Genomic DNA, 144179 nt, shown 5'->3' on the forward strand with positions numbered 1-144179 from the left:
TCACCACCTGTCCACTCAGGGGCCGTTTCCTAGTTCCTAGCCCATAATACTCGGCAATATAATCACTTATCAAGATGGACTCTCGTTGAAGATTAGCAAGATCAACCAACAGATCCATATAAAGAGCCATGGACTCATCCATTGAAGACCAGCAAGGTCAATCAACCAGATCCATGCCCGATTTCAGAAAACAACTCTTACTCCTTGTTCCAATATCTTCCTCGACGCATGCGTGGGTATCCTAGGCGACCCAGAGCCCGAGCACCGTATGGTCAGCACCCTCTAGGATCCTTCGCAGGTGACCTAGCGCTTCACTCATAGGCCACTTCCTTGGCTCCTCATCCACCGTACCGGAAGCTCACCATTTTAATCGAACCGAGGCTGGTCAAGACCTCGGTCGACCTTGCTACGCGAGACGTCCTCCATTGACTCTCCGTCTCAGCAGCAGTTGCAACTTTTTCATCACGACCTTAATCACAAGACGGTCAAAATGCTTCCCCAGCATTCTTGACATAAAACAGTCATTTACAAACAGCATTTACAAACAGTTTACAATTACAGTTTCTATATTAACTCTCATTTTTCCACATTATCCCCCATCAACCCACATTACTTATTCCACATTCCATTTATATGTGTACTCATCCAATCACATCATTTTCCATCTCCTCACTTCAGATTCTTTCACATCACATATCTTATATTCACATCCATACATATATCCACATCTACATCCACATTCACATCCATACATCCACCTCTGTATGCATACATTCATATCTACATGTATACATCCATAACTCCATGCATACATCCACATCCACATTCACCTTCACATCCATACGTCCACATCTACATCCATACATCTATTTTCACATTCAGCTTCATACATCTACATCTACATGCATACATCCACCTCCACATTCACATCCACATCTATACATCTACATCTACATGCATACATCCACCTCCACATTCACATCCACATCTATACATCTACATCTACATGCATACTTTCACATCTCCATTCACATCCATATCTATACATCTACATCTACATGCATCCATCCACATCTCCATTTACATCCACATCTATACATCTACTTCTACATGCATACTTCCACATCTCCAATCACATCCACATCTATACATCTACATCTACATGCATACATCCACATCTCCATGCATACATCCACATCCACATTCACACTCACATCCATACATCTACGTCTACATACATACATCCACCTCCACATTCACATCCACATCTATACATCTACATCTACATGCATACATCCACATCTCCATTCACATCCACATCTATACATCTACATCTACATGCATACATCCACATCTCCAATCACATCCACATCTATACATCTACATCTACATGCATACATCCACATCTCCATGTATACATCCACATCCACATTCACACTCACATCCATACATCTACATCTACATGCAAACATCCACATCTCCATGCATAATAAAATTCTTTTAATTAATCTAGGATGATAGTTCCTAGAATATGGTAGAAAATCCTCTTTTCATGCTTTGAATGAAATTATTTTATGTGTATATTTTTATAAAATTTTGCCATAGCTCCGCTACTATAACTAATAAATCTCAATTATTTTAAAAGATAGGTTATCTTTAAGGAAATGATTAGAATGATCCCTAATTAGATCATTGACTCTTAATGGATTAAATAAGAAATAATCATAAACTAAAAGCATAGATAAAAAACTATTAATTTATTCTCAAGCATAGATTAATCTTGGATTAAGAAAAAGCTTTATGAAAAGCTTCATTTGGATTGAGAATGGGTCATGAGTATGACCATTTCTTAAGTGAGAGAGAGAAAAAAACCATTAGAATTCAACATAAATGAAAATTTATGTAATTCTTTACTATCATTAATTAATTAACTTCAATAGCATTTCAAAAACCATACCAATTAAGCTTCTCAAGCTTGAGAGGGGTTGAGAAGAGAGAATCATTGAGAAATTATAGAAAAGATCAAAATTCACTATACTTACCTTATAATTTACTTGATTCTTTATTCACGGTAGAGGCCCCCAACCAATCAATTGGTTTAGTATAATGATGGAGCCACCAATGGGGATTTAAGAAAGAGAGAAGTGTCAAAAACTAGTGAATTATTAAAGAATTCACAGTTCTTGGCTTAGGTGGAGTAGAGTAACAATGCATAAGACACTATATTTTTTTCAACAAGGGGAGGCTTCTATTTATAGGAAAAATTGAGCTCTTAATCAAACAAACTGATTCTAGAATTTTCCAAGTCAATTTGGTTGAATTTGGACTAGATTTGGACCTAGTTTGGTTACTTTTTGATTCGGTTTGGTTCCAATTTGATTTGGTTTGGTTCAAGAGAGATGAGAGATAAAAATATCACATTATTTTTTAGTTTAAAACTCATTCAAGCATGTGAAATATGCACCTCCTTTAAAGAACTCCCCTTCCTTACATATGTGTCAAAATGAAATGATTATACCCAAAATATCTCATATTTTTAATATTGCTCATAGTTTTTTACTAATAAACCTTGTACATTTTCAACTCTTCATCTTATGTGAGCATTTACTCATTTTTGGATACTCAATTTATCTCATTTTTTTTATATTACTCATAGTTTTTTACTAATAAACCTTGTACATTTTCAACTCTTTATCTTATGTGAGCATTTACTCATTTTTGGATACTCAATTTATCTCATTTTTTTGATATTACTCATAGTTTTTTACTAGTAAACCTTGTACATTTTCAACTCTTCATCTTATGTGAGCATTTACTCATTTTTGGGTATCTTCTTTTACAAATAGGATTTATCTCCTCCCTACACATGGATTGATGCTATTGGCCCATAGGAACCTTAATTGGACCATAATCAAAAATTTCTAAAAATCTAGACCCTTAGACTAAGGTTCTTTATACTTATTTCCAATTAATTCCAATTGCACATTGAAAAATTCTTTCTGAATTTCTGTTTCAGGGGAATTCATTTTAATAAGGTGAGATATTTTTCTATCCAAAAATATTCAAAATCTGAATATTCTCTCTCTAGAATATTTTCTCTCTCTAGGTTAAAACAGTTAGAAACAAGGTCTTAAGAGGGATTGATTACAGGGGAAGGTACTAGACATCAAAAGGGGGTTGGGGGAGGAATCTTACATTCTACCCCACTTAAAAAACGCGAGATGTCCTCATCTCGCAACTTAGGATAATTTCGCAAGATGCACGAATAAAGATTAACCACCACGAAAAGTCTTAAAGAGAGCAAGATTCAAAATAAGAACAAGATTTAAACTTTATTCATTCTCGGAACTTATACAGTAAAGATAGAAGAATTCTTTACACTTTCATAAGCCCGTCCATCATATGGTCACAAAAGCAGCACTCACACAAGCTGCACAAGTATAGGGTAACTCATCTATGGGAATGATTCTGCTGGTTATTGCCGCACCTATCTCAGTGGTATGAGGTGATCTAACAAAAGGACCTCTGAGAGGCAAGCCAAAAACGGGGTAAAGGCATATCTTCTCACGAGGAAGAAAACACGCCAGTAAGAAGACCCGCTCAGAAAACCCAAGATGCCTTGATCTCATGACGCAGTAGTATCGGGGACCCAAACCTAAGGCTTCAATAACCATGGCAAAGCGGACATTGTTACGAAAGTGCTGCTGATCCCAGGATGTTACCCTAGTTATGTCTTGATAGGTCCGCCATTTGGTCTGCCCTATAGAAGTTCCCAAGTGAGGGAAAAGTGAGCGCTCATACTGTTCTATAAAATCTTTCTTCACAGACTCTCTTGCGTCTTGAAGGTGAGAAATCATCATGGATAAAACTAATTCCTGTTGCCAAGCCATGAAGGAGATTAAGAAGAAGGGAGATCGATGGAAGTAAGATTACTGTGAGCGACAGTTAAAGGTTACGACTTATATAAAGGAAGGAGCTAGCGTAACTTAGAAGCCAACGGTATCTTGCCACTGAAGTTTTACCGTCTTTCCTTGATTTGGGTTTGGCACATATTTCTATGAAATACATTAAGAACTTTGAGATGAGGAGGTAAAAGAAGCTTGTAGGTTAAGTCACCTACTTTCATTGAATTCAGATATAAGGCCCACAATATCTGGGGGATAACTTCTTATACTTCCCAAGAGATAAAGAACTTCTTTTGGGCCGTACTCGAATGAAAACCAAAACCTTGGTATCCAAAACACCGATTCTCACTTCTGAACTCAATGTTCTAAATCCTTAAAACAGGTGGGACTCCTGAGAAGTATTCTAGGGAAAGGGTCTTTCTTTTTTTAAACAGAAACTTTCTTTTATTTTAGAGAGGGAATAATTATAAGATCAGAAAGGGAGATTCTTACTCCTATATACCTCGAAGGTTGGGGAGGAATCTTACATTCTACCCCACTTAAAAAAGTGCGAGATGTCCTCATCTCGCAAGGTAGAGGACAGCTCTTTTTCTTAAGATCCAATTTTATTCTGGGGTTCCTTATATTGTGGTCAACCCAACAGAACACTGGGATAAATATCCCTTATATAGAACTCATCATTAAATAACAATTCATTCAGATCATATCATTCATATCTTTAACATGATAATGGTCCATTAGACCGAAAAGTTTCCTTCGGAACATTCCTCCACGGAAATTTCAATCAAGCAAGTTCTCAATTTGACATCCCTTAACTTGATCTACCGGTCAAGTATTAACAGTAGCAATCTGACAGCACAACCCACTAATCTCATAGTGATTTGCTGAATTCATTATCATCATTCTAGTTATGAATATCATCACAGGGACTCGTCCCATTCTCCCTCATTGTGGTTTCATTATATTTCAACTAATTTTTAAAAATCATCATTTTTCAATCAGAATTTTCAATCAGAATCCAAATCAATTCATCAATTCTCAAACAGAATTAAAAATCATATCAATCATATTCGAAATCATCATCTGGATAGCATTAACGCTTATAATTTCAAGTCTTAGATTTACTCGTATATACTGTCAGTAAAGAGCTGCAGTTATACTCTCGGTATATACGGTAGTCTCACGGCCCTTGGAATTATAACGTAAATACCATCATGTCTAGGCCTCAAGCAAGTCAGGGATTCTATATAATTGCGGTACTTCCATTTGAAGACCCAATTACCAAATTACGAGTTTCAGTTTGAATATCAATTTGTATGAATTATATCACACAATTATAACCTTTTTGTCTTTCTTAATAAATTTTTGACATATTTGTCTTCCTAGTTGATCTTTATTAACCAAATGCTCTGATACCAACTGTAAGATCCCTGTTCCCACCGAGCAACAGATTAGGGATACTAGCAGCGGAAGTAGCACTTCTCGCGCGGGACAGGGGTCCCACATTCGGGGCCTCACCCACCACGGATATCCGGATAAGAGACTAATCCATCGGTTGTTCCAAAACCGAACCGGAAAAACTTCCTTTACCGGAAAGCACGGGCGATTCCACCAGGATAACTTTTTACTCTAACGTAGTCAAGATCATTTCTGATCGAGCTGATCCAATTACATCTATAAGATACTTGGTCAGATCAAGGAAGAAACTTGCACTTGGATCATTGGGATCAACGCTTTTTTTCCCATTCAAGAGGCACAGCCATTGATTCCTATCCATAGAACAGTTACTGTCCGAGATTTATTTTATCTATCGTAAAAACAAAAGTTTGAGTCTCGATTTACGGATCCATCAGTCCAGCCTAACCCCATCCAGTCCCATGGGTTAGCCAACCGCCCAACCACTGTAGTGATGGGATCCAATTAAGAATTTGGTTAGGTTTTGTCCCGGGTACCAAGGAAAAGAGTTCCAAGGTCCCCTAGCCGGAAGTTCATGCAAAAATAAAACTAGTCACACCACTTACACACCCAATATGAAATTGCTTTTTCACAGATCCAACCAGTTTTACAACAATCCTTTAATAAAACCATAGTATCACTGATCACCATCTTCCAATTTATCCGGTTGATTCTTAATTTTCCCATCATTCCTTCATCAGAGTATCTATGGCATCATTGGCAACTAGGACGCTCACCACCTTTCCACTCAGGGGCCGTTTCCTAGTTCCTAGCCCATAATACTCGGCAATATAATCACTTATCAAGATGGACTCTCGTTGAAGATCAGCAAGATCAACCAACAGATCCATATAAAGAGACATGGACTCATCCATTGAAGACCAGCAAGGTCAATCAACCAGATCCATGCCCGATTTCAGAAAACAACTCTTACTCCTTGTTCCAATATCTTCCTCGACGCACGCGTGGGTATCCTAGGCGACCCAGAGCCCGAGCACCGTATGGTCAGCACCCTCTAGGATCCTTCGTAGGTGACCTAGCCCTTCACTCATAGGCCGCTTCCTTGGCCCCTCATCCACCGTACCGGAAGCTCACCATTTTAATCGAACCGAGGCTGGTCAAGACCTCGGTCGACCTTGCTACGCAAGACGTCCTCCATTGACTCTCCGTCAGCAGTTGTAACTTTATCATCACGACCTTAATCACAAGACGGTCAAAATGCTTCCCCAGCATTCTTGACATAAAACAGTCATTTACAAACAGCATTTACAAACAGTTTACAATTACAGTTTCTATAATAACTCTCATTTTTCCACATTATCCCCCATCAACCCACATTACTTATTCCACATTCCATTTATATGTGTACTCATCCAATCACATCATTTTCCATCTCCTCACTTCAGATTCTTTCACATCACATATCTTATATTCACATCCATACATATATCCACATCTACATCCACATTCACATCCATACATCCACCTCTGTATGCATACATTCATATCTACATGCAAACATCCATAACTCCATGCATATATCCACATCCACATTCACCTTCACATCCATACATCCACATCTACATCCATACATCTATTTTCACATTCACCTCCATACATCTACATCTACATGCATACATCCACCTCCACATTCACATCCACATCTATACATCTACATCTACATGCATACATCCACCTCCACATTCACATCCACATCTGTACATCTACATCTACATGCATCCATCCACATCTCCATTTACATCCACATCTATACATCTACTTCTACATGCATACTTTCACATCTCCAATCACATCCACATCTATACATCTACATCTACATGCATACATCCACATCTCCATGCATACATCCACATCCACATTCACACTCACATCCATACATCTACGTCTACATACATACATCCACCTCCACATTCACATCCACATCTATACATCTACATCTACATGCATACATCCACATCTCCATTCACATCCACATCTATACATCTACATCTACATGCATACATCCACATCTCCAATCACATCCACATCTATACATCTACATCTACATGCATACATCCACATCTCCATGCATACATCCACATCCACATTCACACTCACATCCATACATCTACATCTACATGTAAATATCCACATCTCCATGCATAATAAAACTCTTTTAATTAATCTAGGATGATAGTTCCTAGAATATGGTAGAAAATCCTCTTTTCATGCTTTGAATGAAATTATTTTGTGTGTATATTTTTATAAAATTTTGCCATAGCTCCGCTACTATAACTAATAAATCTCAATTATTTTAAAAGATATGTTATCTTTAAGGAAATGATTAGAATGATCCCTAATTGGATCATTGACTCTTAATGGATTAAATAAGAAATAATCATAAACTAAAAGCATAGATAAAAAAACTATTAATTTATTCTCAAGTATAGATTAATCTTAGATTAAGAAAAAGCTTTATGAAAAGCTTCATTTGGATTGAGAATGGGTCATGAGTATGACTATTTCTTAAGTGAGAGAGAGAAAAAAACCATTAGAATTCAACATAAATAAAAATTTATGTAATTCTTTACTATCATTAATTAATTAACTTCAATAGCATTTCAAAAACCATACCAATTAAGCTTCTCAAGCTTGAGAGGGGTTGAGAAGAGAGAATCATTGAGAAATTATAGAAAAGATCAAAATTCACTATACTTACCTTATAATTTACTTGATTCTTTATTCACGGTAGAGGCCCCCAACCAATCAATTGGTTTAGTATTATGATGGAGCCACCAATGGGGATTTAAGAAAGAGAGAAGTGTCAAAAACTAGTGAATTATTAAAGAATTCACAGTTCTTGGCTTAGGTGGAGTAGAGCAACAATGCATAAGACAGTATATTTTTTTCAACAAGGGGAGGCTTCTATTTATAGGAAAAATTGAGCTCTTAATCAAACAAACAAATTCTAGAATTTTCCAAGTTAATTTGGTTGAATTTGGACTAGATTTGGACCTAGTTTGATTACTTTTTGATTCGGTTTGGTTCCATTTTGATTTGGTTTGGTTCAAGAGAGATGAGAGATAAAAATATCACATTATTTTTTAGTTTAAAACTCATTCAAGCATGTGAAATATGCACCTCCTTTAAAGAACTCCCCTTCCTTACATATGTGTCAAAATGGAATGATTATACCCAAAATATCTCATATTTTTAATATTGCTCATAGTTTTTTACTAATAAACCTTGTACATTTTCAACTCTTCATCTTATGTGAGCATTTACTCATTTTTGGATACTCAATTTATCTCATTTTTTTGATATTACTCATAGTTTTTTACTAGTAAACCTTGTACATTTTCAACTCTTCATCTTATGTGAGCATTTACTCATTTTTGGGTATCTTCTTTTACAAATAGGATTTATCTCCTCCCTACACATGGATTGATGCTATTGGCCCATAGGAACCTTAATTGGACCATAATCAAAAATTTCTAAAAATCTAGACCCTTAGACTAAGGTTCTTTATACCTATTTCCAATTAATTCCAATTGCACATTGGAAAATTCTTTTTGAATTTCTATTTCAAGGGAATTCATTTTAATAAGGTGAGATATTTTTCTATCCAAAAATATTCAAAATCTGAATATTCTCTCTCTAGAATATTTTCTCTCTCTAGGTTAAAACAGTTAGAAACAAGGTCTTTATATTTCTGAAGAGGGATTGATCACAGGGGAAGGTACTAGACATCAAAAGGGGGTTGGGGGAGGAATCTTACAGTCTTGGAAGAGTAAGATTTGAACCATGGAGATATTACTCAAGTGAACTCTACATTGAAGAACTTCTTTGACAACAATGGCTTAGCGCAAACCATCAACCCTTTTTGATTATTATGTGATTGTGGTAATTATACCATCCATATTGGCATTTGCGGCTCTATTTCCTACAAGCTTAAAATTTGCACTGGTCACTTCGATACAAATGATTAAAAGCACGCCCTAATTCAAGCCAGTACACTACCCTGTGGAACAAAGCATCTTGAAGGGGGGGTAATGACAAAGTGGTGGAAAGCGTTCTTCTCTACTAACACCCCCACCCCATCTTTTTTGGAGACCATAGACTAATTGTGCACACCGCAACCTTCGTGGCCTCTTATAACATCCTCACCAACTTCCCATGGACCACATCTTGCAATGAACCACAAAAACACAATCGAGAATAGGAAGGAGGGTATGCTAACTACTTTGGGTAGCATAAAACACTTCACGGCTCAAATCTACAATCATCAATAATATATTCATAATGTGCACCTTAATTTTATTAAAGACATTTTTGTTATGACATCAGTATATTATGAAAGCAACTTTACCGTTGTAAGCATCTAAAGGATGTCTACACATGCTTGGATATTATGCTTAAAACCACCATGAGGCAATCAAAACCAAACATGCTAAATAAGCTAGAACTAGGAAATGGGAATTCTTGAGTCACTCTCGAGTGGCCTGGGAAGATATGACTTATGGACTATATAAGACAATTTGCTTGTGTTTGTGATGAGAAGCTTTCCAGTTGTGGAATAGATCGAGTGCTCTCTCTCTCTCTCTCTCTCTCTCTCTCTCTCTCTCTCTCTCTCTCTCTCTCTCTCTCTCTCCCCCCCCCCTCTTTTAACCCTTTATGACTATGTGTGGATATGTTTACATTTAGGATTTAGGAATTCAATGCCAATTGTGTGGTGAAAAAAGTATTCTTATGTGAAGGACTACACATCCATTATGAAAGGGGAATTGAACCTTGTTGGTTGTTGACTTATCTAAGTGTTGCATGAGATGAAGGAAGGAGACCTTAAAGGTTTTTTTAAAAAAACTCCCCAATCACACTAGACACATACCACAAAATCATATTTACTTCCAAACTCATATGAATTCATATTGCATGCCCCTTTATAAATATAAAGGTCTAAACCTTTGTTATGTTAAGCTTGCCGTTGAGACTTCTTCTTCACAACGGCTCCCATGTAGTCCTTCTTTAATAGGTGATAATCATCTTTATAGACCACGATTTTTTCTTATTGATGCGGCCAAAAAGTCTCTCTTCACACCGCTCCTCATAGACTACTCCACTTGAAGCTGTGTTTTCCTTGATCACAATGATGATCCTTCTAGGTATTGATACGGAGATAAGCCTCATATGGTGACAAGCTTCAGCATGATGGTAATCCTTCTAGGTGTTGCTACAGAGACAAGCATGATACCCTTTCTTTCTACATCTCTTATGAACATTAAGAGTTCTTGTCCAAAGAACTTTGACCCTAGTGGCACTTCTCTTTAGTCTCAGTCTATGCAATTGGCTACGAAACCATAATGAAACAAGCCAATAACATATTGGCATCTTCACTTCTCACACTATGAAGAACATACATAATAACTAAATTAAGAATGGTTACGGTCTCGATCAAGGCCTTTGGCTGGCGTTGAGGCTCCCTCATTCGTTTCATGATTAGCTTTGGGATGGGGCCAGGGATCAACTTAGACAAGGTCAGTTTGTACTCGACCACTTGTTCAAGTACTAGCTCTAGTTAAGCTTGCACCTTCCTCACAAGCCCTTGGGCTTGCTTCATTTGCTCTTTCTCCAACACGAGGTTGGGGTACTCCTTGAGTTTCTTTGGAAAGTTTTGGTAGTCAATCGGTTCCTTCTCTTTGGGAGGAAGAGCTGGTTTGAATAGGAGATCACTCATTGTCTCCGCAAGCACAAGGGAGGTAGCTTCAGCGCTATCATTCAAACCACTTTCAATGGTCACAACATCATTGTCCTGAACAATAACTGATCGTGGATTGCATTTTTGTGAGCTCTTCAAGATCTTCTTCTTCTCGACCTCTGGTCCTCCTTTTCGTTCATTAGCCTTTTAAGGGGTTGATGCAGCCTTTGGGGCTTGTGCCTCTACCTCTTAGGCTGTTGGCTTTGAGATCGAAGCTTGAGCTTTCAGCTTCTTTGTTACCTTGGATGTTTCTTTACTACCCTCAACTTGGTCTAGAGCCTTGTGATAGAATTAATAGGAACTATATAAATAAGTCCTCCCTGTACACTAACAAGTTAAGGCTCGTTGAAGTGACTGATGTCCCTTCCACTGGGGTGATGCCACTAGGGTAATTATCATTATTTTGGGACAATCCTTGGAGACATGTTCAAATCCACACTTGTAATAACATGTTCCTCTGAATGGAATAACATTGGGGTTTGTCACTGGATTCGGGGATGGAGTTTAGGCACTAGGTTGGATGGTTTTATGAGGACCCTCGGCATATTGTAGAGACCTCTTGCTCTTTGCCACCATGGCCTCAAATAGAGAGCTATAGTCATGGTTGGGGGTTTCTCTAGATATCCATATGACATATGACTCATAGCTCTCCTGTCGGAGTCTCCTGGTAAAAGTTCACCGAGTAGTGTTGTACTAGTGTAGTGGGGTAGTAATATTGAAGGTGGGTTTGGCATTGGTGGTGGTCTGCACATACCTCTCACTTGATGTGGTAATATCAAAGGTGGTTCCATAAGGAGCTGGTTGAGGTGGTGATACCGAAGGTGGGTCTGGCATTGGTGGTAGTCTGTACGTACCTCTCGATATAGGGTTCTGATAATTGGGCACTAGATTATGCTCTGGTTGAGATACATTTGGTATGGGTGATAGGGCTAGTGGTTGCTTTGGCACCGGGAGTAGGCTATGATGCCAAGTTTCTTTGGCACCAAAAGTGAGTTGTGTCATGGTCCCCATGGCACTAGCAATGAGCACAATATGGTTTGTTGTCTACGCCTCAATATTGAACACTTCATGCTTGTATGATTTTAGTGATAGATGCACACCAAACCATATCTCTCCATAGTGAGAATCGATGTGGGTGTCCTGCTTGTGGTGCTGGCTGTGGCTAGCCCTTACCCTTAGGGCTATCCCTACCACTATTGGCTTGAACGTAACTCCGAGCCTCTAGGTTCTTCAGATATGGATTGACTTGCTTTTGCCCAACTCTAAGCCTCTAGGTGCTATGTTGGTTGTAACCCCCCTTCCCATTTTAAACGCCATCTTAAACATATATTTTATGTATTCACATGGCGGTGGAACATAAGGTGTTGCACAAGACCCTTTGTTTCATGGTACGGGATATCTTTCCCTATGAGGTTGGATTGAATGGTTTTTAATCAAACTTGTCCTCCACCACCTTGGCTTTGAGGCTACTAACTTGCTAAGGACATGTTCTGTGAATGCCCTTGTGGATCCCTTTGTGATGAGATAGTCCCTAACATTGGCTCTTTACCGTTTCTTGCATTCCATGTTCCTCATCCAGATGGAGCAGAACTAAAACTTGGTTGCGTGGTAAAGGCACATCTATAGTGGGCTTTTGTGGAGAGCGGGACTCCTCCTTGTGATGTGCGCACTTGTTATTGGGTGTATTGTTGAACACTTGTCCCTGGTGGTACAAAAAGGAGACATGTCCCGTTTGCCGTAAACTATGATTGTTGGACTGCTTGCTAGTCATTGTCTGGGATAAACCCAGCTCAGGATCGAGCCCAGATTTTTGAAACATTACGGCATCCTGACATAGTTCAACGGATTTCGATGGGAGCAAACCTTGAGGTTCCAAGTCTTGCTCTCATCACTACCTCATTGGAGCTACGCCCAAAGATAGGACGGTTAAACACCTTCATAAAATTTAAGGTATTATTTACAGAGCCAATTGGTGAATTTGGAGTTCAATGGATCATAGATGGCTTCTATTCCAGGTGTTCCATTGTTCCTCTACTCACACATGTACAAAGATCTGTACGCTTTGGAGTCTACGGCCTCTTTGGTATTTCTTTTGTTGAGAATTCACCTCAAGGCGTGCCCTTCCTTTACATTGTTAATGTCTGTTTCTCCTCATTTTTCTTATGGATTTGAAAGAGCATTGTAATGGCTTAAATGTGTTTCATTTAGGTGGGGTTTGGGTTTCTTTTGGTACCACTTGGGTAGACAAATGTGGGATTATGGTGATTAGAATTAGGGTTGAAACCCTAGCCTTAACTTTTTTGTATAAATACCTCCTTATGAATGGAAGGAGGAATAGATATGGTTTTGGCTCATTTCAATCTCTCTTGCTCGAGTGCCTAGCTTGTATAGCATTTCATTAGTGTCTATTAATCTGACATTAATATTGTATGTAGCCTTGATTAGTATCTTATTTAAGCATTTATTAATCTTGATTAGAGAGTTAATTATATCATCATTTATTAATCTTGATTAGAGAGTTAATTATATCATCATTTATTAATCTTGATTAGAGAGTTAATTATAGCTATGTAGATTGCTGGTAATCACGGAGGTTGGGGAGGAGTTCTATCTGCTCATCACAACCCACACCTTCCCCCCTCCTCATAACTCTCATCATCATGGTTTTCCCCTTGTCACCTCCCACTTTCTCTCCTTGGAGTCTGCGTTTTTCAACACATGGGCACGGCCTCTGCTGTGGCACCACAAAGTCGCTTTCCACCATCAACTTAAGTACAGTCAAAGGCCATTATCATCACCAACAGTGCGATCACCACTTATGGATGCCCACGGCAAACGAGTACCTAGCACTAGCACCGCAGCTCATGCATGCTATGGGAAATTAACACTACAACTCATATCCACATCGCCCCCCATCCATGTCACTCATCCACACCATCAATACTATTACCATCATTACTCCCATCCCTCTCCTGCATTGGACGCTTTACAGTTGCCACCACTACCTCTGCACACACCACTATTATGTTTCTTCTCCTACTTGTAGTACCTCTGCATCTACCCACCACTATCACCTCCTTTCTTTGATCACCACCACTCAACCAGAGCCATGGTGGATGGGGTATGTGGGCCCCTTGCTACTCGTCTCTCTTCCAATCATGAACTAAGGTGGACGAGATCTGTGGGGTGACCTCTCCCAACCTTGGGCCAATGCCTCCTTGTCCCAATGGCATGAACGCCACCTGCTAGTATGTCAGAACCATTAGAATCATATGCCACCATGTGGGCATGTAGACGACTTGATTGGTCCTAAATCACCATGATGTGCGTTCTTCATTAGCTATGTACGTGTTCATTTGTTGTCCTATGATGTCCATCCTCATCACTCATTAGAGCGACTACCTAAGAACCTCTAAACGATTTTTTTTAAAGCAAGAAATAATTTTACAGATCCCTAACTCTAAACCAATCATCTATAAGCATCTTCTAGGTGAGAGGTCCATAGTAGCGCTTCAACTTGCTACCATTATTTGTCACATTATTTGTCACGTACTTTTTCAATGTAAGCGGATCACAATCTTTGCTCGTTGAGTTTATCTAAGGTAACTAACCTCGTCAAGAGAGGGTTTCCCTTGAGGGTTATGCCTTACTGCCATTCAAACATGATTATGTCAAGCTCGAATGCAAGATGAAAAGGCGGGCTATTAACAGCCACCTTATATGTGGTGTGGTAGGCCCATAGAGCAAAGTACAACTTATGCTCCCAATCACTCCTCGATGCCTCTATTGTCTTGGTGAGAGTAGTCCACGATGTCTTGTTTGCACTTTCGACTTGGCCATTCGCTTGTGGGTAGTAAGGTGCTGACTTTTTTTGCAGTACCACAAGAAACTCTTCAAGCAAGAATTCCACCACCTCGTTTATAAAATGTGTAATGCACGCTCATTATTTATGTAGTGGGCAACTTTGAGTAATCACATTCTAGTGGGCAACCATCGTGCCCTGATAAAGTGTCCTCCACCTACAGTAGAATGGGCTTGCTTAAGAACGGTGACAAAGTAATCATAAATGTATTTCCTTATGATGCTATCTTAACACATTTCCTCATGATGCCAATTCATAGGGGGGCGCCTTCCTAGTGAGACATCTACCTCTATCATTCTTAATGGAACAGTCAATTGGAAATCCATTCGCCAAGAAATGGGCGATTGACAGCTCTCATTTCCCAGAGGACGAAAATTGCAGTCAAACTTGACCAATGTCGGATTTGTCGTCGACAAGGACACGTTGCTAGAGATTGCCCCAGATCGAGGGGCCATGCTAGGAGGCGGCGTGGTCCTACCCATCAGATGCCTTCTACAGTCACCAGACTCCCTCTGAAGCATAATATGGTGGTTAGTAATCGATGGATCAGGAACAAGCACAAGGGTATACCATCAGAAGTGGCGGCACCAACCGCAAAAGCTACGGTGGGAGAGCCCGAAAGGGCCAGTACCTCTAGAACCTGGCCAAAGAATGCCCCTATGGAAGCTAAAAGCTTCTAATAGGACCGAGGAAGAGCAGGGAACCGTATAGTGAGACTGGGGTAAGGCGTTGATCCTCTGCCGCTAGATCAAAGCCCACCTGGTACTCAAAAAAGAAAATCTTCATAAGGCCAAAAGGGAAGGGGCTACTAGCCAAAACCTGAATAGTAGCTTTTGGAGAATGAAAGTCCACCTGGAAAAAGCCTCAACCAAGCAAACGAGTATCCTGGAAGTGCACAATCAGCTCCGAAGCGAGAGCTGCTCATTCACGAACCAACGAACGAGAGAGGTGGGAACCATAAACTCCCGCAACAAGGGTGGTCGTCTTGCTGAAGAGAGGCGAGCTCGTCTTGCGAAAAATTAATGATTCTCTCAGCCTATGGGGGTGACGAAAGATTAGCTATGACAAAAGCCATTGAGCCAATCGATAGTGGGTGGCCGACTTGAATCCAAATAAAAGATTGCTGCTGAATGAAAGAAGCGGCAGGGGGAGGAAAAGGCAGGTGAGAGCGAGGAGGAGGAAGCGACGGGGGACGGAAGCAGGGCAGGAGCGGAGGCGGAGGCGGAGGCGGAGGCAGGGGACAAGCGGGTGCAGCAGGGCGAATGCAGGCAGGGGGCAGCAAGGGCGGGAGCAGGAGCAACAAAGACGGCAAAGGAAAAAACGGGAGCAAAATTGGGGGCAACGGGAGCAGAAGTGGTAGAGGCGGGAGAAGAGGGGGGGGCAGCGGGAGCAAAAGCAAGGGCGTAAGCAGAAAAAGGGGGACAACGGGAGCAGAGGGAGCTGAAGCGGGAGAAGAAGGGGGGGGCAACGCGAGCACAAGGGAGGCAACGCTTCACTCCATTTTAATACATGGTCAATTTGTGGAACAATGGAATGTCGGGAAGATCATCCTCTACTCCTAGATTCTGTATTTGGAATTCTGGAAGGGTAGTTAGCATGGACATGCACACATCTCGTAGTTAGCATGGCATCTCCTTTCACACAATGATGGTGAAATCAAACTCCAAAAGAATGAGCACCCATCTATGGTGATAGGCCTAGCACAGTGCAAGGCTTATTCACTAAATAAAGTAGTGCTTGATGATCTTGGCAAAGAAAACAAATTTAGTAGCCATGAGATGATGCCTATACTTCTTTACACCATATACCATGGCTGATCCCTCTCTTTCGAGTAATGCTTCTTTATAGCATATACTTCTTTACAACAAATTTGGTAGACTAGAGATAATGCCTATACTTCTTTTCCAAATATACCATGGCTAACCCCTCTCTCACACTGTGTATTTGCATTGAGTGTCATTGAGTTGCTAGTTGTTGACTAGTAAAGGTCACAAGGAAGTCTATGCTTGGAAGATAGACTCAACCCCACCTTGATTCTCACACCCAATACATAATACTACATAGAAACAATTGGAAACATTCAAGTAAAACAAGATATTTGGAGCCAAATGATCATAAACCCATTGAAGATGAGCCACCAACTTCTCATACTTCCCAAGATGCCATCAAAACCTTAGCTTCTTATATAAGCCCCTTCTTGGTAAGCATTATCGACATACCAAATGTCGAATCCCAAGTGGATAATCACCACATATTTATCATATAAGCTTCTTCTCGGTAAACATTATTGGCATACCAAATGTTGGGTCCCACATGAATAATCACCACACGTATATATTATACATTGTAATAAAGAAGCCTCAACAAACAGACTTTTTGGTATTACAAGTCCTTGATATAGATTCAAGCAAATTTGATGAGGTTCTATTCATATTTTCTTCACTAGAAAGATGGGATGTGCACCCAAAGCTAGGAAGCTGCGAAGTGGTGAGTATTGGAAAATAATTGGGAAATCATGAAGATGATCCTTTGACAAGGATTCAATAAATAACTCATGATTTAAGGTCACTTAGAACAAAGGATAGGCAATGCTAGATAATTATGGGTGATTATATATGGGAATTGAGGGGTGTACAAAATGTTGTAAGCACATGTTTTTGGTATTTATTTGAATTTTGAATATATTTGAATTGAAATGAAATTACTTTCATTGGTAAGAAGTTTAAAATATAAGCTTTCTAAGGACTTGACATCGCAACATGTAGCATTGAGTTGGCTCTTGCAAGTTCCTAAAAATTATATTCTATTTTGAGGCAACTTCTTGCATTCTTGAATGCAATCACATATTTTTTTCATGCAACTTACAAAGGTATGACCACAAGAATACTAGGTTCCTTCTTGGATTCTTGGATGCTATTACATATTTTTTATGCAACTTACGAAGGTATGACCATAGGAATACTAGGTTCTTGTTTCACATGTTCATCTTCAAGGCAAAGTATTGAATTGGCCTTTCTTCTCTTACATGTTCTATGTAAGTAAATTGATCTCTTGTTTCGAGCTAGGGAATAATCCTTTTAATGATTAACATAACAACATCTCAATCTAGGGAGCCTTGAAGTTAAAAAGTCTTCTAGACATTGAATGGATTGATTGCTTCTATGTTTAAAGTTAATATTTTCCATCATGTAATACTAAAATCTTAGTTCCCCCCATTTAGGTAGGCCAAGCACAAGGGTAAGGGGATAGGGACCGTGCTGCCTGATGGACCCATCACCACATATACACACATACACTTCCATCATGGTTTAGATGATGTCCACCATGATTCCCTCTATCATTGCATTTCTACCCTTGATATCTTAGCTCCATTATCCACCCTCACTACCATCTTGCATGAGGTAGCTCGAGCCTCTTTCCCAACAGCATTCATTCCACCTCCAATGGAATTAATAATTGAGCGCTGAGTATAGAGAATGTTCCAATCCCTTCCCCACCGTAAGAAGAGGGTGTTTTTTGGCTCAAGTGCAAGGATGGCTTAAGTGCAAGGGTGTTTTTAGTCTGAACAATGGCAAAGCATGGTGTAAACTTCTTGAACAACAAAAGCCACATAGGCACATCATCGACCCAACCATTTGACACATTATATACCACATATTAAACCACACCCTAGCATATCTTCCCCACACCCTACAGCCCACCACCATAGAAGTCCTCACTAGACCCGATGTCCAACTCATCGCGTGACCGCGATACCCAACCGTAGGTTCAGTACCTCGAACCACCCCCAAGCCTAAGGTCAGATTGCCACGAGCCTGCTAGTTACCACCAAAGCCAAATTACCCATTGACAACTCTTATGGCAAGAGATCTTGCACGCTCCTTAGTAACCCCATGCTACTGCGTGACTACTTAATCTTCTGTGTCTAATAAGTGACTCCAAGTCGTGCATATAGTAGTGTCCAACTCATAGCATAACTGCGATACCCAACCGTAGGTACAATACCTCGAACCACCCCCGAGCCTAAGGTCAAATTGCCATGAGCCTGCTAGTTACCACCAAAGCCAAATTACCCATTGACAGCTCTATAGCCAAAAGATCTTGCACGCTCCTTAGTAACCCAAGCTACCGCGTGGCTACTTGATCTCCTGTGTCTAGTAAGTGACTCCAAGTCACGTATGTAGTAGTAACCTCACTATTAAGTGGCTTGTTTTTATTTATAAAGCTTTCTTGCTTTATTTATAGGCTATTAATTATAAGCTCTTAGCTAATCTAGACCTCTTCTTGCTAGCGCCCTTAGCCTACGTGTGAACCCTCCAAGTCCCCACGCCCTACCTAATTTTACGCTAAACCTAACCCTAATACTCGGTTAGTCCACATGTTCCCCGCCCTAGCCCTAGGCTCTGGTCAGGACGTAACAACACCTTTGTCACACTCTTCACCACCTCCAATGTTACGAAAGCATACATAAATTACAGTAAAGCAAAGCTAAGGACCATGAGGATATTGCTCATGCATGAGACACTCTGGCCCACATTTGGCTGATATATTTAACATGGCTGTTTGTCAAGCTTTTATCATCCCAATCCATAAGCGCGAGGACCAATTAGACCCCAATAACTATAGCAGTATTATGATTGGCCACACATTGGCCAAACGTTATGGATTTGTGCTGGAGTGGAGTTCAGCTCCCTCGAAAAGACATGGGTACAAAGCTAGAGGACATGTAGGTTCAAGAGGATCTACTCTAGACTGGATCACATCTTCACACTGACAGCCATCATTGAGGAGTCTTATGTCCCGTAAGCGACCTTCACTACTTTGTGGATTTCTACAAAGCATTTGGCACTGTTCCCGGCTCCAAGAGTTGGCCCTCCCATCAGAGATGATATGGGGAGTCATGGCTCTATATGGGTTGGTTACAAGGAGAATCAAACCACCAAAAGGCTTGTCTGCTGAGATCACTAGCATCATTGGGGTCACACATTGATAGACTTGGCAGGCCAGACTCCCCACTGGCTGACACACTAGCCCAGGTCTTGCACTACGTAGATGATGCAGTGTTTATCTTGGATTCAGCAAAGGAACTACAGAGATACTTGCTGGTATTGCAAGCCTTATGCGAGCAGCAGGACAACCTTGGCCAGCCAGACCAAGATGATGAGCTTTAGCACCTCACACTCAATGACTTCTAGGATTTTTTCACATCCACAGGACAGCAGGTGGACATTGTCCCATCTTTTGTATAACTAGGAGTTACTTTTGCTAACTCAATCTTCATCATGCACATGACAGCTCAGGCTCTTTGATACACTTTTGACACCTGCTGTCGCCTTTTGAGGACCAGATCTCAAGGAGGATTAATTGGGGAGAAAAGAGAGATCGCAGGTGATGGTCTTCCTGCATGATCTGGTGCAAGCCCTTAGTGCCCCACCTCAGCATTCTTGCAGAGTTGCAGCAGAAACACTATTGGTGGTTGATGCCCTCTCCCAAACATTGAATTTCATTTATCTACAGCTTCGATATACATGCTCCCCAAGATCACAGTCATCAAGGCGACTAGCACAGCAAGGACATGACAGGGAGGTGGTATGCCGGGGTTACATTGTGGTTCCTCTCAAATGAGCTTCATATGGACAGTCTACCACCATTCTAATATACTTTGGATTCCCCAAAGTCTACCTCACACCAAACAGGATATTAACCGTCTCATCCGCTCTGACCTTGTCAGCTTACACCATCTCAACCGCTCTGTCTCATCTGTTCTGACCTCGTCAGCTTACAGACTCATGTCACATGATTGAACTCCCCATAGCTTCCCACAAAGATGTAATTTTACCAGTATCACTTTTTGAGGATCCCAAATTATAGCCGAGCTGTCTTCGCGCACACATCATAAGCCAAGCTGTCTTTGCACATCACATGCCATGCAAAACGTAATCGGATAGATCAGAGTTTCATCACATGCAGAGTGGCCAAAGTAGCACCAGTACTAGATAAGTCTCCCTGGTGTGAGCAGAGGGAAGAAACTAGGGACAAGAGCATTCTCCTTACGAGTTTACGGGGCACATTTGTGGCATGTAAACTCCGGCTTGCAAAACAAAACAAAGAATTAATGTGCACTACATAGTGCTTTGGGTGAGGTCATCTGAATTTACCCCCCCTCATAGTTGTCACCGAGTACCTCCATCCTAGGTCAAAAGAAAGAACCTGGTGATGGGTGCTCTACACAGCAACTCCAAAACCCGCGGGATACTCCAAAGGCATAAAGACACCCACTCCACCGCAGACAAAGGATGGTGAGAGCTTATACGCTGAGTGTACACATTGATTGCTCCTCTGTTCTTCCGAGGAAGGACACGTGCATGAAGGATCTCACGCATCATGCCATTGTAGGGCTATCTTGTAGCTTTGTCGCATGATCCTTGAAACATAGTCTCTGGAGTAATGATTTTATGTAGGTAGCTAGTTTGTTTTCTTTTTTCCATGATACAGACCCTTTCATCTTTGTAGATGTTTCTTTTTTCATGTTTCTGACATCCAGTTATACATGTGTCATATATACCCATGCTTAGTCTCATAGACCCCTTGGGTCTTTTGTAGATGTTTAATATAATCTCTCTCTCTCTCTCTCTCTCTCTCTCTCTCTCTCGTGCGCGTGCGCAATCACAAGTACTTATTGCTGCATGTATAATGGCTATGTGTGTAGTCTTCCTCTGTTCCACATGTCCCTTACGCTTACATGTACAAAGCAAAGCATAGCTTCTTATGATCGTGGATCACCTAGTTAAGTTGTTCAAAAAGACCTCCATTCAAAATCAAGGTCTCTTATTATGGGTCTCATACAGGTAATGTGCAAATGTTCGAAGTACTCTTAATTCTAAAGCATTGGCATGACCATCCAAATTTCTAAGTGAGTGCCCTACTAGTTCAAATAATGAGCAGAACCATGACTGATCATGAGGAGAATTATGGCATGCAATCCAACTACTTAGGATGGACAAGGTCGCTTGTTAATGGTTATTAGAAGCTGTACACTCTACCTCGACCTCCTGGATCTTTTAAAACACAACCAGAATCATTAATTGGCACAAGCCAACATACAGCTATGCCTATTACCAAACGTCTTTGCCAAACCTTTCACACAAAGGCTAAGTTTGCATCTATCGTGTGTCTTTATTGTTGGAAAGAGATTGAATAAGACCCGGTATTTGGATCCTTGACAGCCTTGAAGTTGTCTACACTCATTCCGAATTGCCCCAAGACAGAATTTCCTAGCTCCTTCAATTTCCCTGCATAATGACAAGCAGCAATCAAACACTACCCATACCTTTTCACCATTGTTAGTTTTATCAAACATGTATACGTGCACACACCACACACCTAGAACATCCAAACAAAAGTTCAAAGATCGTGTGAGCCCCTTTTTTTCCGAGGGGAGAGAAGACGAGCTTCAGTTCCTTGCAAGCACACACACAAGAGAGAGCAAGACACGAGAGATGGATGGCTGAATTTGCTTCTATCTTCTTCTCTTCTTTACAACCATTAAAGAGTACATACTATAAAGGAAAGTACTCTCCTACTAAAACATACAAGGTTGGTCCATAGTGTGAACCCCACTATATGAGCTGACGCTATAACTTGTCGGAATGGGCAGCGGGAATGAGACAAACACTTGTGAGAACAGAAATGCAAAACTGTAGGAGAGAAGCTGTATAAACTCTACTATATACAAGAGATCCGGTACAAATTGGTGTGGGGGGATGACATGCTATATATACTATTTGGGGTAGCCAGTCGGTCAGTGGTAATTGGGCCGACAGCCCCAAAAACGGCCCACGACTGGATAACATCCAGTCGGCCAACACATGATCAGCTTGGCCAACAGCAGATGAAGTTGGCCGGTGACAAAACAAGTCAGCCAGCAGAAAACAGTCCCCCACCACCAGAAAAAACAGGGAAAAATGGACAATGAGGAAAAATGGACGAAACTCTTGTAACATTATATGGTAGTGATGTGTGTGAACACACTTAAGACTGTTGGGACACTTTTTCCCTCACTAGGAGCTTTTTTCCCCCGTGCGTATGTACACCCTCTTATCTACTCATTTTGGGGTGTGTACTTATCTTTTGTATCTGGCACACATTTGTTCATTCTAATCTAGTGAGTTTGTGTGCTCTCAAGCTTCTGTATCTTGTGTGTGTGCATTGTTGCAACCCTAACTCTAATTCCAACAATTGGTATTAGAGCTAGCTTCCTTGACACTTGATGTAGTAGTTTGTCTCCCTCCTCACGACCCTATTTTTCTGTCTCCGATTGAGATACCCTCTTAGGAGAAGAAGGTGTATACTGTAGTGTGATGTATACAAAGGATACAAAATTTTCGGGGTCCACGACGCGATTCGGACACGTTTCAGACGCGTTTTAAACATCGCAAGGTTTTTGCAGACGTTCTAGAGAGACATCATTTTGGATTGGTTCTGCTCGATTTTGGGTGTTTGGGCGCAAAGATTTGGTGTGCAGCAGCATCTACAGTGTCTTCAACAACATCGACCATCATACTTTCGCTAGTAACACTCTATTCTCTACTTTGTGTTAATTTTCATACACTTTACAGGTGATTCAATCAGTTGGCAGCCATCCAAGGTTGCATTCAGTGAATACTAAGTACTTGTAGTGTCTTGAAAGATTTTGCATTTGGTAGAAAGTCATGGCTGGCAGTAGTGATGTATTTAACATATTATCTGCTGAGGACAAACTTGATGGAACTAACTACCCATTGTGGTCCTATATGATGAGGCATGTATTGATTGCTAAAGGCGTTTGGAATGTGGTCAGTGGTAGTGAAACTCGTCCTATTTCACAACTACCAGTGCAACCAAGTGCTGCAGGTACATCTGAAGTAGAATCTGATACAAATGTGGCTCCTCCACATGCACCACCAGTACCTCCCACTGCTACTCAAACGAGATGGGATGAAAGAGATGCACAGGCACATGCATTGCTTGCACAATCTGTGAAACGAAGCATTATTCCTCATATTCGGTCATGTAAGACTTCAAAACAGGCATGGGATGCACTTGCTGCATTATACCAAGTGCGCAATGAAGCACATGTTGCATATCTGCGCAAACAGTTGGAGTCTGAGCACATGAATGAGGGAGACTCAAAGGACAGCTTCTTGACCAAGATCAAAGATTTTAAGGAGCAACTGGCTAGTGTGGATGAGATATATCCTGATAGTACATTGGTGCCCACAGTTCTCAATGCATTGCCGAATTCTTATCAGAGTTTTGCCTCTACCCTTCGACTCATGATGAAGGGAAATCCAAATGCCCTTACATTTGATGAGCTGGTTTCAGTACTCTTCCAAGAAGAACAGTCTAGGCAAAACAGATCTAATATGCGAGTTGGTGACCAAGCTTTTGTTGCCAATTAGAAAGGCAAAGGTAAAGCTTCTTCGCATGGTGGCTATAAGCCAAAATCATAATTCTCAGGTAAGGATGCAGAGAAAGAAGGTGATAAGCTTAAAAAGAAGGGCAAGTGTCACTATTGCAAGAAACCAGGGCACTACATACATGAGTGCAAGAAAAGGTTAGAGAAAGAGAAAAAGAAAGAATTGGACGTGGCTGTGGCTGATGCATCTGCACCAAGTGTAGAGAAGAAGGAATATGCAGGTTTTTCTCAAGATGATTGGGCATGGACTGTACATTGCAGTTATGACCCTTGTGTTCATGATGTATGCATGTCAGTGGCAAAATCGGATGCTTGGTACTTTCACAGTGGTGCTAGAAAGCACATTACTTCACAAAAAGGTTTGTTCTCATCTCTAGAATCTGTCCCAAGTGCAGAAACCGTCACATGTGCAAATGGTTCCTCATATCTTGTCAAAGGAGTTGATAGAGTTGTGCTCACTGCTGCAAATGGAGGCGCATTTACTCTTTCGAAAGTTTTTTATGTGCCAGGCATTAAGAACAACTTGCTGTCAGTTTCAGCCTTAGCCTTGTCAAGCTTGACGATGAAATTTGTGGATTACAGATGTACAGTTCAGGATAGAAATGATGGTTATTCTATCATTGCCTCAGGTACCTTGTTTCATGGCCTATACAAGATGGATGTATTTGAGAAGTTGCAGCATGATGCTTGCTTAGTCTCTACAACTCGCGCTGTGAGTGATGTAGAATTATGGCATGCACGATTTGGCCATCTGAATTATGGCAGTTTGTTACGCTTTCAAAGGCATGATATGGTGTCTGAGTTGCCAACTCTTGAGACCCCTACTAGACATGTATGTGAGGGATGTATTCTTGGTAAACTGCATCGGGCATCATTTCCAAAGGATGGATCTGCGAGAGCTGTTAAGAAATTACAGCTTATACATAGTGATATATGTGGTCCTATAAGGACACCATCTATTGGGGGATATCTCTACTTCGTCACTTTTATTGATGATTACTCCAGATATAGCTGGGTGTATCCATTAAAGCAGAAGTCAGAGATTTTTATGTGCTTTAGGCACTTCGTATCCATGGCTGAAAATGCATGTGAATGTAAAGTTGGCACCCTTCGTTTAGATCGAGAGGGGGGGGGGAGAGGGGGGAGTATATGTCCAAGGAATTTCATGCATATATGGTTGAAAAAGGCATAAGGTATCAATGTACAGTGCCATACACACCTCAGCAAAATGGTGTGGCTAAGAGGAATAACAGGTCTCTCATGGAGATGGCACGATGTATGGTGAAAGCCCAAGATTTACCTCATGGTTTTTGGTTAGAGGCAACTATGTGCGCAAACTATGTGTTGAACAAATGCCCTACCAAGGCCTTGCAATCTAAAACTCCTTATGAAGCTTGGCATGGCAGGAAGCCTTCTATGGCTCATTTGCGTGTTTTTTGGTTGTCTTGCTTATGCTCTTATGCATGAGGAACAATGCAGTAAGCTTGATGATAAGGCAGTTAAATGCATATTTGTGGAATACAGTTCAGAAAGCAAGGAATATAGACTCTACCATCCGGCCTCAAAGCGGATTTTGGTAAGTAGAGATGTTGTTTTTGTCGAAAACTCAGTTCAACCCATGCTTTCATGCAAAAAACAGCAAAATGTATGCTCACAAGGCCATGTTTGATTCGCTCATACCTTTTTAAATGGAGAGCAACCATATGTAAAGCAATTGAATGCTCAACTAAGCGCTGAAATTCAACCTTTGCAGGTACAAAATCAGCCTGCAAATTAGCCTTTTGATGAAGCAATTATTGAGGATGTAGTGGATGAGAAGAGAGCAGCCATAGAAGAATCTAGGCGTATGCCAAAATGGCTTGTGCAGACATTGAGGGATAGCAAGTTGACAGCTCCTTTACCTAACAGAACTCGTGCAAGTTCTCATCATGCAGATTATTCTCATGTGGATCATGTTCTCATTTCTACTTTATGTAATGAGAAGGAACCTGTTTCCTTTGAGGAAGCATAGGATGATGATCATTGGATACATGCTATGCAGGATGAGTATAACTCTATACTCAAGAATGACACCTGATATTTGACAGATCTACCTCATGGCAAGAAGGCCATTGGTACTAAGTGGGTTTACAAGTTAAAACGCAAAGCAGATGGTAGCATTGATTGCTACAAGGCCAGACTTGTTGCAAAGGGATATGCCCAACAAAAGGGCATTGATTATAATGAGACCTTTGTACCCACATCTCGTATGACTACCATTAGGTGTCTCATTGCTTTGGTAGCCCATCATGGGTGGAATGTACATTTGTTGAACATTAAGACTGCATTCTTGAATGGTGATTTACATGACGAGGTGTATGTATCGCAACCTCCTGGTTTTGATGTGAAAGGAGAAGAGTCTAAAGTATGCAGGTTGAAAAAGGCTCTTTATGGCCTTAAGCAAGCTCCTAGAGCATGGTATGAGAAGATTCATGCATACTTGGTTGCAAATGATTTTTGCAACAGTCCAACACACAGTACCCTCTATGTGAAGAGAAGTAAGGACACATTTTTGGTCATCGTTCTATACGTTGATGACATGCTGCTCACGGAACCCGATATAGATCAGATTTCAACCTATAAGGCTGATTTGCAGTCATCGTTTGAGATGTCAGATTTGGGACCCTTGCATTATTATTTGGGGATTCAGTTTATGCAGCGCAATGATGGCTTGTTATGCTGCAGTCTAAATATATACAGAAGCTATTGAAGAGGTTTAATCTTGAAGACTGTAAACCTGTGGCTACACCTATGGAGACAGGTACTCGACTTAGTCTTCAAGATGCACGAGACTCTTTTGATGCTAGTTTGTATCAGCAGGCTGTTGGATCCCTTCTTTATGTATGCAACACGAGGCCAGATATATAGTATGCGGTCTCACAGTTGAGCAGATTTATGCATAGCCCAGGTACGAGAAGCATTGGCAGGCTGTCGAGCGGATTTTCCGTATTTGCAAGGCACTCAATATTTTGGATTAATTTATCCAAAGAAGGGTAAGTCACAGCTGCATGCTTTTAGCGATTCAGATTGGACTGGATGTTATGACACACGTGTGTCCACTAGTGGGTTTTGCTTTCGTCTTGGTGATTCATGTATATCATGGCTCAACAAGAAGCAACCTACAGTGGCCACTTCCAGCTGTGAAGATGAGTACAGGAGGACAGCTTTTACAGCTACAGTTGAGTGTGTGTGGCTCATACATCTTATGGTTGATTTGGGTGTTGGACAGTCGTCTAGCACTACGATTTTCACTGACAGCCAGAGCACATTAGCAGTTGCGACGAACCCAGTGTTGCATGCTCGCACTAAGCACATTGAGGTGCATTGCCACTTTGTCAGGGAAAGACTCTCTGCAGCAAAGATCAGCTTGGTCTATGTGTCTACACATGACAACATGGCAGATTTATTCACGAAGGCTCGTCCTCGTGAAAGTTCGAAGCTTTTCGTAAAGCTTTGGGCTTACTGCCTTTTCAGAATTGATCGGCCATATCCTATACATGTTCACATTATCACTCCTAGGAAGATTTGTAGCATTATATGGTAGTGATGTGTGAACACACTTAGGACCGTCGGGACACTTTTTCCCTCACTAGGAGTTTTTTTTTCCCCTGTGTATGTACACTCTCTTATCTACTCATTTTGGGGTGTGTACTTATCTTTTATATCTGGCACACATTTGTTCATTCTAAAGTAGTGAGTTTGTGTGCTCTCAAGCTACTCTATCTTGTGTGTGTGCATTGTTGCAACCCTAATCCTAATTCCAACAACTCCTAATCGGGCGGGCACACCCACAACAGAGGCCCTCACTCCCTACTCAATAATATGGTGCAAACAAGAGATGACTGCTAACACTCCCTCTTAGCTCCTGGACGTGGAACCAACTCCAGTGAGTTAGAGTGCTGACGGAGCATCCGCTGAGGTAGAGGCTTCATAAAGAGGTCCACCGCATTGTCCTCCATCGAACAATAGATAAGCAAGATGTCACCAACCAAGATCTTCTCACGAACAAAGTGATCTTGTATCTCTATGTGCTTAGTCCGAGCATGGAAGACCGAGTTCCTGGCGAGATTGGGTTTCCACACAAGGAACCCACGGTCATCCAATGCGACAACTAGAGCTGTATAGCTATTGCTTAGTAACCTCCACAGCCACACCACCTCACAAGCAGCACCATAAACAACCCAGTACTCTACCTCAGTAGAAGACAAGGCAATAGTTGACTGCCTCTTGCTGCTCCAAGAAATAGCTCTTGAGCCAAGGGTAAATCCGTAGCCTAATGTGGATCTCCTCCCCAATCAGAGTCACTCCAACCTCAAAGACTAACACGGTCCTTCGTTCCCCCTCCAGTGTCATAGAAGAGTCCAAGATCCTTCGTACCCTGCAGATACCGCAAGATCCACAATCCTGCGTCCCAATGAGTCTTCAAAGGTGTCTGCATAAATGAGCTTAACAGCCCCAACTAGAAAACTCAAGTCCAATCTAATGTTCAGCAACCAAATCAATGAACCAACAAGCTTCTAATACAAGGAGGCATCAACCTGCTCACAAGGATCATGTATTGTAAGTTTGGTATTCGGGTCCATCGGAGATGAAATAGGCTTGCAGTTCACCATCCCAAAGGCCTCCAGCAACTCATAAACATACCACTGCTAAGAAACAAAGAACCCCCTCTGCGTCTGCCAGATCTCCAATCCCAAAAAGAAATGGAGTAAGCCTAAATCTGTCATCTCAAACTCCTTCGACAAGGCAGCCTTAGTCACAGCTATATGCTCCACATGACCGCCAATGAGAATAAGATCATCCACATAGAGGAAAATCAAGGTGACCATACCGTGTTCCCGAAAGAGATACAAGTTTGGATCTGCAACTAATCTCTAGAAACCCTTTCTAAGAAAGAAAGAATCAATCTTGTGATTCCAAGCCCTAGGAGCCTATTTAAGACCATACAAGGCCTTGCCTAACCTATAAACCATATCTTTTGATCCTGGAACCTCAAAGCCTGGAGGTTACTCAACATACACCTCCTCCTGCAAGTCACCATTCAGGAACGCAAATTTTACATCCATCTGATACATCGGCCACAGTTAAGAACAGGCAAGGGCAAGAACTGTGTGAATCGTGCTCATCCTAGTTGTCGGGGCAAAAGTGTCCTCATAGTTGATGCCAGGTAACTGAGCATAGCCATTAGCCACAAGTCTGGCCTTGTGCTTGTCCACCAACCCATCAGACGTATACTTGGTCTTGTAGACCCACTTAACACCAATGACTGACCGTTTTGACGGCCTCGAAACCAACTCCCAAGTGTTATTCTTCTCTATGGCTTCAAGTTCCACTTGCATGGCTTTCCTCAAAGTCTCCTCGGAAAGAGCTTCCTTAACTGAAGTAGACTCTTTGTCCCGAATGATATGAGACATCAATGCATAGTTCACCTCTAAAGGCTCCTTTGACTGACTTTATAACAAATGCAAGAACTGCAATGTCCCTGCTTGTTGCCAACATTTGGCAAGCCATCCACCATCTGGTCCCGGAAAGCCTGCCCCGCAACATATTCAAGTGGCCAAAACGAGAATGCCACAAATCACCGAGCTGAGTACGTGTCAAAGAAGAGAGTACTGAGAGTTTATAAAACCCCGCCTTCCCAAACAACCAGGCTTGTTGCTTTGTCCCGGAGAGCAACAAAATGCTCATCAAACTCCACTTATATGCCAATCTTGCAAACCTCATGCTCTAACAAAAGATGAAAACCAAGAGATGGGACATAAAGAACCTGGGAGGAATGCTTCCCCCCTCTACCATCGGGAATGATCTCCAACCTGCCCTCATTGTGAATCAAGATAGTAGACTTGTCACCAATAAGAATGTGACCTGTCTGCCTTCGAGTCATGTGCCTGGAAGCACCACTGTCAAGAATCCACTCCCGAGTATCCCTAACAGTGAGACCAACTGCCTCCCTACTCTCGAAGAAGATGAAGCTCCGGTGTCCATAATCTCGAAGTGCACAAAAGCTGGAGTCTTTGCAGCTGCTGCAGCTGCAGCTAAAGAATCTAAAGAATTGCTCAGCCTTCAAGGCATCACATTCTGAGTAGGACTCATGCTCATAAGACTTCGCCTATGAAAACACTTCCCTTTGCCCTTGTTGTTGCGGCCTTTCGACCGCTGGCCAGTCAAAGCCTCAGAACATCTGCCCTGTGAAGGGTTCGTAAACCGTTCTTTTTGGTCCAAAACCATCAGCACAAGCTCTGTCACGTGCATCCCGCACTTGGATGCCACGTAGACATTCTGTACAGTAGGTGCAGGACCTGGGATGGTGAACTGGTCCCATGTGAGCCCAGTCCGGGACGAGTCAGCCAGGGATCCATCTCAGTCGTCCGAGGTCAGGTGTGCATTGTCCTGCACATGAGTCCAAGGTCAGGTGTGCATTGTCCTGCACATGAAGCAGTGCCAGTCCGCGCTGTGAGTCTCCCTCTGGAATGATGTCGGATGTGCTGTGTATCTGGTTTGCAACTGGATGCCAGGCATCTGTAGGCATGTAGTTTGCATGTAGAGATGGGGTCAGCCCATAGGGCTACCCCAGGACAAGGGTTTGCATGTGCATACTTAGATGGGCATGGGGGAGGTGTAGAACCACCCCCAAGGGGCCAGGAGGGCCCAAGACTTTGCCCACCAGCCAAGGCAAGGGCTGGAGGGGCAGTCGGCCAGCTCCAGAGCCTCTGGACAGGCAGCCGACAGAGGGTAAAAGCCCTAGACAGTAGGCAGCCAGGTGTAGGGGCAGTCCCCACACCTATGCGCAGCCTGCCCAGCAGCCAGGAGGCTGTCCCAGAGTCAGGCGCAGGCTGGACAGCCATCAGACAAGTGTGAAAACACTTTATTAAAGTGTGACCACAATTATTACAAGACTCAGTCGTGGGCTGTCCTGAAGCCAGCCGACTGGATGCAAGAGGGGGTATAAATACCCCAGCCCATAATCCCATTAATCATCTCATAATTCACCAAGAGCCTCAAGCATTCAAGGGCCAGGACAGCCAAGGGTTTGCTCAAGCTAAGGGGTGAAGGACTGAAGGTCAAGGGCAGGTTTTCCAGCCAAGAAAAGGTCAAGTACTTTGTATTTGTTTCAGATTTTCATCATTCTAATAAAGCAAATACACCATCCGTGGTGGGGGCCCTACAGAGGGTAATTGGGACCCAATACTGTGTCCTCTCCATCTCCCCCTTCTCTCTCTATTTTCTGCACATTGTCTTACAGTTTGTGCGTTAATTCCGTCGCGAAAAGAGTGCTGTTTTCTGAGTTTTGAAGTACCGATCCTTCTCCGAAGCTTCCGCATATTACAGTGGTATCAGAGCCTACTTCAAGGACGAAGATTCAGCAAAGAAAACCAGAAAATTTTTCGCTCGTGTGGTTGGTTTTTAGACGCCGGTGGACTACCCCTTTCGGAGTGACTCCTGTCCCTCGAAGGACGGTTGGTTTTTAGCCTCCGGAAGCCTCCGGAAGTCTCCCACACAGATAGTGGATGGTCAGATTGCGTTCCGGAAAGGAACTGCATATTCCCGCTATGGCGAGCTTCGGCGACGAGAGAGAACCAGAACCATGGGACCAGAGTGCACCAGGCAGCCCAGCTAGGGCACCCGGCTTGAGTGTACAAGACATGTTCCAGCAGATGATGCGAGCAATCGCAGACCAGACAACCAAGTTGGACGAGCAGAAGGCGCGGATTTTGGCTCTGGAGGAGCGTTCTCGCTCTCCAGCGTCGCGTTTTCCATCTCCTCCTCCCTCTCCTTCCGTACCTCAGATACCAGATCCTCGTCACAGGGACCCTCTCGAGGGGTCACAGCCGCAGTCAAGCTCCTTGCTTGAGAGGCAGATACGGGCATTGGAGATTCGACAACGAGAAGACGAAGCCATGCGACGAGTGGAACACGAGCGTTACCTCCGAGCTTTGGACGCCAGATTGACACCGGCGGCGCCCTCGAATCATTTTCCCGAGAAAATGAACTTCAGTAAGTATAATGGTAAACTCGATCCCACTACTCTGTATTCATGGTTACATCAATTTGAAGCTTACTTTGCCGCAGTTAGGAAATCAGATATTGACAAAGTGATCTTAGCCAGTTGGTATTTGGAAGGTGAGGCCATTCCTTGGTGGACTCAGTGGGCTCATGCCCACACCAGATCAGGTATGGCAGCTTATGGGTGGGACGAGTTCGTCCGTGACCTTAAGCAGCGGTTTCTACCGCCCCACTACCTTGAGCGACTCGAAGACGAGTTCAGGGGTGCGCGTCAGAATGCGCAACCAGTCCTTCAGTTTGCCAATAGAATTTCGACCTTGTGTCTACAATTAGGCTTATCTGATGCGGACAAGAAAGGGCAGTTTTTGTATGGCCTGGACACGCAAATCCAATGGGAGGTGCGTATGTTCAGGCCAGCCACCTTTGAGGACGCACTCTCGCTTGCGCAGAGTGCAGAAATGAAACACAATGGTGGCAAGCCCAAGACTTCCCAGCCGGCTTCTCCCAAGGCTAACGCCTCGGGGGGCAAAAGCCAGAACCAGACGGGGTCTCCCCCAGGACAGAGCCCAGGAGCCTCTGGCTCCAAGAACTCGAACAATGCGTCTAAGCTTACTCCAGACCAGAAAGCGGAGGCAGGCAAGACAGGTGGCAAGTTGAGTGCTGAGGAGCTTGCTCAGTACAGGAAGGAGGGTAGATGTTACTTTTGTCACACAAAAGGACATACTTCTCGGGATTGTCCGAAGAAGCCTCCAAAGGCCGCCGCCGCCTCCACAGCTTCCGTGGTGAGCACAGCTCCACCACAGATCCCAGCGGTTACCCCTACTTCTTCAAACCCCGGTGCTTCAGTTGGAGCAATTATTAGCCGGGAGCTCGAAGATAAGCAGAAGGGCGCCCATGACCAGGAGTATGAGCGCAACGAATTGCTCAAGTCATTTGGCTACATAGGTGGCCAGAGAGTCGTTGTCTTGTTTGACAGCGGCAGTACGGAGGATGTGATCACGGAAGAGGCCGCTAGGCGTGCCCGTTTCGAGCTGACTCCGGTGGACAAACAAGTTGAGGGATTTAGCACAGGTATGACAACGAGCGTCAAGTATGAAGCTCTAGGTGCTAAGTTAGTAATTCAGGGCATAGAGTTTGTGCGTGATTTTATGGTTGCCCCTCTTGTAGGAGCAGACATAATTTTGGGTATCCAGTGGTTTCACAAGTTCCTTCCTGATGTCAAGTGGGACAAGCACACGTTCCAGATTGATCGGAATGTGTCAAACACCCCTGTGACCATTAAGTGTGAGCCAGGTATTCCAAACTTTCCGCTCATAAGCCACTTGCAGGCTAAGCGAGCAGTCAGGAAAGGCGCACAGTGTGCGATGATTTACGTCCAGACAGCCCAGACGGTGGCCAGTGCTTCCGAGAAGTACTCGGTTCTCCATGAAAAGTTCCAGAAGATATTTCTTCGGGACAGTCTCCCTCCCCAGCTTCCCCCGTCCAGACCGGAGGATCACAAGATTGATCTCCTCCCAGGCTCGGAACCCCCGAGCAAGTTTCCGTATCGCCTTTCTAAGGCAATGGAATCGGAGTTGGACCGCCAACTCCAAGAATTGTTGCAAGCTGGTTTCATCCGCCCCAGCGTGTCGCCGTTTGCAGCACCGATCTTATTTGTCAAGAAGAAAGATGGGTCTTCTCGGTTGTGTGTCGATTATCGTGCACTCAACAAGCTGACTATCAAGAGCAGATTCCCGATGCCTCGAATTGACTATATTCTCGAGAGACTGAATGGAGCTAAGGTGTTCTCTAAATTGGATTTAAAGAGTGGGTACCACCAGGTTCGGATTGTTGAGGGGGACATCCCCAAGACAGCTTTCCGTACAGAACGGGCCCACTATGAATTTGTGGTCATGCCATTTGGTTTGACGAACGCCCCAGCTACATTTAACCGCATGATGATGCGTATTTTCCGGGAGTTGATTGGAGTGTGTGTGTTCATATTTCTGGACGACATACTCATATTTTCAGCTACAGTTGAGCAGCATGACATTGATGTGGAGAAAGTCCTTAGGTTGCTGGAAAGCAACGAGCTCTATGTCAATGAAAAGAAGTCAGAATTTTATCTGTTCCAGGTACATTACTTGGGATACATAATCAGTGCCGAAGGCATTCGACTTGATCCGGCTAAAGTGGCCGAGATTGTTAACTGGGAAGTACCTCAGACTGCTTATGACATTAGATCATTTGTGGGTATATGCCAGGCATATTCCACCCACATTGACAAGTTTTCTGATCTCTCGGCCGACCTCACCGATCTGCTAAAGGGAGTGAAAACAAGGAGGCAAAAGATTCGAATGACTCCACGAGCGTTGGAGGCATTCCCGAACCTCAAGGTGGCTTTGTCTGAAGCGCCTTGTTTAGCCCTTGCCTCGTGGGACGAACCATTTCAGGTGATCACCGATGCGAGTAACATCGCAATTGGAGGTGTATTGCAACAGAATGGTCATCCAGTAGCTTACATGTCTCGTAAGTTACTGCCCGCCGAAAAGAATTACTCAGTCTACGATCGTGAACTCCTAGCAGTCATTCAGGCCTTGAAACATTGGAAACATTTCTTGTATGGCCGTGACTTCGAGGTTCGCACTGACCATCAGGCATTGCGCTGGATTCAGACGATGCCCAGTGCAAAGTGGAGTGATCGACAGCACCGCTGGAGTCAGATATTCCAGCAGTTCGGTGGGATGATTGAGTACCTTCCAGGAAAGGCCAATCCAGTGGCCGATGCTTTGAGCAGGAAGGGACAAGTATCTGCGATTCAGACCACTAGACTGGACCTTGTTGGTACAGGACTAGAAGACATGAAGCACACGTACGCGGATTCCGAGGAATTCGGTACTCAGTGGGAACAGGCATTGGATGCCACAGGACCATGCCATTTTCTGATACGCGATGGTTGGCTTTACTACAAAGGCCGACTGTGTGTCATGAAATCATTCCGGGCAGCTCTTCTCCATGATGCCCATGACGCCATTACAGGTGGTCATAGGGGCATGAATTCGACTCTGGAGAAGTTAGAACGGCAATACTATTGGCCAAAGATGAGGCGTGATGTGTTTACTTATGTACAACGCTGTGACATTTGTCAAAAGGTGAAAGCTCCTCGTGGAAAGAAGATAGGGTTGTTACAGCCTTTGCCAATTCCTGAGGGTCCTTTCCAAGACATTTCGATGGACTTTGTCACAAATCTGCCTCCCAGTCCGAGTAAGCGTAATACACAGTGTTTGACTATTGTTGACAGGTTCAGCAAATTTGTGATGCTTATTCCTTGCAGGGCCAATGTGACCGCCGAGGATGTTGCCCAGCTATTCATTCGGCATTGGTATCCGATTGGTGGGATTCCTAGGACCATAGTATCAGACCGAGATGCCAAGTTTACCAGTCATTTTTGGAGGGCATTGTTTGATAATTTTGGTACTAAGTTGAATTTTTCCAGTGCATTCCACCCACAGACAGATGGCCAGACAGAGATATACAACCAGTTGGCCTTTGATGTGCTGAAGTGTTATGTCCACGATCAGCAAGGTAAGTGGAAATCGTTTTTGCCTTTAGTTCAAGCTGTTCTGAATGACTCTTTTTCTTCAGCTATTGGCAGGACTCCATATGAGGCAGCGTTTGGAAGGCCTTTCCAGTCGTTGTTAACCAGGACGTCGTCTTCAGTACCGGAGGCGAACAGAGTGACGGAGTCTTACCAGGAGATCTTAGAGTCCGTTAAAGACAGATTGGCTAAAGCGCAAGAGGCCTACACTCGACAGGCCAATAAAGACCGAAGGGACATGAAGTTTTCGGAAGGAGATTGGGTATATCTTCGGATTATGAAGCAAAGATTAAAGCAAGTGGGCAAGCGATGCCCAAAGTTGTCTTTCAGGAGCTTCGGACCATTCCCCATCCGGAAAAAGATTAATGAGGTGTCTATGCAGTTAAAGCTACCTCCGAGTTGGACTATGCACGATGTATTTCATGTCAGTTGGTTGAAGCCATATGCAGGTCCACCCCCTTCAGAGGTCAAAGACGAAGCGGAACCAGACATCATTGATGAAGCAGAAGTAATGGTTCCAGAACAGATCCTTCTGCACCGTTTCAAGCATGGCTCAGGCCGAAGACTACGACAGTTCCTCACGAAGTTTCAAGACCGAGGAACTCATGAAGCGGTATGGCTCGACAAGGAATTCTTCGAAGACTATCCGGCTTCATTGACGGATTATTTGGAGGCTATGCAGCTTCCGTCAAGTTAAGCAGAAGGGGATGTCACGTGCATCCCGCACTTGGATGCCACGTAGACATTCTGTACAGTAGGTGCAGGACCTGGGATGGTGAACTGGTCCCATGTGAGCCCAGTCCGGGACGAGTCAGCCAGGGATCCATCTCAGTCGTCCGAGGTCAGGTGTGCATTGTCCTGCACATGAGTCCAAGGTCAGGTGTGCATTGTCCTGCACATGAAGCAGTGCCAGTCCGCGCTGTGAGTCTCCCTCTGGAATGATGTCGGATGTGCTGTGTATCTGGTTTGCAACTGGATGCCAGGCATCTGTAGGCATGTAGTTTGCATGTAGAGATGGGGTCAGCCCATAGGGCTACCCCAGGACAAGGGTTTGCATGTGCATACTTAGATGGGCATGGGGGAGGTGTAGAACCACCCCCAAGGGGCCAGGAGGGCCCAAGACTTTGCCCACCAGCCAAGGCAAGGGCTGGAGGGGCAGTCGGCCAGCTCCAGAGCCTCTGGACAGGCAGCCGACAGAGGGTAAAAGCCCTAGACAGTAGGCAGCCAGGTGTAGGGGCAGTCCCCACACCTATGCGCAGCCTGCCCAGCAGCCAGGAGGCTGTCCCAGAGTCAGGCGCAGGCTGGACAGCCATCAGACAAGTGTGAAAACACTTTATTAAAGTGTGACCACAATTATTACAAGACTCAGTCGTGGGCTGTCCTGAAGCCAGCCGACTGGATGCAAGAGGGGGTATAAATACCCCAGCCCATAATCCCATTAATCATCTCATAATTCACCAAGAGCCTCAAGCATTCAAGGGCCAGGACAGCCAAGGGTTTGCTCAAGCTAAGGGGTGAAGGACTGAAGGTCAAGGGCAGGTTTTCCAGCCAAGAAAAGGTCAAGTACTTTGTATTTGTTTCAGATTTTCATCATTCTAATAAAGCAAATACACCATCCGTGGTGGGGGCCCTACAGAGGGTAATTGGGACCCAATACTGTGTCCTCTCCATCTCCCCCTTCTCTCTCTATTTTCTGCACATTGTCTTACAGTTTGTGCGTTAATTCCGTCGCGAAAAGAGTGCTGTTTTCTGAGTTTTGAAGTACCGATCCTTCTCCGAAGCTTCCGCATATTACAAGCTCCTCCCATGTAATGGTGCTGAGCCTCCCACTGGTGATCAAAGAAGAATAGAAAGCTGAGTACTAAGGGAAAAGATGAGACAGCAAAGTGATGGCCATATTCTTTGAAGATATCTCCTTCCCAGCTTGAAGAACCTCCTACTGAAGATCCTGGAGTTTGTTGATGTGCTCTCGCATCGTCGACGACTTTGCAGGATTCATCACTCACATCTGCACTTCCAAGGAAATTCTCTTCATGGGTGATACCATGTTGTACAAAGAAGCCAAGTGCTGCCAAATCCCTCGGGCCAACGTTATGTGTTTGATGTGTGCTTATCACTTGGGGTGTGCAATTAAGGAAGATGAAAGAACGCACACAGGCGTTGACACAATCCCACAACTGTGCCTGAGCCTCTCACTCTTTCCTAGTGGATAGTGAAGGCTCCTTTTTCTCCAACACACATGTGATAGGTCATGAAGATATACCATCAAGAACAAGGACATCGATCAAAGAAAAGGCATTGAGATGTTGCCAGATGAGCAGATGACACCACAGATATGGGAAAAGACCAGATGCACAAGCTCACAAGATGGAGCTAGTACCTTAAAACATATGGATGTACTTGATGTACCTTGAAACATATGGATATACTTGATGTACCTTAAAACATATGGATGTACTAGGAACATATGGATATACCAAGGACAGGATGTATTTGGAGGATATGGACATGCTTGGAACACTTGCGATCCACAGTTGAGGACAACTGCAATGTAAGAGAAGAGGAATGTAACTATTTGGCCCTCCTATCTCTATTTCACATGATGAAATCCATGCCCGGACACCAGACAGGTGGAAGAAGACATGGAGACAGGACCATAAGGTTTGATTAAGAAAAAGCATCATTCTTGGTCAAAAAGCAAAAAGTCTAACAAGGTTGATGGCGAGCCAAGGGCACCATTGGAAAGAGGAGATTGAGCCAGACCAAAAAGCTAAAAGGCGCTTTCTCAAAAAGCAAGGCCTTAAAGCCAAAAAAGCAAAGCACCAAAAGTTGAGTAATATTTTATTAATAAAAGTAAAAAGAGCAAAAGCAAAGGCAAAAAGAGAAAAGCAAAAGCATGAAGGCTTTTTGGCAAAAAGCAAGGCCTCTTACAAGTATAAAAAAGAATTGGACTTCTCTTGTAGTACCATGAACAAGATCATTGAAGATTGAAGGAGATCATGGAGTATTTCTGGGCATCATTATGATCATGGAGAGCTTCTTCTTCACCATCAACACCTTCTCCAACTTGCTTTTCAGATGTACAGTTAGCCCTAGACTTGTATGGCCATATGCATGGGCAATATGGATGTGTGTACGAACAGGAATTTCAAAAACCCTAAAAATTTCAAAAACCCTAAAACTGCTCCAAAACCCTAAAATTTGCTTTTTGGAGGTTTTTATCGCCTGAAAACCATTCAAATAGGTTTTATATCAGTTTTCTTGCGAGAAAGAGCTTTTCCATGGTTTTCTTCATGGACAAGGCTATAGGAGTTGTGGAGATTACGCATGGGATGAGCGAGTGTTTCTTGGACTTGGACATAGAGCTTGGACATGGAACATGAAGCTTGGACATAAACATGGAACTCAGACATATAGCTTGGGCATGAACATGAACTTGGTTATGGAACTTGGACTTGAGGCACAAGATCTCTACTGCTGAGCACACCACGGGGATGACCCACAAGTATCTCTCACAGGACTAGTACCGAATCTAATATCCAAATCCAATGAATCCAAGTCCAAGTCCAAGTCCAAGTCCAATGAAACACTCGCTCACGGGGATGACCCACAAGTATCTCTCACAGGGCTAGTATCCAAGTCCAATGAATCCAAATCCAAATCCAAGTCCAAGTCCAAGTCCAAGTCCAAGTCCAAGTCCAACATCGACATCGACTTGGATATCCTACATTGGCATATCTGTTTGTTTTGTATTCATTGATTGTATTGATCCAGGCCAACGAGCCCGTGGATTGTTCTTGAATAAATTCCTGAAAGGGGACGGGGCTTGTTCCCCGCTCAATGTGGTGTATTGTGCAAGATCCCTATTCCCTTCTATCTCTCCTCTCTCTCTATCTTTATCTCTTGGACACGTGGTTGAGTCTGTCACTGCACACCCCGCTCAGCTTACAAACTCGGCATATGAGTTCAAAGCTACAAGTGGAAACACAACCAAACAATCTTTGGAGACTCTTCTTGGAGCATATCCTTCCCATGGAAACACAATTTGATCCATTGTCTATTGTGACCTCCACAATGTCATCTATGCCAATCTCTTGTATAGCCTCGCATATATGATTGAAGATGATCTCCCCTATCACCACAATCCCCGCCATGAAGGCATCTATGGTACGAATGAACATGGTGCCTTTGATGAGGAGACGAGAATGTTATTTACATTCCTCTTTCTCACATCAGACCAGCCATCACACATCAAAGTACAACTATACTTTGCCCAAGTTGCCTTTAGAGGCTCCATCTTTGTTTCCACTACTAGCTTCTCTTTCTGAAGCTCTGTAGTACGCACGGCCTCATATTAGAAACCACCCCACTCACAACCTATGTGTGAGATTGCCCTGACTGTGGTCCTCCATCGAGGAGTCTGCAAAATGTTGGAAGACAATGAACATTAAAGAAGCAGCTTAGTTTTCTCCCTTGTTGCCTCCCTCATGGCACCCTTTTGAAACAGTGCCTTCACATGCCCTTCCTTCAACAAAGATAAAGCGGTCCTCTTTGCTTGAGTTATTGAGCTAGAGCTACCCCCAACATAGATAGTGTGCTGACTTTGCATGTCACCAATTGTAGAAGCTTGCTTTTCCATGCCTCTTTAATGTTCAAGATCCACAAGCTCCTCAGGAGGAATGCCTAGTTTCTTGGCCTTCCAAGCCTTTAGACTTTCACAAATGTGCCTTGGTACGGCCTTACAAGGTCCCACCCCATGGCCCTTTGAATGTGTGAAGTGTATCTTTAACCATGTGATACTGCCAAGATGCACATCTATACAAAACTTGCACATCCATTTTCATGAGCCCAAGCATACATACTTCCTCTCCCATGTCACATTGTTCCACAAGGGATCCTGTGTGCGAGGCATCTTCCCTACTAAAAGCTTGAATACCTCGATCATCATTTGGTTAAATGTGCCTGGGACGTTGGTCAATCCAAAGGGCATGACCACAAATACTACGAGCCCGTTCAATACAAAAGGCCGTCTTGGGAATGTCCCCCTCCACAATCCATACCTGATGGTACCCACTTTTGAGGTAAATCTTTGAAAAAAACCTGAGCGCCATTCAGCCGCTCCCAATGTGTGTGTGCGCGCACACGCGCGCGCGATGTGTGTAAGCATACGCATGTACAAGAAAAGCAACACACAACATGCAAGTAGAGAGTAATACGTACAAGACTACCCATGCATCACATGTATAGAAGGGAGACATCTCGATATCACACCAGTTCCAAGAGGAAAACCAAGAATACTCGTTCCCATATGTCATGCAAGCATACCTATCATCTCCTCTTTGAGCTTTTCTCGTCTTTCTGCAACAATGGGTTCGAGCCGCCTGGCACTCTCCCTCGCTTGCTGGTTTCCTGGATTCAGCTCCAACACCTTTTTATAATCTGCAAAAAAAAAGGTGACAAATACACAAAAATCAGCAGCAAAGTAACCATCACTAGAATTTTCTGTTAACAGAATATCTCAGCAGTGCTAAAGCCTAATTCTAATTTCACACTTTAACCAAGGACGAATGCCAAAATAGAAAAGAATAGGGCAGTGCAAATGGGGGATGAATGGATGTACAGAAGAATGCATGAACAGGGATGGGATGGATAAATGGATGTATGGAAATGGGGGATGGACGGATAGATGGATGGACATATGGATTGATGCATGAATGGAGATAGGATGGATGGGTGTATGGAGAAGAATGAAAAACCACAGCATCCAAAGAAAATATGTTGCACCTGCTAAAGCCTCCTCCAGATGATCCAACTTCTCATGACCTTGAGCTCTTCTAATAAAAGCTTTGACATAAGTTGGGCTAAGTTCTAAAGCTTTCGTACTTTGCTCCACAGCTTCTTCATAATGGTTCTGAAATTAAGAAAAAAAACAGTATAATAACATTTTTTAATTCTTGATCTTTCGTGCTTGTAAATATTCAAAAGGCTACCTAGATGAAATTTTTGTACCCAGCCTCACCCTATTAGAGGCTACCCATGTCAGGGCCATTTCTAGCCTCCTCCTACCCGCAGTGCCTGCTGCCAATGTTACTGTTGGTTCTGGCCTTCCTTGCTACTCTGGCCACACTTGCGAAAGGTACCTTTTTCAAGCCTGCCCACTGCATCCAGAAGTTGCGTGTGCTGAGATCTACTCTTTCCCAAAGCTAGAGCCGTTTTGAGGCAGCAAATACCTATTTGCCATGTTGTACAACGTTCCTATCTGAAGTAGAATTCCAACAAGATGTCTTGGCCTGAAAACATCGACAGAAGAGCCAAACTGCTTCACAGAGTCTAGCCCTGCATGAGGAGAAGGCAGCACAAGGACAGCCGGCAGCCAGCCGTACTCGTCCAATACCTGATACAGTGGATTGCCAAGAGTGCTTGTTTGAGCAGGACTCGGAAGAAGAAACCAGCACAAGAGCTACCAATAAAGGACCAGCATGCACGAAAAGGTTATCAAAGAAACTACTTTAGGGCCAGACAGAATCTTTTCGTGAACTTTTTTTTTTTTCTAAAGAGGCGGAAATGCATACAACACTTTTGCAATCTGCTAGAAACATGGATATGGTAAAACAAAATTCTTGGAATCAAAAAAACTCTTGCCCAAGATGTTGCATTCTCCTCTTACAAATAGGTGAATGTGGACATGACTATGGGCTAAGAGCTAGATAAGTGAGATCATAATAAAGCCCAGACTGTGAATCTGATATCACGTAGGAAAGAGGCTATGAGACAGTGAGTTGGGAACACATACACAACACAATTTTTGCCATAGAAAATCCGACTGTTTGTCAAAACAAAAGTCCCCAAAGGATATAAATAGGTTACCTTAGTCAAAAATCTACCCAACAAGTGGCATATTCAAGGTTACAGCCTTACCATGTCTCCTCCTCCAAAGAAAGTACTACCTTTATAATCCATGACAGAGGGGATCGTGAGCAAGAGAGCGCCGCACCCCCCCCCCTCCTCTTCCCTCCTTAGCACAGATTCGCGCTGCCTGCCCCAGCCCTCTTCGCCTTTGCATCGCCTCCCCCTCGCCCCTTTTGCCCATCTTTCCCCCTTCACCCTGTTTCACAACCCTGACCTCTACTGCTCTCACCCCTTGTTGGGATTCGGAGCTTTGTGTGTATGAATCTGCCCTTTGCGCGAGAGAGAGAGAGAGAGAGTGTGTGTGTGTGAGTGTGTGTGTGTGAACCACCCCTTAGTATGTGTTACTGTAACCGCTCCCTACTGGAGGCCTACAAATCGGAAGGCAAAATACACATTTTTAGAGCACTTAACTAATACCATCAATGGACATTATTAGCAACATTAACACTGAAAATGACCAATAACACTTGACACCAACACTAGGGCTGGAAAGGACCGCCCCCCCCCCCCCCCCCCCCCCCCCCCCTGTTGGGGTAAAGGCATTATGCCCACCCTTGTAGTGTGTACAAGCCCATAAGTTATAGTACATAGTACACTTAGTACTTTTAATGTACTAAGTGCACTATGTGTACTAGTGCAATATACATGTGTGATAGGGGAGTCACACACTCACATCTTGGTGAGTTGACTTATCCCCACAACTCTCTCTCTCTCCCTTGTTTCTCTGTGTATGTCTCCCACATGAACTCTAACCCTAACTCCCATTCAACTGGTATCAGAGCCTTAAGCTTAACTCAGCAGTGGAGCAGTCGTACTGGTCGTGCTGAATTCTGATCTGAGGGTCACCTTGCCTTCTTTGGTCGCCTTTCTCTGCCCAGCCAACAGGCGTGTGCTGCTCAACTGCTGCCCAGCAGCTGGGCGTAGGCAGCCAGTAGCGTGGGCTGCCCAGCAGCCACGAGGACTGCCCAGCCATTCAGGCACAGTAGCGCGAAGGCGAGACAGGCTGCGGACCAGAACCAGGCGCATACCCAGTCAAGGACAGGAGGTCCAGTCGGCTGCAACGCCTACGTGGTGGTGGTCCGCGTAAGTAGGCGAAGGCGACACGCCTACGTGGTGGTGGTCAGGCGAACACACAAGGCGTGACAAAGCACTCACGCGGGCTACAGGTAGCCAACAGCCAGGCGTTAGACGGCGTAAAACCACCGGGCGGATAAGCGCATGCGTGGTGCAGGCTGGCGAGCGTTAGCCACAAGGCGTCAACAAAAGGAGGCAACGTTTCTCCACTGCGCGAGCCTGCATCTCCAAGGATAGTGCGAACGTACACTTTTGCTGCCATGGTCGGGGTTGCTTACTTCGCCGTTTCCTCGCTAGACCGTGTTTTCGAATGGATGGCTGATCGCAAGGAGAAGAAGGCTGAAAGTGATGCGCCTGTTTTCTGATGGGCTGGACAAGGCTTTTGCAATCATCATTAGGGCTAGGAGAAGCCTTGTACGCCTGAACCTGCCCGATTATGTGATGAAATCACCAAAATCTGGTTGCTGCAGATTTAGGAAAACCAGCCCTTAAATGGTGCTGAAAATGGTCCAAATGAACAGCCAGAGATGGCAGAAGATATCCCTATGGATATACCACAGTTAGAGGAGATACCGGGCATGATATTTCAACCTTATGGCATGGAACAGGAGCCACCAATAGGTGATATGCAGGCTGGACAGCAACCTACAAATGATGGTCATTGGGTACGGAGGTCCACAAGACCCTCCAGAGCCCCTGACAGGTTTGTTCCAGGGGTTGACTACTTGATGTTTACTGACTGTGGGGAGCCCTCATGTTATAAGGAGGCTTTACATAGGGCAGACAAGGCTCTTTGGGAGCGTGCCATGAAGTCAGAGATGGATTCTCTGCACAAAAATGGAACATGGAAGTTGGTGCATTTGCCTGCAGGCAAGAAGGTTTTGCCATGCAAGTGGGTTTACAGGCTCAAAGTTGCACCTGATGCAAAGCCAAGATGGTTAATTGTACCTGTTGCAAGCACTGTACTTGTTGTACCTTGTACCTGGTTGATTGTACATGCTACAAGTATTGTACTTGTTGCATCCTACACCTAGTTGATTGTACTTGCTGTCAGTACTATACTTGCTATACCTTGTACTTGGCTGATTGTACCTGCACACGTGTGATGTACTTGTTGTACTTGAATTGTACATGTTGTACCAGTTTGTATTTATTGTACCAAGACATGTACTTGTTGTACGAGCTGCCTCATATTTCTTATTTGTGTAAACTTAAAATTTGCTAAATGAAGTTCAAAGATTTCTCTAAGTTTTGTGCAGAGCAGGAACAAAGCATGTTTATGCTAGCCATACTCAGGAAGTTTTCCTAGTGTGGTTAGTTTTTCCCTATGTAGTGGTGCTAACCGCGCCCTCAGAATTTCTAAGAGCCAGTGAAGGTTAGACACACTAGGGAATCTGGGAGCAAAGCTTATCTGGGAGAACGAGGCAAAGTTCCCTCCACGGTGTACCCCTTTGCCTGTGTTAGTACGAGCGTGCCTGTTGGTGCACGGTCCCGGAAGACGAGTGAAAGGCAAGTGTGCATCCAGTGAAGGGGGGAGTGTGCTTGTGATTTGGGACTTCTTCGACTGTCCAGACTTCATCGACAAGTACCCTATTGTTTGAGTTGTATTCACCTCATGTGAGGAGAAATTTGGCCTATTGGCCCGTGACACTTGTACACATAAATACTCCAAGAAATACAAATATATTGAGGGGGGGGTGAATGGGAGTTAGGGTTAGAGTTCATGTGGGAGACATACACAGAGAAACAAGGGGGAGAGAGAGAGTTGTGGGGATAAGTCAACTCACCAAGATGTGAGTGTGTGACTCCCCTATCACACATGTATATTGCACTAGTACACATAGTGCACTTAGTACATTAAAAGTACTAAGTGTACTATGTACTATAACTTATGGGCTTGTACACACTACAAGGGTGGGCATAATGCCTTTACCCCAACAACCTCCCACTTAAAGGCAAAGTGCCCTTAAGTAAAGGAAAAGAAAAATCAGCATGTACATGATAATATACAAGGCCATATCAAGGCTGAAACTGGCCTCATCCAATGCCCATCAAGTGTCTGCAATGAGCAAACCGCTCCGGAGGCAAACTCTTTGTCAACAGATCAGCCGGGTTGCCATCCGTATGAATTTTAACAAGCTGAATTTGCTTGTTCTCTATCACCTCTCTGATGAAGTGATACTTCACATCCACATGCTTCGTCTTTGCATGAAAGACAGGGTTCTTTGCCAACTGGATGGCACTCTGACTGTCACAATACAACAATGGAATATCCCCTGTATAACCCAAATCAACCACTAACCGAGATAGCCATAATGCCTCCTTGCAAGCCTCTGTGGCTGCAATATACTCGGCCTCTGTAGTAGATAAGGCAGTGCACTTCTGCATCCTAGATATCCATGACACAGCACCTCCTGTGAATGTAAACACATAACCGGTAGTAGACTTCCGGTTATCTGGATGACCGGCATAATCCGAATCCGTGTAACCATGCACTAATGCATCCTGTTTGCCAAAGCAAATGCACATATCGTGTGTGCCCTTCAGGTATCTCATGACACCTTTCACTGCTTCCCAATGCTTCTTGCTAGGGTTGGCCATGTATCTAGAAACCACTCCCACTGCAAATGCAATGTCCGGCCTAGTAGCAACCATGGCATGAGACTGCCACAAGCTGAAGCATACGGCATCTTGGCCATATCAGCCCTGCCACTATTTGACTGTGGACTGTCCATAGCATTGAGTTTCACATATGGAGGCAAAGGAGTACTAGTCTTCTTCCCCCCGTCCATATTGAACCTCTGCAAAACTTTCTTGGTGTACAAGCAGTGATCTATGTCACTTTTCCTGAAATCCTGGGATTTCATGAATGTATCAAATTTATGATACCATTCCCTTGGTGTCTGTTTGAGCCCATAAAGACTCTTTTTCAGCTTGCATACAAGCTTCTCCTTTCCACTCACTGCATAACCCTCTGGCTGTTGCATATATATCTCCTCATGGAGATCACCGTGAAGAAAAGCAGTCTTCACATCCATCTGAATCAAAGGTACAACAAGTACAGTACTTGCAACAAGTAAAATCAACCAAGTAGCAGGTACAGTACTTGCAACAGGTACAAGGCAGGTACAACACGTGTGATCTGCAATAGCACGCGGGTTCATCAGGTACAACAACCGTACAACACACAGGTAGCAAGTACAACAGGCGGACAGTAGTCGGGTACACATTTGAGGCGGGTACAAAAACAAAATTCAGTCTATGGGTAGCATGCGATGGAGAGAGAGAGAGATAGCTGGCCACCACCCACGTGGGAAAATGTACTAATGTTCCATGAAATAGTTGCTTTTAGAATTATTAAACTCTAATCAAAGCTTAGTTTATGGACACCCACACTAGAAAGTAAATGTCCAGCCCAAATTTAAATGTGTGTGAACGCATTAGCTTATAAACATTAAGGTTAACCATAACTTATGAATTTTACAATTTAAAAAGGCCAAAACGGTAATACTTACCACCTGTTCACACGCCACACCAATGTGTCAGCAAGCAGCACTCCCACGGTGCACTGGGAGCGTCCCCGTCCAGTGTACTGGCACGACAAAACAGACAAACACATGCAAACAAATCATGTGAAAATAAGTTTATGCATGCAGTCATAAATGCATGTGCACATGTAATGGACAAAATCTCCCTTTAATGAAACTTGTACAAAAAGTTTCTGTTAGACATAAAACTGGCGCGACAGAAATATGAATATATGTCTTGGTCTTCCTATGGAGTGACAATCCCATAGGTAAGACGCCATCCTGGCCATACACAAGTGGCACGAAACTGGTTCCCATCAATGTGATGCAGTACTGGTCACACACGGGTGACATGAATCACGCTCCCATTCATGTGACACCAAAAGACTGGCCCTTTCACATGGGACACCGACATGGCCCCATGTAAACATGGCACAAATCTAGCCACTCTATGGAGTGACAGCCCATAGAAGTGGCTCCAGAAATGGAGATGGACCAAATGGTGACATCCCCCTAGGCTTCTAAACAGTTGTCCTCAACTGAAAAGCCTCAAGAAATGCCTGCAAAAGCTGAGGGTAGTCAACAAAATAATCCTCATCTACCCACTTTGCATCAATTGGCAAATAATTTTTAAATTTCACAAGGTACCTCCTCGAAAGCTTCCCATGTGGTAACTCTCTCTCCTTGTGAAATACAATCTGCTCTGGCTAGAGGATCGCCTCAAGCTCATCAACTTCTGGCGGGTCTTCTGTGACAGGCTCCTCTGGATTTTGCCCCACATACTTCCGCAAAAGACTCACACGAAAGCATTGTGAATCTTCCGATGGCTGGGTAAAGCAAGCCTGAAGGACAGTTCATTGATCTTGTCAACAACTTTGAAGGGTCCATAATATCGATTAGAAAGCTTTGGATAAGATCCCTCTCGTCCTAGCCTCTTCCGAAGCCTAGCTTTCTCAAATTTCAGCAATACCCAATCACCTTCCTTGACTTGCATGTCCCTTCTATGCTTGTCAGCAGCCCTCTTATGCTTGTCTTGTGACCTTGCAATGGCTGTCCGCACCTGAGCAAAGGCTACATCCAAGTCACGCACATACTCATCGGCTGCAAAAATCTCATCCTTTGTACAAAGGATGGGTGGCAAGACCACTCTGCCATAAATAATCTTAAACGGGGCCTTTCCCATGGAGGCATATATTGTGTTATTGTGGGCAAACTCTACAAGTGGAAGATACTTCTCCCAGGCACTCTTTTGATCTGCCACATAACACTTCAGCAAATCCAACACAGCTGAATTCGCAGCTTCACTTTGGCCATCCGTTTGGGGGTGATAAGCCGATGAGAACTCAAGCTTAGTGCCCATGTTATCAAATAAAGCCCTCCAAAAGAGGCTAGTAGTCCTAGGATCTCTATCCCCAATGATGGACTTCGGCATACCATGATGCTTGAATATGTGAGCAAAAAAAAGCTTCACCATATGATCAACTTTTATGGTTTTCTTGACAGGCAAGAAGTGAGCTTGCTTGCTAAACCTATCCACAATGGTCCATATAGCATCATTCCCATGCTGGGATCTAGGCAAATCCATAATGAAGTCCATAGTAATGCTTTTCCATAGCTGCAAGGAAATAGGCAATGGCTGGAGCAAACCTGGAGGCTTTTGCCTATCAAATTTCACCTTTTGGCAAGTAATACATGCGCGTACATATGCCTCAAATCTCTTTACACATGTTTAGCAAAAAGAAATATCTTTCTATCATGCGTGTCGTAGGTAAAATACCTCTATGACCAGCATAAGGTGGAGCGTGACATTCCTCCATAACCTTTGGACGCATATCCTTCACCACACATAAGCAATTATCCTTCATAAGATAACCCTCTTTGATCACATAAGAGACATGTGAGTGACCAGCCATCAAATCAGTCCATATATGGAAAAAATCAGCATCCAAATGATAAAGATCACGCATGGCAGACAAGTCCCCATGAGAGGCCACTGAAACTGCAACTATATAAGGCTTCCTGGACAAAGCATCTGCCACCAAATTCTTCTTTCCCGGAGTATGTACAATCTGAAAATGAAACATAGAAAGAAAGTTTGCCATCCTCATTTGCTTCTCCGAGAGCTTAGTTTGAGATAAAAAATACCTCAAGCTTTGATGATCTATCTTGACTACAAATTCAGCTCCAAGAAGATAATGCTTCCATATCTTTAAGGCATGAATTACAACCATGAGCTCTTTTTCATAAATGTCCAAATGGATCTCAGCATCATGCAATCGACGGCTCTCATAAGCAACTGCATGACCCTCTTGATTTAGGACAGCCCCTATACAATTCCCACATGCATCACATTCCACTGTGAATGGCCTTTGCAAATCGGGAACAATCAACACGGGCCCACAAATGATAGCATTTTTGAGTTGCAAGAAGGCATCTTGCTCATGCGAAGTCCATTTGAAGGTGGCTTTCTTCTTTGTAAGATCATGCAATGGCAAGGGAATGTTGGCAAAATGCCTAATGAATCACCTATAGTATGAACATAACCCCAGAAAGCTATGCACTTGATGTACATTTTGCAACTCTGGCCAATTTCAAATGGTTTCAATTTTAGCAGGATCCATTCTTACACCCTCTTTGGATACACCCAATTAGTGTATCTCTGAGAGGAAGAACTCACTTTTCTTAGCATTTATGAAGAGTTTATGCTTTCGCAACTCTTCATCAAACACTGTAGCCAAATGAGTCTTATGCTCCTCCTCATTCTTGGAGAAAACCAAGATATCATCGAAGAATACACCTGTAAACTTACGATGGGATCGAAATATCCTGTCCACCATGCGGTTATGTAGCCGGGGCATTGGTAAGGCCATAAGGCATTACCAAGAATTCATACAATCCAAAAGCTATCCTGAATGATTCTTATGGACATCTTGGAGTACCACTCGAATCTAGTGATAACCACTCTTCAAATCTATACGGCTGAAACAAGCCGAACCATCAAGCTTATCCAAGATGTCATCTATGCGTGGGATTGGAAACCTATTCTTGATGGTGAGCTTGTTTAGAGCTCGATAATCCACGCACATGCGGAAAGATCCATCCTTCTTTTGCACAAGAAGTACGGGAGAACAAAAGGGTGAAGAGCTTGGCTGAACCAAACCCTTTTCTAAGAGCTCATTAACCTGCTTCATAATCTCCTCTTGTTGTGAGGCTCACACGATATGCAGGTTTGTTAGGTGGGAAACTACCTGGCAAAAGATCTATACGATGATCCTCGGACCTCTCAAGTGGTAGTTCTCCTGGCAATGCATTGGCAAAACAATCCTTATATGCATTAAGAAAATTCAGCCTATCTTGAGTCAATACATCCACATTCACATTACTTTGTTCAATTTTGTCACGAACAAAAACCAAGTACGCGGAAAGACTCTTTTTCATTGCCTTATTAATTTGGATGTGAGATATAACTGGGATGGAATCCCCTTCCTTGCCAGCATCAATAACATGCATGCGGCCTCTATGCATAAATGTGATCCTGTTGGTTTTATGATCTTTACAAGGCTCAAGCCGATGATGCCAAGGCTTGCCAGGTAATACATCACATCCATTGAGTGGGGCAATCAAGAAATGCTCATGATCCAAATAACCCTGTATATGAATGCGCAATTTTCCAATAAGAGGCGTGACCTACACCTCTTTGCCAACAAAAGTTACCTCCGCTTCAATTTGGGGTCCCATGTCCCCAATCTCTATGCCCAAGGCGGCTGGCATCTGTGCAGATATGAGATTATATGTTGCACAATCATCAAACATGAATAGGACAAGCTGATCCTTGATTTGTCCCCAAGCTTTGCATACCACTCTCTCTTTGCCATCATGCTCAGTGGTATCCTGCATATCGGGTATGGCATGCACATTTACCTTTGGTGGCTTGTCTTCATGCTTTTGCTTGCGGGTAGGGCATTGCCTAAACATGTGCTCTTTACAACCACAAGAAAAGCATTTCCCCTCCTTGGCATATTGCTCCCTTTGCTCAGGGGTCAAGCCAAATTTGTTCTTCTTTGATGCAATGTCTTTGGATGGGATTCTTTCAGCTTTACCACCTTTTTGGGCTTCCTGGAAGCTCTTTTTAGGTGGCTATCCACCTTTTTGCAGGTTTCGGACAGCCCTCTCTTTGTCCTTGGAACCTCCTTGATCTTGCTTAATTTTAAGCATCAATTGCTCCGTAGCAAGGGCAAATGCTATGAGCTACTGAAGAGTGTGTTTCGGGTGCAATTCAATGCCCAAACGATAAGTTGGTTGCAATCCGGAGGAAAACTTTCTCTTCCTTTCATCCTCGAAGAGTTGCATAAAGGAAGTTACCTCAAGCAACACTTTGACATACTGCTGCACACTTTCATTATCTTTTTGCTCACGTCTATCCCACTTTTGGGTGAGAGTTTGCTCCGCATTAGGAGGCAAAAATTGGGCATGGGACATAAAATCTGTCCTTAAACTCTTTCCAAGTGCAAATGGGATCTTTGGTGGTCTTTTCAGTGATCCACCAATGGGCAGCTGTCTCCTTCAAGAACATGCTTGCATGACGAATTTTGGACTTCTCAATGAGGTCCTCATCACTAAAAGCAATGTCAAATTGTGTCACGAAAGCTAGCACCTTAGAGGCATCATACTCTCCATGAAAGGCATCAAATTTCACGAACTTGTCTCCTACCTTGAACTCCGCATTAGGAGGCAAAAATTGGGCATGGGGCATAAAATCTGTCCTTAAACTCTTTCCAAGTGCAAATGGGATCTTTGGTGGTCTTTTCAGTGATCCACCAATGGACAGCTGCGCCTTCAAGAACATGCTTGCATGACGAATTTTGGACTTCTCAGTGAAGTCCTCATCACTAAAAGCAATGTCAAATTGTGTCACGAAAGCTAGCACCTTAGAGGCATCATACTCTCCATGAAAGGCATCAAATTTCACGGACTTGTCTCCTGCCTTGAACTCCTTGAGCTTCCTGGGATGTGGTACATGTTCTTCTCTTTTTCTCTTCCCCTTATCCAACGGGGCAGCCCTCTCTGCATGGGCTTCATGGGCAATCAAAGATGTTTCAAGAGGCATAGTGGCATGTGCATTATGAATCAATGGCCCAGATGCATGTGACCTCCCCAAATGATGCAATGTCTCACCACGAGACAACTCAATGGGCAAAGTCTTTCGGCTTGCATGCCGTCCACTCTCTCCATGCACAAGGCCATCATGTCACCCACTAGCTCCAACATGCACATACTTGTTGCCTCCTGTCCCATGAGGAGTAGATGCATGGCGAGAAGTGATTGATACCTCTTCCTTGTGTATAAAAGACCTCAACCATTGAGATGCTGGGTCTCCCTGCTTCAAACGAGGTGGATTCTTGAATACTAGCTCTCCATCCTCTCCTTCCTTAAGATCACCCTTTCCCATGAGATAGGAGAGTGCCAACTCCCTTGGCTCTTGCCCACCTCGCGAGCCATGGACTCAAAGGTCATATCCACCATAGCATCAGCTTTCCTTGCTTCAATGACACTTTGTACATGGGGATCTTCATGCAGAAATTTCAGCTCTTGCTCCTTTGTCTGCAAAAGCTTCTTCATGTGCTCCAATTCAGCCCTCAATTTCAGCTCTTGCTCCTTTGTCTGCAAAAGCTTCTTCATGTGCTCCAATTCAGCCCTCAAGACATTGGGCTCATCCTCATGCATAAGCTCTTTTCCACGGAATGGATGTCCCATGAATGCACTGTCATAACCTCCATCAAGAGGCTTGTGCCTACCAAGCAAGCCTCCAAAACAGTCCCCAACAGCCGGTATTCTTCATGGGAGCCTTCAAGAGAGAGAGAAAGAGAGTAGCCATCATTAGGGCAGCCTGTAACGGTGGTAGAGGCTAGAGTGCAGCAACAGAGCCTCCATTAATGAAGAGAGGGCTCCAATTTATAGATTTGGGGCTCCCATGAGCTAAAATGGCAAGAGAAGGCTACAATGACAAGTGGAGAGCCACACAATAACTGGAGTGACAAGTGTGAGGCCACTTGTCTCACTTTGATCCACTTTCTTGACACATGTCCCAATCTAAGAGATGGGTTCTCCCATAATCTTTACCTCTAAAAATATCCCAACTAGTAGACATTCTGTCATAGGCACTTTGCCAACTCTGCTCAATTCCAGATGTAATGACGCGAACAGAATTTCCATCAGAGTTGGGCCAAAAATAGCAACTCTCCTAAATTTTAGGAGTGTGGTCCTTTGTATTCTAGGATAATCCCCCATTTCCAAAGCTTATACTTTCCAAATATTTAGACATCTTGGAGTCCACTAGATCCCTTTCATACTCGGAAATGTCCAGACTGGTAATACCATGTCTTGTGTTACTCTCCTTCGCCTGTGCACCTTAATCTGAGACACCATCAGTGTTTAGCCTTGCTAAGCCTAATGCTCTGATACCAATGTCACATGCGTTGCGGAAGCATGTTCATGATTAACACTAAGCAAAAAAGATTAATGCTAATCCTATGTTTTGCAAAGACAATGAAGAGAAGGAGAGACACACCTAATCTACTGTATATTGCCAAAACATGCTATATATACAATGATCTTGCCGATTCACAGCTTCATTCTGAATACCAAAGATCCTTGCAGCCCTCTACTTGCAATCTGACAAGAGAAGCTCTTGCTGATCCACCACACTGTGTCCTTGCTGCCTTGCAAACTCTAACAAAATGGATCCTCTTGATCTTTGAATGATGATTCTACTCAATGCCTAATGATCTATTTATAGAGAAAAGATAAAAATTCGTAATCAAGTCGGTTTTGCCTATTTTTCCCACAAAAACATTGTCCAAAAAGTCATATTTTGGGTCCAAACTATGCCCAAAAGGTGTCCCAACCATTGGGCTATGTCTTGGGCACTTCTGGGAGCCTCTAGGGCTGCAAAATCCACCCTAAATCTGCCCATATATTTGTTAATGAGAATATACATCTACATGGCACCAGATTAACGTGTACACGCGACAAATGGTGCCCACTGGTAACCATTATGAGCACTTCTCTCCAAATCGAGAGTTAGGTGGCACCCAGGAGGTACCAGTGGATTACAGCCTCTTCACATGCCTCCCAATGGAGGCAAGCCGAGAGAGTTCTCAGAGACGGTGGCTCCCCTCTCAGTCAACATGATTTTCTATCGCTCCCAAGTGACCACTCCACGTAGTGGCACAGTGATTCTTCATTCCCACTCAACGTTGCCCCAAGCAACAAGTGGAATTGAGATCACATCCTCTATAATTCACCCCATTGGGTGTGAGTACATATTGGACACCGTCTCGTAAATAACAATCACTTAAACACTTAATGAAATGGACAAAGCACAAAACTTAACAAAGCTGAAAACTAAAAACTGAAAACTGCACATGTACACTACATTGGAGTCGGAACTCAGGCCAAACCCCTCTCTCACGTATATTATTGAAGTATTTTATTTGTACAATGTTCCACGAGCTATAAAAGCCAGATTTGCCATAAACAAAGAAATGAATACAAATACCAAACAGTGTTTGATGGAGAAGAATTCCCAGTCCACACACGACATTGGTGTACGCGTACTAGCACCTGGCTTGCCCTCTCACAACGCGAGAATGCTGAAAATGGAGAACTAGCACCGGTGGCTCCCACGCACATTTTTAAGAAGCATTTTTAAGAAGCAGTGACGTTGATGAATTTATATAGCATAAACTTCAAAGGATTGGTCACTCACGGGCACCGCCCACCCACAGGCACTATGGACACCCGGAACAACCCTAAATCAGCACAACCAGCCCCGGGAATAGCTTGAATGGCTCAAAACAAGCTATCCAGCACCATGGGCAGATCGAGGCAGCACAGGAAGGCCGAACAGCAAAAAGTGTACCTCAAATGTATATGTCACATGCACACCATTCAAGTTGCACTTGCACGGTGACAAGCTGGCATCATCATCTACAGCATCATCATCATCAACAGCAGCATAAGCATCATCAAGGAGGGCCTAGGAGTCCAATCCATAGCCATCAAGGGCCTTCAACCAACAATCGGTAGCCCATCAAGGACTCAAGCAGCCAGTCAGCTAGTGTCAAGTGTGAAGGCCAGCTCAAGGGGCAACATTGAAGACAAGCGCAGTAATTTTGATGATTATTTGTCCAAACAATTGGCCGATAGCAGAAGTTGCTGGTCGACCAGCACATCCAGCAACACACCACTGACTGGCCTGTTGAAACATTTCACACACCATCTTTGGAAAGCATGAAACTCCATACCTCCTGAGGCGAATGTTGAAGCCCCTTCCTGCTGCCATATGCAAGATCTACTTATTTGTCGGGACATGCGCTAATTGATGGCGATGTTGAAGAGAACTTCTTGTTGCCAAGTGATGCACAAAACTCCTGTAACATCCAGCGGAATTATGCGTAGATGTCGAATCCTGTCACCACAAAGTCTCACACTGCCTTCTGTATCCCAAGTTTCGTGAGTCTTTGAATCCACTTTATCATGAGAGAGAGAGAGAGAGAGAGAGAGAGAGAGAGATTTGTACACCTTATTGGGTCCCAAATTACCCAATGTAGGCCCCCCTCCCATTGCTAGGAGTATTTGCTTTATTACTTTGAAGAGAATGACTGACTTTGGGGCTGTAGATAAGCCAAATGCAAGACCTTTGGAAGACCAAGAGTCGGGCTGACTGTACAAGGCTGTAGAAGCACCAATGATGACCAATCTGGATGCCAATGCACTCTTCCAAATGGCTGTAGGAAGGCTGCAAACTGTGGCTGAGAAAGGGGCTGAATTGGGACTGTTCTAGGCTGTGAATATGCAAGGGGAATGATTGAATATGCTGCGTTTACCTTCACCCGGGAGCATGGAGAAAGCGATGGTGTATGATTGCTGAATTTCTACTGTGGGGCTGAGAAACGCTGATGGATAAAAACGCTTCTTCCCTATGCTGATGCGTTTTGCTGAAGGCTGAATGCTTGGATGCTTCAAAACGATGATGCTTGATGTGCTGAATGATGAGATGCCTTGAATGATGCAAAAACGATTGCTATTTATATGGAGCATGTGGCTGGTCAGTTGGCCACATAGCTGGCCAACTGGGCTAATAAAGTCTACACGACTTGAATAAATGATATATGCTGATACTATGCTAAATAATGATATTAAGCTGGCCGACTTGACATTAAATGCTGCGACTGGATGATAAATATGGATAAATGATTTAATAATATTCTAAGGCTTCTGCAATGGTTCACATGCACACGAAATGAATGCTATGCAAATGCAGACCATGAACTGATGCAAACCCTAAGGCTACTACTGACTTTACATGCATGAATGATTCTCTTCAAGTGGGTGAAGGGACTTGATTGACTGACTGACATTGTAAGGCTAACTCCTGAGGAATGACCTACGTAGCTCGTGCCTGACATATTCCGGACTGGGGCTTACAATAGGGCCATGGCATACGACAATATCATATCCTAGAGCAGTTTTAGACCGCATCGCTAGACAAGTTCCCGCAGTTCGGGACTCTTGGTTCAAGTATTCCTCGGTCTCCTGCATAAGCCTCAGAAGAAGTATGGGGTCAGTGGGGTCAATGGCATCAATGGAGTTGGAATCAATTGCCAGGATCAAAGTGTTGCAAGGTCTCCACCTTAGCAACAAGTTTAGCAGAAGGGAATGTCACGTGGACACCCTTCGGGTTGCACAGTGTCAAGCTGGTATCATCATCATCTACACCATCATCATCACCATCAACAACATAAGCATCATCAAGGAGGATCTAGGAGTCCAATCGGCAACCATCAACGGCCTTCAGCCAACGGTCGGCAACTCATAAGGGACTCAAACAACTAGTCAGCTAGTGTCAGTGTGAAGGCCAGCACAAGGGGCAACATTGAAGACAAGCGCAGTATTTTTATCAATTATTTGTCCAAACAACTGGCCGACCAGCACCTCCAGCATATATATAAACATTAGACATAATTCAGTATCTGATCGACCTATGAGATAGTAGAGTGTGTAATATGTAGTAAGCTACTTAACCCATATCCTAACACACCACCTACTAGGCGCACGCTCGCTGAAGCTACGCCCCGTCTCCTGCCTGCGCGACCTGCACACCAGCACCCCCCCGCCATTGCGCTTGCTCTTGCCCCCCCCCCCCACCTGCTGTTGTTCCTGCGCCCCCCTCCCTCGTTGCTCTGCCCACCACCCTTCTTTCTTCCACCCCTTCGCCTGCTTGCTGCTGCGCCCCCCCTCCCTCGCTGCTGCGCACCCTCCTCGCCCCCTCGCCCCCTCCCTCCTCGCCCCCTCGCCCCGTCCTCTTCTTCGCACCCATCTCACCTCTGCATCGCCCCGACCCCCCCTCCGCCAGCATTCTCCTCCCCGCCCCTCATTCGAGCAGCTGCCACCCCCCCCCCCCGGGGCTTTTCCTTCGCCGTTTTTACCCCCCCACTCCCTTTTCGTGCTGACTTCCGCCCCCCTGGGGGTTTTGCTTCTTTTTTCCTCCGGTCTTCCGCCTCTCTGTGTGCAGCCCGTTTCTTGCAGGATTTCCGCTTTCGCCGCGCCTACGCCTGAGCTTCAGACTCTGATGGAGACTCCTCCCACCTCGCCTCAGAGGGACTCATCCGCAGCCCCCTCGCCCGGCCCCGAGGACACCCCCATCAGGCTCTCTCTTTCGTCGGAAGAGGAAGCGAGCCCCACCGCAGAGGTGGAACGCCTTCAGGCCCATTCCACCATCTGCCGTATAGTCGGCACTCGCCCCAGCAGAGGGGAGATCCGGGATCTTCTCCAGGCCCGCCTTCTTGCAGATGTGGGCAAGATCCTGGACGTACAGCTTCTGGGCCGGGGACATTATCAGATCGAGTTCGAGACCGCCCAGAGTGTGGCCAAGGTCCTTGCCATGAGTCCCCTTGACATCAGGGGTGCTCGGGCTTTCTTCAGACCTTGGCAGCATGGCTTTGATCCAGCAGCGGCTGAGCAGGGAGAGCGCCTTTTTCATGTTACAGTTTGCTTCCCTGGACTCCGTCGGGAGTATCTTCCGCTTCTCTCTCGGCTAGGAGCATTGGTGGGCTCGGTACTCGAGACTGGCCCCACAGCAGCTTCAGTGGTGGCCAGAGCAGCTGGGCTACCCTCCGTCAGAGTTTTGGTGTCTGACATCTCCTCCCTACCTAAGGTCATTCAGCTACCTAGGATAGGGGGGGGATGGATTGATCAGAGAGTGGAGTTCTCGGGGCTCCCGAACCAGTGCTTCATATGCAGGCAGGTCGGCCATCTGGCCAAGGCCTACCCTCGCAGGAGACCTCGACCCTCACCACAGCAGCAGGCCCCTGATGGCCCGCCCACAGATGCGGCACGGCAGGCTGCCTCCGGGACACCTGCCCAGGCCACAGAGACCTCGGAGTGGCAGCCTGGACAGGGGCGCCGCCGAGGGAGACAGTCACAGCAGCACGCACAGAGACCGCTGCAGCAGCAGCCATAGGCTCAGCCTCACTGGGTTCCCGTGAGGAACAGCTTTGCTCCCCTCCAGGAGGAGACCCCTGCAGCGACTGAGGACCAGGAGATGCCAGCACCCCCTCCTTCACCCCCCCCCACCCCCACCCCCATCCCCTCCCATTGCCTCGCTTCCACCTTTGCCTCCTCCCGCCCCCGCTCCGGTCTCGGCAGCGGCTCCCTCTCCGCCCCCCTCGCCCCCCCCCCTCCTCCCCCCCCACCCGCCTCGCCTTCCCGGGAGACCCTGGCAATCCCCTGGCGCTCGCCCGCAGTCCGGAGGGCGCTGAGCACCGATCTCGCTCGAGCACCACAGAGGAGACCTGCCATGCCGATCCGGGCTTCACAGATATCATCTATCCGCAGTCGGCTGAGTCGCCTCGGTGTTAGACAGCGATCGGAGGCTTCCGGTTACGCCTTCACTCGGCTTTTTGGAGCAGAGGGCCCCCATGAGCCAGCACCCATCCGCGTTCATGTAGTAATACCTCCGGCCCGCGGGGAGGAGGCACTTGATTCAGCAGTGGCCTTCTCGTTCCCTCTTTGTGGCCCTTGCGACCGGGAGTGGACTCTAGAGCTCGTTATTAGCACTTTGAAGACTCAGGCAGTTGAGTTTTCACATCATGTGAGCGACCTGGAGGTGACAGATGTGATAGGCCGGCTCTGGGAGTTGGCTCATTTTTTCTTGGATCCCGGGAGTGTGGATGCCTCAGGGATTCGTCATTTGGTCGTGCGTATAGTGGCAGACTTAGCACGCGACCCTGGATATGTATGTATACACGAGGTTGCTCTGTCACAGCGGGAGGCAGTCGCCATGGGCCACAGCCACTGGCGCCTGATCCGGGATTCTTGCAGTACACCGGGTGGGCAGATTCGCGCAGCCGCTCGGATGGGGACTACTCTCCATCCAAGCCGCTTGCGAAGGCCCGCCGCACGGCTGAGACAGCATCTACCTCAGCAGGTCATCCATGAGGATCATCTCATGGAATGTACAGGGCCTGGGCGGAGCACATTTTATACACTATCGAGGTTGCTTGAGGCAGGAGCTTCAGAGATGCCTGGTTGGTGGCAGCATTGATATTTTGATGATGCAGGAGCTGTCAGAATACGCAGCGGAGATGATGACCAGATCTGGGAACATGAGCAAAAGCAAAAACGCAGGCAGAAAAACAGCACAAGAGAGAGAGAGAGAGATGTAGGCGTGTAACTCTGCTCTATATACACAAGAAGATCCCGAGGAATGATACAAATAAGGGATGGGGGCTGAGGACCTATATATACCTCCCTGGAAGGGCAGTCGGCCAGCACTAAAAGTGTCCACGACTGAAGAAAGAGGTCCACGACTGCATAAATGCAGTCGGCCAGCTATCTGATGCCCACGACTGGTAAAAGACAGTCGGCCAGCAGCCCTGAAGCCCACGACTGATCAAGATCCAGTCGGCCAGCACTGGGGTGCTCCCGGCATCATCTGGCAGCCCTCCCAAGCCTCAGAAAAAATGGAAAAAATAGGGGAAAAATGCGGAGAGTGGGGAAAAATGGGAAAACACCTCATAAGGGCGGGCACACCCACAACAAAGGCCCTGGTGTATAAATCTAGACAGGAGATGACTTCTAACACCCCCTCTCAGCTCCTGGCTGTGTAACCAACCACTGGGAGCTAGGGTGCCGCTTGAGCAAATCCTAAGAGAGCGACTTCATGAAGAGGTCCACCGTACTGTCCTCCGTCGAACAGAACTCCAGCAAGATGTCATCAGCAACGATCTGTTCACGAACAAAGTGCCTCGGGATGACCATAGGTTCCTCCAGTGGAAGCCCAAACCTGCAATGTAACCTCCTCCTGCTCCGTAAAACTGCTCCTGGGGCATAAGTAGATCTCCTCGTGTCCGGATCTCCTCCCCAAACCGAGTCACTCCAACCGCGGAGTCGGACTCCATCCAACAATCCCCCTCCTGTGTACAAGAGTCCATGATCCTTCGCATGCTGCAGAAACCACAGGAAACGCAATCCTGCCTCACAAAGAGACATCTGCAACCAAGAGCTCAACTGCCTCATCAGGAAGCTCCCGTCCAATCCGGTGTCCATCAACCAGATCAATGAACCATACAGCTTCTGAGTCACAGAGACATCACATTGCTCACAAGGATCAACACCTGTTACGGTGCACAAGCAAGTCCTGGAAACCTGATGAAACCTGTCAACCACTCCCTCTGAATCCGGAACCACAAAGCCTGGAGAAACCACCTCCTTCTGCAAGTAAGCACCTGCCACCTGCCTGGCTTTCCGAAAGGTCCCCGTGGAAAGAACATCCTCAACTACTGGAAGTTCTATGTCCCGAACACGACGAGACATCAGAGCATAAGTGACCTGTTCAGCTTCCTCTGACTCACGAACACAAGAACTACCAACCTCAGTACTGGAAAGTTCCTGCCGACTGCTGCCATCTACTGGCAAGCTATCCACCACCTGGTCTCGGAAAGCTCGCTCCTGCAGCGTATCCACACTTGAGTAGCCATTACCAGACTGCCACTCATCACAATCCTGAGGACCTGGGAGAGAGAGTGCTGAAAGCCTGTAGACTCCATTCTCCACTCCACCTTCCCAAACCACTTGGCCTGTTGCTTTGTCTCGGAGAGCAACAAAATGCTCATCAAACTCCACCCGTACGCCAGTCTTGCAAACCTGATGCACTGACAACAAATGAAAACCAAGTGCCGGAACATACAACACCTGGGAGGAATGCTTCCCCCCTCTGCCATCAGGAACTATCTCCATCCTGGAACTATCTCCATCCTGCCCTCACTGTGAACTGGTATAGTGGACGTATCACCAGTAAGAATATGACCAGAAACCTTGCAGAGATCCTGTAAACCGGAACGGGAAGGAGTCATGTGCCTGGAAGCACCACTATCGAGAATCCACTCCCGAGTATCCGTTGCGGAGAGTCCTCCAATCTCCTCCCTGCCTGAAGAAAATGAAGCATCGGTGTCCATCACCTCCAGGTGCACAAAAGCCGGAGTCTTCATGATTGCTGAGGAGTCTTCACCCTTCTCGGTCTTCCGCTTGGGACACTGCCTCCAGTAGTGGCCTTTCTCGCCACAATCATTACAGGTCCTCTCTGCCTTCAGTTTCTCGCGGTCACTAACGGACATCTTCTCAGAAGGCTTCTTCGACGAAGCCTTCCCCTTGCCCGTGTCACGGCTTCTCGACCGTTGGCCAGTTAAGGCCTCCGAACCTCCACCCTGAGGAGGGTTCGTAAATCGTTCCTCCTGGTCCAGGACCATGGGCACAAGCTCCTCCCACGTGATGGTGCTGAGCCTGCCACCACTGGTAATCAACGACGAGTAAAATGCTGAGTACGAAGAGGGCAAATGTGACAGCAACGTTATGGCCATGGCCTCTGACGATATCTCCTTCCCAGCTTGGAGAACTTCCTGCTGAAGAGCCTACAGCTTGTTAATATGCTCTCGCATCGTCGACGACTTTGCAGGGCTCATAACCCGCATCTGTACTTCCAAGGAAATCCTCTTCATGGGCGATACCCTGTTGTAAAGTGAGGCCAAATGCTGCCATATACGTCATATGCTTTACATGATTGATTACCTGTGGTGTGCAGTTGAGGAAAATAAACGAACGGACCCTGGCGTTGACGCGATCCCACATCTGCGTCTGGGCCTCCCGGTCCTTTCGGGTTGACGGTAACTCCCCTTCCTCTACTTCCGGCCGTGGAATACCAACAATGACGAAATCGGCGAGGTCGCAAGACTCCAAAACAGATTCCATCATAACCTTCCATATGCCGTAGTTGCTCCCGTCCAACTGACGGTCCACCGGGAACGTGGGGAGTGTCGGGATCTTCACATGCCTCTCGGCCATCTCTAACAGATCTGCCATTGCGGGGATGTACTCTGAAAAGGGTGGGTGGGTGGGAACAAAGAAGAACTGAAACCTGCAAGTGGCTGTCCAGCAACACAAGAGCAAAAGCAAAAACGCAGGCAAAAAAACAGCACGAGAGAGAGAGAGAGAGAGAGATGTAGGCGTGTAACTCTGCTCTATATACACAAGAAGATCCCGAGGAATGATACAAATAAGGGATGGGGGCTGAGGACCTATATATACCTCCCTGGAAGGGCAGTCGGCCAGCACTAAAAGTGTCCACGACTGAAGAAAGAGGTCCACGACTGCATAAATGCAGTCGGCCAGCTATCTAATGCCCACGACTGGTAAAAGGCAGTCGGCCAGCAGCCCTGAAGCCCACGTCTGATCAAGATCCAGTCGGCCAGCACTGGGGTGCGCCCTCCCAAGCCTCAGAAAAAATGGGAAAAATAGGGGAAAAATGCGGAGAGTGGGGAAAAATGGGAAAACACCTCATAAGGGCGGGCACACCCACAACAAAGGCCCTGGTGTATAAATCTAGACAAGAGATGACTTCTAACAGGAGCACCACTTGGGTGAGAGCAGGATCCGGAGATATGGTTCGGTGATGCTTGGTAGATGGGATACCTTTTGGTCTGCAGGGTTTGGTCCTTTGGGTGGACAGGGAGGAGTTTGCATGGTCATTGCAGATGTATGGCGGCAGGCCATTGTGGATCGAGGGATCATTGTGCCTGGTAGAGCACAGTATGTCATTCTGAGGATGCATGATGAGCTATTGGGCGTGCTCAACGTCTATGCGCCTAATCATGCTAGTGCCAGAGCAGAGTTCTGGACCCAGGTTACGGATGCATTGCCAGAGGCCGCACATTGGTGTGTCGGGGGAGACTTCAACATGCTTGAGGACCCGGCCGATAGGGTGGGAGGCAGTCATGTTACAGTGCACGGCACGGAGCTTGTAGCTTGGGATCGGTTTTGCATGACACTGAGGATCACTGATGCATGGCAGCATGGGGCTTTCTCCCGTTCTCAGGACAGTCTTAGTTTCTCTCGGTCGGATCGTCGACAGGGAGGGACTAATCTATCACGGATTGATCGCTTTTATGTGGGCGACTGGTTAGGGGAGCGAGGGGGCTCCGTCGGCATTCTCGCTGGCACCTCATTTTAAGATCATGCGCCAGTTATCCTGACATGGGAGGAGAGGACAGGGAGCCCAGCTTGCAGTTGAGGATCCCAGAGAGGGTACTTACAGATCCCAGTCTCGCGAGGACATTGAGAGGATCTGGCATGATAGTCAGTGCTCTGACCAGGATGCAGCAGGCCAGTGTGCCCAGGGACTCATCGAGCTTAGCTCTTTTCTGCACGCTGCAGCTTTGACACGGCTGGGAGAGATTCGCGAGAGGGAGCATCGGCTGAGACACAGCCTTGCCTCGTTACAGCGCCTCCAGGAGCAACAGCCGGCATGTGAGTGGTTAGCGTCCCAGCTAAGCCAGGCACGCAAGGAGGTTAGAGAGGCCGAGGAGCAGAGACATGAGTTTTACTATCGTCGTCAGGCCTCTCAGTGGACGCAGCTTGGTGATAGAGTGACTGGTGAGTTTTTTGAGATCACTGGACCCCGCCACGCTCGGGCAGGAGTCCGTCAGCTTGGTAGACCAGATGGTTCGGTAGCTACTGAGCCCGGGGAGATCAGAGCCATAGCCACTGCATTTTATAGAGACTTGCTTTCAGCGGAGCCAGCCACCACTGAGGACAGAGATGCTTGCAGACAGACTGTGTGGGCCCATGTGCAGAGGAGGGTCACAGATCGTATGCGTTCGGTTCTTGGTGCGCCTCTTTCAGAGATTGAGCTTGCCGAGGCCTTGAGGGTCCTGCCGCGACATAGTTGCCTAGGGGAGGACGGACTAACGCCGGCCTTTTTTATGCGCTATTGGGACCTTTTGGGACCAGGCCTCCGCACGGGCTTTCAGCATGTTTTGGACACTCGGGTGATGCCGCAGAGCTTTTCAGAGGGCTTGATCTATCTTATCCCCAAGGGGGAGGGAGTATCAGATGATATTCGGCATTGGAGGCCTATTACGATCCTCAATACTGTCTACAAGGTCTTAGCAAAGGCCTTGAGTTTGAGGATCCAGCCCTTCCTGGGGGAGTTGATTCATGCTACTCAAACAGGATTTGTCAAGGAGCGCAGTATCCTTGACAACATCTTTACTTTCTGGGAGGCGACGGCCAGAGCTAGATTTCTTGGCGAGGACTTGGTCGTGATGCTTCTCGATTTTGAGAAGGCATACAATAGAGTTGATTGGGGTTTCTTAGAGGGCACTATGCTTCGCCTGGGCTTTGAGCCAGGATGGATCAGAGGGTGGCGGCTCTGTATTCCACAGCTCGCAGCCAGGTGTTGATTGCAGGAGGACGGGGGCCGAGTTTTGAGCTGACCAGATCAATCCGTCAGGGGTGTCCCCTCGCCCCCTTTCTTTTTCTCCTCTTTGCGGAGGCTATGAGCATGTATTTGACGGCAGAGGAGGTTGGTTTGAGAGGACTTCAGCTCCCAGTCCGGGGGGAGGACTTGCTAGATGCTGAGTTTGCAGACGACACGGGCTTATTTTTGCATGGCCAAGAGGCCAATCTTCTTCGGGCAGAGCAGTCGCTCCAGGTTTTTAGTGCAGCTTCGGGAGCATTGATCAATTGGCGCAAGACAGTGGCCTTTTGGATCAGTAGTGCTCCCACTCCGGCATGGAGCCCGGACCCCGATTTTAGATGGATTCCTCCAGGCACAGCAGTGTGGTATTTGGGATGCCAGATTGGCCTAGATTTGTCACCTGAGCAGCAGATTGCCCCGCTTCTTCTGAGCATTCAGAAGAAGCTTTTGTATTGGAGTACAGCTCGACTATCCTTGGCTGGGAGGGTGGTGGTGGCAAATCAGGTGCTGTTAGCGACCATGTGGTACATTACGTCTTGCTGGATATTCTCGAGCTCTTGCATCAGCCAGGTACAGAGGCTGATCAGGAACTTTCTGTGGTCTGGGCGGGACGGTCAGCCAGCTCGGGCAAAGGTTGCATGGGCAGTTATTACGCTTCCGCTGGCTCAGGGAGGTTTGGGCATTATAGATCCAGTCGATCAGAGCAGAGCCTTATTGGGGAAGCTTATTGTTCGGGGGTTGCTTCCAGGCGGTGAGCCTTGGAAAGAGCTCCTCTTGCAACGGCTGCAGGCTCGGGCGCCCCAGCAGGGGTCACTTGGGCACCAGAGATTCGCTGGATCTTCATAGAGATGAGGAGGACAAGCCTCGGTAGAGGATGGGAGGACAGATTTGCTTTGAGTATCCTGAGAGCTTGGGAGCTGCTGAGACCGGGGCTCTCTCAGCGACCTCCTTCTTGTGTTGAGGAGCGGGCCAGACAGCCGCTCATCTGGAGCCCAGCGGTTCGCACAGAGCAGGGTCATATGCTGGGTTCTCGGCCTCGTTTAGCCTGGGGGCCTTTAGCGGCAAGCCCAGCTCGTAGTTTTGGAGACTGGCAGGCCTTCTGCAGTCTCCCAGAGGAGATCCAGGTGGAGAGGCTGAGTCACTGCAGAGGGGGGTTGATTATGAGAGATGATATTCAGAAGGCATTCACAGAGGAGTGGTTCACGCCTCTCGAGCCAGTGACCCCACGGTGGATGGGAGCCTTTACACAGTTGGAGATCCTGATTGCTGTCAAAGCTTGCACTGAGGATGGCAGTTGCCTCTACTATGAGATTCAGGATGAGGGCAGACTCCAGCGAGTGGAGGAGGAGTCGCCTTTGGTTGCAGAGTGCACCTTTCAGAGGATTCGGGTAGTGGCCGCCGCTTCTCGGAAGTGGCATATAGACCCCGATCCTGCTGATGTGCTCCCAGATTGGCGCATATGGGCATATGCAGCGCGCCCCTTGGCCCGGCTACAGTGGGACCCCGGGGAGTATGAGTGGCACGATCCTTATGCATGCCTTGAGGCCACAGAGATTACCTTTTTCCAGTATACTGTTCGGCTGGGGCGGCATATTTTGACGGCGAGGAGGACGGTCTCTCCAGCGGCAGCGGGGCATTGGCGGCTACAGGGACTCTCACAGGAGTTCCTGGAGGATTTTTGGGCTCGGCTCTGGGCTAGTCGACAGGCCCGCAGGATCTCGACTTTTCAGTGGCTGGTCGCCCACAGGGGCTCAACAGTTGGCACTTGGCTTGTTTACAGCGGTCTTCCGGCGGCCTGCGTCCGATGCGGCCACCCTATGGAGACACAGAGACACTGCCTTTGGGATTGCCCTCAGGCGCAGCAGATTTGGCTGCGGATGCTGCGTATTCTGGCTCCCCTCTCTCCAGAGGGTATGTTTACGTGGGGTGCCGCTGCTTGGTCGACTTCGTCAGGGCCTGCTATGGGCTATGAGATGGAGCAGGGCAGTCAGGCCATCAGATTTATTAGGGGCCAGCCTCGCCTGGTTCGGGCACCGGATTTCTCGTCCGCCAGCTGGACACAAGAGCGGGATTTACGATGGGAGCTCCTCAGCAGCCTCACCATTTGGTTCACCTGGAGGGCCCAGTGATTTACGGCCTTTGAGGGGAGATTGGAGACACCAGCAGAGACTGTACGTGGGATTTGGCAGGAGTTGATCCACACCCTGCGAGGACAGTACGACCGCATCCGGGGAGACTCGGATGAGGCGATCTTGCGGCGCCAGGCCTTTCACACCACTTGGCGTTGTGGCCCCTTCTACACCTTACACACGGGATCCCCCCGTTGGCACTACAGGCCACCTGTTTGGCTTTCCCCCCCCCCCTATTGTATGATTTAGCCTCTCAGTCCTTTGTACTGATGCTTGTATTTTGCAGCACCTAGGGAGAGTCTCCCGGGCTGCCATGCTGTACTCACTGCTCTGTTTCTCTTATGAGCAGGAGAGATCTTCTGTAGCCCTACGGGCGTTTTTTCTATAACTAATGAAAGGATCTTTTCTCGAAAAAAAAAAAAATTCAGTATCTGATCAAGTCATTTCTTCAAGTCGAAAGTTCGGCAGTTGAAGTTGCAACAGCATAAAGTCAACATCAACATCAGCATCATAGATATGTTCACACATCTCATCTCAATTGTAATCATTTGTGTTGATCGTCCGACAAAAGCTGCGGACTAGTGGGACCTAAAGAATTGGTCGTCGGACGCTGGACAACAGTACACAACAACACACATGCGCATACATTGTAACCATATGTATTTTCTTGTAACACTCTTGTAACATAATGTTCTTATAACAGAAAGACCAACAGCGGGACAAGAAAGAAAGTCCTTAATAAAGTAGGACGCAGATAGGAGTAAAGAGACATACATGGTAGAATTGTACAAGTTTGAAAAGCACAGTATTACAGAGTGTCTGAATATTATTCATTGTGTACTGTCTGAGTGAGCGAGTGGGAGAGTGAGCCTCTGTGTTTTCTGTGTTACCTGACCAGTCTGTGAGTATGTGAGCTTCAAACCGATTGGGCTTACGCATTGACAGATCCATTTTCAATTAGTACGCGACTGTCTTGTTTGTCAGATTGACCACCAACACCTTGGCGATCCTGTTGCATTTACTCTCACCATTTTCTCACTAAGGCAACATTCTGGCACAGCACTCCAATAGGGGAGAGGCACTTCTTGCAGAAGCTATAGCAAGGCAACTTCTTGCCAACTCGATGCAACATCAACTACCACAACAACACGCCCTGTTTGGCTTGGCAAATGCATCCCCTCTCCCCAACATCAATCAGAACCGAATGGCTAACCAAGAGGAAACAAGTACCCCACCTACAAGGGTAAGAAGGCTGAAGACCCCGACGCACGTCATGTAATTCGAGGCTGTGTGGAAGGTGAATCACACTCGCGCAAATGTTTTGGATGAAAGAAAGAGAGATCAGTTCCAAGCCACATTCGGAGACATACCAACTAAATGGGAGTCCCAGTATGAAGCGGAACACTTCTTCATCTTCCAGGCGCTGTAGGAGGCATTCCTCAAAAGGTTTTGGACTGTCAAAACTAAGTCTAAACTGCAAGACAAGCTAAGAAGTCTAAAACAAAAGATGCTGCCAGTCGAAGACTATGCAACCCAGTTCCGCACTCTCCTGCAAGGCTATCTCTAGCGGACAGACCATCAAAAGCAGTTCTTGTGGACTAGTTCCTGCATGGTTTAAACAAGAAACTGAAGCCGACGATAACAACCACCACCATCAACACTGAAGGATTCGACGGGCTCGTGGAAGCAGCAAACCGAGCAGCACGGAATATGGGCTTGGAGAAAAAGTCCAAGAAAAAGAAAAGCAAGAAGTACGACTCTTTAGACAGTGACTCTAGAAGCAAGTCGAAATCAAAAGACTCAGAATCTAAGTCGAAAGCTGAGGAGGAGACCATGCATGCGTAGCAAGAAGGGCAAACGCAAGGGCAAGATGGACGAAGTAGACGTCCTAACCAAGAAGGTTGCAAAGAAGCTCGTTGTGGGCTCTGGAAAGACCTCCAGCTCATCTGACTACAGAACAGGTGTTTTCTACCCGATCTGCAAGAACGAGGGACATCTGAAAGAAGACTGCAAGATGTAGCCGACCTGCGCCATCTGCCAAACCTTCACACACCTGACATCAAATTGCAGATATAATGTCATGGGTCTGGCAGGCACAGCTGTCAATGCAATAACAGCAGCAACACCCATGGTTGCCGCAATAGCACCATACAGACCTTACTATGGCCAAGGGCAAGATAGAAGAAGAGGTGGCACTGGGCAATCGAACGGATTCCAATGTTATTACTGTCGGAAGCCTAGCCACATGCGGCACGACTGTCAGTTGTTTCAGAAGCACCTACAAGAGCTGCAGGAAGGATCAAAAGGGGCGGATGCAACAACACCATCCATCAATGTGATTGAAATCAAGGAGCTAGAAGATGCACAACCAACTGTGGCAATAATCATCAAATTCCAAAAGGGAAAAGAGTGCCAGACGAACCAATCAGTCAGAAGAAAACAACCATGGAATGGAAGAAACAAAAACAGGGCAGAGACTTCGTGACAAAGGAGGTGCAAGAAGCACAAAAGAGAAGTCGGATCAAATCGAACAAGGTCTAGGGGGGATAGAGGAAAGCCTGAAGGAGACAGAAGAAGAAAAGATGCGACAAGATGAGACTTGCAAGGAGTCAAATGAAGAAGTGATGGAGAAGATAATCCTCGCAAGATAGCGGAACAAGGAAAGCTGCAGGAAGATAAGCCTCGCACGGTACAAGGGTCAGCTGTGCTGACGAAGTGAAGGGACAAGAGGAGCCCAAGAAATCAGCAAAAGACAGTGTGCTCAAGAAGCACGTACCACCTCCCAAAAAGCAACAGAAAGGTGCATGGATGGAAAAATCCACAACAAGAGCTGAATCAACAACAAGAAGCAACAATGAGACGCAGTTCTCAAGCTTGGCGAAAAAGAGACAGCAACAAAAGACAAAAGTTCCTCAACGGAACAGCAAGCCACAAGAGAAGGTGGAAAAATACGACATATCAGAGGATCTGAAAGGTTTGAAACTAGACATATCACTTGATCAACTCCTGTCCTTAGTGCCCAACTACAGGCTGGATGTTGTAGCTAGCCACGAGATGTATTCCTTCTTAGATGGATTCAGTGGATACAATCAAGTCAGGATGGCACCTAAGGACAAGGAGAAAACTGCATTCATCACAGAATGGAGAGCATTCACTTCAAATGTCATGACCTTCGCACTCCGAAATGCATCCGCAACATTCCAACGCATGGTACAAGAGATTTTTTATGATTATCTAACAGAATTCATGCATGTGTTTGTGGATGAGTTCAGTGTCTTTGGGAAGTGCAAGGAGCATCCGCATAAGCTACTCCTATGCTTGGAAAGATGCAGACAAACCAAGCTGAAGCTGAACCCGATGAAATGTGCACTTGCTATTAGGAGCAGATCACTACTCGAACACATAGTGTCCAAAGATGAAATTGTTGTTGATCCGAAAAAGGTCAGGATGATAGTCAAGCTGGGTCTACCTCAAAACAAGAAGGAGCTCAGCAGATTCCTCGATCAAATAAAATGGCACAACATATTTATCATATACCTTGCTGATGTGGCACAACCACCATATAGTCTCACGAAGAAGGGGGCGAAATTTCTCTAGTCAAAAGAATGCAGGGGGGCATTCCAAAATCTGAAGAAAATGCTTGCTAGTGCACCAATAATTCAACCACCAGCATGACACAAGACGTTCCATGTATTTGTGGATGCATCGGACATAGCCATCGGAAGTGTGCTTATGCAACAGACAGAAGAAGGGTGCTATAGACCAATACACTATGCTAGTCGGATGCTGTCAAATGCTGAAAAGAATTACAGCACCATTGAAAGGAAAGCTCTAGGACTGATGCTGTCAAATACACTATGCTAGTCGGATGCTGTCAAATGCTGAAAAGAATTACAGCACCATTGAAAGGAAAGCTCTAGGATTGATTTACTCAGTCAACAAATTTCGTCATTATCTGCTAGGCAATCCATTTGTGTTTCATGTAGATTATCAGGCACTATTGTATTTGGTAAATAAGCTAGATCTGACAAGGAAGTTAGCAAGGTGGATGCTTTTATTGCAAGAATTTCATTTCACCGTTGTGTACACTCCCACCAAAATCAGAATGCAGTAGCGGATTTTCTCAGCAAAATAGACACAAGAGAGAAGTCTACAAGGATAGCTAATTAGTTTCCAGATGCAAGTCTGTTTGCTGTTCAGTCTGTACCACTGGAAAGAAACTAGTATTTTGATATGTTACAATTCATCACAGAAGGGACAATCCCTGATGACATGAGCAGAGATCAGCGAAAAAAGCTGGCTCTCAAAAGCAAGAGTTTCCTTGAAATTACAGGGGCTCTGTACAAAGAAGGGATAGACCAAGTCATCTGCCAATGTGTGCCGGACCATGAACAAACAGTTGTGCTCACAAACGCACATCAGGGAGTGTCAAGCGAACACTACTCTGCTGAAACAACAAGCAAGAAAGGGGTCAACCATCCGCTGGTGCTACTGATCGGGTGCCTCACCAATTAGTCCTACCACTAGAGCCCTTTTAAAAGTAAGGATTGGATTTTTGTCGCACCATTTAAACCCTCAGCAAGGAGAACTAGTAATAAATATATCCTCATTGCAACAGACTACTGCACTAAATGGGTGGAGGCAAAAGCCCTCGAGGATAATTCAGCTGGAGCAGTAGCCAAATTCTTGTATAAGAATATCATGACAAGGTTTGGATGTCCGGTGAAGCTGGTAAGTGATCAAGGAGGACACTTCATCAATGAAGTGATTCAAAAGCTGACTCAACAACATATAATCTTGCACAAGAAATTGACTATCTACTATCCGCAAGAAAATGGTCAAGCAGAATCAACAAATTAGGTGCTAAAACGGATCCTCCAAAAGACAGTTAATCAGAACAAAACAGACTGGGATGAAAAGCTGCATTCCGCACTCTGGCACCGCACAGCACACAAGATAAGCACAAGATTCACCCCATTCTCTTTAGTCTGGTTTAGAGACAGTAATTCCGATGGAATATGTTGTTCCCAACCTCAAAATAGCCCTGATAAAAAGCCTCAGCCCAGAAGAATCGGTCAACCAGCGGATGCATCATCTCATGCAGCTGGAAGAAAGCAGACTACACTCAGAAAAGAAGAAAGCAATGGAGAGACAACAACAAACATAAGATCTTTAAGGAAGGAGACATCTGACAAAGTATTGATATTCAATTCAAAGCTCGTAACACACCCAAGTAAGCTCAAAATCCGTTGAATGGGTCCCTATCAAATAGCATAACCATTAAGCTCAGGCACATTCAAGCTACAAACATTAAGTGGTGTAATTCTCCCGAAGCCTGTAAATGGATTCTGACTCAGGCCCTGCAAAGAAGGAAATGACAAAGGGCAGCAAACAACAGGACAAGTGGACACAGAGGCAAAAACAATGGAACAGTGCATGGTGGTAACAATCCCCATCTACACAATGCAACCGGATGAAGACATGTGTGGAGCACTCTAACCAACAACATCAAACGAAGAGAAAATGCATGATGATGAGCAAAGGGGTGTAAACGCGGTACACAAACACCCCCCCCCCCCCCCAAAAAAAAAAAAGATGTGGAAATCATGACATTTTTAGGCAATTACCTCACTTTTTAAAAAATAATCATGGAAAAAAATAGGAGCCTCGAAATTGCCGCCCTAATCAAGAAACACTACAACCGTCGAATCCCACACAAGCTACCCTCATTCTCGTGGAATTATTTGTCCTTGCTCACTCGCTATCTCCTGTCTTTCCTCCTTGCAAACCCCAGCAATCAGAATCAACCATGGCTAGCAGCAGCAAGCAAGCGAAGTTTGACCCCTGCTACACCATGTTGGACCCCCTGTTTCAGCAAGAGTGGCTACAAAAGGTCAGACTGTACGGCTTCGCAACAATGAACTAAACAAATATGCAAGAAAACCTAGACAAGAGGTGCAACTAGCAGATTTGGCAAAGAACAACACAATGAAGATGAAAGGCACAAGGCAATGCCGATAACACCGGAGAATATTGCCAAAGCATTCAACCTTCTTGTTGAAGGCATCACCAACGCCAACTCTTATGATGCTCACATCGAAGAGAAGCTCTGCAAAGTCAGTAAGGAAGACTCTGTCTCTACCTGCTCTTATGCAAACAGAGCAAAGGCAAATTAATGAGAATAACTCTTTTGAAATAAAAATAAATTCCTTTATGCATCTTTCTATGCATAAAATCGAAATTAATGAGAATAACTCTTTTGAAATAAAAATAAATTCCTTTATGCATCTTTCTATGCATAAATTCAATTTTAATGGGAATAACACTTTTGAAATAAAAATAATTCTTTTATGCATCTTTCTATGCATAAATGCAATTTTAATGGGAATAACACTTTTGAAATAAAAACAAATCTCTTAGAATGCACAAACGGAAGGAATTACTCTTTAGAATAACCTAATGATAAACTTTAGTTCCACAAAATTTAAGAAAATTTTGGCATAACCTCCTTGTATGGCTGACCATTCAGATTTTATCTGGACATGATGTGTCTACTTGCTAAGAACACCAACATAAGCAAAACCAACTCCACGATATTGAGAGCAGCAGAAAACGGACAAAGGGTGAATTGGGCAGCGGTGGAAACGAAAAACATGCAGCGGCAAGCTCAAAAGATTACACTATCGGGAGGTGATGCAAAGAACTGATCCGGCCACTCAAAATATTCTCACAACATTGGAAAACATAGCAAATTGTGTGATGAACAAGCTAGAGAATGAAGACATAATGGCCAGGGTAAATCAAATAGAAGAACAAGTCCAGCAATTGTCAGCTCAGGTCCAACAACACCATCAACAAGCTATTGCACAAGACTTGCTAAGGCGGCGACAGCACGACACCATTGGCAAACTACGGAAGACAACAACAAGATTAAAGAGAAAACGAGATGAATTGGAAATGGTGGTCTCCGAGCAACAAACAATGAGATCCAAAGCAAGCTTCATCAGGCAAAACAGGCGGCTCCGTTAGGAGCCAATAAAGCTACCCGGATTGAGGACCATGCCACCCAGATGATCCGCAATATGAAGCTGGCAGCGAAAAAAGACCGCAAGGAATTACTCCTCACGAAGGCCAAGCTATGGATACAAGAAGCCATAGAAGCTGATGAAGAGCACCTTGTAGTTCAAATGCTGGTGGAAGTGATGGAGCAATGAGAAGAGGAATTGAACAATTTACAGCCGATGAAAGAAAAAATGGTACTGCTAACTGCCACATGCCATCTACCTCTCCCACCAATCCCACCACATGACAAAGACGACGCAGGAGGGTCAGCGTCCACACAGCCACAACAAAGCTCAACTGCAACAACCACCACCACCTCAACAGTCACCAGCACTGGAGACAATACACAAACAGGTCAGCAGGTGAGGGAGCTGCATAGTAAAATACAAAAGTTGACAGAGCAGCTAAATGAGAAGGAGGAGCTAGAAATCAAGCTGGAATTACTACAGAAACAAATGTCAGCAAAGGCACTGCACGGGAAGGCTCAACAGATCAACAACTGTTGTTGGACCAACAAAAGCAGATAGCCACACTCAAAAGGCAGCTGGAAAATTAGCAACAATGAACAAAGCTGGGACTAGCCAAAGAGAAAGAACCAGTACAACAACTGGAGCCCGTCAAGAAAATAACAATTGGGACCACACATGCCATAGACCAGATGATAACACCAACTCAAATAAAAGCACAAATCCTTATCTTAGAGCAACAAATGGCTATACAACAAGATGAAAACAAGGCCAAATAGACAACCATGCAAGAGCTTGAGGAAGAGGTCAAAACCATAGACAAGGCACTCACACAGGCTTATGCAAAGCTAGACAAACAAAAAGCCAAGCTGGTTCAGCTAGAAGAACAAGCCACAAAAAAGAAAACCTCCCCAAAGACAAGGTCCCAACGCAAGCCGGACACAGCAGCAGTGCAACAGGAGACCATCATCGCAAAGAAATTGCAACAGCTGCGCAAATTAAAGAAGAAAACTCCAAGCTAACCTCCCGGTTGCACGAAACCCAACAGGAGTTGACAACCATCAAGGAAGAAGCCGGCAAACCACAACAAGAAAAACCAAAACTGCTGACGGAGTCAGCTTAGAAAAAATTGGTAGAATTACATAGAGGAATTCAAGTAAGAGATGCAATGCTGGCCAATGCAAGTCAAGCTAAACGGGAGCTGCAACACGTAAGACCACAGCTCATGCACGAACAAGGCAAACAATGAAGGTTGCATGAGGAACTGTTGACAGCCAAGCACCAGATGAGATCATCAACTTCGTCAGTTGCTACAAACAATCAAGTCAACATCCTCCGTCGGTAGCTGGTGAATCTACAAGAGACCATGTAGAGACATCAGACACAGGCAGCAGAACAGCTGAAGGCAAGAACGCAAAATCTGGATTATGCTACCTACACCCTTTCTAAATTCAATCAACAGCATGATGAACAGGGATGGGACCTGCCTATAAACCCCTACAAACTAGATGAATTTCTCAGCAAATATAAACCAGAGGAAAAATCAACATCCCAAACCCACGGATCCTCATCGGATCCGAAATGATGGTGCACAGCTGCTGCAGGGCGAGATTCGTTCAAAGCATAACCAGACATCCAATTTGAAGACAAAGATGTACCACAGCAGCTAGAATGCAACAAGCAAATACAAATATCTGCCAAATTATTCTTTCATTCTTTGAATTATCAAGCTACATATGCTAATGCAAACAGGGTTTTTGATACAATATAGCCCCATGATCATCAAAGGCAAGCTTAGGATGTGATCCCCAGATAGCAAAAAGGCACTGGCAAAAGAATAAAGGATGGCTTCAGTCAGATAGTACTATGCCACCCCCACCCATCCATCAATCGTTCCGATCGATCTCTGAGGCAATTGTTGTCACAAAGCCATAAGGCGTGCCACGTGTTGACCATCCAATAGAAGCTGCGGACTCGTGGAACCTAGAGAATTGGCTGTCGAACGCAAGCCGACAGTAGACAGCAACGCACATACGCATACATTGTAATCATATGTATTTTCTTGTAACACTCTTGTAACAGAATGTTCTTGTAATTACAAAAAGGCCAAAAGTGGGACAAGAAAGAGAGTCCTTCTGACTTAATAAAGTAGGATGCAGATAGTAGTAAGGAGACAGGCAGAGTAAATTGTAAAAGTTTGAAAAGCACACTAATACAAAGTGTCTGAATATTATTCATTGTGTATTGTCTGAGTGAGCGAGAGAGAGAGCGAGAGAGAGAGAGAGAGAGAGAGAGAGAGAGAGCATCTGTGTTTTCTGTGTGTTATCAGATCAGTTTGTGAGTCTGTGAGTTCCAAACCCATTGGGCTTAGGCATTGACATATCCGTTTTCAATCAGTAAGCGACTCTCTTGTCCGTCAGATTGACCACCGACAATTTGCATCATTAATATAGTTAATTTGCATTCATCTAAATTCATCTCTGCAGTAATTAAGTTAATTAAAGCTGTGATTACTACAATCAACCCTCATCATGTAATAGTATTTCAACATCCACAAAAAGACACTTGCCTTTGTCCTCTACTAACATGGGTGGTTGTCCTCTTGGACTTTGATGCCTCTTGGATGCTCCAGTGATGCTTTGCTAACCTAATAAGATGACTAGAATGGGGAGATATTTATAGGGCAATATAGACTGCCTGACCAACTACAGCTGTTCGACCTGTCCAACCACTTCCCAAGCCTGTCCCACCTCTGCCCGTGCCTACCTAGCTTGTCCGACCACCTGCCCAGCCTGCTTAACCTGCCAAGCAGTGTCCTAAACTGTCCAGTTGGACTGACAGGCAGACTGAACTGGACCATCATACCTCCTAACTATTCTAGACCGATGCCTAGTGTCCACTTGGCCTAATAAGCCACTAGACATTTGTACACACCTCAAATCCAATGGGTTACAAAACTGTGCAGGTTCATGCATGGAGAACAATCTGGACTTACCAATGCCAAAATACCCTGATGGTGAATGGTTTGACATGTCCCTAGACTACGGCTCACAATCTTGCTTCTTTTGCACCATCCTTCTTCGCCACCATGAGCAACTGGGGTCCAACTAAGAGCATTAACCTTGCTTCCCAACTAGTGCTGAAAAGCCTACTTCTACTCTCTACACCAAATTGGTCAGATCTCTGTGATATCCTTTGCTCTAAACTCTCATCTCTTGGCCCCCCAAGCCATTAATGAACCTCTCTCTCTCAAAAAAAAAAAAAAACACATACATATACACACAAGCGTGGGTTAAATCAGTAGACTAACCAATTGCAAATGGCACATAGCAGAGTTGGAATAACACATGGCACGAATCTCATTACTACTCTCGTGCTCTGGTGCAACCTCCAGTGCATTTGTGTAGCACGTCAATGCTTCATCATATTTGCCAGCAACGTAGAACTCGTTCCCTTCAGACTTAGCAGCATTTGCTTGTGACAATGCTCTCTGTTTGACAAAACACAGATGCAACTAGAATGTCACAAGAAAGTGCTCTACAACAATGTCTTAGCTTTTCCTGTGTGATAACATGCATGCCATGTATGCATATGGGTTTACCTGCTTTTGTTCCTCTTCAGTAAGAGCGTCTTCGAAGCTCTCATGTGAGATGCCGGATTTCGAGTTATTAGACTCTTTGTCGCCGTCCTCGCCATCATCTCCTTCGCTTGCTGTTTCCCAGTCATCATTCTCGTGCTTTTGATGTGGTTCCGCACCAGAAGACCGAACCTTCAGATCGATATGCTCTCCATCTCGATTGCCCTCTGCTTCATCGGCACATCGGTTGCTGCCGTGAGGCGTCTCTGAGCTATCTGCTCTGCTGGAAGACGGGTCCTCGGGAGCAGGCTCAATAGTCACCATCACCACAGCCTGCCTCTTGTTCGCAAAAGAGAGGAAGAGGGGGTGGGGAGGGGCCAGAGGGTCCTTTTATATTGAGGAACAGTGCCATTAGTATTTTATATTGAGAAATACTCACTCATATGTCATCAGGATACTTCACCAACTATGCACACTTGAAACTGCACATTTACAAATGTACTCTACAGATCGGATCTTTGCGAATGCATTAGCATGTTTGTTTTGAGACACTACATGGCTTGTGATTTCTCCCGCAAATTTAAAAATGTACTAGGGACATTAGCATTTTTGTTGAGGCACTGCTAGGGACATCAGATCTTTGAGAATACATTAGCATGTTTGTTGAGACACGGCATGGCTTGTGATTTCTCGGGCACATTTAAAAATGTACTAGGGACATTAGCATGTTTGTTGAGACACGGCAGGGCTTGTGATTTCTTGAGCACAGTACTAGGGTATGCAGATCTTTGAGAATACAGTAGCATATTTGTTGATGCACGGCATGGCTTGTGATTTCTCGGACATAGTACTAGGGAGATGCAAATCTTTGAGAATACATTAGCATGTTTGAGGCATGGCATGCTTTGTGACTTCTCGTTCACGGTACTAGAATGTTTGGGTAGTTCTCCAGCACATTTACAAATGTACACTACTAGGGAGATGAGATCTTTGAGAATACATTAGCATGTTCGTTGAGACACAGCATGGCTTGTGATTTCTCGAGCAGCACAATAAAAGGGAGATGCAAATCTTTGATGAAGCACGGCATGGCTTGTGATTTCTTGGGCACGGTACTAGGGAGATGCAAATCTTTGAGAATACACTAGTGTGTTTTTCATATTGCATTTGAAGATCACACAAGCCTTCATTAAAATATATTTTTATTGCTTGCAAAGATGGAAGTTCACATAACATTCATGAAATATATTTTTTATTGCTTTGCAAAGATGGAAGTAAGCAAGATGCCATCCATTTTTTGTAAGCAACTATCTCAGTCTACCCATAATATATGAATATCTAGCTTCCATGAGGATAACATTCTTACATGTGTATGATTGGTGTGAAATTTGGCACGTGTCAAATAGATATTGCTGAAAAAAATACCCACTCTTAAGCACATCTTTATGCATTGCAAGGATGGACTTGCACTAACAAACTTGTTGTTTGTACAACTCAGTCACAATAAACCATGACAAAGATAAATGTTTGAGTGAAACCTTCCTGATTAATATAGCTCTTTGTTTCCCTCTAGCCCTTCTCAAGGGACAAGTGTAAGGTCCACCAGGATCTCCCTCTAGCCCTTCTCAAGGGACAAGTGTAAGGTCCACCAAGATCTCCCCCTACCCCTTCTCAAGGGACAGGTGTAAGGTCCACCGGGATCTCCCTAAACACAAACAACCAAATAAGTACCAAATAGAAGGGGTGCAGGCTAGATCACCACCCAATTGTAGATTCCATCCGGAATCACCCCCGAGGCGAAGGCTAACACTCCAATCCCATGAACCATGCCAGTCAACATTGGTATACCACCAACACCTGCCTACTGAGGCCTTCGGTGTATGACTGTCCATGATCCCTCCAATCCAATCCAATCATGTTCCCGACGGTAATCCTAGTCCATCACATACCTCATAGTAGTGAATAAGTCTATGTAAACAATAATAACCCAAGTCTCACTTATATAGTGGATATTGATGCTATAAATAATCCTTATGCAAGGAATTGAACTAGAACAGTCCTTATAAAAGGAATTAAACATGATTCCTTTAGGCAACTTTTCTCTTCATGATTCTCACAACAAGTAGGACCCATCAATGGTGGCTCCCCATGCTCAACACAATGTCTTATCTTCTCAATCACGAAGGCAACCATTCTACCATATTTTTCCCAAGTATTTGTTTTATCAAGCATGTCTTGATTAGGAAAGCACCCATAATTCTCAGGTCCACCTTGCCACCCACTTTCGAGTGTTTGATAGACCTATCCCATAAGCTTAGCCTAACCCCACTATGGGTCTAGTCCCCCACCCATCACTAGGCCTATGAAGTCGATGTGAACTCACACACCCATAACCAAAATTTCCTTTATTATACACACAACTGGATGTGGAATTCACACGTGCATTCCACAAAAAATATATCTTTCCAATAAAACAAAAGCAATAATTATAACTGTTCCATATAATAATCCCATATAAATGTCAAGTCTAAGAATCATCCCATATACATCATCATAATTTTAACTGTTCCATATAATAATCCCATATAAATGTCAAGTCTAAGAGTCATCCCATATACATCATCATAAGAATGTCACAGATCACTATAAAGGACCAATAAGAAATCTCCTCACACCACGACCACGATTTTCTAATAGGGAAGGTACGCCCTAACACTCTCTGGCCATCTCTGGCCACACTGTGCTAATAAAGAGGAGCCCTCCTAAGTCTCATATCCACCTCAAACACCCCAAAGGAGCCACTTTTGCCAGTCGTCTCACCACTCCTAGCATGAACACTCTAGGAATCGACATTAAGAGCTACATATAATTGACGATCGCATCCAAGTCACCAGGTACTACCTTGCCCCAAAGCTATTTCCTATCCCTCACACCAATCATGCTAGGAGGGCACCTATGTCCGACCGAGATGGGTCAAGGTCTCGGGCGGCCATCCTTTTATGTCACACCTCTCGGATGATATCCACACGAAACAACATTAACTTGTGTGGTACCTTTATATGTTTCCACAAAAAACACAACTTAAATTACTACAATGTCCATGCTAATCCTTATATTTAATCCACCATAGCATCCTCATAGAAACATCCCTGAGTGCTTTCCTTGTTGATTCCCAGTAAAATTTTATAAGTTTTGATTGCAAGCAGTGCATCATGCAATAAAAATACGTCTAACATCATCTAAACGTGACTCAGCTTTGATACCAATTGTGAGACCCCTACCTCTCTATCTATGACAGCAAAATCACACTACTCACTCGAGGCCTCATATGTGGCAATATCCTAACACTTAGCTATTCCATCAGCTCCTCACAGTGTGAAGAACAATCCTCCATGTATTTTCTCTTTATAATTCTCACAAGGGGTAATTTCACACGTGTGCATGTGAAGCACAAGGCTCGTATAAATTATATACATATACCTTGTTCAAAATTCAAGGATTTACCCTAACCTTTAAGGTATAGACTTAATTTCACAAATTCTAGCTTAATTCACCTAAGTTATTGCTCACTTATACACCTATATGTATAAGGGTTTATACATATATGTTTAAATTCTCACGAACTAAAGTTAAGTCTCAATTTTAAATATTTCACTCGTTGGATTTGGGTACACTTACACCACATCAAACCTTGTATATATGATAGGGTTTAAAATCTAAGGTTAAGGTCCTTTCTAAGTTTTGATTAAATGATTTGAGCAGTGGATTTAGGTACACCTACACCACATCTAACCTTGTATATATAGATAGGGTTTAAAATCTAAGGTTAAGGTCCTTTAATAATTCACTTCTTTCATTCTCTTAGGAGCTAAGGTTTGATTGAAAACATATCTTAGGTTTTTTAATATAAACTCCAACATGGTCCTATATTTATCGTGTACGATAATATATAGATATATATATATGGAATCGCCAAACATACTTTCTAACGTTAAAATAGACTAAACTTATAGTTCAATTTGTAAAATTTATGGCTAAAGAGAAAAGTGTGTATATATATATATATATATATATATATATATAAAGTAGTAAGATCATGGTACAATACTACACACACACACACACACACTCACACACACACACTAAGGTCGTAAATATATATATATATATTTAAGACCGAGAGAGAGAGAGAGAGAGAGAGATCTTAAACTTTTGGTTATATACAAAGCTCTGAGGTTTTTAAAGATTAATGCATCTATACATACGTAAGGTTTTTTGAGTCCAAGATTACACACACGCAAAATAATCTCTAAGGTATAAACTATATATATGTAACACCAAAGTTTATTGATTCTATTATCTAAGGTTTTTGTAAAAGAAACAAGACCTTCAAAGACTATTTATAAATGTCACTTCTAAGGTTTACTTACATATATATATATATATATATATATATATATATATATATATATATATATATATATATATATATATCACTTCTAAGGTTTACTTATATTTATATCACTTCCAAATTTTACGGATTCTATTGTCTAAGGTTTTTATAAAAGAAACAAGACCTCTAAAGACTATTCATACATATAACTTCTAAGGTTTACTTATATATAAGCTTTTATCCTTGATACCTTGGGGTCTCCCCTTTTTCTTTCTAATCATCCCATATGGGAAGTTTAACAAAACAAGCCTTTAATATATATGTATATGAAAATACTAAGGTCCTCCCCTTATCCCTTCCGTAAGGATTTGGGTTGGAGTGGAACTCGCCTTTGCTCTTTCTCGTGTTTGGTGGAGGTGGTCATTGTCGTGCTTTTTTAGTGGTGGGGAACTCACCTTTACTCTTTCTTGTGTTTTGGTGGAGGTGGTCATTGTCATGATTCTTTGGTGGTGGTCAATGTTCTACTTAATATTCCACTTGCTACTCCCCTCGCTACTATATACTCGCTAGTCAATTGTTGTGGGTTGGCTGCCACCGATTGTTGTGGGGCCAATTGATTGGCGATTCCTCATCGATCGATTGTTGTGGGTTGGGTGCCACCGATTGTTTTTTATTTAACGAAGCTGGAAATTATATTAAAGAAAAGTCTACTCTACAAGTATGACATCTGTGCTACAAGTATGACATTTACTGTAAAATCAAGCTTTTTTTTAATTGAGAAGCTTAACTCAACACTATGCAACTAATCAGAGAGCAGCTTGCATCTTGATGAGATCCAGAATATAACGGGAAAGCTCTTTGTCCCGGGTCGTTGTAGCCATAACTTCTCTCTTTTTATACACCAGTTCCTCTTCTGTTTCCCTGATGACCTCAGTAGTATCATCCTCCACATCACCCATTTTATCGACCACAAGCTCATTTAGTTCTTCAATCTCAGCCAACATCTCAGTGGTTTCCTATAGAGCACTTTGAATCTTTTGCACTGCGATTGCCTTCTTGCTCAGCACTTGGACTGTCGTCTTCGTCTCGATCATCAGGCCCAGGTTGCAATCCTCCGCGCGCGGGGACTGGGTCTTTGTGGAGCAGCGTGTCAAAAACCGATCGACCTCCCTCTCTTCGATAAATCTACTCTCCATAGACGGCATGGGCTCATGGGCTTCTTGCTAGGGGGGATGCGGGATCCACCTGGTCTCATCTTTGGAACGAGAGATGTGCGTGGTCCTTTACCCGGTGTGAGGGATGAGAATGGCTCTTGCTGTATGGCGACTTGGGGCAGGAGGCTTCCATCGCCCTTACTTGCTTGGCTCCCTACATGAAGAATGATGGGAAGGGAATGCTCTTGGGCCAGAGAAGACTGCAGGTTAAGATGAGCTTCCTCAAGAAAGGCCACCGTTTGAAAGACAGGGTTCTGTTGCATGATGGGAAAAGGGGATTCCTCTGCCGCGTGCCACACATGTCCCTGCATGTGCAGGGGGGTCTTCTCCACTGCACTTGGGAGAGGTGGCATTGAAGTCGAGCACGCGTGCGCGATGAGAGCGTACGACAGTCGAGGCAAATTTGTGGATCCACCACTAGGGTGTTGATTCACATGCATTAATGCAAAGGGAGAGCCTAACAGCCTCCCCCACACCTGGTTTTGCGAATGGCTGTCATTGATTACCATCAGTCCTTGTGGGTTGGCTATACCACCGATTGTTGTGGGGCCAATAGATTGGCTTAGCCTTATGCATTGGCAGTTGGCTAGTCTGGTTGGTACTTTGAGCCTTGGTTAGGCCCTTGCTTGGCCTTGGTTGACCTTGGTCGCACTGGTTTCGCCTTGGTTGCTAGTTTCACCTCGGGCTTGGTACTTGTCCTCTCCTCTTCATGGGCCCCTTAGCATGGTGTATCCCTCTCCTTCCCTAAATCTTTATGGGAGGAAAATCTCTCTCTCTCTCTCTCTCTCTCTCTCTCTCTCTCTCTCTCTCTCTCTCTCTCTCTCTCTCTCTCCCCCCAAAGGAAAACTAATTAAATGTAAAGTCTGATTTCTCTCTCTACTGCAATGAAGGGTCCCTCTTCTTACCAAAAAAACCTTTTTCATTCAAAAAAAAAGAGCCCTTTCCCTACGAGAATTTATAAGAGAACCCTTCCTCTTTCCTCGCGTATAACAAGGAAGATATTTATTTTAAAAAAAACTAATACTCCCAAAATTCAACTAGCACTTCACATTATGTACGATTCTCAAGACTGAAAGAGGGGGGGAGTGGGGGTATTTATACATGAAAGGGATGATTGAGAGCCTCTACGTATGCATGGTTAGATGAGTGGCACCATACTTTTCATGCAAACCATAGATTTTGGGGCTAAAGTCCTCTTTTGAAATTCATGCACTTTATCTCATTTGAACTAATATAGAGTGCATGACTCCTCTTTTCCATGAGCCACAAACCACATACTACTAAACAAATCACCGTGGGTAATTTTATCACTACCCACACTAACAAAAATCCACTTAGCTTTTGGGCCACACTACTACTAAACAAATCACCGTGGGTAATTTTATCACTACCCACACTAACAAAAATCCACTAAGCTTTTGGGCCAAACCATGGTTTTATGAACCTTAGGGAATTTAACACTTTAGCTTAAAATTAAATTTAATGTGCACTTACATACAATAGTCCTTAATAATTTATCTTTTGATTTTTCTCTTTGACTTAAACTAATTGTAAATGTGCACATGCAGGTTTCTAATTATTTGACTTATGTGCACATGCAAGTGTGCAAGTGTGCACATGCGAAATTTTCTATTTATTTGACTTAATTATTTCTAATTAAATTAATTGTAATTGTGCACATGCATTTCTAATTATTTTAAGCATATAAACTTGGTGAATTCAAATAAAAAAGACTTCTTCTAAAGAATTTACACATTTATAATATTTTACATATAATTAAATTTGTTACTAGTAAAAGGGATCTTACATTCTCCCCCCACTGAAAGAACCGAGATGTTCTCATCTTGCGAACTAGGGATAATCTCTTACTATATCCTATTCTTTCTCCCATGTTGCATCTTCGGTTAGGAAGTATATCCACTTGATTAAATATTCCTTCAAGATTATATTCCTAAGAGGCTTCTTCTTGGTATATCCAATACTTCCTGTGATTGTAATTCCACTTGCCCTTGAACTAGCATAGTAATTTGTTCATGTTTTAGGACATGTTCTAGATTCGAAATATACTTCTTCAACAAACTAACATGAAAAACATTGTGGATCTAAAGATATGGGGGAAGAAGAAGTTCATAATCATGATCCCTGATCCTCTCCATAATTACATATAGACCACAATATCTAGGTTATAATTTCTTGTACTTTCCTAGCAATATGAGAGAACTTCTCTTGGGTTGTACACGAAGAAAGACCATATCACCTTCTTCAAATTCTCGACTGTATCTCTTTGGGTCGATATATTACTTTTGTTTATCTTGAGCAAGCTTTACGTCCTTATGGATTGTGTTTGATGGTCCATCTCATCAAGCATTTGCTTAGAAACTTCAACCTTGATCAGTGGGTCATACCAATTCAAGGGTGTAAGGTATTCTTGCCTGTATAAAGCCTTAAATGGTCTTATACCGATGCTTCGATGATAAGAGGCATTGTAGGCAAACTCTACTAGGTGTAGATAATTTATCCACCTTCTTGGCTCACGACCATATAATATCTATGAAGAATATCCTAAATCACTTGATTATCCCTTTTTCTTTATCCATCGATCTTAGGATAATAGGCATCATTGAGATCAAGAGAAGCTCCCACCAGTTCAAAGAAGCTTGTCCAAAATCAAGAGGTAAACTTGGCATCTCTATTGATTATAATTCTACGAGGCAATCCGTATAGTCAAAATATTTCCCACAGACCTTGGAGATATCAAGCACAGTAAAGGTTTTCATTACTGGGATTAAGCGAGCGACTTTGCTTAACTTGTCAACTACCACAAATATGGAGTCATATCTTGCATCTATCGAAGGTAATCCAATAATTAAATCCATGCTTTTTTCCTATTTCATATGTGCAATATCTATGGGATGCAATTTCCTGATAATTTTACACTCTATGGCTTAATCCTCTAGAATGTTAAGCATTAGCGAACATGAAGTACATCCTTCTTTAATCCAAGCCAAAAGAAACTCCTGTTGACTACCATAAATGTCTTCACATAACTAGGATATCTTGCAATGGGGCTATCATGAGACTCATTCAAGATTCTCTTCCTAAATTTCCCTTTCTTAGGAACACACATGTGGTTATTTAAATACAAACAAATTGTCTTCAACTTTGTAACCCTAGATTTTCTTCAGCTCCAAAGAAGTATTGCTTTCCTACTTTAGCAAAGAAATGATTAAAGGAAAGAACTCATATGTCCGATCTTCTCCTTGAATAGGTAGAGGATTTAAAATTATGCTTTAGTACAAGAAAAGAAGCTTTCCTACTAAGGGCATTAACAACCACATTTTCCTTTCTCGATCTATACTTTATTTCAAAGTCAAACTCTTGCAAAGTATGCAATCTCTATTTAATAAGATAATGTCTCCATCGCTTCAAGGCATGCACTATTGCCAATAGTTCCAAATCATAAACCGCATAATTCCTCTCATGAGGTTTAAGCGTTCGAGACTCGTAAGCCACTGATCATCCTTCCTACATAAGTACCTCATCTCATCAGCTTCTCTGTCCCTAATGATTAAGCACAGGAATCAAGGTCAAATCCGTGTTTCCAAGATTCTCAAACAGATTTTGTGTCGATGTGACAGATGGAACTTTAGATCTTTGAGGAGATCTAGGAGTTGTGTGTCGCCAAAGAGTTTTAAGATTAGGATCGGGTAGATGCTCAAACAAATCTAAAGGAATAGATTCATGTTCTCCACTTTTAGTTGCCTCTTTGGGTAATCATTTTCAATCAATCTTCTATCCCTTTCAGCATCACTCGATTTCAGTCATGCGCTATTATGATTTCATTTTTAGATCTAGTGTATCACTGAGAGTGATAGAGGATAAGATTTACGTATCCTACCTAGTCTATACACACTTTCCAACTTCAATTGAGTCTATTTAAAAAAATCATGACCAGTCTTAATTCGATCCTTTTCTTCAATTGGGTTAGGATATTGGGCCAGCCTTTTGGGTAATGCTTGTGGACTTAATTCCATACTTCCATTTATGGCTCATCTAGTGTAGTTTAATGTTTATTTGCCAGAATAGAAGGCGAAGATTTAGAAGAAGATGAGTGGAATCCATTTTGGATTTCAACCTTATCCTTGTTGTTGTTATTGCCAAACCAAGATACTCTTCTTCTTTTGTGTCTGTCTTCTTTTTGTATTTCTTGTTGTAGAAGAAGTATTGTCTGTTTCCTTTTCTTCTTTGTTCACGATTGGCTTTTCTTGTCTTAATACTGTATCGAGACTGGCGTATGGATAGGGTATTCTTTTCTTCCACATAGGACACCCAACATGTTTAAAGTTATGGTTAGCCTAGGGGTATGTTGGTGTATCCTTATAAACTCTATTTGGATAGTTTGCTTTCAAATGAGGTCCACCACATGCATAAAAAAGAGAGAAGAGCTCTTCTGGTCAAGGAGTTAATTTCCTTACCATGTGTCGAAAGTTGCAATGTTCATCAAAGATATGTACTCGTCAGACGCAAACAATAGTATAACCCGAAGGTGTAACAAAGTACTTAGGTGTGTTTGGACTCTCACGTGTGACTCATAATTGTTATCAGACAAAAATCTTCAAAGTATTCTCCTCTTTTACTAGAGTGACTCTTGGTGGAGCAGGTTTGTTAGCTTTGAATGAAAGAAAAGCTAAACACTCACTCACTCGATGTTCATAGATAAAAGAGAACATAAGGGGGGGGGAGAGTGTAAAAGGCTAGTTCACTAGGAGTAAGAACTTAAGGTATGATTGAAGTACAAAATGAACAACAACCTAACTAAGGATGAGGTTACTTATATACTAGATAACCTTAAGGTGTCCATTCACACTTGGATGGCCATGGAGAAAAACTTAGTGGCATAAGTACATGTCCTCATAGTGTCCATGGCATAAGTACATGTCTTCACAGTGTAGTACTACCAAATATCTGACAAACCCCCCTTGTAGTACAAATATAAGGTTTACAGGCTACAATAAAGAGAATACATGGCTTTAATACCAATGCGATGAAGGGACCTAGGGAATTGGACTTTACCATGAAGTATACACATGTCCCACTCATTATAGGGAGTAACACCTTAACATGGAAAGACTGCCACCATGAAATCTTGGGAATAAGCTCCAAGAAGACAAGATGTATAATATTAAAAGGGTGGTCAAAAGGTATCAATGATACATATAATAGCCTAGACCAAGGGCACTTTTATAGTGCCTGGCTATTTCACACTAGCTTACAATATGTACATGCCCCAAATCTATGCTCAAGGGACCCAAGGTCCGTGTGCCTTGGCCCATACCCATACATGTGCATGTGTTTATATAATTGCTTTATTACAAACCATCTCCTCCTATAATAATTTTGTCATTGAAATTGAAAGGTGGTCGTGCACAAAAAACACATACAAAGGCTATATACAAAAGCCAAAAATCACATCCAAAATTGAATGTCAATGTGGTGGAAAACCAAAACATGAATCGTATAACTCTCGAGGTCAAATGGGGAAAGGATAAAGGACTCCGACAACGGCAATGAAGCTAATGGTGTAACCGCTTGGATCAAATGGAAGTCCAAGCCATGTGAAATCCACAACAACGACTCTCTATCCGCCTGGGTCAAATGAAAAGTGTAGAGAACCAATGTCAATGATGAAGCTAGCTATGCCTCTGCCTCGATCAAAAGGAAATCCGAAGTGTGTAAACTCCCATACAATGGATCCATGGGAAATCTCGATTAAATAGAGGAGATAAGGAACCACCTTTGATGACAAAGCTAGCGGTGTATACTCTAGGATCAAATGGACGTGCATGGTACACATCTCGAACCTTTGAAGCCAATATAGAAGTAGCTCCTAGGTCCAAAGAAAGCTCAAATATGAGGTAAAGCTATCAAGCCCATCCTCAAAACAATTGGAGTGTGAATCGGACACTGAAGTGATCCACCAAGTGAGCTCAAAACTCTGCTAGAATGTCAATCAGTTGTGGCACAAAAGAACCATTACGTAAACCAAGCCTATGATGTGTCACAGGTGCATCTGAATGTTAAACCACATAATCGTCCACCATACACCTCAAGTGGCATGGAATGCACCCAAAGAGAAATGTTGTGGCATTCCCTCAAATTTTGCAAGTATTGGCACCTTCAAGTTATAAATTTGCAAGTATTTTTTAAAATTTGAAGGTGATATTATACTAAACTTGGGTTTTTTTCGAGCACTGATCGAGACCATCCTTGAACTTGTGGGGCCATTTTCTTACTTATGCTTAACAAAGCCAGGGAAGGGAGTTGATCCAACATATGGTTGCCTCTCTCTCCTTGATTCACTTCTGCCTGTTTATAAGGATGTGATCTCGTAGTTGAAAGCTGAGGGGCATCATTGGTTCAGCTTGATGAGCCCACCCTTGTGCTTGATCTTGAGCCACACCACTTGGAAGGTTTCAGAAAAAACTATTTTGTCCTTGGATACAGCCCCTTGCAGTAATAGCAGGGATGATGGGGAAGATGGTTACATCTCTTGCAAGTGTTCTTATCTTACTGGCTTGCCCATTTGTTAACTTGTCTTCGTGTCTACAAGTCTAATTATTTGCAAGTCTTTTTGCCTAGTTGCCTTCTTGTCCACTTGCTTGCCTATGAGTATGTTTATCAACTTGCTTGCTTGCTTGCCTATGAGTATGCTTATCAACTTTCCCCCAGTGTAGTAACCTTGCCTCTAGGAAATCTAGGGTCTTCATTATAGCAGTGATGATGAATGCTTTTGATAGCCTTCACACTAGAACTTGGAAGGCATTACTCTTTACCATTGTCCTCTACTGTGTGTACTTCTACTTCTCCCAAAGAAGGCCGAGAAGGCTGGGCACTATATTGGAGCTTTACTTTAAGAATCAAGGGTAATGGCCAGTCAGTTTATAGTTTGAAATGGTTTCACCTCTTTGTAATTGCAGATTTGTGTACACTTTGTGTGTTCACACTATAAACTATAAGCTTTTACACCGCACTATGAACTGTAAGCTTTTGCCTTCAATATCGTTACTAACAGTTATATGTAGGTAGGAACTGGTTGCACTAGAGCATTGGGTTTGAATCCCACAGAGTTGTAATTTTTACAAAAATACACTTGTTAGAGTTTAGTTTTTTATAAGTGTGTGCCGCCTTTGTTCTTGACAGGTTTGTCATACCAAATGATTTCTTTGTAAAGAGGGATGCACTTAATAATTACCCTATTATGCAACTGTAATTTGTCCTTTGAAAATGAGGTCTACCATACTCCAAGCGACTTTTTCGAGAGGAAACCAAAAAATTGAACGGGGCATGGCAAAGGCCTCTTACAAAGAAGGGTATTCATAATTGCATAAGCGATTGGCACACCATGAATTTGACTTTCCAAATAAAGCGAGTATGTTGTCTTCAAATTGATGCAACCGGGTGTTAACGTGCAACCGGGTGTTAGCGTGCAATCGGGTGTTTATGTGCAATCGGGTGTTTATGTTTGTGTTTGTGTGTCAATAAGTAGATTGAGAGTGGATCATATAAAATATTGAGTGATAGATAGAGCCAGAGGGAGCATAGAACAAAAGAGAGAACATTGATTGCACCACAATACATATCTTTTAGTACATTGACCCCCAAACCACATAAATATCGATTGTGAGATTGAGCAAGAGAGAGCCATAGGTAAAAGTTGTGATAATTGGTAAAACCATATCCAAAATCATTGGCAACTACTATCAAAAACACAAATGACTACTCACAACTGTAAGTACGAGGAAGGTGTAGAGCCTCAAATAGTGGTGAACTCTTGAAGCAAAAATAGGAGGCACCATTCCTCGTCTATGTATCACAAACAGCATAGAGGAAGCATACTGCAAATTAAACCCAAAAAATGGTCAAATCCAAGACTATGCTGCAAGGTTCACATTCAGCATAGAGATCCAATCAACACTTGCAATACTATCTCTATCTGAAAGTCCCAACTCTCATAGTAACTAGAGGGAGAGTGATGCATGATGACAATCCGTTGTTGCCAGATCTCCATATCTCATATACGATAGTAGCAATCCGCCTGATCGATAGTTTTTCCTATCACACAAGGTGAAATGATTATAATGTATTATATAACAATAAGATATAAAAAATATATTTAAAGCAAGTAGTCCAAGTGTTTGGGATTACCTACCATGGATGTGCCATAATAAAAAGCCAGCCTAAATTTGAGAGTGATGATGTACTAATAAAACTCCATAGTGCCTATGATCCCCTCTAATAGTGTCCCAAGGAGGCTATAAGATGGAACCATAAAGAGTACCTCCAAAAGGGAGATCCAAAAGCACAAAATCGGTTACCCAAGTCAAAGACCTCTCCTTCCTAGCATACTCGACTCTAATTCTGAACATATGCTCATAAAACTTAGACTCATTCACGAAGACAAACATCCCCAAGTGCATAGTTTGATTGAGACACATAATTGCTTGTTCTCTTTGCAAGTACCTTCCCACTATCGCCAACACTCCCTTTATTGTCATAGTAATCCAGAAGAAATATTTCAAATAAGAAATTTAGAAAAGTAGGTCAAAGAAGTTGTGAAAGAGTCAAGATGGCACTTACCATGTCTAGGGATGTCGTATGCTTTGATACCTTAGCGTCATTATCATCAATGTGACTGTCTCTATATGTTGCTCTCCACATTGACCACCACTATCTTATAACCACAAAGATTTGAGTCCATAGACACACGTAAAGTTCATTAAATAACAAATGCACAAGAGATAAGTGAATTTTTATGCCTCCCCTCTCAACTACCTTGGGTTGGTCTTGCATAACTTATGTATGAAGCTCCTTCTCTCTCTCTAATACCTAACCCTTCATTAGATCTATCCACCGTGGACAGTTTTCCAATTCCCACTTTGAGCATTCATGCATAGGTGGAGGAAAACATACTAGTGGCCTCATCGATAATCACCAACCACCATTGCTTTGATCTTATTGGAATAGTGGGTATTTGACCCTTTTCTCTCAAATGAACAAAAAACCTGTATATATATATATATATATATATATATATATATATATATATATATATATATATAATATATATATATATATATATATATATATATATATATATATACACACACACACACACAAGGCATACCCATTGCACTAATTTTCGTAATGAATGTAGTTAACCAAGAAGACGATAAGATTCTATGCTTCACTTTCCAAAACAAATATCCACACAAGTTACCTATAGACCACTCTTTGAGCTACCATCTGGGTCAAGTTAAGCTTCTTAAGAGACTTGACTCATCATCCCTTTTTTCCTTTGATTCTCCACCCCACGGGCCTCTAGTGGAAACAAGTATTTCCTTATCTCAACATTCATCTTTTCATAGCAGTCAAACAAGGAGAAATCGTCCGAGACCACAACACCACCAGGAACATCCACAAAATCTTTAAGCTCATCTTATGCTCTGTGCAATATTTTTTCTACCATTACTTCTCATCGAAGCCAACTATAAAACCAAAACATAGTTGTATAGTGTGTAGGAGGAGACATGTCAAACATACAATTTAAGGAAGGAATAAGCAAGAGATTAATATAATATGTTTCCTGATGGGTGGTTAAAATGCCAAAGAAGACTATAACTTATTGGCTATAAATATGGTCCCCAACAAGCAAGGTTGAACATGGTTTTTGTGGCCTTGTTGACTTTTACCAAAGACAACCAGTAGATTTTTTGACTCAATGGTGGGGGGCATCATAGAGGGTAAGTAGATTAACTTCTCCAAAGTAGCATAGCTATTGGCTCCCCATTTGAGTGACCATACTCTAGACTACCAATCATCACCAAGTTTTGGCTTAATAATGTTGAGAATCTACACCAAAACAATAAGATGATATACACAGACATAAATAAAAAACTATCCATAGTACTTAGTAGCCTCAACACATAATATACCATGCTATGAAAAAAAAATCTAACATCTTAATCAAGAAATACTATAAAGTGAGTAAAAAGGTAGAGAACACAACTCTTTTACTTTACCATGCATAATAGTGAGCCCCAATATTAGTAAAGATGAGAAGCTTGTAATTACTAGTAGAATGTAATAGAGCAACAACTTACATTGTGTACTAGCTTTCCAAGGTATCTCTGTGTAAGAGGGCACCAAGGCTTGGCCCCTTTAGTGTACTTTCTTATTTAAGTTATTAACTTTCTATCTTTTTGAGGAAGATCCTTCAAGTAACCCTCATGGTGGCTGGCATTAATAATATTTACACAATTTACAATCTCATCATGCAATGTGGTGTCAACCATAACATATGTATTCAAGCTATAAACAAAAACTCAAATTCTTATAAAAGATAAGAGTGGTATTAATTTTTATGAGTATAAATGTAGCATGTTATGCTTGAGTGTAAGGTTTGATTTTTTTTTTGTTGCTAGTATCCTTTGTTTTTTAAACAAAATTCTAAAATTTTCTCATTTATTTATGGAAAAAATTTATATGGTTATCACAATCATACAAACATCATCACCATTAACATTAATCCATGTGAGTAGTAATTTAAGATTTTATGCTTAAGTGTAAGTTTTCTCATGTTAATCCCATTTTTAGATTAACAACTATGCTCCTTCATTTGAGGACATTAATAAGTGTCATGCAAAGGCACTATAAAAGTTGTAACATTATGAGATACTAGTCATCCAAGGCATTAGTTAGTAAGTTTTGGGCGCCCAAATGTGAATGAGCCAGCTGTATATAAGTCATTTTCTTATATAATGAATGGACATAATCCCCCTTTGTGTCATGAGAACTCTTGCCTTGTCTTGTGTGTATGTGAGAGTATACTCCAGTGCATGTGTCTTTTCTATTCATGTATGTGTAGAAGGGTGTGAGAGAGATTGCCTTGTGTGGTGGTATGAGCAACTCTACAGTGGCAGCATGGAGGTGGAGCTTGGAGGATCGGAGCTTTCGGAAGCAAGCTTGGAGACCTCAAGGGACGTGAGCTTGGAGCGTTGGTAAGTCCCCAATGATGGTTATTGTCTATTGCTTCATCCAATGGTGTGGTAGCCCATAACATTTTTGGCATCGCTGCCGAGGATCGAACCCGGATCACCCGCGTGACAGGCGGGAATACTCACCACTATACTACAACGATTATGCTCCTCCATTTGAGGACATTAATAATAAGTGTCATGCAAAGACACTATAAAAGTTGTAACATTATGAGATACTAGCCACCCAAGGCCTTAGTTAGTAAGTTTTGGGGGCCCAAGTATGAATAAGGGCCAGTTGTATATATATCAATGAATGAACACAATCCCCCTTTGTGTTATGAGAGCTCTTGCATGGTCTTGTGTGAGAGAGAGTGTGTGAGAGTGTACTCTAGTGCATGTGCCTTTTCTATGCATGTATGTGTAGAAGAGTGAGAGAGAGATTGCCTTTTCTATGCATGTATGTGTAGAAGAGCAAGAGAGAGATTGCCCAAGCGACTCTACGGTCACAGCGTGGAGGTGGAGCTTGGAGGATTGGAGCTTTTGGAAGCCAGCTTGGAGACCTCAAGGGACGTGAGCTCAGAGCATTGGTAAGTATCCAATGATGGTTATTGTCTATTGCTTCATCCAATGGTGAATGTTAGAGTTCTCTCTTTGGAGATGTGGTAGCCTACCTTTTCACGTCATGAACCATTTTGATTTCACGACATAAACCACCTACCTTTTCATGGCATGAACTATTATTCAATACTTCACGATGTGAGACATTCCCGATTTCACGGTGTGAACCCTTGCTTACTACGTGAACTGATTTTTGTAGTTTCACGGTGTGAATTATCAGTGACGGATCTAATTCAAGAATGAAGGATTGCTGGGTTAAAGTTAGGAAAGTGTCTCTATTACGCAAATTGAGACCAACCAACTCAGATCAGGACAACACATACCTGAAATTTGAAGTGACTTTTGAACACGTGAAAGTGCAGAAAATAGTTCACGACGTGAACCATTCCCTGCTATCTCATGGCACGAACTGCTATTTGCAGTCTCACGGCCTAAAAATTCAGATTGATAGAACCCTATGAAAATTCATTAGGGGTAGTGATTTAACCTTTCAAATCATATTCTCATGCACTTGAGGTCTGGTAAACTTATTAGAGATGACCTTACTCCCGACGATCATGTATCGAACCACCCAGGGTCTTCCTATCAAAAGAGTGTTGATCCAGGCCACTCTGTGAGCACTCAATTGAGTGTTTTGGCTTAGAGAAATCTAACCACCATTGATACAAGTAGTGAAGAGTCCATGAAAGAAGGGCTATGATTCGAGAGGAAGAAAAACCATCTTCCCCTACAAGATCTAGTGGTATCTTTGGCATAGCCAAGGGATTTTTTGGTCTCCAAACTAGCAATGATGATGAAGCGTAATCTGTGGTGGGTATGGACTCATCAACTAGCACCAGGTAAGCTCCAAGACCATAAGTACCAACCCAATCTTTGAGTTCTAGGTTGTCTAACACTATGAGGATCAGTGGAACTCCCAAGGTGAGGAGAGACAAGGAAAGTGTGGCCAATACCGGTCAAGTCTTCTTCCCAATCTCATAAGAAGTAGAATTAGACTTGAAGAGAGCTGAAGTAGAGCTGAAGCAAGAGCTTAAGGAAACAAGAGCTCGTTACTCGAAGAACAAGGGCTAAACAAAAGAACAATGGCTAAACAAAAGGACATGGAAAATGTAAATCCATTTTAATCACGTGGTAAGGAACCGAAAATGTTTAGGAATGCCACTGATGGTATGGAAATGGGTATGACTCAGGGAGCAATCCCAAATCTAGAACCCATTAATGAAGAGCCAAGAGCAAAGGAAAGATTTGATACCCAAGGTGAAGGGGATAATTTACCCAGGGAAACTGTTAAAGTTGAGAACCGCCTATACACAAAGGAAGACATAGAGCAAATGATCAATCATCCTACGTTCTTGCGGGACATGGAGCTCTTAATTTAACAAAGACGGGCGGAGGTTGCTAATAATGAGCCAGGCCATGATGAGTTGGCGAGACCTACCCATAGACCCGAAATGCCTAGACGAGGCAATGCAGGAAGAGGAAGAGGACGAGGTCTAGGTAAGGGGGGGAGTAGCTCCTCAAAGACTAATGGCGGATCCGAATGTAGATCTCAACGTGGCCACAAGGGTAGATTTGCTTAATATGGCTGCAAAAATGGGCCGAGGAATGGTTAGGAAACTAGGCACTGCTCTAGAATCCATACCATCCCAAATGAAGCCATACATCATTTCCAAGCTTACACAAAAGTTCTCAAGGGATGGGGACCCGATCCAACATATTGAGATCTTTGAATCTACATACAAAACCTATGGGCCAGTGAGTGATGCGACCATGATTCATGCCTTTTCACTGACCTTAGAAGCAAAGGCTCATCAATGGTTTCGAACCCTAAAGCTAGAAGATAAGATCAACTTCACTTGGCTAAAGAATGTGTTTGTGCCAAGCTTTACCCAAAGTGGTGACATATGGAGTCCTGTGGCACTGCTGTATAATACCAAACAAAAAGAAAATGAGTCTATGCGAGACTATGTATCCCGATTCAAGCACTTGAATTTAAGATGTAAGCTACGGGAGAGGCTAAATGATGATTAGTTATTGCTCTACTTCCGGACAGGAGTCCAAGATCATAAAATGCATGATTATTTAGTATTAGATCGATCGGTTACTCTAGATGCATGTTGTAAGTTGGCAATCGAATATGAAGACAATATGCTTGAATTGCCATAACCTGAAGATGTCAAGGCAGCTTCTGCAGCAACATCGCGAGTCTTAAGTCACCAAGACACAGGAGCGTGGAGCAAACAAGTTGGGAACATGACTGTGGATGAACTCAGTAATGCTATACTGGACAAAATAAAAGTCAAGGATGCATTAGGGCGGCATGGGTATGCTCATCTCTACTCTTGGAGAGATCTAATATGGTGTTCTATGTGCAAAATGAATCACATTACTACCGAATGCCCTCAATTAAGAGTAAGGCCTCTACTCTATTATGCTCATTGTGTGAAATTAGGGAACCATGACACTTCCATGATGTGTAGGTATCTGAGATTCCAAACTGTAGCACAACTGTCGGCACCCAGAATGCCACTGGCCTTACCAGTGCAAATCACTACAGCTGCAGGCCACCTATTCTACCGCCACATGCTAAAACCCATCCTATTTACCTAGAGGGATGTTCTGGATATAGGACACCACCTCTGCTGCCACCTATTCTACCACCACAGGCTAAAATCAACCAAGTGTTGATTGAGGAGCCATCATATGAGAGTGACATGATGTGTGAGGTAGAAATTAATAGTGAGTACTATGAAGAGGTCGTAGAGATTGCGCCAGAATTTTGTCTAACAAAATAACATGCCAATACCAGTGTTCTAAACCACGATACAATGGAAAGGTAAAGACATAAACTCAAATATGAGAAGGGGGCCACTACAATGTTTTGGTTGCAGTGGACCTCATCGAATAGCAGACTGCCCTAACAAGAATGTGGTTCATACGCATTAGACTCAGCTAATGGCATCGCTGCCTAATGACATGCCAGTACTTGTACTAAGTGTGGGGTTGATCATTTGATCAAAGACTGCCCATATCGCGCCAGTGGTTCTGCCTCCACTTCTAACCAGGCCACTATCAGGACCATAAGTTTGAAGCCTAGAAACATCACGCCACTAAATGTCTTAACACGAGCCCAAGCCAAACAAGGGGACAAAGGAAAGAACCCAACAAGTGCCACAACCTCTAGAACTGGAAGAAGACACCATGGTCACAATCCAGGATGGGTCCGAAGAAGATACCATTGACATCGGATCCACCCAATCAAAGGAAGAGAGTGATCAAGTGCCAAAATCAGATGAGCTTACCCAAGAGGCACAAAGAGAGAGACCAACAACCCCTAAGGGGATTGGTGAATACCCAAATGTTGAAGAAGATATAAGAAAGCTTAAAGAATCTAGGGCCCTAGTGGAAGAGTGCCAATGACTTCAAGAAGCCAAATTAAGGGGCAACCGAGCCAGGGATACAATGTATCCAAGAAACGAGTTGATAAGGGAAAGAAAATTGGATGTGTCTACTCCAATTCTAGAAGAGTCTGAAGGAGGAACTCAAAGTGACCTCATGGCAAGGATGTTTGAGGAGGCTGAGCAAGATGTGTCCATTCATTCATTCCCTATGGGTGAATATGAGACACACGCGTGGAAGGAGCCCTCACTGGCTAGAGAGCCAAGAGACATAAGCAATCTCGTAGCCGTACTGTCCACTCCCATCCAAATGCCATTGGGACAATTGTTACATATTTCACCGACATTGTGGGCAGACATAAAAGAATGGGTAGAGGGAGGATTAAGCCCAATGACCACTGTAGAGGAGACCTGGTCACCTCTAGTAGAAAGAAACTTAAAACATGCAGGGGGGTAAGAACGCCTAGATTCATCAAGATACCGGTCAATCAATTGGGCCGATATTATGAGAGTGACGACACTAATGCTACAATTCCAATTCATTATAACGGGTACCCAAGCATTGGCTATCCTGGATGGAGAAGTGAGAGTCAGCATCATTACTAAACGATGTTGGGAGAATTGGGGAAAACTAGATCTGGAAAGAGCAGATCTAATTGTCAAAATGGCAGACGAAACATCTTCAAGATCCATGGGGCTATTGAAGAATGTATGACCTAAACTCTTTACATTCCGCTACCATCATACATTTGTTGTAATGGACTTTCTGTGCCAATCGGACTCATACGACATTATCTTGGGAAGACCATGAGGGAATCCAAATTGGTGCATGATTGGGCATTAGACCATGTGTATATTCGAAGAGGGACTCACAAATCCTAAAGATAGATCTGCGAACATGGAAAGCGCATCCAATGGAAGGGCAATTGTTTGGCAATGATTCGGTCACCAAACTGAGCGGACCACGTCCTTACAAGTCTGCTAACCAATGGTAGAATTTTTAAAGGAGGAGGAAGAAGCTGAAATGTATGTGTCGCTCCCCCCTCCAGACATCAACAAATACTGGATGCATGTGCTGGCCACGATAGATGTTATATAGCTCTGTGAGAAACCCAATATGTTGAATCTGGGAACGTTCCCACCACCTCAGTGTGTATGGTTAATGTGTAACCACGAGAAGAGGATTCAGAGGATGAAGCCTCCAAGACACATGGGACTGGATCACAAGGCCGTACCAATGCCTAGCACCTTAGAAGATGGCAAAAACAGAAGAGGTATATTGCTCGACGAAATGCCCTCTTACAAAGTAAACCCATGGAAGTCTAGTTGAGATACCTCAAAGCCACTAAGGTGCATGAGGAGTTTTCTAAGAATTGGGGTGAAGAGTTGAGTAAGATATCCCTGGAAGGAAAACATAAGGAGGTCGTCATCCCTCAAGAGCCAAAAATGCCAAAGCTCACAAAAGCATGGCACCAAAAATGAAATAAGGCTCTGCCGACGAGCGAAGCCAAGAAAGTGATGGATCAAACAAAAAGAGAGGATGAAGATAAACCAAACCTGCTCTCACTGTGCCGGACCATTTCAATACATACACGATTGTTGAACGACAAGTGGTGCAATTGACAGCCAAAAGAGTAAAGGAAGATGGTTTGTCCACATCATACAATGGTCCAGCTGAGGTCAAAGAAATTGATATTGTAGAGCTCAATACATTTTGGGCACCTAAGTGTGAATAAGGGCTAGTTGTATATGTCATTTTCTCATGATAAATGGACACAATCCCCCTTTGTGCTATGAGAGCTCTTGCCTTGTCTTGTGTGTGTGCGTGAGAGAGAGAGAGAGAGAGAGAGAGAGAGAGAGTGAGAGTTTACTCTAGTGCATGTGCCTTTTCTATGCATGTATGTGTAGAAGAGTAAAAGATATTGCCTTGTGTGGTGATGCGAGCGACTCTACGGTGACAGCATGGAGGTGGAGCTTGGAGGATTAGAGCTTTCGGAAGCGAGCTTGGAGACCTCCAAGGATGTGAGCTCGAAGCATTGGTAAGTCCTCAACAATGGTTATTGTCTATTGCTTCATCCAATGGTGAATGTTAGAGTTCTTTCTTTGGAGGTGTGGTAGCCCATAACATCTCAATCATTTATGGACACAATTTATATGAAAAGAGCAGCAATATAGATCCTTTGATAATCAATTTGAAACCCTATCATCATGGTCATTATCATTATCATCATTACCAATATCATAATCATTATCATTCTAGTGCCACGGGCTTTCAAGAAGCAGCCTTAGGTCACTGCATATGGAGGGATGCCCTGAGCATTTTGGTGATAGCCATATGCTATCAAAAAAATGGGCCAAGGGAGGCACGCCCTCCCTTGGCCCCATTTCTTTTGACAACATATGGCTGTCAACCAACATGGTGCTCCCTTGGTCCACTTTTTTTGACAATGTATGGCCAATACAACTAACCTGGTGGTCAACGTGATGATCATTTCCTCAAAAACAAATGTGCCAAGGGCACGGCCTCCCTTGGCCCATTTTTTTGTGAGGAAATGGCTATCACAACCCAACACGGCCTTCATTGGTCCATTTTTTTAAACAACATATGGCTATCACAACCATGATCGTTGTCAACATGATGATCATTTCCTTTGAAAAAAAATGGGCCAAGGGATGCGGCCTCCGTTGGCCTATTTTTGTGTGTGGAGGAAATAGCTATTACACCCATTTTCTTTTAAAAAAAGGGCTAAGCGCAGCCTCCCTTGGCCCTTTTTTGTGAGGAAATGATTATCACAACCACATTTTCTTTTTAAAAAAGGGCTAAGCGCAGCCTCCCTTGGCCCTTTTTTGTGAGGAAATGACTATCACAACCACAATCACCATAATGGCCTTTTGCTCACAAAAAATATGGGCCAGGGAGGCCATTTTTTTGGTGAGTAAATGGCCATCATGGTGTTCTCCATGTTAGTTGGGTTGCCCTCAGGCTATAGGCATTCAAAACATTGCAGTGCTTGCTCATGATGTAGGCCGTGTTGGGCATATCCTCTGATTATTGCCCTCCTAAAGAAAACATCCCGAGAAGGGGCTCCTCTAGCACACGCTCTAGGCATATATTTTTCAAAAACACCGTAAATGGCATACATGTTCAGAAGAGCATGGCCAAGTATGATATTTGTGAGGACAGGCAAATACTAACAAAAAAATTGGCCAATTTTAAATTAGTGCAGGCGGATGCCAATACCTCCATGCCATTTGCTATAAAAAAAAGGCCAAGGCAAGCCACACCAGCACGGTCTTGGCCATATTTTTTAATCAAGAAGTCAATGTCGCTCTGGCAAACTTTCTTGGTGTATGGCCTAGTGAGCTCCGATGGGGCCTAGTGAGGGAGAGGCAAAAACACGCAAGTGAGGTAGGCAAAAACACGCACCATTACCTAGATGTTGTCTTGTAGAAGCAACTTTAAAGGCCATTTTCTCCAAAAAAAAGGCCTTAAGTGCACATAAGATGACATGGCACTAGGTCCGCTATCATGTGGCATGAAGATCCATGTTGTGGACACATCATCAGCATCTTGCACATTTGGCTGATGCAAACAAAATATTGTCTCACATGATGATGATCGATTTTATGTGCCTCAGACTCAATGTGCTATGGGCTGAGTCAATCCTTATTTAACTTGCGTGTCACGGTTTACCTCCTATATTTTTTTTGTGTATGTTTTCGCTTTCAATACTTTCTCTTAAGTCTTTCGATATGTCATCGTCAACTGATCACCATTGTCATCATCATCAACGTAGGGCCTGCTCTTTCTCCCCCTCTCTATCTCACATTATTAAGTGCTCTCTTACTTTCGTGTGCTTGTAGTGCTACAATTACTTGGCCACACTTTCTGTCTAGTTACACAAACCTTGAAGCTCAACTGAGCTACGTCTGTATCTTATTCAAGCTATAGAAGGGCAAGCTATAGAAGGGCCAAGTGAGCAGAGATCCGAATATGCAGGCACAAGCTCTAGGTACACTGTTCTTCGGCATGACCTTCCGTGGTCTGTTGAATCCAATCATGTTCCTTATGGTAATCCTAGTCCAATCATACTCTCTATGAACAATAATAATCCAAAGCTCACTTGTATATTGGCTATTACTGTTATAAATAATTGTGTGTTCAGTTTATTAACCATGAGCCTTAGGTGCATGTATCAGCGTGCTTCCTCTAATCCTATGGCTCCCCTAACCCTTGCTAGCTTAGACCACTAATCCTAAAGATTAGTGTTAGTTACATAACATATTTCCCCTCATATGTTTGCACTCTTGGAAACAAAATCTTTCTAAGAAAGAAAACTAGGAGACCTATGTTGTAAACTAGCAACTTGCTTCCAAGTTAAAGACATTCCTAGTATTGGAAATAATTAGAGAAAACTCAAACTACCTCTAACAACTAACTTCATAATCTGGTTCACCATTCATGCACTTTCCACTCATAACTTTACCATACGAGCTGACTAAATTTGTATCCAATGTCCTTTCAACTATCTAATCTGACTTCATAAATACAATTGTCATATAGCCCCTCAAATTACCTATCCTATTAGGATGGGTAATTTCTCGTACCTGAGGGAGACGAATACCTTCCCTCTCTAAGAACCACATAACTATCACATATCTGAACACTCTCGTTATAAATGTTCTTTGAAAGTTTTTCTATTAAGAGAGTGCCCAAGCTAGAACACCCTTATTATAATTTGATTGGCGATGACAACAAATACAATTATTGTAGCTAAACTGCAAACTACATAGTAAATTGCTCAAATCTAACAGAATTATAATCTGCACTGAAATCTACATAGAATCGCACCATAATCTACACATCAACCTTTAATATCCTCCAAAACTGTAAAGATTCCCCAAAGTCTAGGCAAATATAAAAGGAAACTAAGGTTTATGAATAGATTTGATGAAAGAAAACATTAATCAAGAGGATTTAGCAAGAAATTTCTAAGAAAATCACTCTGAAAAATGGATGAAACCCTAATTTAAAAATCAAGAAAATCAAGATTCTCACAAATATATGCACGAATTAGGGTTTTTGTTGAAATCTGTGATTAGCATATACCCCAAAAAAATTACCATTAATTCCATTACTAATCCACTCAAACCAAAAAAAAATTTATGTAAAAACAAAAATCCAAAAATTGATTAAGCACTAATTACTCTCTAATAAAAACATCAAGATCTAAGCCAAGGGCTCTGATACCAATGCAAAGAAAAGAATCTATGGCTTTGATACCAATGCAAACGAAGAGAATCCCATGGCTCTGATACCAAAGCAATGAAGAGAATCCATGGCTTTGATACCAATGCAATGAAGGGACCTAGGATATTGCACTCATTAGCATGGAGTACATACATGTCCCACTCAGCCTAGGGAGTAGCACCTAAACATAAAGATTGCCATGAATCAGCCCCCATGAAAGATTAGAATGCCTCTAGACTATTCTAAACACTCCAAGGTTTGTGTTTTGAGAGCTAACCGAGTGAAAGGCTACTGATGTAGCCGTTGTTTCTATGGCCATGCTAACTATGGTTCTAGGAGGGATTACTCATTTCTCTACTAGTAGGTTAGCACTTCTCCTTCCTAAACTAGACTAGTTTGGGTCCATATCAGGAGCTAATGCCTTCATGTTTGGCCATTCTAGCAGGCGGTCTCTTACTTGTTGGGCAATTTGATGATTCTTTGACTCCCTAATTACGTCCACAAAATCCTTTGAGTGGTTGTAGGGAAATCAGGTACACTAATCCTTTGAGTGGTTGTAGGGAAATCAGGTACACTAATCTCTTGGTTCATACGAGGCTCTGAAGAGATAGATTCTTAGTAAAAGGCCTCAATCAAGCTAGTGTCTTTGCTATCACCGCTCGAATACTGTGTGACTAGTGTCTTCGCTATCGCTGCTCGAATACTATGTGACTAGAGTTGCTTGGCTCCTATGAGGTTCTAGGGACTACGATGTATGAAGACGTTCCTCTTGAGAAGGTGCTCTTCTTGATTTACATTCGACGGTGCTGGAGGATCCATGGTTCTCTCTCTCTCTCTCTCTCTCTCTCTCTCTCTCTCTCTCTCTCTCTCTCTCTCTCTCTCTCTCTCTCGTGTATGCTTCCACGTGTGCTAATCTTGACATTCCTAACCTATCTAATGATGATCAATGTAACCTAACGGTTTTTCTTCAAAGATTAATGGTGAGATTAACTCCTAAAATGAACAAAAACTTATAAATTTGCAAATGTAAGAAAGAAAGAGCAAGAATCAATAGAAATAGAATAGAACACTTACTTGTAATCATACAATTGGTTGCTCCATGCTCTATTGCACCAAGGTAACTAAATTTAAAAAAAAACAAATAGCAAACAAGAGTTAAACACTACCACCTCAGGGATTTGCACTCCAACCGTGCTATGTCAATGTTCCAAATGCAAAGAATAGCAAGGGAGTCCTAAGAAAAGGTGCTTCCTCATCGTCGAGACACCAAAGATGTTCACTGATTTGAGAACACTTGAGCCTTGTAAGATAGAGAGAAGGAGAGGAAGAATGTAAGGGTCTTGCCAATTTGTATCTCTAGTCACTCTTGAGAGTAACACTCTCTTATGGAGAGCTATGGTCCTTAACCTTACCTCCTTTATTATCACTACAAGGGAGCTTTCCTCAATCACACCATCCCTTCTACTTATTTTGATTCTTTGCTACTTTCTTTGACATTTACCCTTGATCCCATTTCTAGGGGATTATGGGTCATTGAGCTAATGTGGTGGCTCTAATTTAAATGATGTTTGTACTTGTTTCTTACCCACGATTTACTTTGTGTATACACGATGAGTGATTCCATATATGCGTGAAAGTATAAGTCACATCGCCTTGGTTTATTGAGTTTTGTATGGTTATTTATATTTTTAATCAATTAATTTATTAACTGATTGGCATAGTTGATGTAAGTGCAGATCCTTAGGTTGGATATAATGAAGGCAAGCTGGTGGTAGTTAGGAAGATTTTGAGATAGTGAACTTTGGGTGTCAACAAATTATTGCTTGATTTTGTGTAACTCGCACCATTTATTCCATTTTGGGTGGCGTTCGTATTTATTAACATCGGATATATTTATTTAGACATATTAAAGCTTCCTTATGGACAAATGATTTTACTACAAAGGTTGTACATATTTATATGGTTAAATATTCACACTTATTTTGAGTAGTTAGACTTACACATTCAAATAAAGCAAGATATTTTTGCTTGAAATTGAAATATTTGTAAAAGAGAAGTTATTTTGAGCTCTACATACTATTTCAAGTTAATATGATTAAAATACACCAAGAGAAAGCGTGGACTCACTCTTATGCAGAGGCAAATTAGACCTAATATCGTGTTTTTTTCATTCCTTTCTATCATTTTTAATGCAATTTAATATTGAAGGATCTTAGTTTCCCAACAATGATATATTAGAGCCTTGATCATGACACAAAGGACTTATACAAGCTTGAGCAATTGAAGGTAAGTGGAAGAAATTAAAGAAAAAATTGAAGGCAAGTGGAAGAAATTGAAGAAATGTGAAGGCAAGTTGATTTAATTGAAGGTTTCTTTCAAAGGTTGAAGAATTACATGGTTTTTATGTCCATATGGAAAAAAGAGGTGGAAAACCATTTATGGTTTCACAAATTCACTCAAAATCTCAAAACTACTTTCTTCATGCTTAACCATGTTCAAAATCAAGCTTCATAAATGTGTTTGCTTAGGCTTGGAGATTGCTAAATCATTATTACATCACCTAAAGCTTGATTTTCAACTCCTTCTCCTAATCAAGGGCTCAGGATGGTAAATAACATTTTTTGAACCAAGTAAACATGCTTGCCTTCACCTCAAGCATGTTAACATCCAAAGTAAACATCATTGTTTTTGCTTCAAACCATGGTTTCTAGCTTCAAACATATAAGCTTTTAAGCTTTGAAGCTCAAAAAGGCTTAAAAATCACCATAAAAGGCTTGAAAATGGAGTTTGGCACAAGATTTGAATGCTAATTTTTTTGGGCAGATCTCCAAGGGTTCCAAATCAGTCATATTATTTTTTTTCTCAAAAAAGATATTAATGAGTAAAATTTTTAGCCCAAAATAGCACTTTTGGCCATTTTAAAGTCTAAATAGGCTTAAAAACTACCATTTTTTTTAAAATTTCCCTTTAAAAAAATCATTGAGGTTTTCAAAGTGCTTTGCCACTTGCAAGTGTTAAATCAAGTTTCTTCAAGTCAATCCAATGGATTCATACCCTGCTTGTGCCACCAACGAGACAAACGACACCAATGATGAAGCTGTTGGATTCTGTACTTCCACGAGCGACCTTTCAAGATCAGATTTAACTCCTTGAACAATTACTTCAAGATAAGCAATAAAAATGCCTCATCCCCTCAAGCGCAAAATGCCTTGTGTGAGTCCTTGTGTGAGTAATGAAGTTTCTACTCTTACTTCTGAAGACACATGCATCGCCAAGATCAGCAAAGCTCCTTTTGAAGCTCAAGTAACTAAAAAGTATAGTAAGATTAGCCATCACACTTTTTATTTTATCAAATCGATGGAAAAAAGGATGCTCATCTTGTGCTTTCATGGTTAAGTGAATTGGATGATTACTTCTCTAAAGAGACTTTTTCAGAACAAGATAAGATTGAATGTGCTACCAACCATATGGTTGATTGTGCATCACTATGATGGAATGTTCTCCACAATAGTCTTAGTAAGCCTAGTACTTGGGAGGAATTCCAATGCAAGGTGAAGGACAGCTTTTACCACCACAGTTTGCTCTCAAAGCTCGTCGTACATGGGATATTTTGTCTATGTCTGAATACAAGGTGAAGGCTAACTTTTTACCACCATAGTTTGCCCTTAAAGCTCGGCATGGGACATTTTGTCTATATCTGACTATGAGACGATTCCTCAATATATCGAGAAGTTTTTGAAAACTCTACTTCAACTGTGCATGCTTGAAGACGTGCCCGAAGATACTATTCAACATCGTTATGAATCTGATCTTGAAGAAACCATTCAAGCGAAGGTAAACATGTCCAAGCCTAGTTCACTGGATGATGCTATTGCCTTAGCATATGATGTAGAACATAAAAGAGGTTTAAATAAGCCTACTCGACACTTTAATGCCTCTTTTGCAAATAATGGACAAACTTCGGGCTTGAACAACAATCGACAATCTTTTTCTTGTCACTAATGTGTTCCTATTGGATCACGTTCTTTTAATGGTTTTAGTGCAAATATAAAAGCCTTGGGTAGCACCTTATAATGCATGCACTACTCCTATTCCAAATGTAAAGGCTGTTAATGATCAAAGCAATGTAATTCAACCCAAGCCTATTAGTCATAACACTAATATTGCCAAAAAGCCTCGCCCTACATGCTATAAGTGCAATCAACCAAGTCACTTTGCTACTTGATGTTGGAAGTCCTCTAAACAACCAATTTTCAACTTCATAACCCCAAGGAGGTACCTAACAAAGCTGGTGAATATGCTTTAGATTAGTCCAAAGATATGTTAAACGACGATGGTAACCTTGACCAAAACGATGTGCCAGGTATTCATTACTTAAAAATGACGGGTAAAATTAATGGTCATGATGTTATAGTGTTGCATGATGATGGAAGCACCTACGATTTTAATTCTAAACATGCTATTAAAATAAATTGCAATTAGAGGCACATCCATCTCTCTATAAGATCAAGTCTACATTTCAAGGTACACATTATAATGGCACTAAGGAATTAGATAGTTAGAAATTACCATTAGCTCTTTTAAAGAGAAAATAATTTTTGTAATTGCACCTCTGCATGCTAGTGATATCATCTTAGACATGCCTTTTTGCGATGAGTTTAATCCTCAAATTGACAATGATACACACATGATGTGGATCACACATCATAATGAAACTTTAACTCTTCACAACGATGTTACACATGAACTCTATCCATTGTTTTATCACACACTCAAACAAAACGTGCACTAAGGAAACATGAGAAAGCTTACATAGTTTACGTAAACTAAATTGAAGCAACTGAGAATAAATTATCATCTCAAAGTCACCAAGCTTTTCTAGATCAATTCAAACATTCTTTTATAGATGACCTCCTAGGACTACCTATATCTCACTCAGAAGATCGTACCATTAAGATTCTCCCTAGTAGTCAACCACCTCATAGAGCCCCTTCCAGATAAAATCAAATCCAACAAAAAGAAATTCAATGGCAAATCAAAGAACTCTTAGACCGTGGTGTCTTACAACTTAGTAGTTTGTCTTTTGTAGTCCTAGTACTTTTAGTCCATAAAAAGAACAAAACATATCACCGCATGTGCATCGACTATAGAGCATTAAATAAGATAAATGTTTAAAACACGTATCTTATTCCTCGTGTTGATGATTTGTTAGAGATAAGCTTCGTGGTGCACGTGTGTTTAGTGCGATTGAGTTAAAATTTAAATATCATCAAGTTTGCATACATACTTGTGATGTTCATAAGACTGCATTTTGCACTCAAACATGTCACTATGATTTCTTGTTATGCCTTTCGGTCTTACCAATGCACTTGTTACATTTAGTAGAATGATAAACTACATCTTCTTGAAACATCAACATTTCGTTATTGTTTTCTTTGCTAACATTCTTGTTTTTAGTACAGAACATAAACAACATTTAATCTTTATCTTCAAACTTTTGAAAGAAAACCAATTGTTTGTTATTCCTGAGAAAAACTATTTCTTTCAAAAGGAAATAGAATATTTAGGTCACATTGTCTCAGCTAAAGATATTAGGGTAGACCCCAAATTGGACCCAATATTGTGTTTTTTGTCTCTACTCTATCTTTTTTTATGCAATTTAATATTGAATGGTTTTAGTCTCCCAACAGAAATCGACAATTTAAGAGAGGCTTTTAATATGGAATGGGGTGACTTACCTTGGTTTCTAGTCAAAGCATGGGACTTTTCTTTAGCAGCATTGCCAAAGGGTGAGGTTTTCTTTAGAGGGCATTCTAATCTAAGAAGGGCTTCTGTTGTGGAAGCATTGTTATCATTTCTTTGAGGCTTTAAACACTTGGATTCTTCATCTATCATAGGGGCACTCACTTGCACATACTTGCTGTGAATCTACAACATTACACTCTCGGATTCCTAGTCAATTTGGCATCTGTTGTTGTTCACAATCCATCTACATCCAAGAAGTACTTCTTCATACATGGTCCCTACAAGCATCACAATGTGAAATATAGTTGTGAAAGCTATGTGGACACAGCTACTGCTCTTACTTGTGCTCATTTAGTGCAAGTTGGCTTAACGAGCAGTAAGTGTCACGAGATATCAAATTATGGCTAGCTCCCTTATCAACTAGTGCTAGCTTCTCCATCTACATCCAAGAAGTACTTCTTCATACATGGTCCCTACAAGCATCACAATGTGAAATATAGTTGTGAAAGCTCTGTGGACACAGCTACTGCTCTTACTTGTGCTCATTTAGTGCAAGTTGGCTTAACGAGCAGTAAGTGTCACGAGATATCAAATTATGGCTAGCTCCCTTATCAACTAGTGCTGGCTTCTACTCGAATTTTGAATGTGGGGAGAGATGAGATGAAGAAGAGGGAGAAGAGGGGAGCAAGCATAATCACTCATACAGTCACACACAATCCACTAGCAAGCAAGCATGCATCAAAGAGAGAAAGCAAATATACAAGGAAGCATCACCACAAGAGCACAAAACTAGACTCAATTTTGAGGGATTGTATGTTTTCTAATTGGTCAAAATAACTTAAATACAAGCCTCATAGTACGTCTTACGACCACCATGTAAGTGTCTAATTGCCCAAGTATAGTGTTCGGGGTTCAAAAGCTAGAATAAGCTATTTTTCTACTAGGATACTACTAGTGTTACCCAAATCGTAAGCTTGGTATTTCGATGATTATCTGGTATTTCTACTAGGATACTACCGGTGTTACACAAGTCGTAAGCTTGGTATTTCGATGATTATCTGGTATTTCTAATAGGATACTACTGGTGTTACACAATTCGTAAGCTTGGTATTTTGATGATTATCTAGCATTACACAAATTGTAAGAGATATCCCAAAATCTGTTACATGAAGCACTTAACATCAATACAAAAAGATGTGGCCCAAAAGGTGATGCCACGTGCTCGGAGTAATGTTAACCAATGTGGTTATAACATTTAAGATTGTCAAATGCTAATCTTGTGAGGAAGAAGTTGTCAACCTATACACATCAATATGTTAGATGACTTATCAATATGTTGGGGTTAAGTCCATGATCCATTGCCCTTGGTTAAGAGGTGATTCAATGACCCTCCCCCTATCAATATGTTGGGCTTCACCCCATAATTCCACTTTGGCCCTCGGTTAAGAGTTGATTCAGAGACCCTTCCCTACTCATTCCATTAATAGATGCGCCCTATTCTTAATGTGAGTAAGCCATGCTTTTAGAAATTGGGGCGTCGTGCTTTTAGAAATTGGGACTTTATAGTCTTGATGTGAGTAAGCCATGCTTACTCACATCAAGAATGTATGCACTTATAGATGCATGTGCATCCTATTCTTGATGTGCATAAGCCATGCTTTTGCTTTATAGTCTTGCTATTGCTCCTTAAAATTGTTTCCCTCATAATCTCCCATCATATTGTTGATGAGTAAGGTTGAGGTTTGCTCTACTTTAGAGAAGATAGATGGTCTCCCTAAATGCTAATCTAAACTAGTTCCATCAAAATGTATATAGGATAAAAACACAAATTTAGTACATATAATAAAGTGGGAAGGATAAAGAAAACACAACGTGGCCCATGAATAATGTGCAGAAGGTAAGTGAAGAGGAGATTTTATGGTCTTTGTGGGCTAGCAAGTTAGGGAAAGGCTTTGAATACCCTAAACTAACATTATAAGCTCATCCTGAACTCTCTAAATCTGAGGCAGATTTTCATTCTTATCATATATTTCGGCTTCCCTTGGGAATCCATTCCTTTATCACCAAATTTTCACACTTTATTTACTCGTCTTCTCACTACTAGTTTTTATTTTCCTTAAGCTAATCGCACTAATAAGTAGGATGCGTCTTGTTCTTTACTCTCAAAGCTTGTTAACACAAGAGTAGCTTCTTCATAAGCTTGATAATATATTTGCACAAGTTGGAATATGAGAGCTTAAGGGAAAGTCCACAACTCACCAAATAATGCTAGGGCAAAAGCACGAGGGCAGACACTCAAGGAAGTTGGAAGATATGTGAACAACCTCTTAGAGCTAATAATAAGCCGAATAAGAGGCCGCCCCCATACCCTCCTGCGTTTGGAGGTGTATGGGGTGCAGCCGGTAGACATGTCAGCCTTTTACTGGCTTGGTGCTGCTCTAGCTGGTGTAGGGGTGCTTTTGAGCACCTTGCAGAAGCTAGAGGGGCATCAAGTCGGTTTTCTACCACACCTCCAAGAGTAGAAGGCACCTATTTCTCTACACAGGTGGCATGTAAATTTGTAATTTTAGCACCTTCTCTTGTTGCAATAGAAGAAAATAAGGCTTCCCCTCTTGCTCAAGTGTGTAATGAACCTGAAGCTAGGGTTATCAACTCATTAGTTTGAAGCTTCCTGTAACTCCGTGTGTCGCAGCGATGGTGTCGGGGTCGGGACTGTGTGCCCGCGTGGTGGTAGTGGATGCTCGCCATCACATGCTTGGTCGCCTCGCTTCCATCCTCGCCAAAGAGCTTCTCAATGGCCAGCGCGTGGTGAGTTCCTTTACCTAACAAGAAGATATTTTTCTACCCCTCTGTTTCACCGTAATCTGAAGAACCGGATTGGTTTGGTTAGTATCTTGGGATATGTTTCTCAGCGATGACCTTGAATACTGTATTCATAGATCTTGCAGATGCAAGCCTCCATGTCAGTTGTATCCAGGGCATATTTTCGAAATCATAGTTTTCTTCTCACCATTGTTGCTGCCTACTGTACAAATGCCTGGGCTTATGTTACCTGGTGAAGGGCATGTTTCTGTAGCAGATTGTGCTGAAAATGGAAGGGTTAACAACCATGTTTTTAGTGAGGTCTATTCCAGGGTCTATAACCTGCAAGGGTAGTACTCTCCGTTTCAACATAGCTCGGGTGGCCTTTATTTCTGCAGGTGGTTGTAAGATCGGAGGAGATTTGCCTCTCTGGGGGCCTGGTTAGACAGAAGATGAAGTATCTCCGTTTTCTACGGAAGCGAATGAATACGAAGCCTAGCAAGGGTCCTATCCACTTCCGCTCACCTGCCAGGATTCTCTGGAGGACCATCAGAGGGTATGCCAGTTTATGCATTTGTGGTACACTCTTTTTCTCTTGCACTGGATTTTTTGAAGTAATGTCTGGACCTTCTTTTTCAGAATGATCCCTCACAAGACCAAAAGAGGAGCTGCTGCCCTTGAACGTTTAAAGGCCTTTGAAGGGATTCCAGCCCCATATGACAAGATGAAGAGAATGGTCATCCCTGATGCCCTCAAGTATGCTCTCTTGACCTTGAAAATGGAAGTCTGGGGAGGTTTCAGTTGATTTTGTGGGGCGGGGGTTGTGTCATTGGCATTAGAATGGCTTTCTTTATTGCGTGTTTTAGTTGTTGATGGAAGGAAGAGTGTGCTCTGGCCTCTTGGTTTTGAATGCACTCGATTTGTCATTTGGCATTACTTGGCAGAGATTACCAGCTAGAATATGTGGAAATTTAGTTTGAGGTATCTGTGTGTGTACATTGGTTAGCCTTAACGATACAAACAGGATGCTTTAGCTTTTTGATAGTGGCGATGTCTCTTCCTGATGTCTATGCTTGCTTGCCGTTCGTGTTTTGTGTGCGATGTGTTTGAAGGCTAGAAGAATAATAAGTCTCGGAGATCCTCACTTCTTGGAGCTGCCCGCTTTTAGCAGGGGAGTGAGAAAGCTCATGCTATTGGTTCATGTAGCTAGATTGCTTTTATCTTTTATCTAGGTGCAAACATCCAGGTTGGAAATGTGCAAGAGGAGCGTAGAACCTCTTGGAGCGACTGCAAGAACTGATGTATTAACACTCCTGTTATGCTCACTGTTTACATCTTTTAAAAGATTCCTCCTAATTTTATAGGGTCTTGAGGCTTCAACCTGGTCACAAGTTCTGTCTGCTTGGTAGGCTTTCTTCTGAGGTTGGATGGCACCATTATGACACTATCAAGGTAAATTTCTGCAGTTCTTGATTGTTTTGGCTATTCACGAAGTCTTGCACATAGTGACTTTAACAGGGTATGTTACTGTAACAGGAACTCGAGGAGAGAAGAAAGACCAAGGCTAAGGTGTTCTATGAACGGAAAAAACACCTTATTCAGCTTCGACTCAAAGCTGAGAAAAGATCCGAGGACAAACTTGGTGAGGTCAAGGAGGTTCTTGCTTCCCTCAGTTACAAATCTTAAAACCTGGACTTTGGTGTTAAATTGTCCAGAGAAACTTGGTTGATGCTTGCCATCATTGTGGAGGTAATAGGTTGTCAACACTTGAAGTTGGGAGTTAGTCAAACTACCTGTTATTTATGTCTCAAAACCCCAGTTGGTTGGGCCCAACACAGCAATTTTGGGTAACCTAGTCCATTTTGTATTGTCGAGGTCACTGGAAAGGATGTCTGTTGCTTTAGCATGATGTGGTGTCCTGTTAAATGAATTGAAGGAGTTGTAATGCTGGGTCCGAAGGCTTGATTTCAGGTAGCTTAGTAGGCCAGTGTAAACCTACCTTTGTGGTACAAGCAATCCTCTCTGGATTATTGATGCTGGTACAAGCAATCCTCTCTGGATTAATCTCTCTCCGGCTTGCGGTAATTAAGCATTTTTAATGTAAAATTTATTTGAAACAGTGATTCCAAATCACGTTTATCCTTCTTAAAATGTACTGTGAAGGAAAGAGTTCATTTTAGGGAGTGCATGCCTAGCTCTCTGTGTAATTGCCCAGGCTATTTCCTCGAGGCCTTCACTAACTAGTATTCAATCTGCTTAATTGCCTGGGGGACTCAAATAAACAAAGGTGAACTGACCCCTTTTTGACCTGCTGGTGGTATTTTTGGTAGGTCATAACTGTTTGTTGAACAGCATTCAATTTTAGGTTATGAAACAACTTCCCGCCATTGGTAGTAGGCCATAGTCATTTGATGAAGGTGAGCCAATTCTAGTTTTTATTTTTCAGAAACACAACAGCAGCTATTATGTACCAAAAAAGAATGGGTTTGTGGTCTCTAGTCTCAATGTTATTGTGAGAGTTAATCCTTGGCTTTTCTTCATCCACCACTGCACGAGTTTGTGGTCTCTAGTCTCAATGTTATAGTGAGAGTTCATCCTTGGCTTTTCTTCATCCACCACTGCACAAGTTTGTGCTTTGTTTGAACCGTACCCCTAGGCATCACTGTTCATGTTGCCTTTTTCTCTAGCTTCTTGAAAAGCAGCCTAGATTATGCACTTCTTACTCCCTATGTTTGCCTTAAGCAATGTTTGGCTGGCTTATATACATGGCGAAGATGAACTTGGGAAGAAATTGACTCTTCTGTGATCCCTCTAGTCCCTTTGGGTTCGTGTATTTATTAAAGACTAAAAGTTATGGTCTTTTAATATACTTGGATCTTTTTCATAGAGATGCCAAGAGTTCATGTTTGAAGTTTCTTGCAAAATCTTCTAACCTGCCTTGGAATTGGGTTATTTGATAGTTAGATCCTCATCAGAATTAAGGGTGGAACAATCAGAATGCGAATCAGAAGGTTGGGGGGGGGGATTCATGCTCAATCCTTGATGAAGTCATCCTTGCACGAATTTGTAGTCAACCAACACCCCTTTTGAACGAGTCCTGGATGGGTGTGGCACGCGTGTGCTATGCCTTCACCTTTTTGTTTAGGGCTGGATGAATTCGAGAAATAAGTTAAAGGGAGATGGCCAACACTCACTAAAAACCATGTTCAAAGTGGTTTAAACGACTAGACTATTGGTAGAGAGAGAGAGTTCAAGACCCGTTGGGCGAAGTCTCCTGTATAAAGTCCAACCCATCCAGATTGGATGTCCTCTTGAAGCTTAGTGGGCTTTATAGTTGCATGGACATGGATTGTGTGAGGTGAAAAGTCCAACAAACAATGGTTTGCTCGAATGACTGATTGCCATCTCACCAAGATGCCAATTCACCAATGTGCATTGTCTGTGGACACACATGAAGCCACTATTATATGGTGTACTTTAAAGTTAATAAATTAGAGCCCCAAAATGAGAACTTAAGAGGCTTTCTCGGACCGTACCTTTTATGTTCCTTTTTAAAAATTGAAATTTTGAACAGTTCACCTTATTTTTTGAAATTCAATTGTTACATGTAGCTAGCAATGTTCAGTTTGGGACTTCGATATGGGCTACAGAGTCAAAGATATGATTTCTAAATCAAAACTAGTAGCTAACACAACAACAATGAGAGTATCAAGAGAGGATTGATTATCAGGGTGTCATCAAAGTGTAGTACACCATTTAGTATTGTTGGATGGAATTTTGTAATAGCTAACTCCCCCCCCCCTCCAAGTGCATGCATGCATGTACACTTCAGGCACATACAATGCGTGCATGTACGCAAGTTTTTTTCTCCTCTCTCTCTTTCTCTCCCCCTTTTTTATTTAGATGTTCAACTTTAGGTACTTTCACACTTGCACACAGGTACATACACACATGCACTCTCTCTTTCTTTCTCCTTCCCCCCCCTCTTTCTCCCCCCCTTCTCTCTCTCTCTCTCTCTCGCTCTCTCTCTCTCTCTCTCTCTCTCTCGCCTTCTTCTACCCCCACCCCCCCACCGCTTCTTTAATAATATGATCAACTTTAAGCACATTTACACACACTTGCACATGCACACATGATCTCTCTCTCTCTCTCTCTCTCTCTCTCTCTCTTACATATCCTATATTTGGTGATGTTCCTTTCTTGTTAATGCATATCCCTCTTATTCACAATTTTACTTGATCCTTCTTGTATGTACTATGACACTCAGACTTGATTTTACTTGATTCACAATTTTACTTAATGCTTCTTGTATGTACTATGACACTTAGGCATATTGTAAATTTTTTTTACAATTATGGCTTTAGTAAAAGGTTGTGAAGATTATGGTCATGGGTCTCTCTATAAAGATGTGACCATAATAACAAGAGGGGATAGATGTTGGCATGTGTCTACCCCTCAATAGTTTCTAAGTGTTTACTTTGTTTTGGGATGGTGGTAGGCATTAGTCCTACCTTTATAGATTAAAGGATGACACATGGTCTACTTCATACATTGTATATTTGAACAAAGCTTTACATCTTCCAAATACCATTGTTAGTAAACACTTTTTAACAGTTCGAAAATAACGATTGTTACTATTAAATTTAGATCAAAATTGAGTCAAAGATGTTTATTGTTCAAGTAACACTGTTTCATTTTGTCATCCAACTATGTTATATAGTTGTTGTATGCAAGTGTATGAAATATATCAAGTCTAAAAACATACACATGCGTGCACACGCACGCACACCAAATTTTTCTCGTTAACCTTGTTGGTCAGATCTACATGTTGTAAGAACATTCTCTATAAAATGGGTTGTAAGAACATTATCTATAAAATGGGTGGCACTTGTACTAATAGGTAGAAACATACAAATACTCTCATAGCTTTTCCCTTGTTGAACTCCAAACTTAGTTTTAGAAGATAAATAGCATGACATTCACTTTAACCAAGTTATTTATAACTCTATACGGCTTAGTTTTAGAAGACATTAACTTTGACCAAGCTATTTATAAATGGAATGTCCTTACTATTTTCTTTAAACTCATAACATTACCACCCTTCGATTTGTAATAACTTTTCAATATTTGATGGGGGTTAGTTGGTGGTGCCTACATCCCATGATGCGGCCACCTCCTCAAGTTAAGGGGAAGGACATACACACACATGCACACAAACTCACTCTTTAACTTAGAACTTCTTAATATATATATATATATATATATATATATGTATATTTTTATTAAATAGTTATTTCTATTTATTATTTTTTAAATATTTAATATTTAGAATATTTGTAAAAAATTGAATGTTTTTTTAATATTATACTAACTCTTAATAGTACTTAATCTATATTATTATATATAACTATAAATTATTTTTTTAAATTTAAACATATGTAAAAGTTTTTAAAATTACCCCTTGATTCTTTTAAATTATTATTTAAAAAAACACACATATATGCGTATGCGCGCACACACACACACACACACACACACCTGTGTATTATTTATTTTTGTATAGTATGTACGTACGTATACATACACACACACATACACATACGTATGTACACACACACACACACACTTATGTATGATCTATTTTTATATAATGTTAAATTTTTTTGTATATATACTTATGTATTATCTATTTTTGTATACTGATAAAAACTTTCTACTTGGTTGAACAATGAATACACTTGAGTCTCACTCTTGAGTCATCAAAAGTGGAAGCTTTAATACGTCCATGGTTACACCCCCAATCTCTCTCTCTCTCTCTCTCTCTCTCTCTCTCTCTCTTCCCAATAATTGGGCGTGGTGTGATGAAGAAGAAATGGAGAGATGTGCTTAAGGCTTTATTTCGTGAACCTGGTAGGATTATGAGTATAAGCTAAGCTATAGAGTCCTAGCCTTCTCTCTAAATGTAGGTGGATTCATTTGATTGTAATCTCCTCTCCAATATTGCCTCCACTTATTTGATAGTGCTTGCCATTGCACTTTCCTCATTTTATGCTCTACCACAAATGGGATCATGCAAATATCACCAAAAGAAGGAAGTTGGTTCATTGTGAAAACCTCTAGTTTTTCATGTCGTGAAAAACATTCCTCTCCTTGTGTAGCTCATGCATGATGTTCCTTCAATGAAAAACAAGCTAGGAGGATAGACACGAGAACAAAACTGAGGTGTGAAAATAAGAACCTATCGAAGTGTTCATGGTGCTTTGATAAAGAGATGGAAGATAACTTGAAATGTATCAAGGTTGAAAGGGATAATCTACACTAACATCTTCCATTCAGTTCATTTAGTTCAAGAAGGACATTCAGTTCATTAAAGAAGATGCAACTATTGAAAAGATCGACATTCCAATTCATTAAAAAAGATGCAACTATTGAAAAATATAATCTACATCAACATCTTCCATTTAATTCGTCAGTTCAAGAAGGTTGAAAAGGTCAACATTTTCATGCATTTGAAAATAAGGAGGGAGATAAAGCGGATAGACATTTGCATATAATGCATATAATACCTACTTTTCCAAACCTCATCATCAACTCAAATTCACCCAAAGTGACCTTCATGAGTTTTTCATGTCATGAAAATCACATGACTTTTCACGATTGTGAAAAAGTAAACTAGCTTTTCATGCCAACAAGAAAGATATAAAAATGGTGTAGAACAAAAAAGGATATGCTAGGGGGATAATTTCACATCTCAATTAACCATTTCCCTAAGAATTTTGCATTGAGTAAAACTCAACTAGTTTTTCACATGGTGACAAACTACCTTGGTTTTTCACGTCAACATCAATCATGGAAGAAGCATTAAAAATATTGATCTACCACTCCTATATGTCTTACTTAATGTAAGGATCAGTCAAGAATCAAAAGAAGAAGAAATTTTAAAACCATGAAAATGATAGTTTTTTAATGCTCTAAAAAACTCGAATGGTTTTACAAGTCACACTTAAGCTTGAGGTTTGGTATCCAAATATTGATAAATAATGACAATTATGTTGTACTAACATGAAATCATAAAAATATCATCAAACGAAAAGAGTTGGTTCATTGTACAAAACTCAAGTTTTTCACAATGTGAAAAAATCAACTATTATATTAATATGGAATGATGCAAATATCATCAAAAGAAAAGAGTCAGTTCATGAGTTTTCATGTCACAAGGTGGTAAACATTAAGCATAAAAAATGCATGCATAGGGTTATCTTACCTCATCATGGGTTCCACAAAGTCCAAATATGCTTGATTTTAACACCATTAGTTTTTCATGGCCATGAAAAACTCAACTATTTTTTCATGCACAAAGGATTAAAATAAAAATAGTGACCAAGAGGAGTACACATCATTAAGAAATCTCCACAAGTCATCCATAAGGTAACAAGTCATCTTTGATACACTCCTACCTTTGTGTTGTATAACACATAGCAGCCATATGTGGAGCAAATGAATGCTTAAAAAGGTGCAACCACCTTTCATCAAGAGAGAGATGGACAGGGAGAACCACCTCTGGTAGGGCCAAGGACCTTATCAGGGGGATGCTACAGGAGGCGATGGATTAGTTCACCTCTTTGATCTAATTTCTCACACTTGGGTGGGAACTATGAAGGGATTGTAGAGCTAGACAGGGCAACCAAGACCATCTTTGTGGCTTCCCAACAACAATGCTCAACCACCTTGTTAGAAGCAAAGTAGTAAAACAAACATCTCTAAGAAACCGTGAATGCGTGTATTAGGTACACCAACACAAAAAGCAATGCAATATCACAACATGACTGTGGTTGTAGGAGCTTATCAAAGTGTTTTACCACTTTGTTGAGCATTCTTAGAACCTTTAAGAAGCACCATAATTGAGTCGGTTGGGGATCCCAATGGAAGTTGATCAAATGTAAGGTAACCCAAGGTTGCTGCTTCTTACAGTGGCAATGATGATGGTGGCACCAATATCCACATAAAATAGAAGTCCAAGAACAAAACCCTATTTGAATTCATCACTTGTGTAGACACCTTCTTGAAGTAGAGATAAACCCTAGCTACGGTGAGAAGTTATGCCAACACTGTATTTAAACCCGCGTCAAAACTCGCTAGGACTCGCGATCCTTTAGTGTTGGAGACAATACAATATGTAGCCTTAGGGAAACACTACAATCTATTGTGTAGGAGGGAGAGAGAGAGAGAGAGAGAGAGAGAGAGAGAGAGAGAGAGAGAGAGAGCATTGCAAGTTCGTGGGGGTGTGTTGTGATATGATCCTCTCAAGATTTTGTAAATATTCCATGAGCTTAGAGGGGTAAACACATGGAGCTAAAAATGGGAAGGTGAAGGGAAAAGGGAGCATGATGAGAGGAGGAATGGAAGTGTGTGTATATCTCCACATGTGGAGGTTGGACAATAGTGGGGCAAGGCATACCACTCGAGGGTAGGTGGAGATCAACATAGGGACGCTGTCAGAGATGTGGATCGTAAGAGCCTGTGGCGGGGGATCGTAGTTGTAGTCGAAGGAAGGGGGAGGAAAGTTATAGCCATAGTCATAGCCCTTCGGTCAAAAACCTTGGTTTAATTATTCATATATTAATCAAGTGCAATAGTAGTCCATTTGATCAAAAAGTTGTGGGCAGGGGATCATAGCTATAGTCAAAGGAAGCGGAAGGAAAGTTATGGTTGTTGCTATAGTCGTAGCCCTTAGGTCAAAACCTTGGTTCAATTCATATATTAATCACGTGCAGTAATCAATTTGATCAAAAAGTTGTTGCAGGGGATCATAGCCATAGCTGTAGTTGTAGCCCTCTGTTCAAGACCTTGGTTAATTCGTATATTAATTAAGCGCAATAACAGTTAATCAAACCACATTTCAACAATATTGGAAGATATTGATGCGACAAAACCATCAAACCACACTTATTTTCATGTTAAAAAATCCTTAATTTGAAGTACTCTAAAGACACCTTAAAATCCAAAAAACCATGTAAGGACACTTAATATCCGCAAAGCCTTTTGAGAGTATTAAGGACACTAAATCCATTTGAGAGTATTAAGGACACTAAATCCATTTGAGAGTATTAAGGACACTTTTGAGAGTGTTAAGGACACTAAATCCATTTGAGAGTATTAAGGACACTTTTGATATCCATTGAGAGCGGATTATATGCTATCCAAAATTCTTCCTAGCCCACTAATATAGCCAACTACATTGCTTAACCAAAAAAGAAATCCCATGATACAAAGATAGAATTACAACAAACCATGTAAGGACACTTGGTATATCCACAAATTTTCCTAGCCCCCACCAATATAGCCACCCACATTGCCTAGCCAAAAGCAAATCCCATGAGACGCTTCCTAAAAACTACAACTTAAAACCATGGATCGAATTTTGTAATTAAGCACTTTGCATAACAAAAAAAGATATCCTATGACAAAAAGACATACATAATTTCACACTTCCATAAAACTACCAATTAACAAAAAAAAAATCATATGACACAAAGACATAATTTCACACTTCCATAAAACTACCAATTAAAAGTTCAAATCTCAAATACTCGAAGAATAAAATCTAGTAATTAACATAAGTTCTATAAAGACCTTAACCAAAATGTATCACAATCAAAATGGACTGCCCCAATTGGCCGATATGCAAGAGGCCATAGTGCATACACTAAATTATTCCATAAGTCAAAGAAAACTCACACTAACTAAAATGGGTTGCCCTAATCGACGGCCAGTACCACACTGGAAAACCATGTATCAAGGTAGCTCTACACGTAAGAGGACATAATTTATACAAAATAATGATCCCAAAAGTCAAAGAAGACTAACACATGAGTCAAAAAACACTACCTTTACTTTGTCATCTACTAGAGCACATCACTTTCTTTGTTTCTTGCAAAAGGGAATGGCATCTAGCATCTTTGCAAACAACCTTTGCATATACTCCTACTTAAAAGCTTTTCCATTTTTTAAATTCCATTTATAAATGTCAATGTGCAACATACTACTTGAGCATTGTCATTATTGATAGTGTCGTCACTCATCAAGATTCAACACATACATCGAGATGGTGTGGACATCAATCGCTGGTGGACCTATAAAAAGAGCTTTATTTCCCAATGGCTAGAAATAAAAATTTAAAACTAGGAATTTAGACCTAGAACATTGGGTGCACACATATGTTATAATCACTTCATATTTTGACATGGTTTCACTTGCCTAACCTGCCCCATAAGGTCGCCGATGCTTTTCCATCTTACCTGCTCGAATGGGCACTTATATTTTGTAAGAGGAAACTAGAACACATAAACAAGCCTTACCTTGGGCTTAATGTCAAAGAGAAAAAGTATAAGGACTTTGTGTACATACTTGCTTAAGACTAGTAATAGTGACTAGACCATTTTTAAGTTTGATTGGCCTAATGTCAAAACTAGTCACTTGTATATAAGTCAATTTTGACGCTAAGCAATGGACATTCATTCCCTTGCTTGCAATACAACACTTGTGAGATCTTCTCTTCTCTACTCTTGCTTGTTTGTGCTCTATTATTAGATTCCTGGATGTTAGATGGATCAGTGGCTTGCTTGAATAGGTTTGATTGTACGCTTCTCTCTTCCTTTAGCTTCTTCCTTACCCACCTTTTGTGAGAGTGAACCATGTCGAAAAACATCATGTTCTTGTGAGAGTGAACCACATCATCAAAAAGGGCATCATGTTTTTACCTCCATCTAGGTATAAAGAGCTCTACCTTCACCCCATAGCAAAGAAAAATTTTGGTGTGACAATGGAGTACAACAGGATGAGTAGGTACACCACATCGAGGAGCTGCATTGTGGCTTGAAGGCAAGACCCGATGACACATGATTTGGTAAAGGCTAAGGTGAGCTCTTGATGTGAACATACTTAGTGCCGCTATCACGGATTTATAGAGGTGAGGGTCAACATCGTGTGCAACATCTTTGGCAAGTCCCTAGTGGGGCTGACCTTGTGGCCATGGAAACATCGCCTTCATAGCCACACAAAATTTAAAATAAAAAATAAAAAAGGGAAGGGGGCAATGTTTGAAAAATTTAACCCCAACGAGGGGGGCTGTGTATGCGATGCATGTGTGATGAATAGGGGTTGTGTACACACAAGTGCATTTTACACATGTGCATGCTAGTGTGTGTGCATACATTGTCAAGTATATAAAAAGTGTACATATGAAGGTTGCGTGTTTTTATATTTTGCACATGCATACGTCCACATGTGCATAAGTAAAAGTGTGTGTGTGTGTGGATGCATGTGAGTGAACATGACTGTGGGGGGGGTGTATGTATGTGCAAGCACGTGTTCACATACATGTAAGTGCGGGTGATTATGTGCTTGTGTGCATGCACGTGCATAAATATTATATGCACCTATATTAGGGGATGTACATGTGCATGTTTTTAGTTTTTAAAAAGCTTTTAGGCTTTGAATCATTCCTAGTAGTAGAGTTAACTGTACACTTGAGGGGGGATATTACATTACATACATACAACATGGATTTAACATAGTTAGCCATGCAACTAGGTGCTCCTTCTAGGGTAAGAACTCTAGCTCAAGGCTAGCATGTTAGATCATTGTTTCTATCTCAACCACATCATGAAAGTTGGCTACATGAATAGAGATTTATATACTTGGGGCCTATGACCTCTTTGTTTCTTTTTTTATGGGGTGTTCCATTTAGTTATTTTTTTGTGGGGTGTGTCCTCTATTTTTTTGTTATAGGTCTCTCATTTCTCCTCCTTTTTCTTACAAGCATGTTGTGGGTGAGAGGTCCATAGTAGCATTTCAACTTACTACCATTTGAGATTTCCTTCCATCTCAGCTCCATCTAGGGAGGCCCATTGAGGGTCTTTATCTTTATTGTACCTTGAGGAGAATTTTTTGTGACTTGATATGGACCTTGTCCTCTGTATTTGAGTTTACATTTAGTGTTCTTGACACTGTACATAAGTACCGTTGCTTTGGTTATTCACTTGTGGGTAGTAAGGTGTCAACTTTTTGTGTACCATCGGGAATTCTTTAAGCACGCCTCCACCATTTTGAGCACGGCTTTTTGTGCACCATAAGGAATTCTTTGAGCATGACTACACCAATGTGTTTATAAAATGTGTATCATGATCGCTCACACTACTTCTAGTGGGAAATAAAAATGAGTAATCACATTCTCATAAGAAACTTGGTGGAAGATCTCACGTCCCCATTCTGGATAGCTTTGGCCTCATCCCCCTTTGTGAAGTAAATTGGTGAGACGACTATATGAATAACGCTTGAGTTCCCTTAGCACCTAGGTTCCCTTAACGGTTGGGCTAATGTGACCCACAATGTCTAAGCCCAATTTTTCGAATGGTATTCCAAATTTATGGGAGTTAGGGGAATTTGATCCTTCTCAAACCATGGGAAATGGACCATGGGCATTCATTGTAGCGTTTGATAAACTCAAGTATGTCTCTAATGAGTGTAGGCTACCATAGTCAGGCTTGGAGAACCTAGAGTAGTCGTGTTCCCGGTGAAGTCTTCTCCACCTATGCTAGAATATGGGCTTACTCAAGAACAAGGATGAAGTCATCTTTGTGAATGCATTTCCTCATGATTCTGTCTTGATCCTTCTTATAAACATTCTCGCTCTATCAAGTTGATGGAGGGCCAGTTTTGTGTCGGGGTCTCTATCCTTTTTGATGGGAAATGGAAATCCATTGGCTGTCTTTGTGTGTTGAGGGATCTATCCTTCTTGATGGGACACCCAATTGGAAATCCATTGGCCCAAAAGTAGGCAATATCTTCACTCCATTTCTATACATGGCCAATGTGGAACAATGGATCATTATCCACTCCTAGAGAAGGGGGTTTTTTTTCTTTAAAAAACCTTTGATTAAAAAACACAAGGTTTATAAAACCTTAGAGAATAGCATTTTTTTTTCTATAAAGGTGGTTGTTGGCATGGACATGCATGGACTTCTTTCACTTGGTGATCATGAAATCAAAATCCAAAAGAATGAGCAACCATCTGGTGATGCGCCTCTCGCGGTGTTTGTTCACCAAATAAAGTAGTGCTTAATGGTCTCGACGCTGCCAACTTGTTGATAATAAGAGTTCTTTTGATGACTCTAGCGGCTTCACAATCGCCTTCATTGAATAAACCTTTGGGGTTATTAGGCGGTCTACCACCTGTTTGAATGGTGCAACATCATGAGAAAATGAAGTATCCTATTTTCAAGGGCAAGCATTCTCGAAGGATCTTGATACTCACTTTAGTACATTTGAGAGTCGATGGTGCTACAATGGCAATCAAAATCAATCAGATGCTTTAAAATAGAATGTGTCCACATCCACCTTGGAATCAAAAGCTAGTGGTTGGAAAGCACAATATGCTGATATGCTCATATTTTGTGCGATGCAATTCTTCATCAACAGGATTGCACTACTAAGACATCTTCAGAGGTGTTGGATAAGCTTTGGTCACTCAAGAAGAAGAAACTCTCTCTCGGTGGAGGATTATGTAGCTAAATTTCTCAGTCTCCCACAGATGGATATGGTCAATAGTCCATCCAACAAAGGCACCGGGCCGGATGGCTCATATGAGGCCTACAGCGGATGGCTCATATGAGGCCTACAGCTGAAGGTACATCAATTATTAGCTTTAAGGGATTTAGTTCACATTCATTTTGATATGCTAGTGGAAGCCACTGTTGTACGATTAGAAAAGGTGTTAGCAATCAATTTACATTCAAAAAAGAAACAAAAGATCAAGAAGAAGGAACATGAATTAAACTCCTCCACATTCGATGGTGGGGCGAACTCAACATCATCCGACAAAGATTTGTCGCACCAGCTCCTCGTCCACAGCAACCTTCAGTGGCGCGCTAGGGAAAATCCGCCTGAGGAGCTTCTATTATCAACGACTATGACATCACAAAACAAACTACCCTCTATGGATAAAATATCAATAGGAGATACAAATTCAATTGCCAGTAACAATAGAGAATAGTGCTAGCTTCTAGTAGCAATTAATAAGGTGCTTATTACTCTAAATTTGATGAGTGAAAAGGAGGATCAACCGATGGTCTTGGTGGTGACATAATCCTACAAGCAACAATTGTTCTCAGAGGTTTGGGGAAATCCCCCACCCCAGAGAAAAATTACCTCCATGGAAGGACCAACAACAAATATATGAGTAGGTGATGTGGATGGTTGGGGAGGCCCAGAAATGGGATCCCATCCCACTTTGTCTAGTTGGTGATCCGATGATGGTGGTTATAGGCAAAGGAAAGCTCAGAGGCAACACTTACGATAACTATGGGATCAGGAGGCAACCAAAAAATAAATGACATCAGACCTTGATCATTTGAAGAGGCCAAATAATATAGATTTTTTGGATCATTTTTTGGAGTGTAGGAACCTCTGCTCTATAGCACTCTTTTCTTTTTGTGCCTGCTAAAATAATTTTTTGGAGTGTAGGAACCTCTGCTCTATAGCACTCTATAGCACTCTTTTCTTTTTGTGCCTACTAAAATAATTAACCAAAAAGCTAGACAAATGGGTGGAAACCAATCCCAATATGATTTATGGGAGGATTTGAAGCACATGAAGATCAATATGACACTAGACCAATTGTCTGAGCCTTGTACATAGTTATCATAGATAGCTCCTAGTAGGCAGATTGATTAATCTAGTGGTGCATACAGATTAGGTGGACATGGACCTTAAGGCAACTATAATGGTGGCTACACTAGATGACGACATGGTAGTACCCGAAGTAATAGTAACAGTAAAAGCACGCAATATTCCTGGAGTTTTGCTGAATGGTTTGTCTGGCCACGTAAACATCATTTCAGGCACCATGTAGAAGGAGTTGGGTATCCTAGAATTAGAACAACATGCTCCTTTCGGACATCAATAAGAATGGTGGATCAAAGGCAAGAAACATGCAAAGAACATCCTCACTTTATAGTGATAAAAAAGATCAATATCCAAAAAAAATAGCGAGAATCAACTGATTGATCTAGCTGTCAAGAAAAAAAATGAAGCTTAGGATCATCGACTATGAGCAATGCATCATGCCCACCAACATGGTAGGATGGTGATGCATCTCCGCTACATTCAACATTCAGTGTGTATGTCTTTCTCTTTCATGGACCTACATACAAAAGAGAAAAATATTAATAAAGCGTCATTAAAAAAAATCTATTATATAGTTAGCCTTACCAAACACAAACGAAGATCGAGACAAAGCTGCACCACGGGCTATAAAGAATTCATACACTGAAAAGAGTAACTCGTATATGTAGTAAATAGGACCCAACCCTCTAGTACAAAGTAACCCTAAAAAGAGGCAACACATGTCGTTACGTCATGGAAAATGTTAGAAATCCACTCCTTCATAAATAAGTATATTCCTAGCTCCTCATTAGGAACACTTATCCCATATCTCTCTAGGCCTTCATCTTTTACTTTGACCATTAAAAATTTCACCATAGGTAGAATCCTAAAACAAAGTAAAAATAAGAAGTCACATAAAGAAACATGTAAATGTTTATATGTTAGCACTTATAATGATTTGCTGTAATTTACATATCCATCCTTATGGACGTCTAACATAATGCTTGCAACATGTCAAGAAGAAAGGGTGCACACCAGAAGGTGTCTCTATAAAGAAACTAAGTTCTATAATGTCATGTATTAAAAAAACTATGAATAAATATGTCACACATGTTAATCTCTAAAACAAAATGAAAATTTTTAAAATGCATACACAAAAGAAAGGGTGGATGTGCAGTTTAATTCCATATATCCATATACACAAAAGAAAGGGTGGATGCACAGTTTAATTTCATACATCCATATACATACATACACCTTTAGGTTCATTCACACATACAATAGACATATTAGAGCAAATATATATACATAAGATACAATCAACCCCATCGTGTGCATGCATACACACATATAGAAAGACACATAATCAACCACAAAAACCCATATGCACACACACATACATATAAATGCAGATAAATTGAAGAGGGATATTAGAAACAATGAAACGTACTCTAAAAAGGCACACACACATACATATAAATGCAGATAAATTGAAGAGGGATATTAGAAACAATGAAACGTACTCTAAAAAGGCAACAAATTGCTTCTAGGTTGTTCTTGTTTCTAGATGCAAAAATTCCTTGTACATAACATTTACAGAGTCTAAGTGCTCACATTGGTCTCACTGGCATTACCTTGAAGAAATACCTTGATAGCATTTGATGAGCACATATGTGAAAGTAATATAAAATTACCCATGAGTAAACACTGGTGTTGCCAAGTATAATCCTAAAAGAGAGATCGTTTGGCCTTGTGATTTGTCTATTGTCATGCATAGGGAATTGCCTTTGTCTTATATCGAATGAAAGTTGCAATATACTTAGAATGAAAGCTATTCTTGGAGTGAATACCATGTCTCTGATATTAGTGCCAGTAATAATTTCTACCTCTAACACCTTTGTGTGGAACTCCTTACATATATTAATCAAGTTCCATTGCACAATCTCTTTTAGGGAGTTGGATTACGCAATGATAAAATTGATAAAACACTCCTTTTCAAGTTGCAATGGAATGAAAGATATTCTTAGAGTGAACACCTTGTCTTCGCTAGTAATAATTTCTACCTCCAACACCTTTGTGTGGAACTCCTTGCACATTAATCAAGTTCCAATTGCACAATCTCTTTCAAGGATTTAGATTATGTAATAATAAAATTAATGAAGCACTCCTTTTTGAAACCAGCTGATGAGATGGATACCCACCACCAAGGTTAAGGTTGTTTAGGTACAATGTTAACATCATACAAAAAAGAACCTTCACTAGTGTCATTGACTAAATTAGCACCACTTAGGTACTTGCTCTCCCCAGGCAGCATGGCATTTAGTGTGGTGCTATTAATTGCATCAAACTCTTAAGGTTTCAAGGGATAAGAATAGCACGCTCTCTAAAATATGATGCATACTCTACAACACTTAAAAGTCTTCTAAACATCCATTCAATTAATTCTTCCATAGACCTTCTCTCTAAAAGCATTTTTTGTGGAATTGACACAATATCTTCTTTTATTTTCCTCTCTCTTCCATTGCCAATGTGTCTAGAATCCACTACATAAATTCATCCTCTGTTGTGTTCTTGAAACTTTGAAGGACCCACATGTTTTTGTGTAAGCTTCAATACTTTAGTGTCTCTCCACATATGTGAGTGATATAATGCAATATTATTAACAATGTCCTCTCTTCCTACCTTTGGAACAACTGGCAAGATCTGTCTAAAATCACCACCAACAAACAATATGACCTTTCCACCAAAAATTTGATCACTGGACATGATGTCTCTCAATGTCATGTCTAATGCTTCAAAGGCATCGCTAGTGGGGCATGGGTGCCTCATCTCATATTATTAGCTTAGCTAGCTTCACAACATCTGCAAGCTAACTATTAAAACCTTTATATTACATGTGCTCGCCGCATGTAGATATGGTATGATGAACCCTGAGTGAGCTATGTGACCGTTGGCTAACAAGGCCGCAATGCTAGAAGATGCACATTCCAAAGTAACATGCCCCTCCCTATGCAACTCAGAAAGAAAAAAAGTATAGAGAAATGTCTTGCTAGACCTTCCTAGACCATCAAGAAAAAACGCCACCAACATTTGCATAGAGACCACCTCCAAAATCTGATTGTGACTAGTTGATAATCATTTAGAGTTGTTTCCATCTGATCGATAATTTGTGCATACTATGCTTAGCATCAAACATTCTCTCTTCTTGTAATAATCTATTTGTATTTACCAACATAGTAGATCTGTCTTCACAAGGGTCATTCTCTCAAACTCAACCAACCTTTGGCCATGCTGTTCCAGAATGTACTTTAAATTCAATAGAGCCTAATTCTTTGCCACTATTTGACGATCATTTAAATTATCCATACTCAATTCTAATGTATGAAAAAAATCATCTAAAAGTTTTAATGAAAATCTTTCCCACAAAAGGTGTAATAAAAGGGGCTTGGGTTTGAACATAAGGGAAGCCCATGGGCATGGATATGGCCGAGCAAGTATGGAGGTCCAACATTAATAAGTGTGAAAAGGTGGACAAGTATATAAGTGAACAAATTGTAATTAGGGACATCTTATCATTTTGACTAATTAAATTATACTTCTTGGAGCTCCAAGTATATAAGTGAACAAATTGTAATTAGGAACATCTTATCATTTTGACTAATTAAATTATACTTCTTGGAGCTCCAAGCTTTCATGGCTATGGTGGTACTCCCTTAAGTGCATGTGGTACTCCATCATGAGTGCATGTGGTACTCCATTATGAGTGCATTCTCTTTCTTTCTCTCCCCATCATTATAGTGGTATTAGAGCTTTGTCTTTGATCCAATTTTTTGAAATTTTTAAAATTTTTGCATTTTCTTGATTTTTGAATCTTTCTTGAGTTTCTTGGAAATTTTCTTGACTTTCTTGGTTTTCTTGATTTCTTGATCAAGAAATGGAGCATGAGGATTGTGCGATGCTAGAAATTCCCTTGATTTTTGAATTGATCTAAGTTTTGGGGGGCTATGGGTCATTGTGGAACCAAAATTTGGGGTCGTTGCTCCAAAATTTGACCAAAATTGGAAAAAATTTGCTGTTAATCATGATTAGTTTTCTTAATCAAAACGATTATGATTTTCTCTCTCTTCTCTCCTCATGTTGATCCTCAGAGAACTAGGGTTTCCTCTATCTAGATCTGAGCATTTACCTAGGGTTTCAATCATTCTCCTCCTAATCAAGACCAAGGAGTGGTCAATGCATGATTGATGGCCGGATTTGAGCGTTACCCGAGGGTTGCTGAATCGCGCGCTATTTTGGAGAGTTCGGGCTGTCGTTTTGCTTCAAATCGAAGCGTAGGAGAAAGCATAGGCTTGCTTAAGCTTAGTCTAAGCTAGGGCAAGCTTAAGCTAGGGATTAAAGCTTCAAATGGTGTAGATTCTAGCGGCCGTGGCGTCTTCCTCTCCACAAATTTTTGCTGTGCGCAACGACGCCCTCGAGCTGCTATTATGGTAGTTATGATCATCATTTTCAGATTTTAACAATCAATTCTACTGTATGCCTTATGATCAAGTCCTTTACTTAGTGAATTGAAAGGGGGAATTGAAAAGGTTGATGATTAAGGCTACATTTTGGAATTAACAAAGGAAGGATTAACCAATGCATCGTAGCTTCTTGAATGCCATCACTTTACCATCTTGAAAGCCACATACAATGATGGTATGCATTATCTTGAGTTGCATGGTTAATCTGTCCACCATTGAAGTTATTTGGGGATGCATGTATATGGTACAAATGAGGCTACAATTTCTTGGCATTCTCATGAGCTTTTGCTTAGCATTAAAAGCAAGCATCACACCTTATATAGTCATTGAGCCATTGAAGCTTCTATTTGTCATTTGGATGATATTTTGCTCATTAATGATGGCTATGAAGTGAAGGCACATGGATGAAGTGCTATACATGAAAACAGTGAGTTGTGGCTTCATATTATTGCCAAATCTTAGCCTAAAGCAAGCACATGCATGTGCCTACATATGAGCCAATGATTGCATTGATCTTGGGAGTCCTTACTTGAAGCTAATCCTTGCAAATTCTTTGGATGATTAAGGGAAAGCATGTACTACATGCTTTTAGTACATGCTTTCCCTCAATCATTTTATCCCAATGAGTACATGCTCATTGTAATGGATAAAATGAAAATAACATGAGTCATGCTAAACACATTGTAAGTGCTCCTATCTACTCTTTTTGAAGTTACATCCACATACACCTCACTTGTACTCTCACTTTAATTCCTAGCATCTAGTATGCTTGTGAGGGTATCTTGGCATTGGAGAAGAGGCCCGGGGGGGTAGAATGGCATGAACTCTCCTTGTCGTGAGTGCTTTTGGAAAAGCGATAAAGAGGGGGATTAGGTACATTGGGGATGTGAAGACGTGGCCCCAACTTGTGCTTAGATTCAACTAGGTACAAGGGTGGGAAGGCTAGGCCTAGAGATCAGCAAGCATAAAGTGCTCCTTCGACACACAAATCAACTACATTGCAAGCATGCCGAGGCTATGGAAGCCAAATGTTATTTGATTGAGTATGCCATGGACACTTGATAGTGATCAAAGCATAAGATTTGCATGGGGGCAAGTGTATGCTTTTGATGGTGATTACTTGTGGGACATTATGTCATGATTTGACATTTGAAAAATGCTAGTGGGTTATGATTGAGATTTGGTTCGTATTGCGGGGAGATTATGGCCAATTTTTTTGTGATTTTCCTACACTACTGCACAGTGAGAACAAAAGTGTAATTCAGTCCCAAACCACTCAAGATCTCTCAAGGACCTTTGGAAGCCTTAAAAGGGCATCTGAAGGAAAATTTAACAAGCTGTCAAGTGGTTGATTTGGACACCATTTTAGGGTGCAAAGGAGATAATTTGGTCAGACTGAAAATCCTAATTCATTCAAAAACAGTGCAAACTGAATTCAAGGTGTTTATATATCTTAAGAGCGTTACCTAAGAGCTTCCAAATGAGCCAACAAGTTTCCAATTCCGTTACCGTTTGGATGGTTAACCTCACATAGTTGACTTTTCAAGTAAAAGTCAAAACAGAGAGGTCATTAGGAACTCAATGGAGTCTTCTTGGGCCCTTTTATTTGGCAGTTTAAGGGAGTCAAACCTTTTCTCTTAAGAAGAAACGTTTTCTAATTAGAAGCTTCAAAACGGCTACTTTATTTGAATTTGAATTTTGGGGGGGAAATGGAATTTAAAATCTAGCGGATAAAACCATATCATGTAACATATCTATGGAAAGCTCTTGATGCGTAGATCACGGATCTATAATCTCCGCTTAAATCGGAGCTTGTATGTAGAAGTTATGGAGGTCCGAAAATTGTAAAATTGCCCCCTCCCCTTTTTGGGGGAAAAAGTGCACCCTTTGACCACTCTTACACCTCTCTTACAAACCATTGGTTTTTGCTTACATGGCAGGCTCCTATTTGTCAAAAAGTTAAACGTTTCCATAACCTCATGGCAAATTAAAGGGCCCAAGAAGACTCCATTGAGTTCCTAATGATAGGCGTGCTCAAAGTGGCGATTCATGGTGATAGAAGTGTTCCTCTCATCAAGACAAACTCGAAAAACTAAAGAACTCCCAATTCGGTTGCCGTTTGTTGCTATACTAAACCACTTGGTACCATATGGGAAATTGTGGAAGGCCATCAAAAGCTCAAGCACAAGTGCCCGTGGAAGAGAGCCAAGTTTAAGATGATGTCAATGAGGTGGTTCGTGTGATGACATGGTACATGTGGGTGATGCTCCATTGGGTGAGGATCCACATGGTCAAAATGTGGCACCACATTCCATTGTTGAACATGGGCAAAGCTCAAGAGAAATGCAACAAGAAAGGGTACCTCTACATGACATTAGTGGGCAAATAGTGAATAAAGGAATACTGGTGCACACTAGTGGACATGATCAAATCTCATTGGGGAACATCACTTTGATATGTTAAGGATTGCTCTCACCCAGGATGCAATCAAGTATGCACAAAGAGATGCCCGAAAGGAGGTGCTCTACATTAGTAGTGAGATTATGCATCAAGGCAATGAGAATACTAAGTTGATACATCAAATGGTGGACAAGATGGATGAAAGGTTTGCAACTCTTGAAGACCGGATTTTAGGTGTACACAAAGGGGTGTGGACAAGTTTGACCATGCACCAAATCCACATGGGAATCTTGGTGGTATGTAAGGAAATTCAAATATGCCTTTAAGAGACCATCAAAGTGGGCATGTTTCGGGTTCTAGGCTTGGAAAGCACCTTATAGTTTTGGATCCCATGGAGGGCTCTTCGAGAGGTGTATACAATGTGAGTGAGAGATGAGAGGACATTCTACATTGGAGTCACCAAGGGTCAAAGATGTGAAGGATAAGATTACACTTCCCAAGCTCAAAGGGGTGAACACAACCAACAAAGAGATCAGAAAGATGGAGATGTACTTTGCATTGTATCCCCGTGAGAAAGACAAAGTATAATTTGCCATGTTGCATTTGGAAGATTATGCCCATTCATGGTGGCAGTTTACTTAACACGAGGGTATGCATTTTGACACTTGGGAGGCATTCAAGGATGCCATGTTTCAAAACTTCACATCTCCATTGGAACAAGCTCAATTGGTGGGACAATGGTATGATTTGGAGCAAAAGGGAATTTTCATCAAGGAGTATAGTAACCAATTTAAGAAGCTTTCCATGTTTGTTGGGAGAATGAATGAGTACAACAAAATGGTGTAATACATACATGGATTACAATCATCACTTGGAGCTGATGTGAAGGCTCAAAGACCTCAAACTTTGCAAGATGCCATGCCATGTATTATGTGGAGGTCTTTGAATCTAAGTATAAGGTGGGTGTTGCAAATAGATGGAATGCGGGGTTAACTAAGCCATCTATTTTCAGCCCAAATGCAATAAAATGGCCAACTTCTACCTCTTCAACACCTTATGTAACTCATGAAAGCTTCACTCCAACTTCTACTCCTATACAACAATATCCTAGTGTGTATAGACAGCCAAGAAATGTGAAATGGAGTGGTTCTATGGCCAAACCTCCTCTCAAGAGTGATGCTAAATCCTCTTCCCTTCACAAGGCAAAGTGATTAAGCAATTGTCACAAGCGGAGATGGATGAGAAGAGGGAGAAAGGGGTTTGCTTCCTTTGCAATGAGAAATGGAGTCCCGAGTATAAAAAGATTTGCAAGGCAAAGAAGGTAAGAGCTAACATGATCTTTGAGGTGGTTGAAGATAAAGAGGTGCCATTGGATTATATGGATGAAGCTCAATTTCAAGGTTGTGCAAATGAGGTGAGATAGAAGAGCCTACTCTTGATCCCTCTCAAGAGTTTCCATTTGATCCGGGTGGAGAGGATTTAGGAGAGCTCGATCCATGTTTCTCAACAATGGAAGTGTCCTTCAAAACTCTCATTGCCAGCACTATTCAGATAGAACATGATGTAAGGAACACGTATGAGTATATGCATTATCTTATGTGGAGAAGATAAAGGCTCGATCATGTGGTAACAAAGGGTGTAGGTTTGTAAGTCAATGTCTTAAAGGAGTAATTTGCCCTCTTGCACACTAAGGTGTCAAATCTTGAAGTTAGTTTGAGTAGGCTAAAAGCTATAGTGACCAGAATGAGTTACAACAAGTTAGATCATCTTGCAATTTTGAGATGCTATACAAACTTCTCAATTTTGGCCTTTTGCACTTTATATTAGGATGCAAACTTCTTTAGTCATATTTATGTACTTGGCCCATCATTATGTTAAGTAGTAGGATAGACTTTCTCTGTTTCATATATAAGAGTTTTGTATAACCTTTTCTCTTGAAACAAGAATATATCAACCTTTCTTAGTTTTAATATCAAAATCAATTTGAAGTATACTTGTGGTGGTAAGCTTTTATGTAAATGTGTATATGTGCACTCCAAGTTTACAAATATATAAGTATTAGATCATCACAATTAACGCTAGTGAATGTTTACTCTGTGTGTGTGTGTGTGTGTGTGTGTGTGTGTGTGTGTGTGAGAGAGAGAGAGAGAGAGAGAGAGAGAGAGAGAGAGAGAGAGAGAGAGAGAGAGAGAGAGAGACTTAAAGACTTTTAGACTTAGTTCTGTTTTTTGTAAACAGAAGATGATTGGATAGAACAAAAATAGACTATTGGAAACGAGTAATGTTTCACATTTAGCATGTCTTAATCAAAGAAGACAGTTGAATTTAACACACAAAGCATGGTGTAATATTGCCAAACAAAGAATAATGTTTTAAAGACAACCAACTAAAAATATAGAAGCAAGGATGTAATTTACTAGCATAGAAATTGGTCCTTCTAGGGAGCAATATCAGACACAAGAACGTAACAACCAAGAATACAATGTGCGGCGAGATACTTCTAGAGAAAGGAATGTAATAGACACTCCAATTAGAAGTAGAAGGGTTCAACTGGATGCAACCAGGGCTTCTTGCCATTCTATTTGTAAGACGCATTTGAAGTATAAAGGGTGCGATGATAAGTAGAGAGGGGTACCTCTCTATTCTTTGTTAATTTTAATTAAGAGAGGAAATAGGACACCTAGCTACGTACCCATTGGTATTTTGTACTACTCTTCACTCATTAGGATCCCTAAATTATTTTTATAGTTTTTACCATGCTCAATTGTGGAAACATGAGATAAAAACAGCTCTACGACATCAGGTTGTGGAAACCATTATTGTTAAGTCAGGCATGTGTCGTTATTGGCATTAGAGGAACCACTCTAAGAATTCTATTACATGGCAATGGTTCTAGAAGCAAATTGTTTAGAAAGAACATACGGGCTTATAATATTTTCCTAGCTCCTATATGTCCTTTTATTTCCACAAGGGAAGGATGGTTGGCATGTATATATCTTGTATGCTGATGTGTCATTGCATGAGATTCAAAGTACAAAATGTGTTGCTCAAAGATAGTATTATGCATATCAATTGCAGGTTAGACCCGATACCAATGCTTACCTTCTACGTGGGGGGAGATTTTTGTAACAATACATTGTTGATGCACACAGTAGCATTGAGAAATGGAGGCTGGTGTGGGTACGCAATAATTAGACAAATTTACATATAAAAGTGTATCAAGGATTAATGAATATGGTTAATGAGGTTTTTGATGGTATGAGGATTGTACTGGGCACAACACTATAGAGGGTGTAGAGTTGTGTTGTCATCTTCTTTTATAGGAGGACCATGGTATATGTATCAATTCTACCAAGATGTAACGGTAATTGTAAGGAAGAAGGATAAGCTAAAATTGTTCATTACATTCACTTGTAATCCAAAATGGTCTGAAGTATCCGAAGCATTGTTGCCCACCAGGGTAAAGTGCACATGATTAGTAACCCGTGTGTTTTTATAAAAAACATAAGGATACGATGAGTTCAATTACAAAGGATAATTTGTTTAGAAAAGTGGTTGGGTATGTTTGTGTGCTTGAGTTCCAAAAGAGAGGTTTGTTACATGAGTAAGAGCATTATCATCTCTTCTCCTTCTTGGTGCAACACCCCCTAGGTAGCTCTGGGAGCTACATATCACCGATTAAGGGGTTGTTTTCACAGATGCGGAGATAATTGTATGGTGTGTAGTACTTTGTACTAAATTAGATGGCCATACTTGCGTTTCAAGCGTGTTTGGCTTCCATTAAGCCCCATTGCAAGGGGTTTTCAGACAATTATGAGAAGTTTTGATTTGGAACTCTCTGTCCAAACTCTGGTTGTAGTGCAAAAACGTATTTTGGTGTCCAGATAATGATTACACATCTATTGCTAATTGTGGGTGTATGTTTATATACTCTGTCACATAGTATCGCTACAGTAGATACTTCTACTGTATTGCAGATTGCATTGCATACAAAAATTATTTGTTTGCAGATTTCTGGTTATTGTAAGTAAAGATGTCTGACAACATCAACCAAATTGTTAGTGAGAAGCTTAACAAGAACAATCTCCATGCATGGAAATTCAGAATGATCAATTTCTTGATAGGAAAATAATTTTGGGTCTATGTTGAAGGACACAATGAAGAGCCTTTGGAATTGCCTAAAGAGAAGGCTACTCCAGCAAAGATAAAGGCATTCAAAGACTTTAATTAGGGTGTAAGGAAAGTCATGTATTGGCTTTCAATCAGTGTGACATGTACTATGATGGGGTATATACAAGATGCCAACACTCCAGCAGTAGTTGCATGGCAAAACTTGGTGAAGATGTTCGAGACAAACACAAAGGCAAGGAAGTTGTAGCTAAAATAGGATCTACATATAGTGGAGAAGAAGAACCTATCCATCAATAAGTATGCACTTAGGATCAAGGGTATAGTTGAATTCCTTGGATTTATTTACGTCTTAAGATCAAAGATATTGTTGAATCCATTGGATCTATTAATATCTTAAGTGGAAGGCAATGACTTGGTGAGCATCTATTTGGATGGGCTTAGCAAAGAATACAAGTCATTCAAGACCTCTATCACTATAAGAGAATGTTCCCAACTTTCGAGACTTTGTGTCTATGTTAATCGTAGAAGAGAAGTCTTTAGGTGAAGACTCTTCCTACCAAAATAAGAACACTTCAAAACAGACCTTCTACTTAAATTTAGATAGAGGTAGAGATAAAGGTCTCGTGACAGTATAGAGGCCAAGGTGGTGGAACATTTTGGAAATCAGAATTATGGACAACAGTAGCAGTCCAATGATGCGCATTAGAGCAGCAAACACACACAAGTAGAAGAGACTAGTCTCAAGGAAGGGGGAGCTAAAGAGGCGAAGACAATAGGCAAAGATAGCAATCAGGGTCAGGTTCAAAGAATTGCTTTTATTTGCAGAGTAGAAAGTCACAAAAAGCAATGACATAAAAGTGACAAGTCGTAGCAAAATAATTATGCATCTTCAAGTAAGCAGGCTAAAGATAGATGTGAGCATTTGTATACAGCACATGTTAAATTCAATGACTGTAGATGTATTAAAAATGGTAATGACGTATGGTATGCCAAGAGCTTCTAACCACATAACCTGCCTCACAGGTGAGTAGTTTAGAGATGTCTAAAATCTAAAGAAACGGAGTTATGTAGATCGACAGTGGATATACTTATTTGCACATATATAAAAGCTTTCTTATGGATATTTGATTTTATTACAAAGTTCGTACACATTTATATAGTTAAAGGTTCACACCTACTTTGAGTAGATAGACTTGTACGTTCAATAAAGCAAGCTATTTTTGCTTACAATCGATATATTTGTAAAAGTGGAAGCTATTTTGAGCCGTACAAGCTATTTCAAGTTAATATGATTAAAATACACCAAGAGAAAGAGTGGACTCACTCTTGTGTGAGGGCAAATTGAACCCATTTCGTGTTTTTATCTCTATTCTATCATTTTTATGGATCTTAGTCTCTCTCTCTTTTTCTCTCCCCCCATAAACATTTCTTTTTCTTTTTGCATTATGAAAATCTCTCTCCGTACTATAAAAGAAAAAAATTATATCCCTAAGTCTATTTCTCTCTCTATCTCAATCCCTTTCTCTTTCTCTATCACTCTATCTAATTTTCTCTATCTATGTTTCTTTATCTTTTTTCATAAATGTTTTTTTTTCATAATGAAAATGTGTATTATCTATTATATAATACATAGTACATATATTTATATATGTACACATGTTTCTATCCACTATAAAAGAAACCAAAAATTCTCTCTCTCTCTCTCTCGCTCTCTCTCTCTCTCTCTCTCTCTCCCATAAACGTTTTTTTTCCATGTATTATGTAACACACAATACATATATGCATACATATAAATACATAATACATAGATTCTCTCTCTCTCTCTCTCTCTCTCTCTCTCTCTCTATTCATATATATATATATACATATATATGTATATGCATATATACATATACATATATATGTATATGCATATATATATATATATATATATATATATATATATATACACACAAAAAGGAACAAGCATCTCTACCTCTATTTTTCTCGCTATCTTTATCTCTCTCTCTCTCTCTCTCTCTCTCTCTCTCTATCTTTTTTCATAAACGTTTCTTTTACTTCTTACTCCCCTCCATGACTTGCATGCACATCTTTCTCTTCATCCTAGCTATTAACTTTCACCAATATTAAAGGAAACATTCAATCATGTCCACACTCTCCATCATTGGGTCTCTAGGACACTATGGGTTGACCTCACATTTCAACAAACTCTTTGTTAAGAGTATTACTCTTAAGCATGAAAAGCCTAGCTTAAAATGAAATTGTCTAGGTAAGGTTCTTATTCCAATTTCTTGGCCTTCCGATATAATTGGTTTTTAGAGCCTGCCTCCTAAGCATGATTATGCCTGTATTTGCTTTCCATTTCTTTGATGGTCACTATTGTAAGGATTCCAACCTGGAGTTAGCACGGAAGGCATCAATCTTCCTTGCAACATGTTGAAGTAAGTTGCAACAACGCAGCAAAAATAGTGATGAAGACAACCTTCTTAGACAGCATATATATGTATGTATGCATGTATGTATACGCAAGAAGAATAAAACACACGACTCGAGTTTGCTCTAGACAAGATCAAAGAGACATTGCTGAATTAGATTAGATCATAGCATGCAAGAGGTTGCCACCTAATGCAAAGCTAGCGAAAATTTACAGCTGGTGTTACAATGATCGTGTGGTAACATCATTATGTTGATAATACCAAAAGTTGACGAACCTAACCAAAATGTATGTCACCTAGGCCTATACTAGTAGCTGGGTGTAATGTTGATGGATTGAAAAGACTTGACTCTTTGAAAGGAAGGAGAAAGAGCCATTGAAGATTAAGCAAGCAAAGCATTTTTATTGAGTGCATGGTGTCAGCTATACACAATCAAAAACCATCAACACCGATTATTAAGCCTTACCATTGACAATCAACCGTTGATCATGGCTCAATCATTTACCATTTGCCTATTACAGGGAAATACCCATTCCAGGATATGTATTATTTTGAGAGAGTGCACCACTTTTCACCTTACTTTCAAGGTGATTTTTTTTGGACCTTGTTTGTTTCTCGAGTAACATACACTTGTCAAGGAGTAGATACTGTCAACAATCTAAGTTGATGCCCATTGGCCATTGGCCTCTCAGCCTTGTATATTTTGGAAAGAGAGTGTAGCCACACTGCTTGGCACGCTGAACTACAACTGTGACATCCTACAAATGCAGTCTATATGCATGCTGAAGCACAATTGTTACAACCTACAAATGCAAGTATTAGTAAAATCATAAGAGCTCTTCAAGCACATAAAACTTGCAAGTCAGGGAGGTAAATTGCATATAGATTATCCGCTCAAAGTACTCTAAACATATGTCATGTAAGAATTCTCATTCTCCTTCAAGATGGAGGATTCCATACGTGCCTCCCTAGCCAAACTTCTCACGAAACATGATGAACAACCCATGGAGGATTCATCTCTTTGTCCCTTCTTCTTCCCTTCCTACCCCTTTTTTACCCTGTTCTACAAATCATGATCGGAAGCAAGACTTGCTAGAGAGGCCTAATTTACACTTCGAACCATGTTCAAACCTTTGCCAAGGTTTACTTCTCTCAAGGGGGAGGCCGGAGGGGGGGCGGGGGGGGGGGGGGGGAACTTCAAGGCAATACCTTTTTTAAAGTCCAATAGGGGACGATGAGCCTTCTTCCATGAGGATATCATCAATGGGCATATTTATTATTTGAGTTTTAAGGCAGGCACAGCCTGAGCAAAAAACTGCAAGTTCAGCTAACACATGCAAAGAGAGGATCTGAAGAGACCATGCATAACTGGTCAAGCAGTCATTCGCACCTCCAACGAGCTGGCCACTATCCACTGCTTCACAGCATGGAAAGCCGTGTATACTTCCGCTAGGCACTAGCTAATCTTGTGACTGGCACCCCCGTTGATTAGTGAAAGGTAAACAGGATTAAGTTCAAAGCAGGAGAACCCAAGAGAAAAATTCCTACAAAAAGCCCCTCTGATCCCCCTTCCTGCCTGTATTTGAGGATTACAGTAGAGGCTTTGTCCATTTTATATTTTAAAAATCTACAATGTAAGTACTTTGAGAGAAAAAGAACATTAATCTGAAATTCGAAACTCAACCCCAAGGAGGTCCTTCATCAATTCATATGTCACAAACGCCAAAGCAATTGAAGGAACCACCTGTGGACAAAGAGCTCATTTTAGACTACAGTTAAAACATGTTGCACAGTCCCATATTAGACTAAGATTCAACACTAGATACCGAAAAATAGAACACATCTCACCTTGACAGAGTTGGGAAGCAAGCCTTTGTATAAGGCACCAAAGCCTTCATTCTTGACTGTTTGCCTGAAGGCATCTATCATCCCAGTATACTGCACTGGTGCCTTCAGCTGACCATCAGCTGTTATGACAGACGAAGCATCTTTCCATCCTACCATCTGCATCCTTCTGCGTACCACGTCTAAAGGATAAGCCACAGTCTGACCTACTGTTCCTGCTGCTGCTCCACATCCAAGCTTTGTCAGCACACTCAAGTCAGAGTTCTCCCCTGGCCTGGTGATCAAGTTTTTCTTCGCAATCCAGTCTTTAAGAGACTCATACACAGCAAAATTTAGACCAACATACGGAACCTGCATGCATGGAAACACAATCCCACCCTCAACACTCTGAACAAAAACGATTCAGCACAACCAAGGTCAGGACTGCAGCCACGTGCCCTACCGTAATCTGAGCTGCACAGGCAAATTGTACTCACCACTCCGATGACAGAAGGCAGCCAGCCTTTATACACTGCCCTTGGTCCCTCTTCTTTGATGATTGTTGATGCTGCATGGAACATACCTCGATAGCGCATGGGTGAATCCTCTGTCTGTTATCAAAGACTACATCAGCTGTACATGCTTTTGAAAAAAGGGGTTCAAACAGACTTTGATGTAGTTCTACATACCTGGACAGTAAGCCTTCCCCGCACCATGTCCATTGGGTAGGTAGCAGACATGGCAATTATACCAGCACATGCACCAGCTCCGAGTCGAAGTAACGGGGTAAGTTCTGCATCCTCTGATATGCAGGTAAAGGATACAGAATTCCTTTAAAAACTTGCTTCATTTTATGTCTACTTTAGATCTATATTGAGTGCAATTGTCTTGTCCAAAGAGTCGCTGAAAAGGTAGTTCTTGTACCATTGCATTAAGCATGAAAACCGTTCAAGCTGTCTGTTATTGACTTATTACCAATATTTTAAATAGTTCGGCCACAAAATGAATACAACATCTGTTATAATGCAAACCGTGAGAGCAAATAAGGCATACCTTGACCACTTTGCCTCCTGTAGAACCATAAGATTGCACTGCAGCCCAAGAAAGGACAAAGTCAGTGGCTTCCCATTCCAATTTCCACCAAAACTGTCTCTCTACCAAACAGACAACAGAACAGAGACTTCGACCCTGTTTTTCAAACAAAGAGAGATACAGCATTGGTGTACCTTTCATGCCAAAACCTCAAGATAGATGGAATTACAAGATTTGAGAAATGTGCCCAAAGATGGACAAGTGAACCTATGACAGGCAGAGAAGCCTTTATTACATGCGATAACTTGAGATGGTAAACACCCACTGGATTACTTCTATGGCATGCGCCTTTAAGACCTCAGTCATCTTGCCAAACTGGTGAGACACGTAGAAGTGGGCACAGTGTGATCGATTTAGATTATCTCGATTCTCACAGAATCCCTTGCTTTAGTAACCCAGATCTGAGACTTCTAAAATATGCCTTGAGAGGAACAATCCTATCTGTCTTTCCACATAACCCGCCCTGATCTGTCTTCCATCATAGTCCTGGGCTACTACCACACCAAACACTGAACCTTGATACCAAAGCCAATCTCCTCACTC

The 144179-nt window shown here is 42.2% G+C and overlaps 3 protein-coding genes across 3 annotated transcripts in view; 1 reads left to right on the forward strand and 2 right to left on the reverse strand.

The window, feature by feature from the left end:
• Positions 1-21659: 21659 nt before the first annotated feature.
• Positions 21660-78512, reverse strand: LOC147610937 (uncharacterized). Its single transcript, XM_086785599.1, has 5 exons — positions 78138-78512; positions 77847-78026; positions 41839-41965; positions 41380-41493; positions 21660-22269 (listed from the first exon to the last, which is right to left on the reverse strand). The coding sequence occupies exons 1-5, from the start codon at positions 78435-78437 to the stop codon at positions 22154-22156; spliced, it is 837 nt and encodes a 278-aa protein (XP_086641725.1). The 5' UTR covers positions 78438-78512; the 3' UTR covers positions 21660-22153.
• A 33840-nt stretch (positions 78513-112352) lies between these two features.
• Positions 112353-115097, forward strand: LOC147610938 (large ribosomal subunit protein uL13-like). Its single transcript, XM_086785601.1, has 6 exons — positions 112353-112576; positions 112969-113126; positions 113210-113326; positions 113935-114022; positions 114107-114615; positions 115017-115097. Exons 1-5 carry the CDS (start codon positions 112463-112465, stop codon positions 114254-114256), a joined length of 627 nt encoding a protein of 208 aa, XP_086641727.1. The 5' UTR covers positions 112353-112462; the 3' UTR covers positions 114257-114615; positions 115017-115097.
• Positions 115098-141980: 26883 nt separating this feature from the next.
• LOC147610939 (mitochondrial adenine nucleotide transporter ADNT1-like) overlaps positions 141981-144179 on the reverse strand; it is a 5001-nt gene continuing 2802 nt past the window's right edge. The window contains exons 5-9 of the mRNA XM_086785602.1: positions 143598-143635; positions 143234-143346; positions 143042-143155; positions 142569-142916; positions 141981-142464 (exon numbers count right to left, since the gene is read on the reverse strand). Coding sequence (XP_086641728.1) covers positions 142381-142464; positions 142569-142916; positions 143042-143155; positions 143234-143346; positions 143598-143635 — 697 coding nt within the window. The 3' untranslated portion in view covers positions 141981-142380. The remainder of the gene's footprint in view (positions 142465-142568; positions 142917-143041; positions 143156-143233; positions 143347-143597; positions 143636-144179) is intronic.

Source organism: Cibotium barometz, chromosome 48 (genome assembly GCF_041138505.1).
Source record: "Cibotium barometz isolate CiBa-2024 chromosome 48, ASM4113850v1, whole genome shotgun sequence".
Taxonomy (NCBI): domain Eukaryota; kingdom Viridiplantae; phylum Streptophyta; class Polypodiopsida; order Cyatheales; family Cibotiaceae; genus Cibotium; species Cibotium barometz.

Coding starts and splice junctions, on each gene's coding strand:
- LOC147610937 (XM_086785599.1), bottom strand. CDS start 78,437: ATGGTGACTATTGAGCCTGCTCCCGAGGACCCGTCTTCCAGCAGAGCA. Junction 41,966..77,846: donor CTATGTGCCATTTGCAATTG/GTTAGTCTACTG, acceptor TCTTAATTTCAG/AACCATTATGAAGAAGCTGT. Junction 41,494..41,838: donor TCTGGAGGAGGCTTTAGCAG/GTGCAACATATT, acceptor TTTTTTTTGCAG/ATTATAAAAAGGTGTTGGAG.
- LOC147610938 (XM_086785601.1), top strand. CDS start 112,463: ATGGTGTCGGGGTCGGGACTGTGTGCCCGCGTGGTGGTAGTGGATGCT. Junction 113,127..113,209: donor CTCTGGAGGACCATCAGAGG/GTATGCCAGTTT, acceptor CTTCTTTTTCAG/AATGATCCCTCACAAGACCA. Junction 114,023..114,106: donor ACCATTATGACACTATCAAG/GTAAATTTCTGC, acceptor TTACTGTAACAG/GAACTCGAGGAGAGAAGAAA.